General features: G+C 36.0%; 2 protein-coding genes and 1 non-coding gene across 3 annotated transcripts; 1 reads left to right on the forward strand and 2 right to left on the reverse strand.

Moving 5' to 3' along the window:
* Positions 1-10995: 10995 nt before the first annotated feature.
* Positions 10996-100405, forward strand: LOC140743106 (uncharacterized). Its single transcript, XM_073074166.1, has 9 exons — positions 10996-11073; positions 19375-19498; positions 27472-27557; positions 34002-34097; positions 49650-49712; positions 72403-72486; positions 76746-76890; positions 90684-90803; positions 99608-100405. The coding sequence occupies exons 1-9, from the start codon at positions 10999-11001 to the stop codon at positions 99679-99681; spliced, it is 867 nt and encodes a 288-aa protein (XP_072930267.1). The 5' UTR covers positions 10996-10998; the 3' UTR covers positions 99682-100405.
* TRNAI-GAU (transfer RNA isoleucine (anticodon GAU)) lies at positions 83585-83658 on the reverse strand. The gene has a single exon. It is a non-coding gene; the product is annotated as a tRNA-Ile (tRNA).
* A 14389-nt stretch (positions 100406-114794) lies between the features above and the next one.
* Positions 114795-117856, reverse strand: LOC140743374 (cytochrome P450 6B2-like). The gene is made up of 2 exons (XM_073074567.1): positions 116221-117856; positions 114795-115017 (listed from the first exon to the last, which is right to left on the reverse strand). Exons 1-2 carry the CDS (start codon positions 117575-117577, stop codon positions 114851-114853), a joined length of 1524 nt encoding a protein of 507 aa, XP_072930668.1. The 5' UTR covers positions 117578-117856; the 3' UTR covers positions 114795-114850.
* Positions 117857-123166: the final 5310 nt, after the last annotated feature.

Consider the following 123166-nt stretch of genomic DNA (forward strand, 5'->3'; position numbering starts at 1 on the left):
ATTACGTACGAGATACAAAGGCGTACTAGCAGTAAATATGACTTTATTGCCAATTCAGCGGCGGTGTGGCTCGGGACCGAATTTGAATTGCTATTCCGAGCGTCTTATTCGTTGCACCACATCTAATCTGATATCCAGCAAATCTGGCTCACGAACATGTAAATATTGCACTATGCTCTTTGCGAGTCCGGAGATATATCTGCGATAAATCCAGACCAAAGGAAAGCCTGATTAGCATTACCCCGTTGTAAAAGGGTTACAAAGTTTGTCCTAATATATTTTGTTTTTAGCAACATTTATTCGAATCTACTTTAGCAGGTTAAGGCATGGTAATGATGGAATAGCCTACTTCTTGAAACTCCATCTCGAACCAGGTTCAAGTCACGTGTACCTCTGATAGGAAACTTAGGCATATGTATTGCAAATTAATGATCAGTTTTTAGAACGGTAAAGATAATATCGTGAAAAGCCTACGCGTTTGAGAGTTCTTTAAAATGGGATCTCAAGGACGTGTAAAGGCTACCAATTTCCTAGAGCACTTGGCCATCGCGGTGGACTATGTCCTAGACTGCTCTCTCTCTAAGATGAGACCAGTGCCCAGCAGTTGGGTAAGGGATTAACAATCACGAAACTCACTTTAAGTAAATTACATCACATTTTATTGACATTAGATAATGTTTCCGAGATTTTTGAATCAAAGTTGTTTTCTGAATATAGACATATATACATGTTTGCACACATATAACAAATAATATTTACAATAACACGAGTCCGCATAGAAACATATTTACCACGTCATTGAAGTTTCAAACGTCCCGACGACGGCTTACAGATACATATTTCCAATTAAAATAAGCTGTGACAATAAAAATATATCAAGCATTGTAAATGTTTTATGGGAGTAATACGCATATTCAACGGTTTATTATCGGAACCTTTTAATTCCCGGCACGGCACCGAGTGAACAGAACAATAGTGATGAAATATGATGCTCTTTTATAAGAAAATACAAGTAAGAATACTTGTTATTTGGTTCTCGTAGCGCAGTTACCTGCCTGACTCGCAACAGGTTCCAGGTTCGTTTCCCAGCTTACAAAAAAAATAGCTTCTGGATCTGGGCGTTAGTCTATTATATTCTATACTTCTATCGTCTATTATATACTTAGCCAACAATTTTTTTTATTCAAAATAGGTTCTTTACAGAGCACTTTTTGAATGTCAATACAACTACCACCACTTCACAAGGTGTTTCGTTATGGAGAAGAAACGGCGAAAGAAACTCCATAACACACATCTTTTAAAAAAATGTTTTTACAATGTTAAACTTAACCTAATGGTACATGTGGAGCTGGAACTACTTCAGACCACACCGTTTTGTCAGTCAAATAATCACTCAGTTTATAGTACGCTTTAACGACGAGCATTCAGTCCACCTTATGGTAAATGGCCCCTACCGACTAGGGACAGGTATTTCTAATCTAGTTCGGATCCTACCTGAGGTCGACCGCAGATGCGTTGCAACCTCTGAGGACTATTTTGCAACGCCTCGGATAAATATATGTTATCTCCCTTTACTGCTGTTAGTCAGTAGAAATGGGTGTGGCCGTGGTGCCATCTTCAAGACGCTTCGAACATAGATGCTATTTAATATTATAAACCAACACTAATAGTAACTCTAATTAACATACAATATACAAAGATTATTAAATTCAGACACTTCACAAAATTAACAATCCTTAAATCAAAAAGTAGTATTTTAAATGAACGAAATATTACAAAAGCCAGCCCTGCTTATGATGAAGTGTTGCGTGGCGCTGAAGAACAAAAATGTATTATTGGATCTACAGCTGAGCTGCAAACATCGCGGATTATATACGTGGCTTAAAGCTGTCCGGAAGGCTATTTATGTGCCCGAAATAGCGCCGCGCCCATGTTTACACTTCACTTGTTACGTTTTTAGGGTTCCGCTTGATACGTAATCAGCCGGAAACCGTTTGTCAGTCCATCGCTTATACAATGTTGTGGGTAAGGCCGGTTCACATGTATCACTTCGACGTCACACCACAGCGACATGTGTAAGGTAAATGGGTATACCGATTAATATGGAGTGGGTCGCCATACCGCAGGTTTTTAGTGTGTTCTCTACACTTATCGCAATACATATATCGTGTATATGTATGTAATATTTGTATATTTTATGTTTCGTCGCGATGCCGGTAGTAGGAGGCAGATGAGTCTTTAGAGTGAGGTTATTTTAACGTATAAAATTTGAAATGGGTGTCAGAAAAGGTTTATTTTAACGCTCAAATGACGACCATCCGGACGAATAAAAATGCATATTTGCCATCACAATCAACAGTGTGGATTATAGTAACAACATTGCAACTATAACACAATAACTAGTTGTATCGTACATGTAAGTTTGGAAAATTTGTTTTAGGCTATGTTACACGTATTTTTAGTCGCCATAATGTCACCACTGTTGCCAACATATTATGGTTGCGTTGTAGTATGTGGTACGTGTGATTAGGCACTAAGATTAAACAGAGGGACGTCGAGCACTTGTGTATTTTCACAATGAAGACAGATTAGACGCTCCATTTTGTACGTAACCTAGTGCAAAGTATAAGAGTCGCGTCTGCTTGTAAATTTATTTTTATGGCCAAACGGATTATTTATAACACCTGTCTATTTTAACACCTGCCATAAATTTAAGTTATGTGCTTATAAGAATTAAGGTTTCTACACTCGCTATGATTCCCTGGGTCGTAGGTGTCGTGGTCACACATACACAAATTCCCAGATCCAGAAACAGTAATCTAAATTCATCGTTTAAATATCTGTCTAGCCGAGGATCGAACCCGGTGCCCTCAGCACAACACAGTAGTATGGTGGCCGTTCTGCCATGCGGGCCGTGATATGCTTTAACAGTGAATGAAGACATCGTGTGGAAACCTATGTACCTACATGGCATTCTTAAAAAAAAACAAAGTTTTTGAGATATTCCAATTCGCACTTGACCAGCGCGTTAGAGTATGGCCTGAACCTCTCACTCTGAGTGGAAACCCAGAGTGAGAGGCACCAATGACATATGATGATGAGGATAATGAGTTGAGAACGTAATTTCCTGCGCCCTTTCAGGGTTCACTGAAAGAGAATGCTATCAGGCATTAAGATTGCCCTTTTGTACTATATGCATTTGTTAAAGGTTATGCGATAAATAAAATTATATTGTAGAACTAGAGTTTTTACGTGTATGTTCTGGTTTGAAGCATGTTACAAGATGTATCTACTTACGTAAAGCGGCCGACTAAAGAGCGCTTAACTGTCGTACCCCGTAAAAAGTTCAAGATAAAAATTATGAAATTTTTACATAACGAAATGTCTCCATTTTGTGGTCAGTCCACATTGGTATCCGTAGCAGACTTTTTTATAATATGAGAGTAGACGACTATGCAGTCGACCAGATGGTAATTGGCTTCTGCCACCTATTGATATCTGAAATCATTTTATCTGAGGTCGGCGACATATCCACCGACACCCCTGAAGACTAAGCTGGAATGTCTCGTAAAAGTATGCCTCCTTTACCGCACTCTTCAAACTAGAACTCAGCAGCGCTTAATACTTCTGTCATTAGACAAAAATAGGTGTGCAACTTGTACCGCCGATGATGAACTATAGAGGGTTCTCCACCTTCTTCTATACCCTTATATCTTTGCAAGCAAATGATACACATCTGTCTGAACTTAACCCCTTGGGGGTTCATTTACATGCAAAGACAACGAGCTTGTCAAACACAAAAAGATTCTCTTTACTATTCAAATCAAATCTACCGTAACACAGTTGCTGAAACCATACCCTTCCAAATACTGTATGAATAAATATAAATGTCTGATGAACCGTGCCTGACACGTTCAATGCCTGTATATAAACGGAACCTACCTTCAATATCCAGAGGAGAAATTAAGATGGTAGTATTCTAGACACAATCAAAATTCCCAACGTACGTAACAAAAATACGAATACAATAATAAATCTGCGTATCTAAAATTTTTGTAATGAGTTCCGCCGACCTTGATTAATGTTAATTAGCCATTTTCAAAGTTCAATTACTTTGGGGTAAGCGAATAAGTGGAAACGGTAAGAAAATATTCTTGAAAATAAAATACTTAGCTTACGTTTTATCCGAGGTTTTGTAAGATTAATACCTGTTCATTTCTTATGCTTATATCCTTACTAAAGTGTGTTTGTTTCTCCCGCTCACACAACTGAAGTAATCAGCCCATCTTCATGAAAATGGGCAGATACGAGTCTGTTTTGCGATGAATATCTTTGATATTGGATTATTGTACCTACATATAATACATAATGTAATATTGGATTGTTGTCATATCTATTTAACGTTGGTTAAGTTTTTCTTATAATATAGGAGCCGACGGACAGACATGTACGAATGACGATAATAAAAATGATACTCCAAAACCATAGCTCTCAACTTTCAGAAGTTCGCAGGTTTACAGATTATTATCTGAAAACCAATTAGGGAAGCATGTCGCAGATATCATCGTGAATTTTATAACTTTCTATATATATATATATAATTCTGTAAAACGCTATTGTATTTTACGAACGAATATTTTTATTTACTTTCTAGTTTAGTCCTAAGCGACTCATTTATGGCCGACCGCAGGTAGGAATCTAAATTTATCTGGGGCTGATTACAGTGGTTATATGTCCATGAGCAACAGTAGCCATTTACCACGGTGGACTGCATGCTTATCTGTTACTCCTATCTTTTAAAAAATAAGTTGCAGCATAAAATACTACATAACATTATTATTCCATCCACACAAAGGCACTGTGTCATCGCTACCGATATTTGAAACATAAATTCACCTAGATACCTTCTTTCAAAGATCAATTTGCTTGGCTTTGTTGTAAGGGTAAAATTAAATTATAATAGAAGCCGTCTAAAGAAAGTTATGTCTTATTTATCATGCAATTAACATAATGTCTTTGGAGTAAAGTAACGGAATGTAATACGAATATGTCCTTAAGCTTAAAATATTGTTTACATCACGAAATAGGAATTATATTATCTTTTCAACCTCCGAAAAGGAAAAAGGGGAGTTTTATATGTTTGTGTGTGTATGTAAATGTATGTATCTGTTTTTTTAATAATATACGATTAGTAGACGAGCACGCAATCCACCTGAAGGTAAGTGGCTACTGCCGCCCATGGACATCTGTAATCAACCCCATATAGGATTAGTTATTCCTACCTGAAGACTAATCTGGAATGCTTCGGAAAAGCAGTTCTCATTTGCCACACCCTGAAAACCAGAACACAGCAGCGTTTAACAATGCTGTTATGACGCAGAAATAGCTGTGGCAGTGGTGCCGCCATAGTCGAACCACAAATGGGTTTTAGTACCTTCAAAGTTAGAGTTTAAGAATATTAAGTCTATGTTCTACTAACCTTCGCTTGTTTGTTTACCACCGTCGTGGGGGTGATTTTGGCATCGTACTCTAGTGGATACATATGGATGCGTTATTTTTATTTGAAAGCGTGTCTGTTCGTGAATGTTTCTACCTTTTTTTTGAAGAAATTTTGATAAGTCGCTTAATGATTTATTATCATCAACCCTTGGCACGGGTCTCCTATCAGAATGAAAAGGATTAGCCCATCGTCCACCGCGCTGGCCAAGTGCGAATTGGTAGACTTCACATGCCTTTGAAATCTTGCTTTATTTTTTTAGATTTCTAAGGTATGCAGGTTTCCTCATGATGTTTTCCGTTGCAGTTTTAAGCTAGTGATTGAATTTCTAATACGCACATAATTTTGATGAATCAGAGTTACGTGCCAGAGATTTAAATCTCGGACCTCTCGATCAAGAGGCCGAGTTTCTTAACCACAGGGCTATCGCTGCTTAGTCATTGATTGTCGATTGCTGGGTTGTCGCAAGTATATTAGCTTACTGGTAAGAGGCGGGAAATTATAGATGATGAATTCTGTCGTAGCAACGTCATGTTGCATGTTGTATGAGAGTAACTATGAATCATATAGGTCTTAATTTCCGCTACCACACGCTCGCAAGGCGATGCCGCGTTCTGCTCGCTTAATGTTAAGTTTTCTTTTAGGTTAGTCTAGCCGGGACTTTTTTTTTTTTTTATTTCTGACATTATAAAACCTGGTCCGACTAAATCAATTTTTCCGTTTCCTACTCCGTAACTGTTTTAAATATTTTTATATTCCCATGGACTATTAAAAAAAAAATATATGTAAGCGACATAGATTAGTGAAAGATACTTCGCCGCCTTTAAATTGAATGAAGCCACAAACGGCTTATTATAGTAAGTTCTTTTTTTGAATTCTTGACAAATAAAAACATTTTTAGACAAAATTTACGAATAAATAACTAATACTGCGTAATTTACATAATAAATAAATAATTTATAATAATAATTTCAAATATTTTAGGGACATTTTAGCATGGAGACGTGGCATAACTTTTTTACGCAACTATTTCAATTCTCAAAACTGGGTACATTTACTTGTTAGGAGTGAGTAATCTTTACTAATCTATGGTAAGCGTCATACATATCATCATATACATAATCGTATGGATTTATACCATAAAATTAGAATTTGATAAATATTAAACTAATTTAAATCATAAAATATGATGTACGAGTAGTTGTAATTTATTATAATAAATTTAATAGTCGTTTCAGGATAATGTCATTAAATGGATCAATAATTTATTGTATTTTTGTTAGTTATTAAAAAACTTGAGCATAAATAGCGAAAATGTTATTAATACATGGGACAAATATGATATTTAAATGATAATTCTTATATTTGTTTAATCTTTTCTCCGTCGATAAAAGTTAGTATAAATTATTAATACAACATTTTTATTTTACCTCTGAATTCACCTACAAAATCTTTACTACGAGTATATAAAACAATATATATATATATATATAAAACGTAAACTTTATAATAAGTATATATATATAAATACAACGCGATAACGCATTATAAAAAAAAACAAAAAGCAACGTCGGCTTCCTTTTAGTAACAACTACTATGACGTGCGCCACCGCAGTGGGATTCGAACCCACAATCTCCAGTACCAACAACTGGGCCTTTCCCATTAGGCTACGCGGCAATGTCTGTGAACGTTGAAATTCCGACGACATTCACAGTTTTCACAAGTACGCATGCGCCAAAAGCCGAATGATACGTAATTGCTTTCAAGAGTAACATTTTTTCATTAAATGAAACATTAGAGACATATTTAATGCGACTTGAATTCGTATAAAGATGTAATTCAACATTTTAATAATCTTAAATTGCAAAAAGTAATAAATGTGCGAATACTTTTATTTGAATGAATATTGTTATGAAAATGAGTGTTTCAAAATGTATCTAAGTAATATTTTTTGGAATTTTAGATTATATGAGAGGTTCTTTTAATTTGGAAATTATTTTTTATGATAAGGAATATTTGGATTTTTATTTAAATTGATACCAATATGTCTGGTCTTGAACAAATAAGGTTAAATTACCGTGTAGGTGTATTATCTTCCCAATTCTGAGTAAGGCGTCATACCCAGCAGTGGGACACAAAACAGGTTACAGACAACATCTGGCAATTCACGCTAAAATTATGGAATCAAAGACATTTAGCACACTAAAAGAGGAACTAAGCAACTATTTATTTGCATACAACGAAAGGGGAAACACTTGGTGGAAACATGTTAATTTATTTTCTAAGATCGAAAAATCGTGCGTAGCCAAGTCTATATGATAGCTAAAACTGAGACTATAACAGGGCTTACACTATTTTGATGCTAGTATGATGAAATGTCTTTCAAATCAAGGAACTGTTGAGTTTGAGTGGTCATTATGATGAAAGAACTACTTGATAATCATTAAGACCTACAGACTTACAGTTTAAATTATTATCGTCATCGTCAACCTATTACACGACTCAAAATATGGGTTGTTACATTTCACACACGCTTGAGAAGGTATCCTCACGATGTTTTACTTCAACGTATCTACTGCATCTGCAATTAATTTATTGCACATGATTCTTTTTTGTGCAATGCTGATTAATACCTCCCAGTTGCATGAAAATAAATCGGTATCTTATCTAAATATATATAACTCAAAAGTGACTGACATAGTGATCTATCAACGCACAGCCTAAAACGCTGGACGAATCGGGCTGAAATTTGGCATGCGAGTAGATGTTAAGACGTAGGCATCCGCTAAGTAGGATTTTGACCAATTCTAACCCCAAGGCGATAAAATAGGGGATGAAAGTTTGTATAAATCTTCTTAGTTAATAATATTACTTCGTAACGCGAGCGAAGCCGCGGGCGAAAGCTCGTTCGCTTATAAATTACGACGTAACCATGGACAAAAATCTACTCGCTTAATAAAAGAAACACCGTGTACAACATCACCGTGTTTCTTCAGTCAGGTCAGAAACATCAGTTATTTCTTCGCTTTGACCTACATTTAAATTTTGTTGAATTTGTATATTTGGACCAGTAATTGTAGCAATCGAAATTAAATATACAGCACCATCTGCTTAATTTGCATTTGAAATTCTGAATTATTTCACAGTGTTTTTGTGGAGCTTACAAATAAGGCTGTTTACTTTGAAATTAGCTTTAGAAGCTTAAAATTCAGAAGAAATGCTTCTAGTTAATAATAAAGTAGTGAAACAGTATATTATTTAAGATAAGATAGTTTTTTTTTAATATTACGCAGATTTTAAGTTACATGAACGTCATGAAAAATCCACTTATACGAGTATCTTAGATTTCGTTTTCTCCGAAAATGCCAACTAGAAACAATTATAATAATTATCTTCAATTATTCTTTCTATTATTATATAAAAATTGCTGACAAAATATGTAAATAATAAAAAAATATCCTTATTTATTTATTAAGTAATATGATGAGTATAGCTTCATACACCTATTTATGTTAGTTGCTTTTAACGGCACACCTTTATTATGTAGGCAGTTTTGGAGGAAAATCTCTAAAATAATTATAATTATGGAATACTTTCTTTCAGCGGCGTAGCGTAGATTACCGTAAAACTAAGGCAATGCTGTACTTATAATCAACAATCTAAGATTTAAAAACGATACTTATTTTTTATCTTCAAATATTATTTTAAAAATAATCCTAGAAATCCATACGTAGGCATCCCCACGAGCTAGTATACCCGCATATGATAATCAAGAACAGGATATATTCTATCCAATGAAGGAAGTGTCGTGTAGTGATGTATGTATATATCAGACCTAAGTGCGAATAGAATTTGAAAAACTACACTTTTTTCCCCTTAGAGATCCCGAAGTCATCCAAATAAAAAAAGGACCCGTTTATGTGGGATAAACGGGAATCGCGACCACGGCACCGGATATCTGTAGAAGGCGGGAGTTTGTTAGCTGTAAAAAAGCAGTGGAATATCCAGAGAATCATTATTTCATACAATTCACTTTTGTTATGATAATTCTTCAAACTAATTCTACCAATATTAGTGTTTTTCACATGTATGAAATTTAGTACTTTATAGCGCGCTAATCACAAGTCAAAAGTTTATATTTCTAACGACTATAGCTAAATTAGAACCACAGCTACTCATTTGTCAAACCGCACGAGTTGGCATATTTAGATATGCTCAAATCGTACATGTTAACAACATCAATCTTGTTACATACGTCAACGCTACCCGTATCCTGTTCAAAGGACCAGGATACAATCTCAGACACTTACTCAACCGAATGACAAGTAAGTAATAGCTACCAGTAAATCTTCTATGGACCATTTCTATATCAATATTCTGAATTCAGGATCAAGTTGAGTGTTAGCTGGTCTAGAACGATAATAAATTTGTTCTGGTTTTCGTACAAATCTTTTCGTATTTTTTTGTTTCTTACGAATTAATTATTTACTACTTTATTTTCGTTCCAAAATATGATTACAAATACATACAAATAAACATATTTTAATTGTGAAATAGTTCTTCATAAACGCGTTAGCGCTAAATAAGGGAAATTTTAGTATTAGGTGTAGGTAAAGGTAAATTATGATTATTTGTGATTCATTATAGCCTTTCGCAGCAATAATTTACCTTGGGAATATACATAATTACAAAAATGATTATGATTCATTATAATAGTAATATTATAATGAGAGGAAATTTATAAAATTTCACCTTGAGATATATTCGTTACTACCTACGAGTATTATAATATGCGATATTATAGTTAAAAATGTGCTGTTGAATAGTGCGTCGAAAATGTAATGTTTTAGGTTCAGCCTTGGCCGAGGTCGACGTGTAAAAAGATTATTAATTGTTTGTTTAGCTTTTACTCGGGGCCATTTATTGTTATGCCAACGTTTTTACGGTTCGGACCTAAGTCGACTTTTTAACTTTTCTCTTCAAGTGTCAGTATTACTCGTGAAGCTGTGTAACTATTTACTCTCTATTTTTTTATAATATAGGAATAGCAGACGAGCATGCATCTGTAATCAACCCCAGATAAGATTAGACATTCCTACCTGAGTTTGGCCACAGATGCGCCGCTACCCCTGAGGACTAAGCTGGAATGCCTCAGAAAAGTCTGTCTCTCTTACCACACCCTTCAAACCCGAACACAGCAGCGCCTAACACTGCTGTTATTAGGTACAAATAGGTGTGGCGGTGGTGCCGCCGGAGTTAAACCACAAAGGGTTTTACCACCTTCCCTTCCTTTATTTATATACGCTCTGGCTTTCGTGGGCTTTCTGGCGTATTTCACGCCGTTCTATAAAAAGCTTTCAAATAAGATCTGAGCTTTTAATACGTATAAATGCAAAAGGTTATAGATACATGTCTAAAACTACGAAGCTTTCGGCATTGGAATCGTGGTAAATTGATAATTAATTTTATTATTATTGGTCGTAGGTTACCTGTCACCAGGATGGCCCTCATCCAATCCTGTTGCTGTTGGCGCAGCCTCCGCCGGGGCTGCTATGCCGCTGCTATATATACTCTGGTAAGTAGAGTGCTTGCTTAATTACTTGCATTCATCATGAGTAAATTATCGTACAGAAACAATAAGTGATAGCGTAGTGGTTAAGAAACTCGGCCTCTTGATCGAGAGGTCCGAGGTTCAAATCCCAGACACGCCTATATACATATATCTTAATAGATATCTACATAGGAAATTACAGTATCTTGCAAAAATGCGAAATCGATTGTCGTTCTTATTGTACGTAATATTGTTATTTCAGCCATAAAAGTGACATAGTCAATTACACCAAATAGGGAAGTAGCGAATTTTCAGATGAATTTTAACATTTTTTGTTATTTTAACAATTGTACGCAAAGTAACAAATAGCAGTGTACAATACACATGTGTAGTGTACGTAAATTTCATTCCAACGGATAGAGCCTCGGTAGCTTAGAGGTAAAGCAACGGACACGCGTGTCCGGGGTCGCTGGTTCGAGCCCAGCCTGAGGCGTCCAATCGTAGCGTCGTACTTTTTTTTTCTTTTATTTTATGAGTTTTTTTAGTATAAAATTTTGTATCATAAATATGTAATATAACTCAAATTTTTAGGTCTTAATATTTTTTTTTATTTATTTGTGACTTGTATTTATTCAAACTTCTCTTCTTCATTTTTATTTTTTTTCGAAACGAGAATAACAAATTCTTTAATTTTTTTTTCTAGAAAAATAACATTTTATAAGAAAGCTTTATTTCCACCCCAAATTTTGAACCCAAGCTGTTTTGACCCCGCCTCCCTTTAACAGGGCTATAGCTACGCTCATTTGCTAATAGGTAATAATACGGTATATCATCATCATCATCATCATCATCATCGACCCATTACTGACCCACTGCTGGGCACCCGTCTCTTCTCAGAAGCTGGCCAAGTGCGAATTGTTAGACTTCACATACCTTTGAAAACATGTTTTTAAGATTTCTCAGGTATGCAGGTTTTCTCAGAATGTTTTCCTTCACCGTTAAAGCTTATAATTCAATTCAAATACGCACATAACCGAAAAAGCAGAGGTGCGTGGGATTTGAACCTCGGACCCCTCGATCAACACGGCGAGTTTCTTAACCACTAGGCTATCACTGCTTACGGTACATAACTATGGTTAAACCAGGGGAGACGCGTGTCATTTCACAATTAGTTGGCATTTAATAGCATCACCAGTACACGATTGACTGTTCAAACGTTCAATGAGATATTTCATCTCATTATGGTACTCACCGATGGTCCTCACGCCGCCAGTCTCCTATAGTGATGTACACCGACACTTGTATTAAGATTATTTTAACATCCACAGATATACCTAAAATATTAAATTTTACTATCAATATAAACACAAAAATATAAAGATATTTACAACAAATAAAATTAAAAGCTTTTTTAATTCTTGAATTAAAAATAGCTTGCAATTCTTTAATTCTAATTCTAATTTCATTATAATTCTAATAAGCCATTTTAATTAAATAATGAAATATTTGAAAATAGCTTTTAATTTTATTTGTTTATGTTATTTGTTTTATATGTGGTACACATAGATACATATTATTATAATACCGTGTATATACCGTGATACACGTAGAAAAAACAATTTTATCTTATACGCCATAGAGCCACAAAGCCTTTTAAATTTTCGAATGGTCGAAAATCGACCCTAATTCTAGGTTATACCTAATCTGTTAATTAATTAAGATCTGTTAATTTAATTAGGATTAGGTTATACCTAATCTGTTTCGTCAAGAAAAAAAAACAACGGGTTACGCTCTAGGAGTGAAAACTTGAATATTAATGTTGTGCATTTTTGATATTTTGGTATGATTAGGCAATAATTTTGTACGAATTACTGTAATCATCTTTATATATACATTTCTTATGTGCGTGTATATGTTACTGAACTCCTCCTAAACGACTGGACTGATTTTGATGAAATTTGTTGTGTATGTGTTCAAGGGGGCTTGAAAATGGGTTTAACTTACAATTAAGTCCGTGGGAAAAGGTTTATTTAATTAATTTTTAATTCGTAAGTAGTTATAGAATCCGAAACTATGCATTTGATCAAGTGATGATCTTTAGCAAAGTTGTTGTCCAAGAGCCCACGAGGGTTTGGGAGTTGGTAAGACCAATTTTCGACAGATGGCACCGCTGTCCTTCCAATGCAGGTACAAATTTTCCGTTTTATGTATGTCATGTTATTTCTTTAAAATGCGGGCGAAGCCGCGGGCACCACTAGTCTTATATATAAAATTTTCGTGTCACAATGTTAGTTACCGTACTCCTCCGAAACGGCTTTACCGATTTTCACTTAATTTTATATGCATATTCAGTAGGTCTGAGAATAGGCTATTATCTATTTTTCATACCCCTAAGTGATAAGGGTTGTTCACCCTTAACATTTTTTTATTTATATGGCAACACAACGTTTGCCGGGTCAGCTAGTTATCAGTATAAAAGTATACTTTAAATATTGACTCATTTATTGCGCTATCGTACACAAACATGACAGTCTTACGAATTTTTGATCAGGTTACGTGCCCTGACACGAGTTTAACATTTTTTACCTATCACAAAAGTGCTAAAGAGGTTTTCACTTCAAAAATATTTTAGCGTAACTAACCAAGGCTGAATTTCTTTCAACAAATAATACTACGAACTACGAAACAATACTTCTTGCTATTGTATGCCTCGTTATTCTGAAACTCAGCAATTCACTTGAACATTCATTACAATTTAGTTGAATTCACAAAAAGCGAGCCTCTCGGGCTAAACAGATTGCAGGAAGTTGTTACATAAAGAATCAGACGAGGAAAGAAAAATCTTGTTACATTGTGTTTTGTATGATTGTTGTGTCGTTCTATTAAACTTTCTCTTACAATAATTTATAAAATATAACTGGCTGTACAATTTGACGACCCGCGTGGCCGAGCCGTCATTATGGGTTGCAGGTTCGATTCGATTCCTGCCTATCTATCTAAATGATGAAAGTAAATTTCTATTCTAGGTGGGTGTTGTGTACGTATTCATGGCACCTGCGTCACTAAGAACCCTTGTGTGGGACTATGAATGTAAAAACCGTTTTTTAACCCGTGTTTAAAAATAGTATAATGGTAGAACCCTCTATGGTTCGACTCCGAGAAACATACTTTTCTGAGGTATTCCAGCTTAGTTCTCGGGGGTAGCGGCGCATTGATCGCCCACTTCAGGTAGGAATCTAATCTTATACGGGATTGATTACAGATCTCATATGATTAACTATATAATTGTATATCATTGTTATGTTCTGTTGAAGTGTACAATAAAGAATATCTATCTATCTATCCCCATAATCGGCAGTAGCCATTTGCCATCAGGTGGACTACATACTATCACTCTTATATCAAATGTATTATTAATAGTCTCTCCTAACATGACACACATATAACTCACAGCGTACATTAATTTCCGACCACCTTAATAGATCTACCGCATGCATGAAACTGAATCTCCGGTTTCAGATTGCCAATTTAAGCCTAAAACCTAAATAACAACAAATTCGGATTTGAATTCAAATTTTATACAAATTCAAATTCAAGCTACATTTACGAATTCAATTGATACTTTCAGACGCGCATTCAAATGGACAAACAATCAGTTTTATAATATTCATAAAGATGAATATGTATATTGTATATTAACATTTAAACTGAAATAGATTGGAGAATAACAATTCCTATGATGTATTTAACACACCACATTGTAAATAGACAGTAGCAAATGTGAATTGCAGCTGGCAGAGGGTAATAACATTTGTAAACAAATTGTTCGCTGACTCTCACGAAATATCAAATGTTACGTATTTTTTGGCAAGCTCCGATAGGTTCGTGGTATGAAATCCGGTATTTTGTTTCGGTAGAGATTGTCTAGAACTGCCGTGTGTATATTTATAAAATACATCTGTTGGTTGGATGGATTCGCTTAAATCCAAGCTTGTTGCAGCCACTTATTGAAGATTTTTATCATAAATCGCAAAAAATGTCTTGTATTCAAATAAAATTGAATCGTTTCATTTACATTTTCTAAGCTCCTATTAATATTTACATAGCACATGAAAATCCATTCTAAAAATGTCCTCTATTGGAATATTTTGTCTGCATGAGTTAATCTTGGAATGACTTCACGTGGAAACATAGACTTAACAAGCAACAACTGCATAAAAATACTTGGATCTCGTTTGTTACGTTGGAAACTAGCTAAATTAAACGGACTTGTTCATGAATGAAATCCTCAGTTCACTTCTCGGTACTACAATACAGCTGGAAAGTAACGTCGGCGACTTCATTACTTACTTTGAACTTTACAAAGCTCCTCGGAAATCTCAGGTCAATGGGTCCCGGAGTATATTTTAAAATGGAAGAAAGCAACAGAATATAGACGTTCTTGCCATGGTAGCGGACGAACAAATTTTAGCTTTGAAGATTTATAAGAGGTCTCATTCGAACGGAATATTCAAGAACCGTAAGTAGCTTTTCAGCTGAGATCTTTAATTAAGACTCGAGTAACTATCAAGAGACGTTGGGTCTTTGTTATACCTCAGAACTTTGATGCAGTTATGAAATTTTCCATTATGCATGTACGTACTCTGTAGACTAAATGACTGGGTTGGTTTTAAACTGTCATCATCATCACAAACCCATTTCTCTTCCGCTGCCGTGAACAAACCTTCTCTTAAAGAGAATGTCATAATTTACGAAGTTTGAAATGAATTATTATCTTTTTTATAAACTACTAGTACCCTTCCGGGGTTCGTGGGGTTAGAAGCCTATTCAACTCCGAAAGTACCACCGTCAGATCGATTTCTGACTAATAACAGCAATGTAAAGAGCTGATGTGTTCAGCTGTTGAAGGGAACATAGTAAGGGAGACATTCTTATTCAAGGCGTTTCAACTTAGTGGTACTCCTCAAGGGTAACGCAGCTGTGTCCGACCTTAGGTAAGACTCAACGGTTAATAATATAACGGTTAATTATGGATGCGGCACTAGTCACTCACCATCATGTGGACTGCACGCTCGGCTAAAATATGTTGCTAGTGGCCTGTTGCGAAGTAGTCTTTATTATGGATTTCCGCAAAGGTCGATTCATACTATTATTCACCCACAATAGTGCCAGTACACTAGTAACTGTTAATAGGCGTACGCACATCCAGATTACATCGGCCACATTATTACTTCCATCTCATGCTTTCATGACACTGTTAATTGGATCTCTTATAATTAAGCTTATCAATTAGCGTCAATGTGACACGCTCACAAATGTACTAAATTCAATTATTTTTTTAATTGACGTAATTCTTATCTTATACAGCATTATTCTTCTATTCGTCATTGTTATTATGTGTAATATTATAGATTGCGATATTTTAATTTCATATACGAAATCAAAAATTATTTGTGTTGTAGAAATATCTGTAACTATCTCGTCACCCTGATATTAAGTGTTCTTATACTTTTAGGGTTTCGTAAGTTAAGGGTAAAAACGAGACTCTATTAAGCGTCCAATATCAGTTCATCTGTCCGTCTATCGCTAAAGGCTCTAAAGGGATTTCCCACACAAGGGACTGGTATTTTTCAAAGTTTTGATAATAAATAATAAAAATATTATTTTCAATATAGTGGTGATAGGTAATCCCCGTGAGTTCGATTCGCACTTGTTCGATTATTTTATTCAGTGAAAAATAAAATAATCGAACTGATTCTATTATATGATGATAACTGACTGATGTTATAACGTCCACTTTTTATCATGTTGACGTTTCAAATGAATAATTCAGCTAACTCAGGGACATCTGTAATTAAACCCCGCTAAGACTAGATCCTATGTAAGGCATGGCGATGTAAGGCAACAGTAGCGTTGCTACCCTTGAGAACTAAATTTAAAATCACCTTACGACATATCAGAGTACATCAGCACTTAACACTGCTATTAGGTAAATAGGTGTGGCAGTGGTGCCGCCGGAGTCGAATCACAGATGATTCTATTTCTCATTACAATCATCTTATTAAATGTATTATAAGTCGCCCTCTGACAAAACCTCAAATAATTTTATTTATCCGGCGCGACGTCGTAAATGGAATTAGGATGCGACTCAATGGTCCACGATTTATGATAGAGTGGTTCTCTGGATTTATGGTTTCTCGCCAATAAATCAAGTAAAACGGAGCAGCGAGGGTAGTAGTTTTTTAACTGTTACGAAAACTTTAAAGTTTTACGGAGCCATCAACCGCGCGTATCGTACTGAAGTTTAAAAGTAAAATAGAATGTAGTTTTTAAGTAATTCAATTCTGTTCTGATCTGTCTGGCTGTGTGTATTTTATGTAGTTCAGGTATTATGTTCAGTCGAAACGAAGACATGTGTAAAGTGAGTTCATACAAAAATTTCTTAATTATGTTCCTATCGAGAATTCTAGCTTGACAATAAGTAGCCATTGTCACCCATGAAGACTGTTGGAATGCCTGACGTAACTCTATCTTATGATTATTAAATGCAGAAAACAAAAGCGCAAATTCTGCTATTACACACAGTGGCGTAGCTAGGTAACCAAGGGCCCTGGGGCAAATAAAAAAATGGGGCCCCACTGCTATGGAAACTGATTAGGTTTTATCAAACAAAAATATGAAATATACAAATACTTTATAAATGCTAAGCTATTTAAGCCCTTTTTTGTGCAGTGCAGGGCAGGTAATAAAAATATTAAACAGTAACAACATAAATTACAATTAATACTGGATGTAGGTTTGGCTAATAAAACGAAATAGGATCGTCAAGGATTTATCATATAAAGGGCGGGCCTAACTGACTAAATAACTATTTTATTTACAATTTTTCCTAGCTGTAGTTTCCGCAAAATTATAACATTTCCACATAAATCAAAAATGTTTCACTGTAGGGACATTTGTTCTTAAAATAGGCAGATCAAAGCGTCATAGGACCACGATTGGATACGATCCTATGACGCTAATGTGTCCGTTATATTTTCGCAAGTTACAAACATATATGTCATAACATCGAAGAATTAATTGATTAACCAACAAATTCTTCCATTATGACATATGTATTTATGTATAATCCTTAAGGATTAGTATGCAAATGTATGAAAAAATACGTATTTTCTTCAAAATTTTCCTTTTCCTTTAATTTGTCACATAACATTACTTACTTAAATAAATTAAGGGTCCATGTGTCGGCGCACCCCGATTTGATACGATTGCGCATTAACATGCCGATCAATACATTTATTGATTTATATATATACTCGTATATGTCTACCAAACCGCAAGATACTAACAAATAAACACAAAAAAACATATGTCTGCAAACTATTCACATTTGTGCATAGGTGGTCTGCACCGTATCCCTTAGCCGGTTCTTACGGCACCCACGGAAAGAGAGGGGGAGGCCCTATTTTACAACGCCGGGGCCCCACGGCGGAATACTTCCGTTAGGTCGCATTCTAGCACTCCATATTTGCTCATTATTTCCTTGCATGATTGGTGAACAGTCCATGCTTGAGTTAGTTGAGGTAAAACTAAGTACTAGTACAGAAAGAATTTAGGGGAATTCCCTAGGCATAACTTTTAAATTACTTTCAACTGAGTTGTCATGTTTAAAGTGGGGTTGCAACATTTCATATTTATTTTGAAAATGGGAGAAATTTCCAAAAGTTCCGTTCGATCGAGATTTCTGGTAAGGGTTCGAGGGCCCCCTGAGTTTGAGGGCCCCGGGGCACTGCCCCGCCTAGCCCCTAGGTAGCTACGCCACTGATTACACAGAAATAAATAGCATTTTTTGGGTCGTTGAACTCTATTTTTATATTTAAACCTAGCAAAAAGCATACAGGCTACTTGATGGAAATTAGTCACCATTGCTACACATTTCTAACACCAGAGCAGTTGCCTTATATCGCCAACTTTGAAAGATCTTTTTTTTGGAGTTCAATAGTAATAACATAGATAAGTAAAGATTACTAATCTCCTAACAAGAAAATGTACCCAGTTTTGAGAATTGAAATAGTTGCGTAAAAAAGTTTTGCCATGTCTCCGTGCTAAAATGTCCCTAAAATATTTGAAATAATTATTTATTTATTATGTAAATTACGCAGTATTAGTTATCTATTCGTAAATTTTCTCTAAAAATGTTTTTATTTGTCAAGAATTCAAAAAAAAGACTTACTAATAAGCTGTTTGTGGCTTTATTCAATTTCAAGGCGGCGAAGTATCTTTACTAATATATGAGTAATAATGAATTGTATCTGATTGTTACAGCTCTACTTCGCTGTGACAGTGGTGACGATGGGCCACTTCATAGACGTGGAGCAACGCTACCTGAATGGTGAGATGGAAGAACCAGAATCCGAGAGCTTCTTAGCACCCGAGAAGATAACTCCTGGTATGTATAATCTTTAGCTGTAAGTCATTTTATGTCTGAACTGCAGAGTGATGTGTTTGAAACCTCTTGGTTGAGGAGTCCGATTGAGTCTAGTGTATCAAGTCGCGACCCTACAACTGAAGTTAAATCTTTAAATTGAGAATTAATGCCTACGATAAAATCTGCCCAGCCGTTTGAGATGTAAGTACCAATGTGTGAAACATACACATATAAGCTCGAAAAACATTATCCCCGCAGTCGAATAAAAACAAAAAACAAATCTAATTTTCCGGTCTTTCTTCTTTCTTATCTTAAAACCATTTTTCAATTGTTTCGTCATACAAAAACAACACCAGAAACAAATTTGGCGGATAAAGTTTACGGTCGCTTTCAATACGAACTTTGTTCTGAACTCATGAAATTCGACTTCGATTCTCAGTTCCAGCTTTCTTCAAACCGACTTCACAATCTTGAGGTAGTAACTTAAATGTATTCTTTGAACCAATTTAAATTCCTAAATTATTCTGGCTAGCTTTCGATGTAAATTTGCGTAACTTCACAAATAGACCGCTAATTGGCTTTAAATTTAAATGGTACAGAACGAAAGGTTTTGTGGTTGGATTAGAAATGCGGAGTGTTTTATCGGCAAAATCTTACAAAGTTTATGGAAGTCTCATCAATTATCTTAGCGTGAAAGGTATCTTCTAATGGGAATTAACTAGATTGATATACATCTGGAGGCACGGCAGTGCCTCCGTCAAGTCGAGTACTTATTTTTCTGTGGCCATTAGGTGTCTATAATTATTTTATCTGTTAAAGTACAGGTTAGTTAGATTAAGTTTCATTTAAATATCCTACTAATATTATAAAGCCGAAAGTTTGTGAGGATGGATGGATGTTTGTGTGTTCTTGTAGCAAAAATGGCTAATCGGATTAGGATAAAAAAATCCAATTTATACATCAGAATAATATAATAACGAAAATTTATAAGGATATTGTTTGGTTTGGCTATAATATAACGCTAAGTATCAAGTGAGTCGTAAAAATTCTAGCCGTCTGTGAGCTGTCTTGGCATACGCTGCCCAAAACCGTTACAGTTACAGGAAAGTAACGTATGGTGGAATTTTTTGTCTCAGATAGTTCTAAATAAAAATCTGCGATAGCATACATCTATCTTTTATATGGTAGCCATTATAGTAAAAAATGTCAGCCATGAATTACTATTCTGTTTCACTATGCTTATTTTATGGTATTAAATTAACTCTTATTAAAATAAATACTTTTCTAATTTTTGAGAATTAAAGTAAATAAACGTTTTTTGTCTTTCACAAATAATTTGGACGGATAGTTTAAAAGTAATCACGGTAAGAGTGGCTTGACTGAGCGATATTTTAACACGTGAAAATAGGAACATGAAACTTGTGAACGTCAGTATTGCTAACAGATTTCACATTCATTTCACATTTCATATTACATGTTTATAATTGCTATTGCTATAAAAGTAATAGGAAACCAATTAAATTCCCTATTAATAATATACTTACTTTAATCGGTATTATCGGTATGAAAATAATTATGAAATTTCATAAAAATCTATGAATACACTATTATTTATCTTAGACACTAATAATTCTACACATATTTTAAGATCCAGACATATCTCCAAAATAAAGTGACGTAGTAATTGTGGCGCCATAATTTTATTATACGCCTATTACTTGGAAGATCATTTAAATTATTGATTTGCATAAGATGTCTTAAGGATCGTTACGCCTGGCCGAATATATTTAAATCAGGTGCCCTGTTGTTGAAGATTCGTGTCACTCCCCGTAACATTGAATATATTATAGGTAACTATTGTTACTTATTACGCACTTCCAAGATAGTCCTACTGAATTCGCGGAATTACGGAAGAACGTAAGACCTATTCTGCTAATGTATGCACTCGTAATTCACGAACGAATAGAAGGTGGTAGAACCTTTTGTAGTTCGATTCGGGCGGCACCACCGCCGCACTTATTTCTTCCTCATAACAGCAGTGTTAAACGCTGCTGTGTTCTGGTTTTTAATATTACTGTTAATATTACTTGAAGGGTATGGCAAGGGGGAGATACATTTCTGAGGCGTTACAGCTTAGTTCTCAGGGGTAGCGGCGCATCTGTGGCCGACCTCAGGTAGGAATATCTATCTATCTGGGGTTGATTACAAATGTCCATGGGTGGTAGTAGCCACTTACAATCAGGTGGACTGCATACTCGTCTGCTATTCCTATATTTTATATAAGAAAAAACAAATAAATGGAGCTTCTGAAACATTTACGTTTTATTAGAACAATATATTCTGCGCACTTTAAACACGTACCTTGTCTTACATCTTACACGTAACTCTTAATTACCAAGTTTTTAGTAGCACTAATTTAACTTAATTATGGCATAAATATTCGTTTTGTAAGCCTTAAACTCCGCTACCTCCATTATTTATTACGTAGTGACAAAGAAAATATCATAGTTATGAAACAGACTTTGACTATTTAAGTATTTAGAGAATAATTTGGAATATCGCGGCTTGTAAAGGTTGAAAAGCTTTGATTCATACGAAGTTAATAAAATATAATACACAGTATGATTATTTATTATGATTACGACGATTAAATGCAATAGATTGAATAATATAATAACACTAGCTGACCCGGCAAACGTTGTGTTGCCATATAAATAAAAAAATGCTAAGGCTGAACAACCCTTATCACTAAGGGGTATGAAAAATCAATAGTAGCTGATTCTCAGACTTAATGAATATGCGTATAAAATTTGGTGAAAATCTGTAAAGCCGTTTCGGAGGAGTACGGTAACTAACATTGTGACACGAAAATTTTATTATAATTACATTTTAAAATGAATATTATGCTTATTTGTATAATTTAGAAACAACACGTAAAAATATTTGTAAGGAACATTTTTGCTCAGTTTGTGCGTAGATTGCAAATAATAGCAATGGTATACTTTAAAGGGATGTTCCTAAACAAATTAAAACTTATTAAATGATACCTGCCCTTTGTTACACTGCTTAGCCCCGGCCTTCTCTGAAATTGAGAAGGATTAGGACCATAGTTGGTGATCTGCGACCTAATCCTGACGATAGCTGACTATTTCTTAAAGATCTCTTAGGTAACTATAAGTCTCCTAACGATGTTTGCCTTCACCATTAAAGCAAGTTATAATTCCATTATAATACACATTTTACGTATTGGAGGTGCGATTGAGACGCCGACGTACGTTTATAAATACTTAACTCCGAAAATATTAAACGTTCCTGCAAAAATCCAATACCGATACAGTATCGGCCATATTAAACGAGGCACTCGTATAATCACCGAAATTCCTTATAAACGTTCGAGCAAGATTGAGATGTAAACGAGCTAGTAAATATTAGGAATTCCGATCATTATCAGAAACGGAATGTACAAAGGCACCGTGTAACGATTTTCCTTCGCTCTTTGATCACCGGATATCAACATATTGAACAATTCTCACCTAGGCGCTTTATATTTCATATGAAGGAAAAGGTCAAGAAATGTACTAATGTACTTCGGTTTTTAGGTAATAAAAAATGTTACAGCGCAATTTTGGGCAATACAAAGTCAGAAGGTCAGATTTATTTTGTTTATTTCAGTCGGGACTCACCTTCACCTGCCTATTGCGACCGGGCTTTGCCCTGCTAAGGTTACGTATGTAGATAAATAACATACGTACAGATATACTTAATAAATATTTTTTTATTTTCCCACTGCTGGGTTTCCTTTCAAATAAGAAGGTCCGCCACGCTAGTCAACTGCGGATTGCTAAACTTTACACAACTTTGAGAACATTTCGAAAATGCTCCAACACGTTGCTTACTTCTTGTTTTCCATCATCCTTTATTTATTTGATCATTCGTTTATCATACTTACACAATTTAAAAAAACAGAGGTGCATAGGATAAACTCTCGACCGCAGCGTGTGATAAATTTCAAAGCATGTCTTACTATCTATATCTTATATCTTCGTTGAAAGATGTGTGCATCCTAGTAATCCGCGTGATAAATAACGGTACCCTTTTCCTCTATTTTGGGTTTGATGATGATAAACTGCTTCCATTTACCTCTTGCCAATTTACATACAAAATGTAAGTCGCAGAAGCGAAGGCATACGTACAATAGCTTCGTTAAGGTAATGTCTTTTATCTAGCGCTTTACAGAATCATCTGTAATGATACTATCACGTCGAGGTATTGTTATATGCAAATGTTTTATTTATATTTTCAAGCCATTCACAGTTATGCAATTACGATTAAAATGGTTATTGCTGATTTCATGACAGTAAGTGATCCCTTTTGAAATACGCATAGAAAGTGAGGGTTGTGGCGGCATCACTATTATGTGTACTTCAGGCTAATAGCGGTAATATTCCTACTAAAATTTGGTTGACTTTTAAATATAACTTATATTGGCTGCAACCGTTTTACATCTCAGCACTGTACATGAGTATTTCCTCAGTCCTGTAAATCCTGTAGGTCCACATTGCTCTAATGCGGATCTGTTTGAGTACTAAGTACTAAATAAGGTTCTAAGTTCAAGTAATTACTTAGAAAATATTTTCATATATATGAGCCACAATCTCAATAGTTTTATTGAAACTATATTATTTTACTACTACCTGAGTGACAAACCATGTGCAACCAACCCGATCCATATCTTCTCATTACTAGAACATGTAACACTTAATTAGGTATTCTTTATAACAACATGAAATCAAAGTCATCTTGAAGGTCTTGAAGTCATGTAATAATATAGTCACATAAACGGTACAGTGTAACGATATAACAATTATACGTAAGTAAGTTCACACTAGTTATTAGAAGTATTATAACTACACAAGTATCTCCGTTATTCGACTGCTCTTGCTGAAGTCTCCGACCAGAATGTCGCTCTCTGTTAATTCGAGCACCGCCAAGGTGTCGTTCCCACTTCACCTACCCGCATCTGTTTTCAAACTGTAGTATCAAATGAGTCACTTATTACTTTAATGTAACGTTATAAAAATGTGATATCGTTAATATCCAAGCTTCTTATTAACGACGATAACAAACATGTTACTATAGTCACAGGTAAGCATATCAAAATATTAATTTAGTTAACATAAGAAGGCTCACGGGCGTTGGGGTCGGAGCTCATCGGACGAAAGCAAACACAAGTGACCTGGAAAATGTCTCCCAAACGAGCAGTAACACAAAATACTGCAATAACGCTTAAAGGACCCGATATAAAGGGTCGGAATGGCCGCTTCGGTTATTAGACCACGCTTCGAATTGGACGCACCCATGTAATTATGTTTGTTCCAAACGTGGCCTTAGAAGATCAAGGTTCAAGTTTGTTACAAATTAAACGAGGCGTCCCCTTATTGCTCGGTTTCGCTGCTAACGATAAATGTTTTCTCTGAAATTATCTTTGAAAGTAAAACATTATTCGTTAGATATAACAGACCAGTGCAAGTTAGTATTTTAGGATATCACAAAATAGAACATATATGTATATAGGTAATACGGAGCCCTGAAACGAACTAAAAAGTCAATTGTTCAAAGTCTTATACATAGATTAGTAAAGATTACTCACGCCTAACAAGAAAATGAACCCAGTTTTGAGAATTGAAATAGTTGCGTCAAAAAGTTTTGCCACGTCTCCATGCTAAAATGTCCCTAAAATATTTGAAATAATTATTTAATTATTACGTAAATTACGTAATTATTACGTAAATTAGTTATTTATTCGTAAATTTTCTCTAAAAATGTTTTTATTTGTCAAGGATTCAAAAAAAGAACTTACTAAAATAAGCCATTTGTGGCTTCATTCAATTTCAAGGCGGCGAAGTATCTTTACTAATCTATGGTCTTATAAAGAAACGACAGCATTTTTGTATATCATAACATGGTTTCTAACAAAACGTTCCAAAATACTAAAAATGATAATAAGTATTCATTCTAAATGAATTAAATAAGTTTTTTATTTCTAAATATTATTTCGATGAAAACACATTATATGGTTTTATAAATTTAAGTAGGTATACTAAGGTCTATCATGTAAAAGTATTCAATAAAATCATTCGTAATACCATTGCTGTCTAGAATTCATTGAATCAGAAAAATATTACTTGTAAGTTTGTATTTGTAAATACATTTTTTTATTTAATGTAGGAGTAGCAGACGAGCATGCCTCCACCTAATGGTACGTGGCTACTGCCGCCCATGGACCTCTGTAATAAACCCCAGATAGGATTAGATATTCCTCTCTGAGGTCAAACGCGCCGCTACCCCTAACGATTAAGCTGGAACGCCTCGGAAAAGTATGTCTCCCTTACCACACCCTTCAAACCAGAATACGGCAGCGCTTACCGCTGCTGCTATGAGGCAGAAATAGGTGTGGCAGTGGTGCCGGAGTCGAACCACAAAAGATTTTACCACCTTCAGATATGTATAACGATATGTAATCAAATTGCTAAAACTAACTAAGCACTTAATAAGCAACGAAAATAGGCAATAGCATGTCCTGGCACTTTACACATCTATAGTATTCATCAAAATTAACAACAACGTGAGCAAACTAGGGAAGGCCTATATAGGCCTATAGAAGACAGCGGTCACCATACCGTTCTGACGCGCAGAAGGGTTCGATTACTGGCCAGACAGATTTCCAAACGGTGAATTTAGATTTCTGTTTCTGGGTCTGGCTGTTTGTGTATTTGTCTCTGTGTGTCCTTAGCACCCGCGTTTAAGTATCCCACAGTAGACTATTAGTGTTAATAGAAGTAGCAAGTTTATATAATCCACCTAAAGTTAAGAGGTCTATATTTGTTTTTGTTGACGAGGGTGAAACCTTCAAAAGGTACCCTATGCCGTGGGAGCGTCACGGAGTTAAGTGGGATTCTTACCGCAATAAAACCCCCTCGGTGGCCGTCCTCAGCGCTGCGTAGAGGACTCCGGGATCTCCAGAGGAACGCAACCGGAGTCCACTTAGGGCGTTGCCCCGTCGGGCTCCGCCCAGGTGAGCACGACGCTCGCCACACCGTCTGGTGTGCATGACGGTATGCGACCACACATACCGCCGTCCTTCCCGGGGTCGCTGTCCGGGCGGTTCGTGCTCCCACTTTTGCAACCCCAGAAGCCCCTTTTAGTCGCCTCTTACGTCAGTCAGGATATACCGTAGCCCTATCCTTATCCCGGAACTACAGGAACCTATATTTATAAAAATACTTTGTTATTCCTGAAAATTAACTTGCTCTATTTTATCGATCCTTATATCATTTATGCATTGTTAATATTTCGTCGTAAACCCGTTGCTGTCACACTTCTGGGCACGGGTCTCCTCTCAGAATGAGAAGGTATAAGTCACCGCGCTGGTCAAGTGCGTATTGGTATATACGCCCTTGAGAACTTTTTTAAACATCTCTGAGGTATGCATTTTTCAACATGATCTTATTCTTCGTTAAAGGAAGTGATTATTAATTTCTAATACGCACGTAACTTTTGAAAAATCGGAGGTCTGGGCCTCGAAACTTGGACCCCTTGATCGAGAGGTCTAGTTTCAACCACTATGTATCACTGCTTAGTCAAGATTAGTAATATTACGCTGGTTTTTTTTTATAATATAGGAGTAGCAGACGAGCATACAGTCCACCTGATGGTAAGTGGCTACTGCCGCCCATGCACATCTGTAATCAACCCCAGATAGGATTAGATATTCCTACCTGAGGTCGGCCACAGATGCGCTGCTACCCCTAAGGACTAAGCTGGAACGCCTCGGAAAAGTTTGTCTCTCTTACCACACCCTTCAAACCGGAACACAGCAGCGCCTAACACTGCTGTTATTAGGCAGAAATAGGTGTGGCGGTGGTGCCGCCGAAGTCGAACCACAAAGGGTTCTACCACCTTCAACCTGTTCTAACGATTGTGTTTTGTTACAGTGACGGTGACTCTGAACATCACGCTGCTAGCATGCAGCACTCTGGGCATGGTCTCCTGTCTCGTTATGATCTTGGGCGTCTACAAGGTACGTACAATATTCATATACCAGTGATACCTGTTCCTTCAGTAACTATCATCTATTTAGTACCCATTATCGTGAATTTCATATTTTTATTAGTAATACGAAGAAGTCAGTTTAGTTAGTGTTTACTTGCGTGTGACGCCATTACCGTCGGTAACCAATCACACAGCGTTCGTGTCGTACAGGAAAAACAAAAATGTATTGTATTTTTCTTGCTCTAATAAGCGATATTATGTATGTTTTAGTACAATTTAAATGTAACTACGTTTTGTTACGTTATTATCTAATAGGATGACCACAATACCATATTGTCCTACCTCTAGTGTCCGGAGTCATAATAGAAAGGAAGAAGAATTTGTGTCCTGTTCCACCACGCTAATCGAGTCCGGGTTCAAAGACAACTTTGAGAATTTTATAAGAGGACTTTCAGTCATGTAAATTTTTTTGAAGATGTTTTCTGGCGCTCTTAAAGTAAGTGATAATAATTTTGATACGCACATAACTTCCAAGAATTATAGCCGGCGTATAATCGCGCCGAAGATTCGTAAAATTTCAGTGTCTCAAAATTCATCGAAGATGAATGGACCATTCATCCATAGATGAATGGTTGCCAGTAACCATAATTGGGCATAAACAGGCATTATGCTTGCAATTTCATCATAAAAATGATCGTTCATTGGTCATTACCATAAATTAATATTAAATCGATTACCGAAGCTTATATCAGTTCCATTATTTGATAGCACGCAAATACTGGAAATTCCGCTGTGGATATCAGTAGCTCTCGTTTGCAAAAATGCAAGGAAATGTTCAAACTGCTACGGCTTAATCACCAGACCTGTACTTAGGATGAGTTTTTACAAAAATGACCGTTTTTGTATTTGTTTACGTTTTGGAAATATCCCATACATTTCCAATCAGCGCCCCTACCGGACTGTATCCGAATTGCGAGTCAGGAAGGTAGGAGAGACGGTCGCGGGTCCAGCAGGACAGCCGTTAGCAGGTGGCGTGCGCAAGACCGTCGCGGCGGAGACCAACATGGGCCGTCGATCTCTGCCACACATGAGGTCCCGGGATGGACGGCGAGCTTGCGGTCCGGCATGCCGACATCGGTGGCGGAGGAGAACATCATCCCCTTCTGAGGCCAGTTCGCCTACGACTCGGTCGGACAGCACTGGTGGAGTCCCCTGTAGTGATGCAGAGGGACACCGTCAAGTTTTTAGTCGGTTGGAGCCCGACATCAGCTTCCACCGGCCCCTACGGCGGAAGGCACTCGTGCCGAGTTTCCTGAGTTTTCCTGGTTCTTTTTTTACGTCGGTACTGAATTTTGCATACAGTAGTGATTTTGGTCTTAACATTTTCCGTAATACGGTTATTAATACGGACTTGCGGTTAAATATAATATCGGATTGAAAACACTCATGTAAAAACGAAGCAAACGGCCCCCTAAAGTATTAAAATATCTTAAAATGTATGAGCATTACAAGTTGTTTCAGAATTATTTTTAATGCTTGTGTACGAGTTATAATAGACGCCGGTAGACCACCAATAATGCCAGCAATAAATAACATTAATAACCGTACTTGACTGTATTTTGTGTGTATGAATTTATTCTTTATACCATTTTAGTATTTCCAGTCTGGAATACTGAACATACCCCTTATTCCAAGATATAATTACATTAATGTTTGAATTATTCCAAAACTTGAGACATTTTTCAAATTAATGACAAATCAACCAGTTATGCATACTTATCACAGGTGACTAAAATTGATTGGTGTTTTATAATGCAGAAGGGAAAATCATGGAAGATCGTAATTAGGTAGTGTTTATTTTGTCATTTTTTGTTTTCTAATTTTTTCGATACAAGCAAAGATTAAATCAACAAGATAATAATTACTAAAGAATCTTGTAATGATCAATATCATGTAATGATACGCTCAATTATAACGGCTTTAGTGATGACTGAATTGGAAAGCCTTCTCCGACACGAAAAGCTTTACCTAGTCTTTGTAAGCTCCAGCCTGAAATATCACGCTTGGGGTCGTCCTGTTAAAGGAAATTATAATGTCATGCCATACACGTGCAGGGTGTATTAAAGTGAAATGCATTGAGTCGAGAGGAGTTTACTCGCTTTGACATCGTTCTAAGCGTCAGCTACTATACACCTTTGTGTATAATAACACCATCTTGACGTGATCCTATTAAAGTTTCCCTTTGAGATGAAATGTACTTCGAAGTGAAGTTTGTTAAGTTAGGGCAAAACACCTTTTTTCTTTTTTTATAATATACGAGTAGCAGACGAGCGTGCAGTCCACATGGTAAGTGGCTATTGGACATCTGTAATCAACACCAAATTGAATTAAAAAATCCTACCTGAGGTCGGCCACTGATGCGCCGCCCCTGTCTCCCTTACACCCGTCAAACCAGAACACAGCGACGATTAACGCTGTAGTTATGAGGTAGAAATAAGTGTAGCGGTGGTGCCGTCGGAGTCGAATCGTGTTCTACCACCTTTCTCTGTCTCTGTAAATGCTAATCTGAGTTTGTTTGTTCGTTTGTTTGCCTTAACTACATAACCGATTGTTATGTCTTGGGCGAGAATACAAAATTTGTAGTAGCAAGTGTAGTGACGCTATTTAACACAGATTTCATAATTGGTTTAATTTGTTATTTGGGGATGGTCGAAGTTTCAGTTTACAGTTTGAAAGTAGTAGAAGCGTCTATGGTTCGAGTCCGGCGGCGACAAAACCACACCTATATCTGTTTAATAACAATATTAAGTGCTGTTTTATTCTAGTTTAAAGTTTGGTAAGAGAAACATTTACCTGAGTCTTTCAACTTAGTTCACGTAGTATCGAATCGGTAGTCAATCTCAGGAAGAAACTAATCTTATCAGGGGTTGATTATAGCTGTCCCTGGGCAGTAGTAGCCTCTTACCGTCAGATTACTACATGCTCGCATACTTAAATATTATTAAAAAAAAAACACCTGCAATATTGAATAGATTTTGTCTACGTGCATAATATATCTTAGACATCAATGCGCTACTCATCAAATATGTAGGATACATTAGGTTTCACCCTTTTTAACCGACTTCAAAAAGGAGGTGATTATCAATTCGGCCGGTATCTTTTTTTTATGTATGTACACGAATTAGTCCGCCGTTAGTGGACCGATTTTAATAATTCTTTTTTATTGTGTAGGGACGAGCTGGAAGTTGGTCCCATTTAAATATGGTTAGGATCCATAGATGGGTTCTGGAGAAAATGAGGGGAACTCCTCCACCCATGTAAATATAACAGCCATAACTTCGCCGTTTATGAACCTATTTTAATGCCTTTAATTTCGTGTGTGGACAATTGCTACAAGTTGGTCCCATTTAAATATGATGAGGATCAGAGCAGGTTCTGGAGACAAAATATGTAACTCCTCAACCGATGGGTATAATTGAGTTTTGTTTGACGATATTTGGTGTAGGTTCTAATGAAATTGCAAAGCCAGTTCATCATTGACTATTTAAGGGTCTGATAATGTGGCTTGGAGTCAAAATATGTAACTCCTCAACCGATAGGAATAATTGAGTTGTGTTTAAAGATATTTGGTGTAGGTTCTAATGAAATTGCAAAGCCAGTTCATCATTGACTATTTAGTTAGGTTAGGTTGGAACATATAAGATAATATAAAATGTAATCAATGTAAATTTAGACCTTACCTTCATTCATGATCACTTTTTTACAATTTTATATTGTATTAATATAAATGTTACTAAAAAGGGTGAAAAATTTTTTTAACAAAAAATACAACCGACTTCTATGTCACTACAAAGTAAAAAATAATTGAAATAAATGTTGGCTTAGTACATATTTCTGAAGTCGGCGCTCAATATATTTCGTTGGATAACGATGTAAACAGCGTGTCTAATATGAGCTCCGGTTGTATTTTTTGTTAAAAAAATTTTTATTTATTTTCTACCCGTGTGCTGAAAATTTTCCAGCTGAGTGCCTGTTACTATCGTGAAAATAACTGCATAGTTTTCATTAACCGGAATACACGTGATAGCTAAGTGTGGGGGAATTCAAGGGCCCTTCCGTCCCTCGAACCCGCATTATCACGTCACAACCTTGGCTCGTATTAATAGCCTGACGGCCTCTGCACCCTAGGATTGCCGTGTTATAACTTAAAATAGTATGTAATTAACATGGTTTATCGTATTATTATCTAATATAGTGTAGTGTATCCAAATGCGTATTGGTAGACTTCACATAATTTTGAGATTTTTTTAAGATCTCTAGGGCATGCAGGTCACCTCACAACGTTTTCTTTCAGCGTTAAAGCAAGTGAAATTTAATTTTTAATACGCACGTGAATTTGAAAAATCAGAAGTTCGTGTCTGGGATTCGAACCTCTGACCTGATCGAGAGGCCGATTTTAACCTCTAAACTATCATTGACAAAAGAAAACAGCAATATGAAAAAAATAAGTAAGCCACGATGACTAAACATTAACCTGGCCGTTTATTTATTAACTATGTATTTCTCGTAGTAGATGCTTGGATAATATCCTACTCTTAGTTCTGTGCCGCTGACAGCCTTTTCACGAAAGGGAGCTTAACTATAATTAAAATAAAATGACTACTGCTCTTATCTTTATTAATACAACAAAATAGACATAATCAGAGGAGAGAAAACGCAATTTAAGCCAACATCAGTCATCTGTCATGATTTATTCTATACTAGTTTTTACCCGCGGCTTCGTTCGCGACCAAAGATCCCTTAATCCCTCGGGATAGATACTTTTTTTGCAATAAAACGCATTCTATGTCCTTTTGAACCCCCTGGCAACGTGTGTACAACATTTTATGACTATCGGTAATGAAGTTAAGGCTTTCATACTGAGAGGAGACACGTGCCCAGCAGTGGGACAGTAATGGGTTGACGACGATGACCGGAATACTCGAGCATCCATTGGAGACAGAGTAGCGTGCCTTGGTGTTATAGACGGTTCAAGTATCGTTACGTTAGTCCTGCCGCTATCCATGATATCTGTAGCATTTTTCTGCAGTAACCTATGTATGAGGTTTACAAAAAGATACAAGTAGGCATACGTGCTACAGGTGAAAAAGATACATGTAGGCATACTCGTATGTGTATGCTACAGGTGATTTTTAATGCCCGCGTTCCCTTTGTGAATTCAGCAAACTGTGCAACGTATGGAATATTCAAATGAAAATATTACTCGTACCTACTCGTAAAATATTCTCTTTTCATTATAATATTTAACATAGGTAAGTAATGTTACTTCAAAGTGAATGTTCAAAAGAAAATCTGCGCTTAAATAAATCCCTTTGATTTTTAAGTATTGAATCGAAAAAGTTTTTAATAACGAAATTCTCGTATGAGTGAAATATTTGAACTGGAAGTCAAAGACGTGATATTTATTATTTTATATTTAGTCTCTTTGAGTGCTGTTACGAGTACCTATATCAAATGTATGGATTTCTCAAAGAAGATGTTTCAGAACCCTTATTTTGATTTATTTTTTATTTAGAATTACATATTAGCTTCAGCAGTTACTGTAATAAACCATATAAAACTTGACATTTACGAACCCAGCAGGAATGTTTCTTTATTCAGTACTAGAATTTTCAAACACGAAAATTGATGACATTGACAATTTCAATTGTCAATACTGGTTACATTTTCTTGTTAGAAGTGAGTAATCTTTACTAATCTATGCTAAAGTTGACATATAATTGGTCGTCATCAACCCATTATATACTTTCCCTCTGCTTGGCAAGGGTTTTCTCTTCAAACGAGAGGGGTTTAGTATACAGGGGGGCCTACCGCCCTGACCAAGTGCAAATTGGTTGATTTCACACACCTTTTAAAACTTTTTAACGTTTTTAGTCACCGTTATAGCATGTGATAATTAATTTCTAATACTCACATAACTTTTAAAAATAATGTTGAATATCCAATAATACAATTAGTCTATATACAGTGCTATAGGCCGCGCCAAACTGATAGTCCGCTCCGCTCTGAAGTTGTTGCCAGCAGGTGTAGTCATATAATTTCGCCGAGACGCGATTCATTTCTATATTCAGAGCGGACTAGCAGTTTTACGCGGACTATATCTGTGAGTGGATTTACAAGTATATGTTACAAATAGTAATCTATGAAACTTTTTCCGGTTTGAATAAGTGTTTTTCCCTAAAATTTGACTATCTGGGCTATAGATCTTCACTATTTATAACATACACTGTTGTCCTTTTTACCTTTCTTATGCGATACTTTAACACACTTTCATCGTATTATAGAAAAATTAATATCACTAACAGGCACAAATTCCTATAGTCCATCTGTAAGTCATTTTTTTCACGTACAGCGTATTTTTTATTACGGAATGGATTTTATCAGTTTGATAATTGAATATTCATTGTTCCAGGACCTCAAATTTCTGCTGATCCCGTGGATTGTCTCCATGGCTCTCGAGACGTGTGTCGAGGTCGTTAACCTCGTATACCTATTCTATCTGCAAACCGTGAGTATATTTTAAATTAAACTGTATTTTTGTAGCAGGTAAGCATGTGTGTTTTGTAGTGGTTTTATAACAGTGTCTTAAATTAAAAGGTATACTTATTTATTTTACGTCCGTTTTCTCTTACATTTATGAAGAGTGAACTTCTGTTTACTGTATAAATGAAGAATATTGGTTCTTAAAGCACATTGTATGTGCAGGTGCAATGGGAGAACCTGTCGAGAAGTCCTGTTATATTACCACCTAAGTTCAACTACAAAATATGTATAAATAGACGCTTTCTACACTCACAGCCCCATACTAGGATTCCCTGTGTCGTGGGTCACATGGACACACACATAGATAAATACACAAACACCCAGACCAAGAAACAGAAATCTAAATTCATCTTTTATCTGTCTGGCCGGGGATCGAACCCGGGACCCTTTGCACGTCAGACCGGTATGGTGATCGCTCCACCACGCGGGTCGTCATCATAATATTATCATTAAAATGTATGATGTATAATGTCATGAATAATATTATCAATCAGTAATTATTTCAATTCCGTTCCGATTATCATATTTGAACAATAATGGAATAACGGAAAAACATTCAACATCTTTATTTATTGTTAAAAAAAAATTGGAACAGCAAATAAAAGTTGTAAACAATAACAAAAAATGTGAGCCGTCACGGGACGCCTGGCAGATGTGAAACATCGACATTATTTTGTAAAAGTAATATGCAGAAAAGAACATATTGTGATAGGAACTAAATATGTCATAATGATAAAATAAAATATTACGATTCTTTCCAGATAACGATGACTATTTATTGAATAAACATTTATTTTCATGTGGGAGAAAATCGCACAGTTGATTGCGCATGGCGACGCGTCGCCACACCGTACACACTACTGCATATAGACTGTATATATATACCATCGTATAGCGTGGCAACGCGTCGCCACGGCATGCGTCGCCACGCCAGAAATCGGTTTTACGTGCGGCTATAGATGTTTCACATCAAAAGCTCATATTGCATTCTTCATTGCAAGCTTTCTATTTGAGCTTTAAATCTGTTCCACCTATATTTTTCTAATATAGGAGCAGCAGACGCGCATGCAGTCTACCTGAAGGTAAGTGGCTACTGCCACCCATGGATATCAATAATTAACCTCCCATATGATTAGGTACCTACCTGAGATCGACTACAAATGCGCAGATATGCTGAAAACTAAGCTGAATCAGCTTGCAAAAGTAAATCTCCCTGGCCACATCTGTTAAATCAGAACACAGCAGCGATTAACACTGCTGTTATTAGCAGAAATAGGTGTGGCGCGGTGCTGCCGGAGCCGAACCAGAGAAGGTTCCACTTTCGACTAAAATGTTCCAAACACAAACACCCAGTAATGTTTGGACAGCTGGGAAATTAACGTTAATTCCGTGACTGTACATTTTCACCCTCACTTCTTATGGAAATTTTAATAGGTATGTTAGGCGTATCATCAATCTTGTGAACCATTAGCGAGAGTAAATTATGTGCAACAAACGCTTGGATGGGTGTTTTTAAATCAAACAGGCTTTAACTCATGGTCCTGAGTATTTAATTTAGCAATTAAATCTATTCATTTTGCTATCAGTAACTGTTGCCTCTACAAAACCTAGATTAACAGTAGTATTAAGCGCTGTTGAGTTCTCGTTTGAAGGATGGGGTAAGGGAGACATACTTTTCCGAGGGTTTCCAGCTTAATATTCAGAAGTAGCGGCGCGTCTGTGCCTGTCTGTGATTCCTACCTGAGGTAGGCATCTGTGGCCTACCTCAGGTAGGAATATCTAGTACAATCTGGGGTTGATTACGAATATCCATAAGCGTCAGTAGCCATTTACCATAAAGTGGACTGCATGCCCGTCTGCTACTCCTATATTATACACGAGAAAGTCCTTTATAGAAACAAGTCAATAGTAACTTAAGTAAGCTTTGTAATTATTTTTACATTGCCAATACAAGATACAAACATCGTTTGGTATATCGTTTGTCATTCTATTTCCACAAATAAATCCAATCCATGATTGTGTCTCGTTGAGCGCGAACGACAGTGATATATGTACTCTCACGTCGTTTGAGTTCACGCGCATTTTCTATACACCTTAGATCTTATATGTGTTTAGAAAGGGCCTTCAAAAAATATTAATACCACCTTTTATCCATGGCTTTGATGGGTTCAGGTTTTTTATCCATCCCTTGGGAATGGTATTTTTTTTGGAATAAAATGTACCCTTTGTCCTTTTCCGAATCCCTGGCAATTTGTGTACAAGAAGTGAAAGTGTAACTCAAAAATAACGCGCAGCATAAGTCGTTGTATTTCGAGATTATAAGAAGCCTTAGAAAGAAAAGAAAAAGCCATTCATTTTCATTAAAATTTATCATCATATTTCTGAGCGGATTATGCAACTTTTGTTGTAACTTGCATCTTTTCTTTTTAACTTTTATTGAAATCAAATGTTAAGACCGAAACGGCATACTCAAATACACCACCTCGTTCATACGACATGTAAGCTTCTAAATATTCTTCGTTCTCACATGGGTGTCAGACTGACAAAGCATTATGAAGTGTACCTTTGCCTTGAAAATACGACGTCAACAGGAAATATCCTACAGAGGAAAATGCAAACGTTACAAATACGTAGTATTGTCTTGCAAATGCTCATGTATTTATATTCCTATTCGATATTTTGATACATGCTCTTCGAGCTCCTTATTTCTTATTTTTACACTTCCAGTTATGCTTTAGCGTACATAATAGTACTGCAATATCATCATCAACCCATTACTGTCCCATTGCTGGGCACGGGTCTCCTCTCTGAATAAGAAGAATTAGGCCATAGTCCACTGCGCTGGTCAAGTGCGAAATAGTAGACTTCACATACCTTTGAAAACTTTTTTTAAGATTCTCCGGTAGGTAGGTTCCCTCATGATTATTTCCTTCGCCGTTTAAGCAGGTGATATTATTTTTCTATACGCATATAATTCTGAAAACTCAGAGGTGCGTGCCTGGGATTTGACACTCAGACCCCTATACTATGGAAAATGTTGTTTCTATAAGCAGTGATAGCAAAGTGGTTAATTCGCGGTTTCTTCATCAAGGTGTCCGGGATTCGAATTCCAGACCTTATGTATATACCTTTAAAAAACAAACTTAAAAGTATGTGAAGTCCATCATTTCGCACTTGGCCAGCATAGTAGCCTAATCTTTTTGAGAAGAGTCTCGTGCCCAGGAGTGGGATTATCATGATTATGTTGTTCCTAAACTCCATGAAGCATAATAGTTATGTCAGAAATGAAACTCAATCTTCGCGAGAACGCAATTTAGTTTAACCTGAACTGAAATTACTTCTATGTTTTACGGACTAAATGTTGCCTTTGATCATATAACAAACTCGGTGGTTCTAGAGAATCGCAATTAATGTTCAGTTGCGATTTAGTTTGAGTGTACTTCAGTGTTAGGTAAAACGACTTTAAATACGACTGCTATTTGAGTTTATGTCAGTAGCGAAGTTTCAGAAATGTTTTTAAATGATTAGGGTTTTTTTTTAAATAATAAGATAGTTCCCATACCAATCTTATACACTTAATTATACTAATTGACACTATACACTGACTGAATGACGGACCTCATAATCGATACAACAGCTTTAAGTTCTTACCGCATAAACTTAAAACCGGACGAAGTCGCGCGAGAAAGCTAGTACTAGCGTGTAAACACACATATACCACGATATAGTTACATATTATAGTTTGTCCGCTGAAAGAATTCATTCCTGAAGTTTGTCAGAGAGTGTCAGTTGGAATGACTAGAGATGGGTAAAGTAAAATTTTCTCGTCACGATTCTAACTTCTGAATATTACTAGAACGGAAAGAAAATAAAAAGCGAGTTAATATTTTTCGAAATATTTAATATAAAATACATACAACAATAAAATAAAGAAATTTTCATAATATATCCAAAGTACGTCACTCCTAACTTGCATAGTTCAGGCGGATGGGACCTGTCAGGAATTCACGCTTTCAGCGGCCGTGCCATAGACCATAATGCATCTCAGAAGGGAAGCGTCATTTCCTGTCGCTGAGCGCCTCATATCGTGGCGGTATTATGTCTGTGAAAAGGCGAAGCAGTTATTGTATTCATTGAACGGACTTTGGCGAACAATAAAACTTTATTTAAACGGAATTGGCCGCAACGTTTCCTATTTTCTGTTTCAATAGCTCGCGAAGTTTGGTTATTGTTCACCGTTCCGTTTGTAATCCGTTCTTGTAAAAGTTCCGAAATGTCATGATAAAATATTGATTTATATTATTATGATTAAATATTGGTTGAACCAACTTTAACTTTTACAAAAGCTTAACCAGCCGTCGAATCTACGATTAAACAATTCATTAATTGCACCATTTTAGTAACAGTTAAATGGCGTCATAAGTTAACGTTAACCGATTGATTACGGTCGAATTAAGTTATTGTTTTTTTCAACGTACCTGTCAACGTAATGTGAAAATTATGGTGACAGGGACAATGACGTTAACAACAAATAACTTGGTGATGCACAGAATCGTTGCTACCCTTTGGGTTAGGATAGGAGCACAAAACTAATGTATTTCACCTTATCCTGCAATAAATAAATGAATTGAAAAATTGAATTGAATTATATTCCATCGCTATCGTCAACATTTTTGTTATAGTTAACTTTCGCGCTTGCTTGCCTTCGGTGCAACTCGCCCTAAATGTGGTCTTGTCCTAGTTTGTCAACAAACCTGTGCCCTTAGTGTGAGTTTTTCGTTTTTACAAAAATGACTGTTTTTTGAATTTGTTTACGTATTTCCCAAACATTTTCAACTAGTTCCGATACAGTCCGCTGGGGGCGCTGATTGGAAATGTATGGGGCAAATACGTAAACAAATACAAAAAACAGTCATTTTTTTAAAAACCGAACAACTCATACTAAGGGTACTGTTGATTGTTTAGGTTCTAATAATACAGCCAGTTATGGGAGCTGGGCGTCGAGGAAATAATTGCAGTCTATTTCACGAATGAATTAAATTTTTATTTAAATTTTAACACAACTTGTAACAATAAGGAATAAAAAAAAATTATATATGAGATAGGTAGAGTCACTTTCCGCGATGGAGGTGAACTGTTCCCATGGTGGACGGCCACCTGCACGTGGGACGCGCCTCGTCAGCGCGTTGACCGTTCCGCGAAGACACGATGCAGCGTGAGAACGGTAGGGCTGGCGCGATGCATCCTTAACGTGTAGGGCTGTCCCTTACACGTAACTAGCCCGACAATGTTTGTTTTGGGTACCTAAATATTTATCTGATTGTGTTTACATTTTTTTTCAGAACTAGGATAATTAATTAATAACCAGATATTTATAGTACAATATTTATGTACCTAGACATTTGTATCGTTTATATTTCATCAAGTGAATAGGCACCATAACTATCAGGAGTCAGGACATTTTCTATTTTCAAAAATATGAAAAGAAATATAATTTACTTAAATTTGTTCAAATATCTAACATAACGTTACTTATGTATATTACACCAAAACATGAAAATACTTTTTAACCGTCTTCACAAAACTTCTTTTATCCGTCTGCTACTCCTTTATTGTAAAAAAGAAGGTTTTTCTTTCGACCGCTACTTACTTATGTACTTATGTTACTTTGTATCTCCGCGATTTTCTCAAAAAGTACTGATACAATTTCGTCGGAGTTTTAGGAATATTTTTTTGTTATAACTAATATAGGTATAACGAGCATGCAGTACACCTTATGGTAAGTGGCTACTACCGCCCATGACATCTGTAATCAACCCCAGATACGATTAGATTTCTACCTGAGGTCGGCCACGGATGAGCCGATGAGGACTAAGCTGGAACGCCCCGGAAAAGCATGTCTATAATAAAATTGTAGGTATTTTCGATTTGTTGCACAGTCAATACTCATACCTAAATTACTGATCTAGTTCTAACTGGACTTTCGCGTAAGGTGACATTATTCTTCTTTGTACCGAATACCTAAGAATATTAGTTACGTAAAAATCGAAAACATAGGTCCGGCAATTCGTAACCTAATGATAAATCCTGACATTGATTTTTTTTGTGCAAACAGAGAAAATTATTGAGTACACTTATTGCGTTAAACTTTTGATTAAATTTATTTAAAGTCACTTCGTTAGGGATTCCATCATTTATTGCAAATACGTCCGTCCGTTGAATATTAAATGGGTTAGGCGCTGATGGAAAGTTTAGGTTGGATTAATGAATTGTGGCATTTAGCAGAAAGACGCTATGAAATATTGCATCGGTTACCTACCACACGAATTTATAAGTTTAACTTGGTTCCATAAGGATTGAAATCACAAATGCCGCCGTTACCTCTCGCTTTTCTATGAAGTGTAAATAAAAAACTAAAGACGATACATTAGGATGACTACTTAGGACAATGAAATCCAAATTCAAAATTACTCTAAATTGGAGTTCCTGTACCACACAGGTGTTATAGCACTGAAAATGAATCATAAAAATGTAAAAATTTACACGTTTGTACAGATCGTCACATGAAATCGACAGAATCAAATTTACAACAATAAACACCCAAAATTAATGTTTATTATTGCGCGTTAAAATATTCTTCTCTTTTCTTTTATCATATTAGTTAACATAAGTAACACTATTACAATCATACTAACAATATTATACAATCCATTTTAACATTCATTATTTATATACAATGGTAGGAGCCTTTTTCGAAACCAATAACAATTATATGAATATACACAATTATAATAGAGAATAATTTTATTATTCAAATGTGAGTGATCAAACATTAAGGCGGCATTATTCCCGTTCAAATTAATTTATGTTTATTGAATTTATATTAAAATCAGTTCACTACGTCTTCGGGTCGCTATCTGTTTGTTCAGGCCCAAATGCAAGAAGCTACGAGGGACGTCTGTCATAGAAATGATAGATTCAGAAAGGTCATTATTATAAGTCCTTTAAAAGAACTGACTTGTAAAAGAATTCAAAGAGCATGCAGTACCCAAAACAGACATTGGTAGCCAATTCTATAAAGAAAACCGGTTCTGCCTGAAGCCGATCAAAACTGCTTTGTGGCCTCATTTTGTAAGGCAGTAACGATTTTTTCTCAACGAAACAAAATCTGCTTCTTGCTAGAAATGTGTGGCGGTCCACCACCAACCCACCACACCAAGGTTCCAACCTTCCTGGACAGCCCATACTGGTCCCAACACCTTATCCATTAAAACACCCTAAATTAATCACTGATTTTGCCAGTTATTGTTATAGATTGCAGTGATAGCCTAGTGGTTAAGAAACGCGGCCTCTCGATCGAGGGGTCCGAGGTTCAAATCCCAGCACCTCTGATTTTTCAAAGTTATGTGCGTATTAGAAATTAATTATCACTTGCTTAAACGGTGAAGGAAAACATCGTGAGGAAACCTGCATACCTGAGAGATTTATATAAAAAAAAAAAATCTTAAAGGTATGTGAAGTCTACCAATACGCACTTGGCCAGCACGGTGGACTATGGCCTAATCCTTCTCATTCTGAGAGGAGACCCGCGTCCAGCAGTGGGACAGTAAGGGGTTGATGATGATGTTATAGTTTATTAGTTTCATGGGTAAATCACAGGTGAAAACAGTTATGCCAAAATTTGGCAACGCACTCCGTATAATGTATATGATATGATTGATTAGCATATACAAATATAGTGTGTTATATACATTAAGAATATGATAAAACAATATGCACGGCAATGATACGCGTACAATTAATTCTTAGACTTTGAGATAAATATTTCCAGTACCTACATTTATTGATGCACTAAAATTCAAATACATAAGTAATTAAAGTCGTTAACTCATTTTATTTTTAATTTCCTGTAACACACAGCATTAAAGTTATTTCAGTACTGTATTTGTTATTCTTACTATGTTGGTAAATGTGCTCAATATTCCGTAGAGGTAGGCGGTAAGACGACCCTTGGGGTTACAATTTGTATGTCTTGAGCTGACCGCAGAAGTGTTAGCCTGCGAAATTGTTTCCCCTCACCTTGCACCGAGCATTGTTTCCCTTGATTGCTCCATCAAAGCGGTTTGGCGTGAAATTAGTTAACCCTCATGTCATTGGAATGAAATTGGCATATTGTTTGGTATTGGCTCTATTTTGGTTTTAGCATCGCGTTTTTAGAAATTCAAATATATTTGTTACAATTTAAAAGCAGGTTTGTATGTATCTGGATAGGTAGGCTGGTAACAAGATTATAAACTCCATAATATTTGTCGTCCATTATTAACTTTGAGATACATTATTCTCATACATTTATTGATTCGTTCTCTGAAATACAAATAATTAACACATTTTATAAAAGATATTTGTAACAATTCAAAAGTTTTTTCGGGGGTTGCATCATGTAACTTTATCATTTACAAAAGCCTAACCAATTGACCGTTCGGTTTCGATCGGTTAAAGTTTTTGTATTTGTCAACTACTGTATCTGTCAACGGCGATACAAATGACATTAATGACAAATAAATTGGTGTAACACAGAATGGTTACGTGCATCACTACCATCAAGGTTATTGTTATACTAGCTGACCCGGCAAACGTTGTGTTGCCATATAAATAAAAAAATGTTAAGGGTGAACAACCCTTAACACTTAGGGGAAGAAAAATAGATAGTAGCCGATCAGACTTACTGAATATGCATATAAAATTTGTCGAAAATCGGTAAAGCCGTTTCGAAGGAGTACGGTAACTAACATTGTGACACGCGAATTTTATATATAAGATTTAACGTTAACGTAAACTTTAAACGGGCTTTCGATGTCATCATCATCATCATCAACCCATTACTGTCTCACTGCTGGGCACGGTTCTCCTCTCAGAGTGAAAAGGATCAGGCCATAGTTCACCGCGCTAGCCAAGTGCGTATTGGTAGACTTCACATACCTTCGAAATTTCTTTTTCTTATAAATCTCAGGTATACAGGTTTCCTCACGATGTTTTCCTTCACCGTTAAGCAAGTGATAATTAATTTCTAATACGCGCATAACTTTGAAAAATCAGAGGTGCGTGCCTGGGATTTGAACTTCGGACCCCTCGATCGAGAGGCCGAGTTTCTTAACCACTAGGCTATCACTGCCTTACGATGTAACCCAACCCTAATCAGTTTAAAGTTAAAGCAGTTAGGTTTGTGACAAACCTAAAAGTGATACTAGACTCGATACTAAACTAGATACTAAACTCACTCGACAATTAAACAAAACTCACTCGTCATTAATTGTAATCTTCAACTGAATCTGTTATGTGTTATATTGTATTATATAATATTGTACAGTAAATATCATTATAACAATATGTCGTGTGGCTTAGATTCATATTATATATTACAAAAGTATATACATAAGCCGTTGACAGAATATTGAGTCAAATATTGGATACACAAACATTTCGTTTATGTACATTTCGACCGAAAAAGGGCCTAAAGTGTTTGGCACGTAACTTGTCGGCATAATAGTAAACGCCGACAACCCGTACTCGATTTGAATCCCCTTTCATGTGCACACTGAGTGTATTCGCAAATATGTTTGTAGACACTTGAAAATTGTCTCATGTTTATATGTCCGAACGTTGTTTTGCTAACCGACACGATATCGGTGTCGCCATATCGATATACGATATTAGTCATAGATTAAACGACATACTATTCTATGAAGCTTTTATTTTTATCTATTTGAGATTTATATTAGTGGAAACAAAACGATTTTAATATTCGTTAATAACTTTTTCCTTTTTTAGTATAGGAGAAGCCGACGAGCATGCAGTCCACGTGATGGACAGTGACTACTGCCGCTCATGGAGATCTGTAACCAACCCCAGATAGGATAACATATTTCTAATTGAGGTCGGCCACAGATTCGCCGCTACCACTGTGGTCTAAGCTGGAACGCTTCGGAAAAGTATATATAGTTGTAAGGGAAGTATATCGAAATATATCGGAAAAGTATATATAGTTACAACCTTCAAAGCATCAGCAGAATGCAGCAGCACGTAACGCTGCTGTTATGAGGCAGAAATAAGCGTGGCGGTGGTGCCGCCGGAGTCGAACCACATAAGGTTTTACCACCTTCGAATTAATTGCCTGTTAACTGAAGTTACAGCAGTACAACCAGCAGGGTAGCTAACGTTTTTGCTAACTTGTACAAAAAAGATAAACCTATATGAAATTACAAAAAGTACGATCGTATCGATAACGTGTCGACGTCGTGTCGTCTCAGTAAAACCGCTCTCATACGTGTTTATTTTGTTAAACACACGTTTATTTCACTCGTAAGTTTCACAGCTTCGCGGTTATATACATCAAGGCCGAAGTTTTAAGCGCTTCGTCAGGCAGTTGGCTATTTGAAATTCTGTCAGCTAAGTCCTAAATTGCTTTTATAATATCAAAAAGAACTTGTCGAGAGTGGATTATAACGCCTATTACTACTTCTCTGAGTATTATAACGTTTTCATAACTGTTATTGTAGACCCTTTACTGAGTATTATTACCGGAATTTGTTTTCATATTATTTTCTGTTCCTAAAAGTTTGTATAGGTATTATATAATTTCTGGCACTGTTTCTAAATAAGATTTTTACACTAATAGTCTCACTCTATGATTGCCATGTCGTATAAAGATACACCTATTATAAAGATGAAGCATAAATAGAAATACTGATTAGTTGCCAATACTAATGGCATACAATTGGCAAAAACTTTCCAAAACGTTTAATTCATTGCAAAGTTGGTAAAACCCTCTGTGGTTCGCCTCCGACAGTACCACCACCACACCTATCTAATAATAGTAATGTTAAGCGCTGCTATGTTTTGGTTTGAAGGGTGTGGTATGCGAGATATACTTTTTCAAGGCATTCCAGCTTAGTCCTCAGGAGTAGCGGCGTATCGGCGGTATACCTAGGTAGGAATCTAATCTTATCTGGGGTTGATTACAGTTGTCCATGGACGGCTGTAGCCACTTACCATCACGTGGACTGCATGCTCGTTTGCTAATCTTATATTATAAAAATAACATATGATCACACAATTAACAGTTTGATATCGTTCAAATACGATAGAGATATAAAATAATAGGATAGTAGTAAATTGAAGGGTTCAGATTTCTAAACGTCTTTTTAGACGTGAACTTGGTAATCCGTATGAAGTAAGCTCGAGGGGAGCACGAGGTGAACGATAAAATGAGCAAGACGTTGGCGAAATTGGATTCGAAGGTAAGACGCAATGTGCTGTGAGGGGTATCCAATTTATTTCCTGTTGCCTCAATTTTTAAACGTATCTGGGAACGGGTAATATATTATTGATTCATTTTTATACTATAGGGGTAACATATAAACTAAAAGTCAGTGTAAGTTATGGTAAGTGGCGCCTGCCGCTCAATAACGTCTGTAATCTACTCCAGGGAACATTAAATTATTACCTGATTACCTGAGGTCGGTCACAGATGCGCCGCTTCCCCTGAGGTTTATTGAGAAATGTCTTGGAAAAGTATATCGTTTCAAACCAGAACACAGCAGCGCTTGATGCTGCTGTCATTAGACAGATCGGTATGGCACTAGTGCCGGGGTCAAACCACAGAAGGCCCTACCACCTTCCGTACGTAAAGGTACTTTACATTTGCTTTTAGTTATCAAACCTAAAGAAGAGATATTTAATAGCCGGTGCGGTTATGAGAGTAAAAATATATATATTTTTTAAAGTACGACTTCATCGGATTTTTTCGATTCCATCAATTTTTTTTTATAAAATTGAAGAAACGAGCTTGCAGACCAACTGACGGTAAGCGATCACAGTCGTCCGGGGATATGCATTATTGTAATGATTGTGCATTATATATTCCCCTTGATAACAATTGGCTAAAATTAACAATTCACTCGTGAGAAACACAGTAGCTCATTACTAATTTATTTGAATTATAATTCGACGTAGCTAAAATATCAAATAATATTTTGACGGGAAATACTACCTGAAATACCGGATTTTTTTAATAAATGTCCGTCGGCTAGTAACAAAGGTCTCGACGGCAATCTATTCTGGAGTTTCAATAACATAGCAAAATTATCAAATGTAGGTCAAGTGTATGAAGGGTTTCGGCTGATTACGCACGGAGCCCTCACGGAGACGGAATGGATTCACCGACAAAATGGCTGCCGTATTACAATATTCAGACATAAAATCTTCTTAAATTCTGTCGGTAAAAGAGGTCTTTTTATTTCTAATAAATTTGTTCAGGGTAATACAAAGGTGTAGTAAATAATAATAATAGTCTCACTCAATAAGTCCTCGCTGAGCGCTGTATGATCGTATATTTTCAGAGCGTAAAATTACCGCATAGGTAGGTACGTGTTGTTAAATATTCATACTTTTCACGTAATTAACTAAAAATTCGCGAATTTACTACGACCTCATTTTAATTTTATGAAACAACAAGTCATTTTAATTAATTGGTATGAAATTGTCGAGTGAGAACTCTTATTAACTGAAACATTATTGATGGAAAATGTTTAAAATTACCTGATTAATGCTAACTCGTACTTTTGTCAGTAGCAAGTTTATTAATCTATGGTATGTATATATTTTACTAGCACTGTGTTTACATTAGTGGATCAACAGAGGCGTTAGGCCGATGCCATCAAAAAGTTGCTTATGATAAGCAATAATGTAGGACTCCGAGAACTATTACTTTCATAAAACCTCTGAAAATATAAACAAAACTACAAATGTACCTACATTAAAAACTTTTTGATCAATAGCTATTTAAAGATTTTAAAGTGTAGTGTAGGACCCTTTTTGTTTCGACTCCGGATGCATCACCGCCACAGCCTTTTCTGCGTAATAACAAATGTTAAGCTGATGTGTTCTGGTTTAAAGGGAAACCTTATCCGAGGCTTTCCAACTTAATTTTAAGGGTTACGCACCTATTTACGACTCTACCTGTTACCTGGAGCTGATTACAGATCATAGGCGGCAGTAGCCACTGACCATCAGGTGGGCTACATACTCCCTACTGCTACTTAATATTGCATAGACAATATAACTACGGTCTTGAGAACAAGCAAATACGAGTCATTATCATCATCAACCCCTCACTGTCCCACTGCTGGGCACGGGTCTCCTCTCATAACAAGACGGATTAGGCCATAGTTCACCGCGCTGGCCAAGTGCGTATTGGTAGACTTCACATACCTTTAATTTTTTTTACAAATCTCTCAGGTATGCAGGTTTCCTCACGATGTTTTTCTTCGCCGTTTAGCAAGTGATAATTAATTTCTAATACGCACATACCTTTGAAAAATCAGAGGTGCTGGGAGTGCCCGGGAGTTGAACCTCGGAACCCTCGATCGAGAGGCCGAGTTTCTTAACCACTAGGCTATCACTGCCTGTGCAAATACGAGTATTTTTTAAATACTTATTCAAAACCACATCGAAAAACGTAATGTAAAATAACAATTCGATTTCAAAACAGAAAAGACAGGATGACCTCGTGTTTGAGTGAAATATGGCATCGTTTTGTTTTGAGTACAAAAGCTGGGTGTTAATTAAAGTGACGTCTTTTATGGGTAATTACGGGCGGAACAACCGTTCATTTTTTCGTACGGCAATTTTTTTACACTTTAATAAATAACCTTGTTTTATTAGAGCCGCCTGTAATGAAGTTAAACTTTCCTTTTGATTTTCTCGATATAATTTTATTTATTTTTTTACGGTTCCACGATTCCATAATATTAAAAGTATCTGTGTATGTAGAATAGGAAGGTACTCGAACTTTTATTGTCAAAGAGACGCAAATTACTTTTTTCTTTTCACTTTAAAGATCATTACTAATCTAATATTTTTATAGATTCCGTATTTTTTCTTAATTAGAAATAATATATATTATCAAATAGTACTCTTAGCTTTAATTCTAAATTTTAATCGATTCCTATTACTATAGTAAAACTAGATCTCCGAAAAAGGATCTCGTCATCTTCACACTTGTGATGACCGAAAGTGTACATAATACGTTGATCCATTTTCTCGTAAAGTTAATGGAGTGTCTTCCAAACTTCCTTCTCTATATCACGCGCTTAGAAAAGTGTTAAGTAGGAACATAGATTAGTAAAGATAACTCACTCCTAACAAGAAAATGTACCCAGTTTTGAGAATTGAAATAGTTGCGTAAAAAAGTTTTGCCACATCTCCGTGCTAAAATGTCCCTAAAATATTTGAAATAATTATTTATTTTTTACGTAAATTACGCAGTATTAGTATTTTATTCGTAAATTTTCTTTAAAAATGTTTTTATTTGTCAAGTTTTCAAAAAAAGAACGTACTAAAATAAGCCGTTTGTGGCTTCATTCAATTTCAAAGTTTCGGTTTCGGCACAGTTTCGGATAAATATCGGCCGAATATTTCAACAAACCGAAACATGCGTTTGTGTACTTTTGGGATGCGTTCAGCTGTTGTTTGACTAGCAGGCTTTCAATGTCAACTTGACCTTCAGTACACCGAATAGCCGCGTCTGACTAGTCAGATTTTTTAGGGTTCCGTACGCAAAGGGTGAAATCGGAACGCTATTACTTAGCCACCGCTGTCTTTCCATGTGTCTACCTGGCCGTCTGTCCGTCTGTCATAGGGCTCTATCTCCTGAACCGTCAAAGAACACATGAAGTATTTACAGAGTATGTATAAGAGTGGCCGCCATAAGAACAAATACTAAAAATGAAAATATCAAAATGTTGGTGGTACGTACGGAATCCTCCGTGTGCGAATTCCACTTTCACTTGGCCAATTGTTTTCTATGTTTTATGATTATGATTTAATCAAAAAACGTAAATTAATTGTGTTAACTTCTCTTAATGCTTTTAAGAGAGTGTAAGTCCCTTCACAGAATTGTGTAAATTCTAATTTGTTTCGGTTTTGGCCGAAGCTAGGACGGAAACCTGTGACTGAACTGAAGGTTCGTTTCCTGTTTCGACCGAAAAACCATTTTCGGTCGGCCACAAGTATTGATTAGTTCACGGCCACTCAAACCGTGTCTGTCTATTGATTTCTTTGTATATTTAATGCGACTATGTTTAGCGGCGCGTAATTGCTACTTCAATATTGTATCGACTACGGCGAAACTGAAAATTGATAAGTTGAGCTCAGAACATATGCATATAACCCTTCTTCATACTAATTAAATAATTTTTCGTAGGTACTACAACGAATGTACTTTTCAATCGTGTCTATTCACTGGTGTGTGATGTATTTACGAAAGTATGCACGCATTTATTCAATTTTAACGAAAAAATGAGACTACTTTTTGTAACGAATATATACAAGGTTTTAGGTAAATTCGTGTAATGCTTAGTAGTCGTTTTCTTAGTAATAATACTACAAATTATTTATTATTAGATATTTTTTTACATTATCTATAAATCAAACCACTAAAATAAAACATTTGTTACAGATGGAGTTCAATCCCATAACATCGTTCCTGTTCACGCTGGATTTTTTCATTATCGTCCTTAACGTAAGTATACTTACAAGTTATTTATCATATCCCACAAGAAATATCGAGCCTAGACCAAAAACAAACTGCAAGTAGAGATATGTTATAAAAACAAAAATCTAATTTCTTATACATGTAGCCTTTGACATGCCACAAATTAGACGAATCCAGCGACACGTCGTATGTTAATATCCATTAAGCCGTTTGGGCTGTAGGGCGCGTCAAAAATGACACATACGTTTGAAAAAGATTACCTACCATTCTTAGAAACTGGCAATGTCTACAAAAATCTTGGGCATTCTAGAAGTTTATAGTTTCTGGTTCAGTTGCTACAATTGTGTAGTAATGTGTAGTAAAACTGATGCTATACACACTACGGTGCACTGAAGAGGTGTACCCGTTCAGGTATGCCTGCGCAGGTACACCGGACTGCGTGTGGGAATAGACCTGTGCAATTTTCTTTCGTATGACACCGTATGACGCGTCATCGTCTTCAATCGATACCATCACTACAAAACTGGACACCGTACGGTACACCAGAACGACCCATACACGCTACCGACGTGCGGTTGACCAGTACCCTTACCAGGAGATTTTACGTTTTGACAAATATGTCTGTTTTGGTATTTGTTTACGTATTTGCCCATACAAATTCCAATCAGCGCCCCTAGTAGATTGTGTCAGAACTTGGAAATAGTATGGGTTAATACGTAAACAAATACCGAAACAGTCATATTTGTTAAAGCGTAAAAACTCCTGGTAAGGGTACTGTACAGGCAAATCTGCGCAGGTAAACTGCCCGGTAGACCGTAGCGGGTATGGCTTACATAAACGTACAATATAGGTCACTATACCCATGAACTTTCGTCACAGAGACATCGGATCATTAACTAGAAAGGTTTATGGAATTGTCAGTGTTCTTTTACGAACTAGGCTTTAAAATAGCATTCGTTTTTAGAGGGAATTTTCTTCGTAAAGTGTCATCATGCCTAATTAATTTACGCTCCATTTCTCGACGCCCGCCCGAACTCGTTGATGATAAAAAATGTAGGTTCCCAAATTATAGAGTCTATTGTGAAATGTTATCTTATTTCTTGGTTTTTTATATAGGTTGCTGCCGTCCATGTATATCTATGATCAAGGTAGATAAGATTAGATTCCTACCCGAGGTCGGCCATGTATGCACCGCTACCCTTGAGAACTAAGTTAGAATGCCTCGGAAAAGTATGTCTCTTTTACCAAACCAATACTCAGATGCGCTTAACACTGCCGTTATTACTCAAAAGTAGGTGTAGCGATCACGCCGCCGGAGTCAGCGATATGAGTGGAGTGCAACTGTAGCCTTTCATGCAAATACCGTTCATACAAGGAATCAATTTAGCACACAAATAATTTACGAACTGGAATAACATATAGGGTGCTCTTTAAAATAAGACACTTGTAAGTGGCGTTGTTAAATTCGTAGCTATCAAATTTGCGACTTTGATAAACCGTTTCCAGGTAGTATATCTGTCTCATGTTTATTTGGATATAGACGCCTTCGTCGGAGACACTTTCCGGTGAGACAAGAACCTTATTGACATTAGGTATGATTGTAAATTACATGAAAGTTCCCGAAATTGAATCTTAATCAAGATGTTTAACGAATAATAGGGTCGTATGTAGCATAATTAACTTATCAGAAAGCAAAGATAAAAGACGGTTCTATTGGTTAACTGACATTTACTATTTTGGAACATCTGATATAAATATACAAATTTTAGTATTATTATGCATTTTCCTCATAAATTAACACAATTAAATACTTTGAGACTTTTAAACCACTGAAGCTAATTGCTGATGATGTCGTAATGAAAGTACATAAAAAAGCATCATACCCTACAGCGAATTATAAACTACTAGCTGACCCGGCAAACGTTGTGTTGCCATATAAATAAAAAAATGGAAAGGGTGAATAACCCATACCACTAAGGGGTATGAAAAATAGATAGTAGCCGATTCTCAGGCCAACTGAATATGCATATACAGTTTGGTGAAAATCGGTAAAGCCGTTTCGGAGGAGTACGGTAATTAACATTGTGACACGAGAATTCTATATATAAGGTTTACATAAGGTATAAGGAAACGATTTATGATTCCAACAATAAAATGAGGCAAACAATCCAAAAGGGTTTACCGATTTGATGCCCATTGCAATTCTGCGGGCGACTTGACGAACATTCCATTCAAAAGAAGAATGTGACGGACTCGATATTGGCAAATATTTAGGCCTGTAATAAGTCCCAACGGCGTTACGGTAATGACACCTCTATCAAAATTCGAAATTTATCACCACATTAACCACAATAATACGAACTGCACAATGTGTTCGTGTTCAGTCGATATTATTAAAAAATATTATATTAGTCGATATTATTTAAAATATTGCGCAATATTGACCCTAAACAATGCAAGAAAAAATATGGTGCAATATAAATTAAACTGGCTCAAACTTTTGGTCAATCATTGCGCAATTTTTAATATTAGCCCTAAACTAAAGAATATTACACAATTCTTAATAATGCACAATATAATTGACCGTTTAGGCGGCCTATAACACTGTCACGACGATTTGATTGCTCACTAAGTCATCATCTACCCATCACTGTCTTACTGTTGAGTGTATTTCCAGAATAATAAGTATTATGCCATAGTCCACTGCTGCTAAAATCGAATTGGTTGACTTCACATATTTTCAAAAACTATATTTTAAACATTTTTCAAGTACGCACGTTTCCTCACGTTGTTTCCTTAACCGTTAAACAAGTGATAATTAATTTAATACGCACTTGCACGTTGCCCACTTAAGTGCTTGAGGCAAATGGAATAAGCACGTAATTATCGAAACTAATAATATAGTGAAGATCTAATGTGATGTCATATTTATCCATTAATTGTCGTCTAAAAGTAGCAAAGAATCTGTAACCGACATTGGGTAGAATACTAATCTTATCAGAGACTGATTACAGATGTCCATGAGCTGTAGTAACCTTTTGCTACTTCCGTATTATAAAAAAATTGCATTTTTCACCAGTAATATGCAGATATAATATTGAACGTATGTGACATACCTAAATGTGCCACTTGCTTCAATGTTGCTGGGTACTGGTTCACCATGTTGGGCACGTGTTCACCATGTTGTGCACTCATTCAGCATGTTGGGCACGTATTCACCATGCTGGGCACGTATTCAGCATGTTGTGCACGTATTCACCATGCTGTGCACGTATTCACCAGGCTGGGCACGTATTCACCATGCTGGGCACGTATGCTGTTCCACCACTCGTATGACGTTATTTAACATGCAAATAAAAATAGATAGATCAGACCCGGAAAATCGAATCCAGGACGTTTTCCAACACAAATCGGCAACGAAATTTCTATGCTGCGCGTATTGCCTTTGAAGACGATAATAATATTATGCTAATTCGGAGACAACTATTTGAAATTCAGGCAGACAACTAAATTTTGTTTATTTATCATAATAACGACATTTGCTTAACTCATAAATATTATGCGCGTACAAGCGGATTTATTAATATAAAATACAGACTTAGATAAAATCTTTTCGCTGGAATACGATAAAAAAAATTAAAAAATAGATGTTTTGCACGCTGAATCGTAATGAGACGATTTTTTAAAGTAAGTTTTTCTATAAATCTTAATTTTTCTCGATTACGAAGTTAGTTCTTAATATTTCTGATCTTTGAAGTGGTGAAAATATACCCATTTCTGTCCCACCGGCTCTGGATACCCATCTTGGTCATAGGTCCGGTTACCTGTTTAATTGCCAAAACTTAATCTCTCCAAATTTGCCTACCAAAGATCAATTTCTATTACACAGAAATTTATCATTTTTTATTTTGCGGAAATTGTCAAATGGCGATATTTGGTAGGTAAAACTTTGGAAAGATTGATTACTAATAATGGCCGTGAATGACATAGCATATGTATATTATATACTTAAAAATTATATGAAAGATTCTGAATTTTCTCCTACGGGCTGAAGCAATATTAGGTAACAACTATGAACATGACAGGACCTGGTCATTGCCGGAATTTAAAAGATTAACCATTTAAGCAAGTGATATCAAAATTCGGTAACATTTTAAGAATCTAACTCAAATCCATATCGTTATTAGTATTGGATCAAGTCAAAAAATCAAAAATCCCAGTTCTAAACAGTGTTGGGTATTACAATGTATGGTATCTCTCCTGGTAATATTAAGTACACTAGTAAGGTATTTTGAACGGGAAGGCTTATCTTCCGCCTGTCAGGGAAAATGGCACTTTCATATATCTTGCTGCCTTATTTAAATGCAACACAAAACGTATACCTGTTATTATTCGTAAGTTAAATTTAAAAAGAGTTTTCGTACAACTAAAACTGCACCTGCAATCGATCCGAGATAAGATTAAATTCCTACCTGAGGTTAGATAGGCGCGTCGCTACCCCTAAGAACTAAGTTGGAATGCCTTGGATTAGTAGATCCCTTACCACACCTTTCAAAGTGCTGCTGTGCTCTGTTTCAAGGGATTCAGATGCCAACCTAAGAACCTAAGCGCAGCGCAGTAGCAGACTCTACCTATTAAGCTCAAATAAATATGGCGGAGGTGCCAGAGTCGAACCACAAGTCCTACCTTCAATATCTTATTTAGCTTTTCTGCGTGTTCCAAGAGAACTTGTGACGTAATCCTAGTTGCAGGCCCTTCAGTATTGTAATTCGATCGTTTGTGGAGCGATGGTAAAATCTCGATGCTAATCTGAGCCTGTGGTGCTAATCTTTCTTCCTCTTATTTGTATCACGTAGCAATCATCGTTTGTTCTTGAGGCTAGTAAACAGACGCTTTCAATTATCCCTCTGACCTCGCAGAGCTTTATATAACGATTTGGGAATCAATAACTAAGGAAAATAGCCTAGGTGGATAATACCTATCAAATATCAGTTGACGTGTCCAAGGTTAGAATCCCACTAGAAGTTTTTAAAGTTATGTCCGTATTTAGGAATTATATCACTTGCTCTATGTGAAAGAAAGCTTTAAAATAAACTACACGCCCGAGATCTTAAAAAAAGGTTCTTAAAATGTGTGCCTACTAATTCGCATTGGTCAACGCGGTTGTATATTTTGAGAGCCCCGTGTCCAGCAGTGGGACAGTAATATGTTGTAGACGAACAATTGAAAATAAAGGTTGCTCTTATACAAATAATACAACAAATAACGTTCTCTTAAATTATCTTAGTTGCTTGCCTCCGGTTATAAATTAAAATTATTTTTTGCTTTATTTTGATCATAAATGTCATTGCGCTCTAGGGAGGAATATTCAGATGAAATACATGTACATTTGTGACTAATTTGTATGCACAAAATATAGCAATATTATTGATTTTGGGAATCATTTGTTTCAATCGTACGTACTTTTTTAATTTTGCCTATAAAGTCGAGTAGGTATATTTTTTGGGTAAAAATAACCGTATTTCTTATCTACGAAACTATTGAGACTAGAATTTTGAAAATAACAGAAAATAGTTATTTTCTTAAATATTACAGGAAAGCATGTAAGAAGTGTAAATAAGGTATAAAAACGGAGAGCCCTGCGTGAGTACACCCTTAACGTTGAACTTACATTATTACTGTATTTTCAGTTGATAATATTTTTAATTTGTATCAGATTTAGGTAAAACATGTTCAGGTCAGACATGTTATCATAATCACAGTAGTTCTATAACAGTCTTGTACAAGTACGGTCAACGGCAAATGTAGATGATCAAAATCGGACATTCAATACTAATGCCGCCACACTATATTGACGCAAATTACGATTAATTTGCGTCAATATAGAGTGGCGGTAAAGTGTTTCTAAAGCACGAGATTGTCAAGTGTACCAAATTAACTAATAGTACTGCCACCGAATATCGATGATCATTCAAATACCCAAAATCTCTAAACTCTAAACTTATTTAGTGTCAGAACTAAGAAATGAAAAATTGTTTCAAAACAAGGTGATTGTCAAATATACCAAAATTCGTGATAATACTGGTGCCAAAATTACGACAAAAAAGTAACGGATGTAAAACAAAATCATAATTCGAATCGTTTTCAATGAGTATTCATGCGTTTATTTCGGTTCTCTTTTCAAATGTATATAGAAACTCCTTCGTATATTTAAGAAGTATTAATATTTCATTATTATCTGTGACACACTAATTGAATAACTAATTGCGCATTAAATATTTAGTTTTTTAAGTGATTTGAGTGCGTGGGGATTTAAATAGCCATCATATACTATAAGCAAATTACATTTGACAATCTCGTACTTTAGAAACACTTCACCGCCACACTATTTTGACGCAAATTACGATCATTAGTATTGAATATCCGATTTTGATCATCTACTTTTGCCGTTGACTGTACAAGTAAGTGTGCAATACACATGAAGTTGATACACAGATTTCCTCCAACAGTAACCACTTACCATTAGGCGGATTGTATGCTCTGATTGTTTTCTACTCCAATTTATAAAAACCGCAATAACAAGCACTTCGCTTCTATTTATTCGTACAGACAACAAATATGTGAAGATAAAAGCATTTTAATTAAAACAAACGGTATTGGAGTTTCCAATACAGCGGATAACGATATATTTGTACTACGAGCTAAAACAAGACAGTTATGGATTAACTACAGGGAGATTTGCGAAACGGATTACCTCAGCATTAACTTTGAAATAGTGTTATGAAAATGTCACATTTTCTCTAATAAATTCAGTGTGAAAGGAAATTTAAGGCATTCTCTAATACATATGCAAATTAGTTTAGTTACTAAATGTCAGAGGTCAATAAATCTGGGCACTGTATGCAAAGGATCGGTTAATACCGGTCACAAAGTGTCTACGACAGGTTGTGATTACGACCAACATTGTACATACATATTGCATATTATAATTTTAGTTTTGATTTCATGTAGTCTTACAACAGTGTGTGTGAGGGGCAACAGAAGACATTTCAACCAAATATTGAAGGTTAACATCCATCTAAGAGACTTAAAAAATTGGTTTATGTGGCCACAGGGCGGACTATGGCCTAATTGTGAAAGGTGACAGTGCGCAGCAGTGGGACGGTAATGAGTTAATGATTATTCGAGGGTAGCAGCGCATCATTGGCCTTCCATGTGGGGCTTAAATTTTATTAAAGGTTAATTATGATTGCAAACTTATAATAAACTGGTCCATTTATGGACGCGCGTATATGCCAGCTGGCTAAAACGCATGCATGCTCCTGCGCCAAACATTGAGGATTATTTTACATAGTATTAAATTAAAACGCATTGTGTTAATTTTTATATTGTGTTCAAACGCCGACACATCAGCTCTACTTAGGTTTATAAGTACCTGCACTAAAACCCCCCCGGTGGCCGTCCTCGGCGCTGCGTAGAGGGAGGTTTATAAGTACCTACTTTAATATGTTAATAGTAAGTATATTGATTTTCATGATTAACTTCAAAAGAAAATAGTTTAGCGAGCGCTCACCCGAATTTCAGTTACGAAACTTTGAACAATCGATAAGAAAACCATTTGTATACAAAGCAAAATAGCGGGTCTATGTTAAAGGCCATTTACATACGATTTTCTGGTAAACAACCGAATAACTTCGCGAAGGAAACGCGAAAGTTTCTTTAAATTAATTACAGGCCACGGTTCATTTGTTGTGGGGAAGTTGCGGTTTACTGCTATTGAGAAATTATAGGTTTTGTGTCGAGTGTTTGAGCAATCACTTTCACCGTCTTTGTATTATTGTATGTATATGTAATTTTTTTTTCAGAATATAGGAGCAGGCGAGCATGCAGTCCTCCTGATGGTATGTGACTACGGCCGTCCATGGACAACTGTAATCAACCCCAGATGGGTTTAGATATTCCTTCTGAGGTCGACCACAGATGCTACCCCTGTGGACTATGTTAGAACGCCTAGGAAAGTATTAGTGATCGACCTCAGGAAGGTAACTAATCTTATCTGTGGTTGATTACATACGTCTATGGGCAGCAGTGACCACTTACCATCAGGTGAACTGCATGCTCGTCTTCTGCTCTTATATTACATATAAAAAAAACCTTCAAATATTACATTTTCATATTAGCCGTTTAATAGGGTACGTCATGTAAAGTGGCTACCCGGCAGATCGCTATTCCCGTGAATATGCAACAGGCAGATTAGCGTATCAAGTTCACAAGCAAGTCACGTTCACTTTCACTCCTTGATTATCCAACTTGAAACTATTGGATTATGTATGAAATTACATATTAGCATTTTAAGCGTATTAAGGTGATTATAGTACCGTATTCGGATTAGGGGTCCGTTTATTTTTAGTTCTTCTACAAAAATCTTGGAGTTTTCTTAATTTTGAGATTTATACAGCTATATTTAAATATATAGGGTTAACTATATAAAACTAGCTGACCCGGCAAACGTTGTGTTGCCATATACACAAAAAATGGTAAGGGTGAACAACCCTTATCACTTAGCGGTATGAAAAATAGATAGTAACCGATTCTCAAACCAGTAGGTTTGATATTGTATATTCAGTAGAATATGCATATAAAATTTGGTAAAAATCGGTAAAGCCGTTTCGGAGGAGTACGGTAACTAACATTGTGACTCGAGAATTTTATATATAAGATGTAGTTTGACGGGTTAGTAGTAAAATGGTAAACAAATACCAAAACAGTCATATTTGCCAAAACGTAAAACTCATGGTAAGGGTATCTACTGAATACATCATCGATCATGTAGTAAATAATTAGTCAGTAAGTAGCTTTTTGGAAATCCTGAGCACATATAAAAAGTAAGCAAGACAGAGATTAACCCTTTTTCTCATTTAATAGGATTTCGCCTCTAAACTCAACCTGGCAGATGAGTTTAGTAAACCTTCTGTTCAAACAGAAAAGTTAAATTGCTTTCTTTTAACACCTTCCCACTGCTTCATGAAATTTGTGAAGTTTAATTTTAACTTTATTAGTGTCATAATAATGTTATATATAAAATTCTCGTGTCATAATGTTGGTTACCGTACTCCTCCGAAACGACTTTACCGATTTTCACCAAATTTTATATGCAGTAGGTCTGAGAATCGGCTACTATCTACTCGTATTTTTCATACCCCTAAGTGATAAGGGTTGTTCACCCTTAACATTTTTTTATTTATATGGCAACACAACGTTTGCCGGGTCAGCTAGTAATTATATTCGAGTATGTAAGAATTAAATAAAATAAGATATCGCCATACACCCAAAGTCAAACAAAGTGTCCGTGTTTTTTTTATATAGTAAACTAGCAGACCCGGCAAACTTTGTACCGCCTCAAAATTTATTTATCAAATATATTTCATATAATATATAACCTATGTTACTCGTAGATAATGTAGCTTTCGAATGGTGAAAGAATTTTTAAAATCGGTCCAGTAGTTTTTGAGCCTATTCATTACAACCAAACAAACAAACAAAGTTTTCCTCTTACATTTCCAATCAGTTCTAATAAAATCCGCTAGGGGCGCTGATTGGAAATGTACGGGCAAATACGTAAAGAAATACCAAAACAATCATTTTTGTAAAAACGTGAAAACTCATACTAAGGGAACTGTACGCAAATTACGCTAGCATAGCCTACGCCTTCCCGTAGACGCTGGTTCGAGTCCAGCCAGAGGCGCATTATCTTTCAAATATTCTTTTTTTTATTAACTTTAACTTTTGGTTTGACTGCAACGTAACCTATATTTTTTTCTGTCCTATCTCTATACGTTTGTAATATTCTTTAAAATTATGAAACATTTTCTCCTTATCCACATCTAACAATGATAAGTCTGTAAAATAATATGACAATTTGGACGAAATTTTATAATTAGATGTTTTACTTGATAACTTTATAGAAAAAGGTGATAAAAATGGTGTTAATAAAATAATAAAATTTGTTTGGTACGACAACTAACGCCATCTCACGGAACATTACGATCACAGGAGCAAACCTGACGCCTCTGCTACTAACTGAAGTTACTGAATACGTATAACTCACGTTGGGATAATAGTCAACATTAAGTATAGTTTGCCTACCTAAGTTCTAAATTTACCCATTATTGTTTGAAAAAGTGGTCATATTTGGAAATTTTGTGACCGAAAATTGGTTAAGGAGGATTATTAGACACTGGGTGCACCTAAGTCTACGGTCCATCTTCGTGTGCACAATGTAGATGTAAAGGACATAAAACTGACCAAGTGCGAGTCGGCCTCGCACACGAAGGGCCCCAAAGACAAGCACAAGCAACATCCAGCAAAAGTATTATTTACATAATAGAGTTATAGAAATAACTACTTAGATTTTTAAATAGAGAAAACATTTTGAAACGTTATATTCAACTTGAAATTCCTTACATTATAACATTGTCTGTTATTATATTTTTATAACAGTGTTCAAAAATAAGTCAGTACAGTATTGGTACCCTTATTATGAGTTTTTACGTTTTTACAAAAATCACTGGTTTTGTATTTGTTTACGCATTTGCCCATACATTTTCAATCAGTGCCCGTAGCGGACTGTATTGGAACTGTCACGTTTAGGTATAAAATAATAAACCTCCTTCTATTAACTATTAAACGTAAATATAATGACGTAAACTGTACTGGCATGCCGCGATATCGACACCGTACAGCCGACCTTATTGTTTCGGGGGCCCATTGTACTTGCTTTCCATCAAGACAATATCCACTAAACATATAAATTTCTATATACAGCTTTGAGTTCGTAACCGGTCGATATCATCCTGTGTTATGGCTTTTTATTATAATATAGGAGTAGCAGACGAGCATGCACTCCACCGGTAAGTGGCTACTGCCGCTCATGGACATCAGTAATCAACCCCAGATAGGAATAGATATCCCTACCTAAGGTCAGCCACAGGTGCGCTGCTATTAAGAGTTATTCTTATACCCCTTATCTTTCACCGAAGCTCAAACGTCTGTAGGTATCGAGTTTTAACCATAAAGGCTTTCATAAACCTCTTTGAAGATGAAGCTTCAAACGATAACAAAAGCTTATACTACATCTAGAACACGATAGATACATTTACAATAGTGTACGCTCTACTATTCGCATGATATAAATATTAATAAACTCTTTATCCAAGAATATAAAGTTGACCACCCCATACTTCAAATTTCGCCTACACAACATATGTGCACTTTAAACAAAGTGCAATTTTGAAGATGGTAGAAGGGTCCTGGTTTGACTCCAGCGGCACCACCGCCTGACCTAAACGTTAAACGCTGCTGTGCACTGGTTTAAAGAGTGTAGTAAAGGAGAGATACTTATTCGAGGCGTTCCAACTTAGATCTCAGGGGCAGCGGCATATCTGTGACCGACCTAAAGTAGGAATATCTAATCCTATCTTCATGTCAGTGGGCGGCAGTAGCCTCTTACTAGGTGGACAGCATGCTCGTCTGCTACTCCTATATTATAGAAAAGTCACTAGTAATAAACACTGGTACAACCACGATATACAACTAGTATAATATGCGATAAAAACAATCTAATATACACTTATAAAATGTAAAAGCGACAATTTGGAACTTACTTCCATAATATTAAGCTACAACTTCATCGTAAATACGCATTTCACCTCATCTCTAAGAGATACATATCTCTGACATTTTCGTTTAAACTCCCTTGGGTAGTGTATATGGAATTAAATAACACCACAGTGTTATATTCCACTATCTCATCTAATGCTTCATAAAATTGTAAGGGAAGTGTGTTCGTACCTTGTAAATAGTTTTAAATAAATCCCCGGCCAGACAGGTATCTGTATGATGAATTTAGACATCTGTTCTGGGTCTAGTGCTTGTGCATTCGTCTTTGTGTGTGTCCGTGGCATCCACGATACAGGGAATCCTAGTGTGGGCTGTGAGTGTAGAAAGAGTTTATTAAGACGAATCGGCTCGGAAAACACCTATATTAGTTCTATCGACACCATCATAAATAAGATCTTTGTAGAATTATAAATCTACACTAATCAAAAAAATGTAAGTAAAAGTATTCTTTTTATCCCACGGAAAGTATGGCATTTATCCATCCACAAGCATTGAAACAAATGTGATTAATAATAATTTAAGGGGGAACATGTCCACGCAAGCCGACCGTCACTTAAGACACTACCACACGGCCCAATACGATAATAATGACATTTTGACAGCGCGCTGATATATTGCTCGAACGTGTCCTACGCTGGCGCCGAATCTAATCGCCAACAAACCAGATATCCAATAACTGGCCAAGTGTGAGTCGAGCCCGCGGATAGAGCACCGTACCATCAAATTTAAGTTTATTTTAGGGTTCCGTACCCTAAAAGTAAAAATGGAACTCTATTACTAAGCCTCCGGTGTAGGTCCGTCTGGCCGCCTGTCAAAAATAATAAAGTGTCTATCTATTACGGTTCAAGAGATATAGCCCTGTGACAGACGGACAGACAGGAGAGGTTTAGTGATGGAATCCGTTTTTACCCTTTGGGTACGGTATCCTAATTAAGTACTCGTATGTATCTGCCACAAACAGGTATACAATAGTAATATATCCGCTACCAAGCGACGAAAATGAAGGAATTCAAAATCCAAATATAATTGATGGAGAAATTGTAGCCAACCAGTATTTTTGAAAAGACCTATGTATGATTGATATGAAATACCTCGTCGTGGAATTTTTGAAACAGTTTCATCTAAATCTCATCACAACCCGTCAACCAGTATTTTTGAAGTGAAGACTTCTTGAACTTGAACGAATTGACAAACTAATTTGTTGGCCGAGGTGAGCTCCAGCTATTTTATTACCTATTTTTATTATGTGACATTGAAGTAGGAAACGAGTATATAGTCTGATGCAATGTGGTGGCCGTAATCTGTAAATATACGGAATCAACCCCAAATAAGATAAAAATCGTACCTGAGGTCGGCCATAGATGAGTTGCTACGGGCCATGCACGGTAGTCCGTGGTCCTAAATTGGAATAACTCGGTTGAACCTATTTACGTGTCTTTGCTTCTCTCTAAAATAGGAACACAACACTATTGCAATTATGTAGAAATAGGTGTGGCTGTGGTGCTCTGGAACCACAAAGGGTTCTCCTATCTACCTCAATCAGCCGAGAATGCCTCAGTCAGTACAAAAGAGACAAGTTTATTTCAACAAAAGTATTTGTTAGCAAATCCATCAAAATGCAGCCATATTCTGTTTACACCACTTCGAGTTTAGGCAATAGATTTCAACAACAATGATGAAATACAAACAGCACGCGAAAACCTGCGAGAGCCGGTGATTGCTTTTTTATGTAAATATAGAAGCCAAACCATTAAGAGAATTCAATTTATTAATTTCAGAAACATAATACCCGTCAGTGTACATTTCATATGTTAGGGTCGATCGCACTTTAAGTCAAGTAAGTTGCAGATAATAACAGTGTATTTTTGTATAAAATGTTTATTGCAAACTATTCTTTTACACAATCAATAATATTTATTCATCAGAACACTACGGGTGCGGTCCCATTGGTGAGCTATAAAGTGGTAGCTAGAAGATATTTTGTAGTTGAACACTACTTACCTGCTGCGATTGATTCTCCGCGATCTAATCTATATTGTTAAAGTGCTCAGAAGGGATTCCAAAAATACAATATATACATCCATAATTATCCACATTTACAATAATACATCTTTATCCATTAACTTATCACATTGTCGTTATATTACAAAATTCATTGCAAAATAGACACTGATTGACTACACGTGTAAGATTGTTAAAGTTTTGTGTTTACTTATTAAATTACTGGCTTTTAGTTTTCTAAATATTATTAACAAAATAATATAATATTTAACACTATAATTTTGTTTAAATACATTTTGTTCGGAAAGCAATCCACGAAATCTATCTGTTGGCGCATGCGTATTTGTGAAAACTATGAATGTCGTCAGAATTTCAACGTTAACAGACACCCGCCTCGTAGCCCAATGGGAACGGCCCGGTTGTTGGTACCGGAGATTGTGGGTTCGAATCCCACGGGCGGGAGTGGAAGTATAAACATGCCTAGATGCTTCGTGCATCTTTTTTGGGATTATTTATGATATTTTATTGTTTTTATTGATAAATAAGAAAAATACAAAGATTTTACTTTTTGTCACAAAATTATCTAATTCTTAAATAAGGTTACTTTTTTTTAATTTTTGACCAATTTATATATTTTATGTAAAATGTATGTACAATTTTAATGATTATTTAAGGGTCGGAAGTTTTTAATTCTGAATATAATTTCTATATTGTACGAAAGTAATTGAATGATTGCTACATATGAATTATATTGACTCTAGTTATTCATTTATATTACGCCACTAGGGACAATTTCATATGTTGCGTGTAAGACGGTGTCGTCTAAGTCAATTACAGGCGAACCGTTGATCTCTGGGGACTGTTTAGATAATAAGCTTCCGTAGAAAATTACACCTATATTAATTCTTCAGTTAAACAGACAGTTAAACATGATCGAGCGGAAACATTATAAACGTATTTAATGTTATGTTTTTGTTATATTTTAGGTATGTTTTTTTGTAACTGTACTACAATTAATTAGTGCATCCATTTAATAATATTTTATTAAAAAGTAACTTGACATTAAAAATAAATATAATACCAAAATATATTTAACATCAAGATATATTAAAAACTGTTATTTCCACACATGTCTGCAGTGAATGCCTTCTGTGCAAGTGCGAATGTATGATATATTTTATGTTCAAAACGAATTAAAGTTTATTTTTAGTGATCTAAACAATTTCAGATCATATTATATATGATGAAATCATTGCTAACCCTACAACGACTACTGGCCCCTACTAAAAGTTAGAACACCTGAGATAACTGCTATACTACGTCTCATGAGTTTGATTTAAACCCTACTTTTATAAAGGACTAGCTGTACCCTGAGGATTCACCCGCGTTAAAAAGAAATCTAACAATATCATAAACAAAATAAATCGTCAACATTAAATGGTCTTGGAAATGTGTCTCCCGGGGCCTTAATTTAATTTCAAGGTCTTCTTTTAGGATGTACACATAAAATAATACAAAAACGCTATTTTAGCCGGAGACCTGGATATATATTTTGGACAGTCTAAAAACAGACAGACAGGCAAATGCAAGTCCATCTCAACCACTGACATTTGCTTACAACTACAGAATTTGCCATTTTTCATATTCCCACGCGTAACAAATACACAACGAAACGAAAAATAAAAGGCCCTTATTATTATTATTTGTCATACCAGTCTACCAAATGGTAGCCATAACAGTTTAGTGCAGGGGTTTCCAATCTTTTGTAACCCGCGGCGCAGTTACATGTTTAATATTTTTTCACGGAGCCCTGTCCTAGCTAACGATTTGAAGAAATCAGTCGAAAGAAATAGGTACCTACAATAATAGTAGTTGTGTTAGGTTGATCGAAACGAAAATTATAACACCACATTATGAAATTGTACAAAATGTTATTATATAAGACTTTAAACGGAAAACAACAAGAAAGACTTGAAAAAAAACTAAAGTTAAATACGATATTTATTCAGTCAAATCAATGTGAAGGGTGAGCTTGGTGATCTCCGCGCAGTTTTTCAAAGCGGGGAATATGTCTTGACACTGCTACTCTAATTTCTTGCTCCACATTGATCCTTAGCGATATTTGTTCTTTATCACAGCTACAGCTGAAAACCCAGCTTCACATCGATATGATGTTGCAAGCGGAATGAAAATGTTTAATGTTTTGAATGTTAAATTTGGATATTCCTTTTGAATCAATAACCAAAACGCCAACATTTGTGGTGTCCAATAATTAGAGGATCGACTCACGGCGTCCTTCTTTACTTTCTGCGGCGCACCAGGGCGCCGCGGCGCACACTTTGTGAACCCCTAGTCTAGTGGTTGGAAACTCGGCCTTTCGCTTCTCGACCGCAGTTCAAATCAACACGCAACTTTCTTTCATCTATGTTGTGTACCCACATTAGAACTTAAACAAAAATTAACAAAGATATAAAACCGACTTCTATGTCACTACAAAGTAAAAAATAATTCAAATAAATGTTGGTTTAGTACACAGTTCTGAAGTTGGCGCTCAATATATTTCGTTGGATAACGGCGTAAACAACGTGTCCAATACGAGCGCCGAGGAATGCCTGGGATTTGAACCTCGGGTTCCTCGATCAAGATGCCGAGGTTCTTAACTACCAGGCTATCATTAGTTTTAATTTATATAAAATATAAATAAATTCATCATTCAACCCACTTATTTTCCCAAACTAAAGAAAGAGTCAAACTATGTGATACTTACAGCATGATATATGAAAACATCAATTCAGGTCGATTTATCGCAACGGACATAAATTATTATCTATCATACATAACGCCGATAGGGACCTTCAGTGAGGGCGGCCTACTGAAATACCAAAATAAAATTGCGCCGAATCTTAAAATATACTTTTTTAAACTCATAAAATAATTTATATTATATGTTGTTGTTAATAGTCGTCAAGCCATCACTCTGTTAGGCACGGGTCTCCTCTCAGAATATTGTAATGTACGTTATTACACGGTAATCGTGTCATAAATAGCAATGACGGCCTATTACGAGTATTTTGAAAGTCATTTTTAACACAGTTTTCGAAGTTGTATACATTATGCATATGAAGAATTTGTTATAAGTTACCGAGAAGCCTATATGGCTATGAATAACTAGAAGTGACATGATTGGCGTCGTAAACCATAGCTTTAGCCCCCAGCGCTCTGTTAATGGCAATGGATTGAGCTACACATATTTCTAAAAATGAATATTTGTCTGTATGTCCTTTACAGAGTCGTAAACTATGCATTTGATCATGTGATGATCTTTTGCAAAGTTGTTGTGCATGAGCCCAGGTAGGTTTCTGAGTTGGCACGACGAATTTTTGACAGATGACACCTCTATCATTCCAGTAAAGGTACATATTTCAGTTATTTCATGTTATTTAAAAAAAAACGCGGGCGAAGCCGCGCACACTACTAGTTATAAATAAAATACACTTTGAATATTTAAAACAGCTACACAGGTTTCACAATATTAACACAGCTTATAAAATATTACTAGATAATAGGAAAGTTGTTAGTACTTAGGACAAATAACCCTATAGTTAGCATTTGTAAATAAATTAAACCCGTGGACTAGAAACACGTGTACGGTTCCGCGAACTCATCGGCTAAAGTAGTAATTTATGTGTCACAAATATGTAGCACAAAGCGTCGTGGACGCCCTAATATAGAACTAGCTTCGCTTGTGACGCCGTCTGTATTTATGTTAATTACGTTTTGTAAAGCGACTTCAAAATTGATGTTCTGTATTCGACCGCTATATAAGTATGGATATATGTATATGCACCATTGTCTCAAAAACTACTCATCAAATTTCGATGGGGTTTTGGTTACTTAAAAGCTTATGTTGTCTGCATTAATGCCATCATTTTTTCAATTATTTCCTCTGATATTTCGTAATTTTCTGTCAAAAGAATCTATCTGTGCTTAAAACAACTTCTGGCTTACTTTGCATATTGTGATTAATATCGCCGAAAAGTTGAAAACTACTGCACATCTTTCGGGATTAAAAACTACTTGTGAGTCGTGATTCCAGTTATGTCCCTACGACTTCATACTCTCGATACTTCCACTAATAATAGTATCGATTTTAAAATTGTGCCCGATTTTAAATATACTTTTGCATTTTTTTTTGACACTGACTGAAAATATGTGAATTTTCCCGTCCTAAATTAAATGGAGCCTCATGAACGGAACAAACAAACCGACAAACTTTTATATTCATAATATAATTAGCATTTCTTCAGCATACAAAATGAGCCAACTAACAAAACGGGGGGGAATACAGCCTGTCAGTTGAATAACTTATTGTAAATTGATAGTACAAATGTGGACGGACAGGGGGCTCGTTACAGCCCATTAGGGAAAACAATGCATTCTACTTTGTTATAATGGCCCCCGATTGACGTAGCACTAGCTAAATTACTACCTCGTGAAGAAAGACTCGTCACTGCTAATACACGTCTGTGTAGACGGACAGTGCTACGTGCGTAGCGGGTCTACGAAATGTCTATCTATTTTCTTATTTCTTATTTGTATTGGATGGAGATTGTCGAAAAGATACGTTGACTAAAATATTAATTGTTTGCCACTTTTTAATTATTTCTTAGTGTCAAACCATGATAGTCCAACTGCTGGGCACAGGGTCTCCTCAGGTAGTGAAGTTCTCCTTAGGCCAAGTGAGAAGTCGTAGACTTCACACGACCTTGAGAACATGTTTTTAGAACTCTAATAGTTTAGGTTTCTTCGTCATGTTTTCCTTCGCCTTTTGATAATTCATTTCTAATTTGCACATAACTTTAAATGATCAAGTTCGAAAAAACAATGTTAAAATTTTTTGGACTTCCGATTAGAAGGCCGAATTTCTTAATACTAGGCAATCACTAACATATTAAAGCTAATTGATTTTATTAATACTCGTATTATATCAACTTTCTATTCAAGAAGTACGAATGCATTCTAGAATTTACAATATCCGACTATTAAAAACAATAATTATGTAAGTGTAAGAATTGTGAAGAAAACCGAGTTTTTTATACTTTTCAGCAGGTCACATAGTTCAAAACACTTACGCAAAGTAAATTCAAATTCTTAGTAACCAACGGTAATTATTTTTATTGAAAAGCAAAATTGTAATTACAGTTTTTGCAGCTTAATTATTTTTCGTCTGAAAAGGTTTCTTAATTGAATTTTAAAATTTAACTAAAATGATGTAACGATCTAAAATTGACACGTTACTTTCAGCTTACTGAACTATAACGACTAGTAAGGGTAAATAAAGCCCAAAAATAAATCTAATTAGGCAGTTAATACGAAGTTTATGTAATTATAATTAAACTACCTATTTACGCTGTTTACTACCGTAATTAGTTCAATAATTGTTTGTACTTTATCCGTTTGAATTGATAGTTCAAGTATAAGAGACGCGCAAAGGAAACGGGATTTTTGATTATTTTATTCATTCAAATTCCTTGAGTAACCCAAGTCATAAGATTTTTTGGCCCTTCAAAATCGAAAACGATAAAAATAAAATATTCTGCCGTCGTAAGAAGAGCATTGGTACCTCTATAGTTCAACTTATTTATGTACAACAATTAGTACAGGTTTCTTTTTTACAATATAGGAGTAGCAGACGAGCATGCAGTTCACCTGATGGTAAGTGGCCACTGCCGCCCATGGACATCTGTAATCAACCCCAGATAGAATTGGATATTCCCACCTGAGGTCGGCCACAGATGCGCCGGTACCCCAAAAGACTAAGCTGGAACGCCTCGGAAAAGTCTGTTTCCCTTACCACATCCTTCAAACGGAACCCAGCAGTCCCTAGTTAATAAAGACAAGTATCAACCTTATTACAAGTTGAGTACATAAACATACCTCAAAATTGGAACCGATTCGCAAATTAATTGGACGAAGGCGGAACGCATTATTATTCAAAGCCCCGATTTGCTATTACATTGTGTTACACGGAGCACTTGCTACCGACACAACTTGAATGATTAAGTCATACCCGCTACCCCTACTCGGCCCCCTCTCCCTACACGTGCAGCATTTAACAGAGTAATGTTAACAGGCTTATATTTTAACTCAATTATTTGAATTTCTTGCGTAATTGGTTAGGTACTGCGCAGGTCACAGGTAGACTATTTAAATCTATCCCTGAGCTCGTGAGGTGATACATAGACATTTATTAGGTTTCCGTACCCAGAGGGTAAAAACGGAACCCTATTACTAAGACTCCGCTGTCTGTCCGTCTGTCACAGGGCTATATCCTGTGAACCGTAAAAGATAGACACTTGATTTTTTTCATTCTTCTGAAGTTATTTTCAGTACGGATATTTTTATGAAAGTAATCTGCGTCTTCGCAGGAGACTCCGTGTAAAAATTCTAAAAAATCGGTTCATTATTTTTTTCGTGAAGGCGTACTACACAATGTGATTTTCAGGTTTATAATATTGACTTGGGTATTGCTATTATATTGAATATTATTAAAGTTTCGCACTGTAGGTGATTTTTTAATCAAGATTAAAGGCATCGTTGCAATCTTCGATAACAAATGGCCGCCGCGACTGAATGAGAAAAAGATTTATTTTGCCCATTTGTTTGTTCAATAGAAAAGTGTAATAGAATTTACCAAAAGTCCTTTTTTGTGCGTATCTTTTATTTGACGTACGGACAAATCGATTTTTCCAACCGTATTATAATTGTGTGTTTATGTAAAAAGCTCATAAGATTTTTTTACGTAAGAAGTGCAAGTAACAATGTGTGAATTCACTCGAAGTGAAAATACAAGAAAATAAACCAAAATTATTGGTACCCGACTACTCCTACCGTATATTTTACTTGTTGACCCGGCAATCGTTGTGTTGCCATATAAAAAAAATGTTAAGGGTGAACAACCCTTATCACTTAGGTATGAAAAATAGATAGTAGCCGATTCTGAGATGAATATGCATATAACATTTGGTGAAAATCGGTAAAGCCGTTTTGGAGGAGTGTGTAACTAACATTGTGACACGAGAATTTTATGTACAATCGTATATTTTATTAATCTATGTTTAGTAGTAAGTTATAGATTCTTCAAATACAATAAGAAGCACCATCATCATATGAAAAGTATGAGTTCTGCTTATATCGATTACAGATTCCCTTGTTTGCGTACCCTTTACTACACCTTTGTAACTGCACCTTTTGGACCAAAATATCAGGTCATAAAATATTTGGGATGCCGGCGAATGTCACGATTAACGCAAATTCGCATTAGACCCTTATCATCCTTGCGATTTTAGATCATTTATTTATTATTTTATTTAGGATTAACACACACTTCTACATGTCCACCTTATGGTTAGTATTGCCACCCATGAAAATCAGTATCAACCCCAGATAAGATTCTGGTCTGAGGTGGGCCACAGATCGCCGGTCGCCGCTGACTCTAAGGACTAAGTTAACACGCTTTGGAACAGTATCCTTCAAACCTTCGCTTACCATACCCTTATAAGCGCTGTATAATAAATATACAGCACTTTACATTATTGTTATTAGACAAAAATATTGTCGACGGCACCGCCGGTGTCTAACCACAAAAAGTTTTAGAATCCCGAGAGATCCTTAAAAGTGTTTACTTCAAATAGTCATGTTTACTTGAGCTAATCTCGTTTGCACAATACATTCGTTGCAATTATGTTACGTGGTCATTGCATTCACTTATTATACTCTAGAGGTTACTGTTCACCCCTCCTCTGTTGCCCGCTTCATTGCATGTTACGTTTATGTAGCGTGATCTCTACGACCTTTAAGATCACCCCTCAAATCGCGACCTGAAGACTCCTTGTAGATTTTACTTATATCGAAATTGTCAACGTAATGTATAACTGTCTATTCAGTTTTCGGGTATGACGTATGGATCTGGTATCTTTGCCAATACAGCTTCTCAAGTGAATTAACGCAGATTTTTAAAAATATTATGTTATTTAAAATATTATAGTATATGAAACAACTTGAAAAATTGACCATGCCATTGCGATGGGTGCAAGAGTCGGTTATGTTGCCGCACCTAACAGTCACCCTCTTCCTGATGTGGACGACCTCCTAACGCACGATCTCCTCGGGCTCCTTTCAGGTGCTGTATTATGTAGGGATGTGAACCCTTGGTGGTCGTGCCCTTAGCGTTTTATCGCTCATTACCATCCCTATCTGGGAGGTACTTCAGGAATCCAACAGTGCTGATAAATTCAAACAAAATCGGTGCCGTCTTAATGACAATTTTGGCAACTTTATTGCGTGGGATGCACGACTCGTAAAAGTTTTATTACGTGTAGTTAAATTTTTTACGACATCCGCGTAAAACTTTTAGACATATCGACAATGTCGAATAATTACGAAGGCGTCGCCTATTTATATTCAATGCCGAATTTAATTCCATTTTTATTGAGGCTTCTGTAATGGGCATATTAGGCTTTGTTTCAATCATGATTTGCATATTAACATATGTATTTTTAACACGCTTTTATTAGCTTGGGTTGTATGTATGTAACTATGTAGCGGAATCTTTGAACCCGATTTTTATCCACTTTAAACGTTCAGTTTAATTCAAAATTTTGAAGAATTATCAAAAACCGATGACAAATCACGATTTTAATAATTTTGTACCATTGTCCTTATCATCTATAGTCGACAGATGTACAGGATAGTTTTGCATAGTATTATAAGATAGACTATGTAAGAGACTCATATTCATCCGTCCGGTAATATCTATATTACAAGGCTCGATTTCTACTCAAAACTTTCAAGACATACCTGACAACACAACTAACTATTAAATATGAAACTAAAATGATTAGTAATGAAAGTTCTGACTTGAGACTGGCAAATAATTAATTTGCTGTGCTGACAAACTTGTATGAGTTTACCTATTCGCTAACAAATATTTTTGTGCATAGTAACAAATTTAACAAATAATTTTGTTTGTCCTCAGATCTACGCCATAGTGTGCGTCATCTCGCAGTTCCAGGAATACCTGGACGGACGTGGAACGGCTGCCTTTGATTACAACGATCGCGTGAGTACCTTTGTGAAGGCATGGCGTCAAGTAGCACATATTTTAGAGACGTGACACCACCGATTACACGAGGACGGAACTTCAGCCTATAATCACACGTTGTCAGCTTGGCACCCGCCAGTTTTTGGGTTTATTTAGCTTATGATGTACTAATAAATTAATGATATACCCATCCGCATTAGTTACAACTAATAACAATCGCTCGGTTTTGACTCGAAAAGTTATTTAACCAGATTGTCTATCGTGAAATATTAATATATTTCATCACTTTAGAAAACTAAATATTAACCTAAATTAAATCCAAGCCATAAAAACCCAGGAGGACAACACGTCTTCTTCCGGGTTATTTCAAACATTCAGCGACAACTAACAATTGATAACAGAATTGCGAAATGTTTAAATTAATAATTGGCCAAGAACGAACTGACACACGGAGGGTCCCGTCCCACCAAATTTTCATCTGCGGTCAGACGTACGGAAGAGGCGGAGGCTTATTAATAGAGTTCCATTCTTCCTCTTAAATACGAAACCCTTAGAATAGCGAGCTAACGCGGCTTTAATTATGATTCACAGAAGTGTGCGGTGATACCGCTGTCGTGCTTTGGATGTGAATCTAGATCTCTTAGGTTGAATGCATTCATGAGAACAAGCTACCACTACTTGGCAGCATATATTTTTATGCGCCTTTTCAATACCACTAAAAGAGGTCTACTCTAACTGCATTGGGTTAAATGATAGTTGAAGAAAGTTACGAACCCGAGTTGGTTGGTTTTACGCCACCTACTTTTTTCAAGACGATGTGCATGAAGAGATACGTTGTGCATGAGGTCACGAGTCTAAAGAAAGACCGCGCCCGACTTTGCCTGAAATTTTTGAGATGAGCTACGACCTACAATACACTTGGTCCCTACTTAGCTTGTTATTGTAAGTTATTTTGAATAAAAAGGAGTAAGCATTATGGATGGATGAATTGTACTTTAGTTGGTTGGAAAAAACTTGGCGGCCAGAGGCTCGCCATTACAAAAATGTCGCTGACCTAAGGAAGGGAATGACTTTGCTACAAGCTTTGACTAGTTCAATGGATTGAGTGACTCTACCTTTATCGTCGAACCTGTATCGCCGAACGATTGTTAGAAAGTAATTGTACTTCATTTATGAAGTAGGTATTTTTTAAAAGCAAATGTGGATTACACGTGGAATTTGTTATGTGGTATACGTGTATTATATTAAGAGGGATGATTAATGCCTTATAAAGCTGGCTGACGTTATTATACAAATTCTAAATTGTGTTATATTTTTCCTGTTAATTATATTTGGCCTTAAAACATTTTTCATCATTTATACTATAATGCCTAGTATCGTGTTCATTTTACAGAGATGTACGAGTTATGACGGAACTTTCACGGAACTGTTTGTTTGTATCGACTTTGTAACAATGATCCTTTTTCTTTGGCTCGTTCTGAGAGAACAAAAGAAGGTCACGTGCAACTCACCCGTTAAAAACAGAAGAATTGATTTCAGTCAGGACACTGAACACGCTAGCGTCGTATTACTTAAAGAAATATTGGCTCAAACAACACCGGGTCGTTTCATCACAGTTTACTTAGGGAATCTACAATTTAAAAAACCTTACTGAACAATCATGACAAATAGACTGGCGGGGGAAACTTACCCAAGACTCCGTCAAAGGAATTGCAGAAAGTTCATCGCAGTTTCGCCACAAGAAAAATCGAATTAAATAAAGTCAGTGATAGTTTTCTATACGGAAGCTGAGATTTATTTAACTTTTGAAGTCAAACTTCTTAGATGTTGAAGTCGCGTGGGAGAAAAACTTATGAATAGATTGAACTTTCAAGCTAGGAAACAGCTGTGACTGAGACTTTGAGTGACACTTCTGAAGCGGCCAGGATATTAAACTCAATAGCTGGATCATCTTACGTAAGGACTCGACGTAATTTACACTAAAGACTTATATTCTTTCATTTTTAGGGTTTCGTACCTAAAGGGTAAAAACAGAACTATATTACTAAGCCTCCGCTGTTTGTCCGTCTGTCACAGGGCTCTATCTCTTGAACCGTAAAAGATAGAAAATTGATATTTTATGAAGTTGCTTTTTATTTTATAGTGATACGTCCTTACAAAGAGAAAACATTTTAACCATTAATAAATTTGAAAGTTTCACATGGAATTATAGTTTAATATGTAATTTCATGTCAATCACATACAGCTGTGTAGATACGTATAGTATCTTCACCATTCCGAGAGCTTCTAATGTATTAATGGCTTCATCTAACTAATCTCTGTTAGGCCATAGTAATTAGACCTGGTGTTAGGCCAATCACTTAGCACATATTCACAATGACTCAAGTTAACCAATGGCTCGAAACTAGTAACAATGGATTGAATCTTGACCCGCTATTGGTCAATGTTGTCGACTGACGCGTTAATCAATCAAGCATGTATGTTGACAGTGTGGACTCTCGGGTTGAAACATGAATTGATGGCCAACCTAAAAATAATTGATTTGGTTTTGTTGTGTACTTTTCATGTGTGTGTATTTTTCATGAATTAGGAACAGACGAACATGCGGTCCTCCTGACATCTGTGGTCAACCCCACTTACCCTTTTCCCTCTGAGGATTTAGCTGGAATTCCTCTGAAAAGTGTGTCTCCTTATCACAACCTTCAAACCACAACAAGGCAGTGCTTATTACTACTGTTATAAGGCAGAAGAAGGCTTGGCAACGGTATGTCTATGGTGGAACAGTACAATTTCTTATCAGAGGTGTTGATGCTTAGTCCTCAGAGCGCTGTGTTCAATCTAATCTCATCTTGAAGGTGGTAGAACCCTTTGTGGTTCGACTCCGGCGGCACCACCGCCACACCTATTTCTACCTAATAACATCAGTGTTAGGCGCTGCTGTGTTCCGATTTAAAGGGTGTGGTAAGGGAGATAGACTTTTCCGAGGCGTTCCAGCCTATCTGTGGCCGACCTCAGGTAGGAATATCTAATCCTATCTGGGGTTGATAACAGGCAGAAGCCACTTACCATCAGGTGGACTGCATGATCGTCTGCTACTCTTATATTATAAAAAAAAGTCTGGAGTTGATTACAAATTTCCATCAATTGACTCGACCTGACCTCGACTTTCCCATTTTAAGAATATCATAGAAATTCTACATATTTTGCGATATAACTAAACATGGTTTTAGAACACTTTTCCTTGCAAATTACAGTAGAAAGTGAGGTAAAGTATCAGGCTGAGATACGACAAAACATCTTACCTTTCCATACTTCTTAGACTTATCAAGTATCAGTAGTTCTACTTAATGTTTCAAGTTTAATGATCTAGTTCCTGGCAAATTGTTCAAGTTACGAACTTCGGTAACTACGAGTTCTCTTTGTAAATAAATCACTTCTGCAGAGGTGTAATGTGTTTACTCAAGTTTCCCAATTCTTTCTGCAATTAATATTAATAGACGATTTGCTCTATATATTTAAAAATAATAACCTAACAGCTCGTCGATATAATTCAGAAGTGAGTTTTTAGTTCTATCGGCATACGCCACAGGCTGTCCGGTTTTTATTAACACGCTTTTATTAGCTTGGGTTGCATGTATGTATGTATGTCTGTATGTATATATGTATGTATGTATGTATGTATGTATGTAATGGAATCTTTGAGCTCAATTTTCATCCCGTTTCTAGAAGCTTGATAAATTTTAAACTTTGCACACGTGTCGACCGATGACAATGCAATAATTTGATAACAGTTTCCCATTATCCTTATATTTCCTATAGAAGTGGTGAACGAGCTCGTAGTCCACTTGATGGTTAAAGCTCACAGACCCATGTTAAAAAAAGCTCTACATATAATAAGTTCTACTTTTATCTGATCACAGATGCGTTGCCATTTTTAAGGATAAAGTTACTCACCTCTAATATCAATCGGCTTCAAATAAAAAACCTCGACAATAAATTATTTAAAAACCATTTTTTATAAATCGAGCACCTTGACTTTTCTTAACAAATGTACAAAATAAAAATTAAACACAAATAAGCAATTTTACAACAAAAGTGGCAGAGTTACGTACCCCATTTTTAACCGACTTCAAAAAAGGAGGAGGTCTCTCATTTCAACCGTATATAAGTTTTTTTAGTTAATACCCTGATTGGACAATTCTTTTTTTCATCTACCGTCGTTCCTAACATTAGATTCAAGTCTAGTGCCGGTCTCTCACTTTCAATTCTGTTACCAGTTGACCACCGTGCAGTACACGGCGACGGCTCAGCACACCACCACCACCAGCTCCGCGCCGAGCGGCCGCCGTCGCTCCGGAGGCAGACCCATGCCGAGCCGCTGCGACCCCGAGGACGTCTCCGAAGCACCCACTAAGATCATCAGTAAGTTTTTTTTATAATATAAGACTAGCAACTTAGTTATCAAGAAGAGTTTCAACTCAGTCCGTAAGACAATAACCTGAATGACAAATATGACGATAAAAAATAGCGGACATACAAGTTTACATACATATATAGAGTTCTTATACAGAATCTTCTTTTTGCAGCCGGTTAAAAATAGTTTATTAAATAGGAAAATTTCCATGACGAATAACCCACATAAAATATTCGGGTGCCGTTTTACTTCGCCAGAAAAATCTTCTCAGATTACGGCCCTACGTTAGGTGGGCACGTTTTCAGGGTACGCTTGTACATCCGGCACGTAGGATCATCGTAAAATTCATGACTCGCATTACGATTTTGTCTACTGGCCCTTAGCTTTGGTCGTATCATATCTTGGACTGACTGATGCCTTAGAATTCCGTAAGAGATTCCTGTATACATTATTATTTATCAAAAAATGTTGTTATCATACTACGGTTCTACATGAATTCTATATCTTCAGTATGAAGAGGTATTTCTAGACATACTGCAAAACGAGTGCGGTCGTCATGAAAATAATAATGTCACACATAAAATGTAAATCATCATCATGTAGTCACCAGGCCGTATTATTCCACATTCCCTTAATCTAAATAGATATCACAGCAGTACAGCAGTGATACAAGTAGCTAAGTAACTCTGTGTCTTGATCCGTAGTTTAAATCCCAGACACGCGCCTCTGATTTTTCAAAGTTATGTGCGTATTATGAAATAATTATCACTTACTTAAATGGCGAAGAAAAACATCTTGTGGAAACATGCATACCTGAGAAATCTTAAAAAAAGTTTTCAAAATTATGTGAAGTCTACCAATTCGCACTTGACTATGGCCTAATTCTTCTCAATCTGAGATGAGACCCGTGCCTAGCCGTGGGACAGCAATGGGTTAATGATGAAATAGATATCATACCAGTCGGCACTTATCTACATATCCTAACGTAAAGGCGTTCGACAAAGATAAAACAATGAGAACTCACATCTGTTTGGAACGTCATAGTTGACCGCCCATTAGCCACTATCGCCTGAGCAACTGGTAACTTTAGCTATTAAGTACTGGTTAACGCTGTCAAAACTAGCTCGGCTTTATTTAGTAGCATATTTATAAGATTCTATACAGATGCGTAGACAATCGACTATTAACAAATATAATGACACTAACTGTCGAAATTCATCCATCTAACAAACGTTAGATCCAAGGGTATAAAGAAAGACAAACATACAAGATACGCACGAAAAACATAACCCTTACTTTGCAGTCAGGTAAAAATAGAGTTTAATAAAAATTGTACTGCTCGTCCATCACCCACCCAGGTTTTCTAAATATATATAACTCAAAGGCGACTGACTGACATAGTGATGTATCAACACACAGCTCAAACCACTGGACTGATCGGGCTGTAATTTGGCATGCAGGTAGATGTTATGACGTAGGCATTGAAGGGGATGAAAATATTACTTCGTAACGCGAGAGAATCCGCGGGCAAAAGCTCGTATAATATAAGAGTAGCAGACGAGCATGCAGTCTACCTGATGGTAAGTGTCTACTTCCGCCCTTTGACATCTTTAATCAACGCCAGATAAGATTAGATTCCTACCTGAGATCACACACAAATGCGGCGCCTCCTCTGAGTACTAAGCTGGAATGCCTCTGATACGTGTATCCCTCTTACCACACCCTTCAAACCAGAACACACCAGCGTTTAACACTGTTGTTATTAGGTATAAGATGTAGTGATCTCTGGTGCTGCCAGAGTCGAAACACAGAGGGTTCAACAATTTTAAAATTAAGAAGCTTAAACGACAAGGTGGCTTACGCTAAGTGTGGCCAGCCTTTTTTTTTTTTTTTTTCTTAACGAGGGGGAAACCTTCAAAAGGTACCCGACGACGTGGGAGCGACGCCGGGTTATGTGGGATTCTAACCGCACTAAAACCCCCCTGGTGGCCGTCCTCAACGCTTGTTGGAGAACTCCGGGATCTCCGACGGAACGCAACCGGAGTCCTCCAAGCGCGATGCCCCGATCGGGCTCTGCCCTGGGGGAGCAGTTTTCGCTCCTCCCGCACCATTTGGTGTACACGACGCTATGCGACCACACATACCGCCGTCCTTCCCGGGATCGCTTACTGGACGGCTAGAGCTCCCACTCTTGCCGCCCGCAACCCCGAAAGCCCCCTTTTAGTCGCCTCTTACGACAGGCAGGAGTTACCGTAGTCCTATTCTAGTCCCGGAATTACAGGAACAGTGTGGCCAGCCTAGAAATTGGCATAATTCACTAGCCTGACCAAGTGCAGAAGTTTTGCTTAAGTACTTTTCGAAACTAATACTTTCTTCCAAATATGATAATTTCCTCCATCATTAAAATATTATAATAAATTGCTTCAACTATTTATAAACTTATAATAAACAGGATATTGAATATAGATTGAATGCTTCATTTTGATCTAGTAGACTAAGTTCTAATAACTAGGCAAAGACAAGTCGCACCACAGAGAAGTTTCGGTATCGGAGACGAAGACAACTATTTCACGCGAATGCAGAGTTATGATGCCGAAGTTCAAACAGCTGCCGTAATTGAATCAGGCAACTTGTATGCAGTTCATCTGACTAATTGGACTTAGCTCTAGTCGTATTGAAGTTACTAATATGCCTTAGATTGTTCAGTTGAAATTGATCTTAAATAGTTCCGTACTTACTAACGTTGAGAAGTTATTTGCTAGCTTTTACCTAAGGCTTTGCTAGCGGTCAGAAGTTTTAATATAGCCCTCGGGAACGGCTTTTTTTCGAGATAAAAGGATTTTTTTCTGAACCCGTGACAACGTGTGTAAAAATATCATGCTAGTGGTTATTTAGTTAATGCATAAAAGTGTAACATACAAAAGAAACCACATTCTTATTTTAATATTAGTTAAAATATCGAGAGTTTTAGTATGAAATCCAACTATCAAAAATGCCTGTCTTTTTACGTTTTTGGTCTATCCATCTTTTAGCTGGTAAAATTGAAAAATTCCAGGCAAATTTATCATCTTGATGAGGAGTACTTTCAATATACCAAAACAACAACAATTTATAAACTTCTACAGCTCTATCGTCGTGTCCATTTTTTATACAAAAAAGAAATGTTGGTACACTCTGAAGCATGGTACAATTACACTGGAGCCCAGGTTAATAAGACAAAACTTCTCGGAGGCAAAAACGCCATAAATCAATCCAACTCCGCCCAAGTGTTTTCATAAAATTAATACTTTCCAGGCTTCAAAATTGAGCCATGTTTCTTTTTATATACAACATAAGGCGGCCTAAATTAATTTTGCTAGTTCCTACAAATTTTCAATTTGCCTAAGACATATTGACCAAATAATAAATTAAAGAGGTTAAATATTACGAGTATTATACACTATACTATACACTACTATAGAGCGGATATTGTCATGATTTTCTTATTTAACTTTTCATGCCACTTTACTTTGGATTGACTTTTGACAACTTTTTAACTTATTACCCTATTTACGTTATTGGTGATAACTCGTGATGGATGATACTTGTCCTCCCCGTGTCCGGTGTAACACTAATGAAATTCAAATTAAAATCTCATTTATTCCAAATTACCTGTATAGTTGAATGTCTTTGCAATTAATCAATTTCGTAGCTACTCGTACTTGTTCGTGACTGTCAATATGAAGAACGTAATAAATAATTCTTTGATTACGGCTAGAACAAACACCTGGTCAGTTTACACGATTCGATTGCTTCTTCATGTTTTATGCACCATCCAGCCTTGAGTCATAATTATCCAACGTTCGGTATAAAATCAGTGCTATAGTCTTCTCGTGTGTTGTTCAAGTCATACCTTGGGTTGTGCTTGATGAGATTAAATTCAGCAAATTGACTACCACATCTCCATACAAAACTGTTTCCCTGGCTGATCTCTAAAATCCTGAATGATTATCACCCAACAAAATTTCTACCAAAGGAGCGAGAAGTGAATATATTTTTTTTCTAAGGTAAATTACCCTCATAATAATAAAAGCAACACATTATAAATGTGGTTAAACAAATTAAAGTATAAACCATGAAACACTAGCCCACTAATAATAATAATTGTTTCACTAATAGATTTTGCCCATAAATCAGACAATTAGTTATTGAAACTTATCCAGTATCTCAAACTTATTTCAGCAATATAAGTTACTGTTCCAATTACCGAAGCTAAAGACCTATTACAATGAAATACTAGACTTTTATTCCGTTTTCAGACTGCGGCATAGTTAATTGATTTCTCCAGCACTTAATTCTAATTTACCTATTTAAATACCCGAAGGTTACAACGGACGTGTTTTTATCAATGAAGCTTAGAACTTAGTGTGGTAAGGGAGACATACTTTTCCGAGGCGTTCCAGCTTAGTCCTCAAGGGTAGCGGCACGTCTGTGGGCGACCTCAGGTAGGAATATCTAATCCTATCTAGGGTTGATTACAAATGTCCATGAGCGACAGCAGTCACTTAAAAAAACTCATAGAACGTTTCGTTAGCTTATGCACAATCGAAAATCGGAATCGACGCACTAGTAGATATAATAATTGGATAAATGCGAGTCGAACTAGCACACTGACCATCCATCAAATTTTTATTTGATTTTTATTTGTTAGTGTGATTTATTCTAGCAGCATTAAAAGTAAATGCAATGTTAAAATTTGAACTGCCTTCCTAATACGCTTCAATATGAGCAGCTAAAGCGAAAAACACTGCAAACCAGGAATTTCTTGTATGGGGGCCTCTATTTATTTTCACCCTTCGCATTATGAGTTTTAAAAAACTGAATAATCAATTATAACGACTTTGAATTTTAAAAATAAAAGAATCAAAATCGGTTCATAAACGACGAAGTTATCCGCGAACAAACATAAAACAATATGTACGGTCGAATTAAGAAACCTCCTCCTTTTTTGAGGTCGCTAAATACATACTCGTAAATAGTACATTACGATACGAGGACGAAAAATTTTTTTCTGACAAGTGTGAGTTTGCAGGCCGAGCCGCAGGCGAGGACTGCAATCACACGAGTCAGAAAAACATTTTTCGTCCGCGTGTTGTATAAAATTTTATATTACGGGGTCGGAAATGGGGGTTTTGCGCACGCGAAGCGTGCGTAAAACGTCCATTTACGCACGCCGTGATATAAATGCATTTATTGTTACATGTTTAATTTAATTTTGTTAACGTTACTGTTTCGTTTTTGAAACTTATACTGTGGAATTTTAGTTCAGATACGGTCCACGGGGGCGCTGTGTGAGCAAAAAAATAAACGGTACACGTTTTCGAGCAAACGTAAACTCATACGTCTTAAGTTTGAAATCTATCTATTCAACGTCTACGGCGGAAGCGAAAAAAACGCTTTAGAAAAAAACGCGTGGGTCTCGCGCTAAAAAAATTATAAGCTTTGTGTTGTAGGAGAAACTTAAATTAACTGAATTCGGAGTTAGTATTACTTTTATTATTCAAAAGTTGTATTCCCTCATTTTTGGTTAAAAATGTACGGTGTTTGCTTTGCCGAGGGCTGATTGGCTGGAGACAGAAACGGCTTTTTGCCATTGTATTATCATGAAACATAAATATTTACTCATATATTATGTAGAGACGTTCTGCGGGAAACGAGTAGCCTGTTTAACCGAAGAATTAATGTACGAGTAATTTTCTACGGAAGCTTATTATCTAAACAGTCCTCAGAGATCAACGGTTCGCCTGTAATTGACTTATACGACACCGTCTTAGGCGCACTATATGTAATTGTTCCTAGTGGCGTAATATAAATGAATGCCTGAAATTAAATTCAAAATAATCTTCAATTTAGGAATCAATTAAGGAACAGTAAATAGTATAGATGTGGAAAAAGTGTGGGGTGCTCCATTTATCAGGTTCGAAAAGCGCCCCACACTTTTTCCACAATTATACTATTTACTGTTCCTTAATTGATTCCTAGATTGAATATTATTTTTTGCTTTTAGTCGATTTTAACATAAAAGCCTGTTTTTTAGTTTTTTAAACTATATTTTTTTTATTAATTTTTAGTATTTGTTGTTATAGCGACAACCATCATGCATCGTTTGTAAAAAAATCAAGTGTCTATCTATTACGGTTTAAGAGATAAAGCCCTGTGACTCACGAACAGACAGCGGAGGGTTTCGTTTTATCCTTTGAGTACGGAATCCTAAGAAACATTCTACAAGATGGCATTATAAATATGTTTGAGTACATTTGAGTTATAGGGAAATAACATAATTATTTTCCAAAGCTAAAAATCAATCTAGTAACTTTAACCTGTAAACCTGAACGCTCCATAAGGCGCTTTCTCTCGCCTCGAAAATCGTTAATCCTGAGGATATTGATAAGGACAATGGTACAACATTATTAAAATCGTGTATTGTCATCGGTTCTTGATAATTCTTCAAAATTTTGAATTAAACTAAACGTTCAAAGTGGATAGAAATCGGGCTGAAAGATTCCGTTACTGTTACGTACATACATAAATACAAACGTACAACCGAAGCTAATAAAAGCGTGATAATAAAAAAAAACAATTTGCATTGTTTTTTTACAAGAATATTCAAATAAAAATATACAAAAAAGAAGAAAAAAGCAAAACAATCAGACTGCAATTGTACGCTCTCGGGAGGGTTCGAACCTCCGACCTCTCAGCCTATCAGCCGAGCGCGCTATCCACTGCGCCACGAGAGCTATGTTATTGAGTGGCGAAAGTATCCTATAGATAATGCTGTTTTACTCGCTACGGAACGGACACAGTATATTTACTATGCGTTTGGATACGATTTTTATATGCGGTTTTCAGTGATGGGTTTTGATTTGATTGGTGCATGTTTTAGATAGGTGTTACGGACAACTCACCAAATGCGTTGCAGTAAACATTTTTTTTGCAAGCCAATGTTAGCATGTATCTCAAAAATTACTAGTCCAATTTTGATGCGATTTTCAGTTATACATTTTGATTAGATTGTATTTAATTTTATTGATTATGTAAATTGGTGAAAAAAATAATATTATATTAGATTGGTGCAAGGTCTTAGATAGGTGTCCTGAAAACAATTTACCAGGGGGGCGCTGCAGTAAACATTTCCTTGTGCAAAACCAAAGCTACTAGTACGATTTGGTTGCGGTTTTTTTCGATAATGGGCTTGTTATGGATTAGTGAGTATTCTTAAATACGGGTTACGGCGGCAAATCATTAGAATCACTACAGTCATATATTTCATTTTAGTTATTACATATTTTGGTATACTACTTACTTACCTATTTGGTTCTCGAAAATGTAGATGTGGCAACAATATAGGTATTCAACTTCTAATGAACATAATACAATAAATATAGTTAAAAAAAAAACTAAAAAAACACGCTTTTATGTTAAAATCAACTAAAAAGCAAAAAATAATCTTCAATCTAGGAATCAATTAAGGAACGATTATAGTATAATATAAAATAATCATTTAAAAAATAATAGATACGTTTCGACTTACTAACATTCACAATCTTGCTTTTCTCTTCTATGTTCACAACAATATTCATATTTGGCAACAATATACAAATGTCATATTTTGATCTAAGCGCCGTCGCTTCCAGGGACCGTAACTACAACTAGTATAGATACTAGTATACTAGGCCTTTATAGGTATTTATTTTTTTGTCCCTGTAGTTCCGGGATCAGAATAGGGCTACGGTATCCTCTGCCTGTCGTATGAGGCGACTAAAAGGGGGCTTTCGGGGTTGCGGACGGCAAGAGTGGGAGCTCTAACCGCCTGGCTAACGACCCCGGGAAGAACGATGGTATGTGTGACCTCATACCGTCGTACGCTCCACACGGAGTGGCTTCATAAGCTTCATAAGCATCTGGACGGAGCCAGACGGGGCCACGCGCCAAGAGGACTCCGGTTGCGTTCCTTTGGAGATCCCGGAGTCCTCTACGCAGCGCTGAGGATGGTCACCGGGGGGGTTTTAGTGCGGTAAAAGTCCCACATAACCCGTCGTTGCTCCCACGGCGTCGGGTACCTTTTGAAGGTTTCCCCCTCGTCAACAAAAAAAAAAAGGTCTTTATAGTTCGCGTTAAACTGCTCGTCCGCTCTGAATATAGAAATTATTCGCGTCGCCATTGCAAATTGTATTTCTACGCCTGCTCGTAATAATTTCACAGCGGACTACCAGTTCGGCGCGGACTATACTAATTAATTTACAACGCATTCTGTCGCGATAAGCCTATAATTACATTCTCTTTAGCTACTAGCAGTGATGGCCTAGTGGTTAAAAAACTTGACCTCTCCATCGAGGGGTCCGAGGTTCAAATCCCAGGCACGCACCAACGATCTTTCAAAGTTTTGTGCGTATTAGAAATTAATTATCTCTTGCTAAAAACTGTGAAGAAAAAGATCGTGAGGAAACCTGCATACCTGAGAGATCAAGAAAAAAAAAAGTGTGTGTGTGTGTCAGCTACGACGCACGATTGGAGTTTACTCCTTACGAACGATAATTATGATATATATCGAATAGAAAATAGTTAATGACGTTTTAATGTTTTATATATTGCTAATTATTTTTATTGTAATAATTACTTTCATATGGGATTTGAACTTACTGTATTTTAAATTAATAAAAGTACTCTTGATTCATATTTTGGTTAAAAACGCTACTTCCTTTTTGAGAGGATATGATGATTGTAATAAAAAGGAGGGATTATAAACGATCATTATTACGTTGCCGCCCAGCGACATGTATACATATCCGAAACGAAATGTACCGTAACCGTCCACGGACATGTATACATGTCCGAGTTTAGCACCTTCGTATTTGGCTTATTTTAAATTATCTATGTTTTATTTATGGCTAAAAATACTTTTAATATGTAGTCTGTGAACCTATTTTACCGATACAATGCATTCCTTCACGTCACTAGTACAAAAAAATAAAATTAAGACATTTCTATTCAGTGACTTCACTGGTGTTGCGCATAAAGTGTGGATATATATGTTTGTCTCTTTCTACGTAACGCCTCAACTTTTCGTGTTACACTTGATTTTACTCCTCATAAAATTTCCGTACCGGGCCTTATAACTCAAATCGTTTCTTAAGGAGTAAACTCCAAAAATCCAAAGGTATGTGAAGTCTGCCAAAAGGCACTTGGCTACCGCGGTGGACTATGGCCTAATCCTTCTTATTATGAGAGGAGGCCCGTCCCCAGCAGTGGGACAGTAAAGGGTTGATGACGACATTTTCTTTGATTGTTTAACAGATATTTTACAGATAGAATATACTGGACCAATTTATGCTATTCTCTGGCTGCTCGATTCAGGTAATTAAAGATTTCGGTTTCGTAAATATACGATATTGCATATAACATTTTCCACCCACTTAGTACAAATCATTCAATAAAAGTTCAGAGTACTCTCGTTATTCCAATTTTATGTTTCGCAGTCCCTCTCGCAAGTTGGTTGGTGTATTCCCGGCATTTTCCAGTTTTGAACAGCATGACTCTCGTATTTTTCTGATTAAAAACTTTCGCTCTGCCGACAAATCGCGGTGGAATTACATAGTGGGTCACGGGTAACGATCATACGTGTCGTTTTTTACAGGACCGTCTGGTTTTGATGTATAACATATTATACTAGTACTTTTTTAACGTGGGTAGCGCGGTCACAAATCCGCGTGGGTAAGTTCAACTGTGAGGTGCAGGAAACTCGATGGAACCAGTCGACTGAACTGCGCGAGGAAATCTTACGGAAACTTGTGGAAATTACGGAGTATCTTCTCATCCAAAATTCCGTTGTGCCTGAAGCCGAAACTATTCGAGCAATGGGTGTTGCCAGTGATAAACTATGGCGCCAAAACGTGGTTCTCTACTGAAGGCTTCGTTCGAAATCCAGCGTTGTCGCTCAGCGTGCTACAGAGAGCGCTATGCTCGATATTTCGCTACGGGACATGTGTCGCAACGATGATATCTATACACGAAACGCCTTGTACGGTTAACGTTCAAAGAGAAGATTGTAAATAATCTAGTTTGTAGAAAATATTAAATTTTACTACTGAGATATCTTTGAAACCACTTTGAACCAAGAATAAAGCTAAGTAATCTCTTACCTGTCGTAAAAGAAAACTAAAAGGCGACTTCTGATGTTTAGGAAAGTGTACGACATGTACACAGTAGGACTTAGAGGAGTCCGATTGGGTTCCAGTGATTGAGTCATCTACATAGCTGAGAACGGGCACCGAGAGGGTTGTAGTGTATGAAAATCCCACATAACCCGATGACGCTCCCATAACACAAGGTATTTTATGAAAACTTTCTCTGTCATTAAAAAGGGACGACTGGATCAAAGAAACAACTCCGGTTGTGTTCCATCGGAGATCCCGAAGTTCTCCGCCAAGCGCTGAGGACGGCCACCGGGGTCGATTTTAGTAAAACATCCCACATAACCCGGCGTCGCTCCCGAGTCGTCGGGTATCTTTTGAAGTTTTCCTTCTCGCAAACAAAAATAAAAAAAGATCATAGAAATTGAACTTATTACTGGACTACTTAGTTTCAAGTTACAAGACAAACCGGAACCTCGAAATGATAATACCATTTTCAGAAGATTAGGAAAAAGAAATGAAGTCAGCCCTGAGGACTATGTAGGCAACGCGTAATTGTTCATGTTACCCTAGAACTCGAATATAGCAGCATTTAACACAGCGCTTAACACTACTATTATTTGGCAGGAATAGACGTGGCGGTAATACCGCCGGAGTCGAACCATAGAGAATTCTATCACCTGTACTGGATTACGAAACATGTAAATAGGCAGAAATAAATGCTTATATAATTAAACAAAAATAATTGGGAACTACACAAAATTACAATTATAGCAGACTGAATGTCTTAGTGTTTTGCGAGGGAAAATGTATTTTTCTATGGTTAGTACTTTGGCCGAAACATGCTAGCAGATAATTAATTACGTCCCATTTCTATGTAGCTGCCGGCTGTATTAGCTTTTCCTTTAGAAATTCAATTAGCGATATGGTTTTGCAAGAAATGAATATTCATTTCATAATGATAGAAAATGAAACGAATACACAAACATCCAGACCAAGAATAGTTATCCAAATTCATCACTCAGATGTCAGTCTGACCGGAGATCGAACCCGGAACCGTTTGTTCCGTCACGCGGGTCGTCGCGTGAACAAATTATCTTATCGAGAGTTCAAAACAAAACCTTCAAAACTTCTGAAAGTTCTGAAAGGTGTGTGAAGTCTCTTAATGCATGCTTGACTAACCTCCGCACTAGCCAAGTATACATTGAGGAACTAGGATCTAAATCCTTGTCACGCGTGTTATGATCTGTGCCCAGCAGTAAGACAGAAATGAGTTGACGACACAGACCTGTATTTGTTTTTTTGGTGGTTGGCGACGAGACAATGAAATGAAAAACAATAACTTCGATCTCCAATCTATAAAAATACCTCTAAAATAGCTTTAGGTTGTTATACTTCGTACGTATAGCATTTGTAGTGCACTAATATGCGGTAAGTCCGATTTTTAATAACGCTTTTCATAAAATACTAACTAATATCTTATATATAAAATTCTCGTGTCACAATGTTAGTTACCGTACTTCTCCGAAACGGCTTTACCGATTTCCACCAAACGACCCGACGAACGTTATGTTGCCATATAAATAAAAATATGTTAAGGGTGAACAACCCTTATCACTTAGGGGTATGAAAATAGATAGTAGCCGATTCTCAGACAAATGAAAATCGGTAAAGCCGTTTCGGAGGAGTACGGTAACTAACATTGTAACACGAGAATTTTATATACAAGATTATTGTAGTTCTAAATTTTTTTCACGATTAGGATCAAAATTTGTAACATTTCTATGGACTACCTGTAAATAGGTAAACATTAAATTGGAATCAGCCATTTAATTTTCAACTAAGAACGCAGGGTATAGAATAAATACAGAGCAGTCTTAATACACTTTAAAGCTTCTTGTGACTTCTACAACTTCTTTGTACAGTTGTTGAGCATTTTATTACTTTTGCTATAAATATGAACGATTGATGTTAAGAAACTGCTTCTCGTAATGATAGCACTGTGTTTTATTACAACTGGCAGTAAGCCTTTTTATGTTCCAATGCGCTTATGCTCTTTTTAGCCCAGGACCAGTTCATGTTAATAATAAAACATATCAATTTTAAAGGCTTTCAACACTCACAACCCCACACTAGGATTCCCTGTGACGCGTGTGCGATGAACACACACAAACACGAAGACAAACACCCAGACCCAGAATCTAAATTCGCCTTGCAGATATCTGTCTGACCACGAATCGAACTCGTAACCCTCTGCACGCTGTTGGTGTCCGCACTGCCACGCGGGTCGTCATAACAATATTAGGGACATAATTTTTGTGGATCTTAGCGGGCTACTATATGTGCGATAGTTCATATCGTCATATCGTCAACTGTGGTCGCCTGTTGCGAGCGACTGTGGTCGGTCGTGACATCATCGACAGTCGTTACTTGAATTATCAAGACAAATCTAACAACACCTCAGTTATAGAAATCCGTTTAACGGCATTGATTGCCATTTGATCATTTCAACACACTTGATCTTGTCAACTTTAGATCTTTGGTAGGTAAAAAATAGATAGATTAAATATTAATAACGAGCGCTAGAAGATACTTTACAAACATAAAGATAGGCATAAAAATTTCTCCCCTACAGTCACGAATAAAAGTACCTGATTTTCTAGTATCTGTCTGCAACTTGTAAACAGCACGCTACTATACGATTTTTACTTTCCATAGACATTTCTTTTGTACTTTAAACGCCATAGCAAAGTAGTCTTAGTGAAGGCCCATAGTTCTGATGTAAGGTGGGGTAAAAGATTGTCAGGCACAATACTGACAATGACATGAATACAGCCTATGCTGATGGCCTAGGTTTTAAACTCAGGTATTTAACTCATTTTAATATTCACTGTTGTTTTATCCAGTTAAGAACGATATAAAAAAGTATACTATACCTACCCAACTCTAGTCAGTCTAACTGACACTAACTGACAGCCTTCAGGACTGCATTGTCTGAGCGGCCGAACTGAGTGCCGAATACACGCCTCAAATTGAAAGAACATAGATAGACACTACTGCATCGTAAATAATTATCATTAGTATTAGCTACCGTTATATTATGTATATTTTATAAAACATATTTTTTTAAAACAGGTAATTTCACTAAACAAACTATCTAAAAAAATAATAAGAATTAAATGTAATATTGTGTATACTTCTGTTGTACATTAAGGACCATTTTGTAATAAAGTAGCAGCAAAAGAGAATGAAATCCACCTGTAGGTAAGTGGCCTCTACGCCCATGGACATCTGTAATCAACCCCACATGGATTAGATATTCATACCCGAGGTCGGCCATAGATGTGCTGCTACTCCTGAGGACTAAGCTGAAACATCTCAGAAAAGTATATCTCCCTTACCACACTCTTCAAACAAGAACACAGCAGCGCCTAACACCGCTATTATTAGGCAGATATAAAACGCAACTACCAGTAAAAGTCATCTACTAGTAGTTTAATTGTCAATAAGTTTAGTAACAATTTACTTTAACTCAAGTTTATTTTCATTCGAAAATCCGTATGGCGATGCCGTCTTACTCGAAGCCCGAAATGCTCTATCACAACAATTAAGAGAGTAATGTTTTCCAACAGCGTCTGTCCTGTCGAAGTCTGGCCGCGGCGCCGTCAAGAAGCACGTGCAGTTCCCCGACGAGCAGAGCTGCATCGAAGAGGCTCATGAGGCACCCTCCGTCAGCACTGAGGCCAAGCCTGGTAAGAACAATAGACTTTATTACCACAACCTACCAATAACGAGCACGGAGTGCATTCTTAAATTTGACAACGCATAATAAAAACACTACAAATATTCCCTAAAGTTAATTCAAATTCAAATCTCATTCATTCAAAATAACCTACGTAACCTGATTGTGTTGTGATTTCGTTAATTCAAGGACAGTAGAGATAAGTGAACAAAATGTCGGCCTCTAAATCCAACAATATGTGTCGTACAATGTCCAATGTGCATAGGATACATTGATAACTGGATTCGACGGCTTAACGTGTTCAACGAATCATGCATATGCGCATCACATATAGCCACAAGCGGTCAATCATCCATCTCCCGCCTATGACGCCTATAACTTTGTCATGATCAGTGATCGGGGCGTTTGTCCACCGCCGCCGTCACCGGACCGTCACCGAGAACGAGATTATTTCGGGCCGACTTTAATATGACTAGACTGTGATTTTGTGTCCACCGCGACCGAAATCGCCGGTTTAGTTGGTTCCAGCTGTCACGCGTGTGACGGCAGTGTGTGTGTATCGAACGTGTTTTATATTGCCGGCACATCGGCTCGTCATAATGTCGGTTGCCGGTCTAGCGGTTATGCCGATGTACTCGAAATCTCGGCGGCCGGCATGACAGTGTTCGGATGACGGACGTGCGGTGGACACGCGGCTATAATGAATGTATGTACCGCTACTTCCGCGCCCTCATCTCGTTTTCGGTAACAACCCGATGACGGCGTGACGACAACCTCAACACGGCTCAGAAAGTAGCAACATAAGGTTCTTAAGTTCTCCCTGAAACTCTGACGGTAAAAATAAAGTTCACGAAGTAATCACACGATTAGTCGGAAATTTAATAGCGAAATGCAAATGGTCGTCAACAATATATTGTCACTAAGCAAAAAAAAAATATGGAACGCCAAAGATTAAGTCCGTTATTAGGTTCTTGGAACTCTTGGAAGGTCCGTGGGCCGCAAGGAGAGCGTCGCGGACCACATGCGATCCGAGCACCGGCTATCCAAACTAATTATCATAACAATTTAGCATCAATGAAGCATTTTTATCATTTCCAAAAATATATCTATATACTTTATATTTTGTTATTACATATAATATATAATTTATATAAACAACTAGCAGAACCCGCGGCTTCGCCCGCGTAAAAAAATTAGATATGACATACAAACAACTGTAATCGTAAACTTGTACCTTTAACAATTTTAACGAAAAAGTAGCATTAATATTTAATTAATAAAAGCTTTTTTTTGGTCAAGGTTTCTTTAGAAACATACACTAAAACTCTAATTAGTGGACTGTAATGAAACTTTATTTAAAATATAAGTTTCATGTAGGATACAATATTTATTATTTACACTATTCTATATATGGGGCCTTACATACAGTGGTTCTTTCCAGGATCTCTGACTGGGCGATTAGAGCTCTCATTCTTACCACCCGCAACTCCAGAAGTTCCCCTTTAGTCTTGTACGACAGGCAGGGGATACTGTAACCCTGTTCTAGCTCAAAATTTTTATCCAAGATCTATGTATCTATCACATCACCATCACTAATCCACGCATAACCACAACCATACCCCACGGCAGGACAAAATGTTGGCACATACGAGTAGTGTGTCCAAAGTAGTTGCGACGTATCTAATCAGTATACCAAAATGTAGGCCAATTTGAATAAACTTACGCATTATTATATATAAAATTTGCACCCGTCCACGTGGTCGTGCATTTGTATGAATAGACGTTATCTGAAATTTCACGTTTCTAAGTTCGAACCTAAAATATTCCCGTATACATACATTTAACACTTCCTTTACCTCCTTAGTAGAATTTCATAAACATCCTATGTACATATGCATCAATAAATACTTTATCAGCAAATTTCTGGAAGCTAATATTGAACACCACCGGTCGGCAACCCGACACCCACGGGTGGTGTGTGGCCCGCGACTTTCCCTTGTGGCCCGCGGGTCTGTGCGTTACTAATAATTGGCCAAGTGCAAGTCAAACCCGCACCTGGAGGGTTCAGTACAACCAAAATTTTCATTTTTTTAAATTTTTAGTATTTAATATTGCAGCAGCCATTAAAGTACACACATTGTGAAAATTTGAACTGTCTACCTCTAACGGTTCAAAAGTTAGTAGGAAAAATAACAAATAGCAGTTTGTTGTATGGGGTCCCCTTTTTGTTTTCAACTTTTTTTTTAGTATTTGTTGTTATAGCAGCCACCGTTATGCAACCTCTGTAAAAATTTCACATGTCTATCTATTACGGTTCCAGAGATAGAGCCCTGTAACACACGGACAGACAGCGAAGTCTTAGTAATAGGGTTCCGTTTTTATCCATTAGGTACGGAACCCTAAAAAACCGCTGTTCTGCACTTCAGCACGCGCAATACATTGCCATGTTAAAAATATATGTTACTACGGGCGGTGGAATTTCGCCCTACACTAAACTTCTCTGCACTCTGTTCTTTTTCCAGACAGCCAAAGGAAGTAACTTCAATAACGGTTTTTAAAGAAATTTTCTTTACTTATAGCACCCTAATGGGGTTGATTGTTGAGTGGCTAAAAATGCTGAAAAATAGTGATATATTATTTACAACCAGAAAGCAAAATACCAATTTTCATAGACTTTGCTTCAAAATCTGCGGACTTCTAAACGAAGTTTCTACCCCTATTATACCCTCATAAGGGTAGATTTGCCATAAATGGTGTTAAAAAAGTTCTATCATTCCCAACCAATTACCTACATTTTTTTACAGTCCTTGCTTCCAAATGAACGGTTTTTAAAATAAAATTCCATCCCCTATTAAATAACCTTAAGGGTTGATATTCCAAGAACTGTTTTATAGGTGTCCTATTATTTTCAATCAGAAAGCCAAATAACAATTTTCATAGACTTTGCTTAAAAAGCTGCGGACTTCTAAACGAAGTTTCCACCCCCATTTTTCCTTCTTAAGGGTAAATTTTCCATAAAGGGTGTTAAATAAGCTCTATTATTTCGAACCAGAACGCTAAATGCTGTTTTTACAATCCTTGTTTCCAAATGAACGGATTTTAAAATAAAGTTCTATTCCCGATTAATCGAACTTAAGGGTTGATTTTCCAAAAACGGTAAAATAGGTGTTCAATTATGTACAATCAGGAAGCTGAATACCAATTTTCATAGACTTTGTTTCAAAATCTGCGGACTTCCCAACAAACTTTCAAACCCTATTTTACCCTCTTAAGGGTAGATTTTCCATAAGTGGTGTTAAAAAGTTCTATTATTTCCAACAGGAAAGCCAAATTCAATTTTTTATAGACCTTGCTTCCGAATTAACGGAGTTTGAAATAAAATTCCAACCCCCATTTAACGACCTTAAGGGATGATTTTCCAAAACAATGAAATAGGTGATTAATTATTTTCTATCGAAAATAACAAATACCGATTTTTATACAGTTTACATCAAAACTGGGGGACTCTCATACAAACCTACAACCCGTATTTAATCCAAATAAGGGTTGATTTTCCAAAAACGATAGAATTAAAGTTCCACTATATCTTACCAGTGAGGCAATGGCTAACTTTCATAGTGCTGGCTTTCAAATCGGAAATTTTTAAAATAAGCTGTCAACCCTTATTTTACCAACTTAAGGGTTGATTTTCCAAAAATGGTGAAATAGGTGTTTAATTATTTTCTATCGAAAACCCAAATACCGATTTTCATGCAGATTACATCAAAACTGGGGGACTTTCATACAAACTAAAAACCCTTATTTAACCCATATAAGGGTTGATTATCCCAAAAACGCTAGAATTAAAGTTCCACTATATCTAATCAGTAAGGCAATGACTAACTTTCGTAGTGCTGGCTTTCAAATTGGCAAATTCTAAAATAAGCTGTCAACCCTTATTTTACCAACTTAAGAGTTGATTTTCCAAAAACGATGAAATAGGTGTTTAATTATTTTTAATCGAAACCCCAAATACCGATTTTCATAGAGTTTACATCAAAACTGGGGGAATTCCATACAAACTTACAACCCTTATTTAACCCACATAGGGGTTGATTTTCCAAAAACGGTAGAACTAAAGTTCTATTATATCTAACCAGTAAAGCAATGGCTAACTTTCATAGTGCTGGCTTTCAAAATGGCAAAATTTAAAATAAGCTGTCAACCCCTATTTAACCACCTTTAGGGTTGATTTTGAAAAAACCCTTAGATTAGATTTTTATTACTTTAAATCAGAAAGCTAAATACCAATTTTCATCCAGTTTGCTTTAAAACTGACGGACTTTCATATTAACTTTCAACCCCCATTTAACCCCCTTAATGGTGGAAAATCAAAAAATCCGTTCTTAGTGCGCATCTACATTATAAAATAAAGCTACATTCCAAATTTCATGATTGTAGCTTTAGTAGTTTTGGCAAAACCTTGATTAATACGTTTCGAACGTGAGTATCTTTTCGCTTTTATATATATAGATCAATATGTATAAAACAAATTAAGGTATATTTTATTCTTGGTATTTACTATTGTATTATGTGTTATTACTTATATTATTATGTTAAAAATAAAAATATGCACATTCACATACGCACATACACACGTACACACACACACACACGCACACACACACACACACAAACACACACACACACGCACATACACACGCATCCTTATAATATTACTTAGTGTTGCAGTGCAATTGAATGTTATAGTCGAAATACTAATACTAATAATAGTAAAACCTAGGTTAACACGCCTATTTTGAGAATCAAACCTAAAGTCTAAAGCTGTATGAAGTAAATATTTATTACAAAGCACATTACATCAAGTGTCTTTCAAACTAGAGACGTAGTTATAATACGCGCCAAACTTCTAGTCCGCTCTGAAGTTGTTGCGCGCAGGTTTAGTTAGCATATACTCCATAACCTAAGGGCACACTAATGCATATATGTACCCGTGGGCGAGAGCGGACACCAGTCGGGTGCTGGAGCGGTCCCGCGCTGTCTTCGTCCTGCTAGTATCTATAATTTTCTATCGGGACGAGACTCGTTACTATATTCGGAGCGGACTAGTAGATTGGCGCGGACTATATATACCATTTAATCAAGTAACAGTGAATAAGAGCAATGGATTACTGAATTATTGTGTTCTAGAAAGTTATATTTTTACATAAATTCTATCGATTGTGGATTATGGATTATAATATAAATCTATAATTATCAAACGTTAGTTACTGGGTACATAAAATGTTACTTCAATTATCTACTTAACTATGTAATAATTCAGAAACATATGCATGTATTCTGTACGAAAAGACACACAAGATTAAAACAAAAAGGGTTTTCCGTGTGTTTCTTTACGTACACGTTTGGAAATTTAAATCACAATATTCTGACGTCTCAAGTAAACAAATTTAACAAAATATCGCCTTAAAATAAGGAAATAATGCAACGCGCAAATAATTACCATATTTGTACGATGTGTAAAAATATTCATCAGATTTATAACCGCCCATATAAACAGCTTAGTGGCGTGAACGAATACATGTAGCTGAACATTTACATATGAAAATAGATAAAGGAGCCAAAATAACAAAATAATACAACTTGCCTCGCTATCTGTTCTATATCCTCAGCAGAGCCGGATTTGGGGGAGCACAGGCGGGCTACTGCCTAGGGGCTTTCACAAGAACAATAGGGAAATATCCAAAAAATTCACATTTTTTTCCAAGCATTAGTTTTCACACATTAACCGACAGTTACAGAAAGTTTAGAACTTAAGAAAGTTTGTTGAAATTAATTTATTTGTAAGCAGTAAATTTATGAAAGGTTTGATTGAAAAAACCCTTTATTTTATTGTGAAAATATTAAGGGGCCTCCGCTCCTTCGTTGCCGCAGGGCCTCGTTACCTTCGAATCCGGCCCTGATCCTCAGCCAGTGATACTTGCACGAATTGTGTTTTTGTTGTTGTCGTGATGCCTTTCGTGTTTATTGTTACCTCCCGGCATAAGTTTTTGTATCAAACAAAGGACATATTCGAGCGTAGATATCCGATAAAAGTCATATTTCAATCAACTCGCAAACATTTTGTCTGAGTCTCATCTGGCGAAACACTTTTGTTAGCCAATGAAGCGTCTCATACGACGGTTCGATGGGCGAACGATGTAGGTATTCCGAATAATATTGATATGTCACAGTATCTACAGAGTAATGAAGTTTTCGTCGAAAGTATTTTATAGATATTTCTTTGATACAAGTCAAAGAAAGGTCTATGATTCAGGGAATGATCATGATAAAAATAAATTTAATTTTTACAATACCTCGTGGGCTCAATTCCAAGTATTTTTAAAAGTGCTTAATTTAAGGGTATTTAATAGGCAGATTCTTCAACTACCTAAGGCAGATTCTTGTATTACCTTCATCTCATCTATTACGTTACAATATTCACATTGATTTATTCAAGTTTGGGCCGTGGATACATGGACCACTCCAAATTAATTCTCATGTTACATCATACCCTCTAACTATATTCAGATCTAACTTTTCCTACTTCGTGTGCTACTTCTAGAAGAAACTTGACAGCAGTCACAGGTTTATTTTAGGTGGAAAGCACTTACTACTAACTTATTTTACTACATAAAAATGTTGAACAAAGAGTGTCGTGGGAAACATAGAAATGAACTAATTCAATAATTCATTACTTATTAATTTACTCTTAAACTTAAATTAAAATAACAACTAATAGTAATTTAACAACGAACGCAATAAATAAATTTCAATTGGATCATTTTATTTTTCCGTAATATCAGCAAATTACTATTTTTCCGCTTCATTGCACGATGCATCCTACGAGATTAAATCAGCCCAGTGAGCGGGAAATAGCTAGTTTATCGAATCGAGAAGTAATCAATATAAGGAATGGAAGATTTCTGAATTGGGTGATTTTTTCGAAAATCTCGGCTCACCCCATGAATTTACGATTTTTTGACGAGGTAACTTTGCTCAGAAGTGAGGGTGAATGTGAGGGGTTTATTATAGGGTGTGTTCCCTCAATACAATCCCACAGAACAGGAAATGTAGAGTGAAGTGTAGTGATACTTCCGTCGTTAATAAGTGGGAAATGTACGTAATGCTATTGTTATCATGATTTGATTTGACGGGGAAATGGAAAATATTTTTCGAGGTGAACATTGTAAATAACAACTCGTATTGTATTATCTTATCGTAATCTACTTACAATGTATTAAGTTTAAAGAACAATTGACACAATGATGTCTCTCACACTTACACTTACAACGAACATCCTCGCCAATGAACACCTGTCACCAATAAAATTCATTCTATTTTTGATTATAAATGTAATGAATTTTATTTAAAGTCAATTTAATTGAAGGAATTATTTTGGGTGCCTTTATCATTATGTCTCATCGCATGATAGTATCAGTAGTTTGTGGTAAATAACAGAGTTATTTAGAGCAATTCTTCTGTCGCGCGTGTTTACGACTTCACGCATAGATATATTATCCTACTGACTTCACGTGTGCTCCGCCCGCAGGCGTTGTCCTTACATCCTATCATGTCATACGCATACTCATAGGTCAAGTCTTGAAGAGACTGCAGCAAAATCCGTTCATATGTGCGATTTGAACGTGCGTACGGGCATTGACACACACGATAGGAAATTATTAAACTAAGGTACCTAACTGGTCAAACCATAATCACAACCGTATTATACCTGTTATTAATTATATATACATATATGGCTTTGGTGGCCTCATCAGTATACAGCTCTATTATAAGTTAGAATTATATGCCAGTGCCAAGTTAAAAAATAACTGCGCTTAAAGCGAAAATCACATCAGTATACAACCCTGTTATAAGTTAGAAATATATGGCAGCGGTAGCTTCAAAGATAAAAGAAATAACTGGGCTTAACGCGAGCGTACTTTCTGAATTTTATTAATTTACTAAATTGATAAGTTTTCAGACATTAGTCCTTTGCCTTTGCCCTTGCACTTGACCTGTATTAGCATTAATCTAATCTTATCATTTAATATAATACATAATTTTGCAGCTATCTTATCTTTAAGGAGGTTAATAATAATCTTTAACATAATCTAAATTGTACATATTATAAATTTACGATGTTTATTGTAAAATTTTAATATGAACATACTTTATGACTTATGATTGAGGTGCACTTGTTTCGATTTAATGGTTAACTACTAATTTAAGCCACTTTTCAAAGAAAGAGAGAGAAATGATGTATTTTGGTTTGAAAGGTGTTGTGACGGCTTTCTTGTATCAAAATTACAACTTAAATAAATACTTAGCAAATAAGCATTAAGCAATAAGCATGGCCTAAGCAGTCTACTGATGGTAAGTATGCACTGCAATCCATGGACATCTGTGATCAACTCGTAACAAAAGATCGTCAGCATCAAACAATCTGTGAAATCTGTGAAAAATCCTCTTGAAATGTGTATAGGTATGTCTATGAAAAAAATGGCCAGTTGGTGCCAAACAATCACTAGAATACGTATCCATCAGCGAAAAAATGTCTATAGCGCACTTGAAAAAGTTTGTAAAATTCAATCAATTTTTTAGACTCGGGGCCTTATTCAACTGTCCGCCCCGGGATCTAGCCAACAATACCATTTTAAAGACCATTTCGATACTACGCTACGGCTCCAACGGATCTCCACAGAAAATAATCCTGGCGGCGACTAGGGCTTTGCTAGTGGTTTGAGCTCGAACTAATCCCTCATCACTTCGCAGAGGGCCGCATGCCGCACCAGATCAGCTCGTTGTGGATGGAGCTGGAGTCGGAGACGCACGTGCCGGAACGCTGACGGCGTCGCAGCGAGCAGTACTACCGGCCCGTCTCGCGCGCTCGCAACGAACGCCGCAAGATGTCCGCCGCCGGAGTACCGCCCGCTGCCCCCAACGTCAAGGACTCCTACTTGTAAGGAGACCTGGAGGATTTTACTGAACAGCTGTGGAAATACATTCGCTATACGTGTCCCTGGAATTAAAATAGGAGTATTGTGTTGAGGTGGGTTATAACTACAACACAACACGATCAATCGTATGCCTACACCTTAATCTGTTGCGTTGTGCTAAAATATGACTTGCAATGTTTAAAATAATATTGCTGTCATATTTTCTATAACACACCCTAACACGATATTGTTTTGCATTATTTATAAAACATGATACCTTAGATTTAATAATAACTGGTCTTCGTTGCGCGTGAAGGGCAATTATTATTCTGGATATTGATATTTTGTAAACTAATGCGCATAACGGGGGAACTCTTGCACACATGAATCTTGACATCGATACTACACATAGAAACGGTTTTGACGTGGGTGTGTATTTCGTGTATGCAAGCGTCCAACCCTAAAACGTCGTTAATTACATTGAGGGGCTCGTAATATCATTTAGCGAATGAATACGATAATCCCAATGCAAAAGGTATCAGTGTACTTAACTGTAATCTTCGTTTCGGCAGCCTAATTCAAAGTACCAAACACTTTTTTATTTACCTTATATATGAGACTATTATAAACAGTTTCTTTGTAAAGCATCATCGGAATTCTGTCTTCTCAAAGTATTTTATAATTTTATACTGTAAACATTATACTATCATAAGTGTGGTCGAATCTTTTGCATGTGGACTTATCAAAGAATTCGGGCAGTTCTCGTTTTTTTTAATAGTAGTTGGTGTCTATTCAAACGCACCACATCACATCATACGGCATCGACTAAATGTCGGAAAGCAGTCGTTAGCTTTGAAAGGCAACGTTGCAGTTTAGAACCTTTGAAGTTGGTAGAACCCTGCGTGGTTGAATTTCAATGGCATCAACGCCACACCTATTTCCGCGTAAAAACTGCAGTGTTAAGCGCTGCTGTGTTTGAAAGGTTTGGTAAGGGAGACATATTTTTCCAAGGCATTCCAGCTTAGTCCTCAGGAGTAACGGCACATCTGTGGCCGACCTCAGGTAAGAATCTAATCTTATCTAAGGTCGATTACAGGTGTCCATAGGCGGCAGTTGCCACTTACCGTTGCCACTTGGTGGACTGTAAGCTTGTCTACTACACCTATATTATTAAAAGAAACTACCTAAACGTGTTCTGCGTGGTGTCACTTGCAACTAAGATGACCTACATCTTTTAACACAACGCATTGGTGTCATTTGAATAGAACATGCATTCTCATACCACTTGCACCGTGGGCCACGCGGCTGTCGTTGTGGTGTGATTTGGATGTGTGAAGAATAACTTAGACGTATCTAAACCTAGGTTATCTAATCTAATATATTCTACGAAACTACTGTTTATTTTTAGGCTATATTTTTTCGTAGGTACTCTTCATAAAGTGAGAACTGCCGGCAGCTGTAATATTATACGACGATTTTCGCTCTCTGATAGAATATTTTCTAGAAAATCTAAGTGTGTATTGCAAATTTCTATTAACGATAACTTACGGATGTTTTATCTTCATTAATTTTTTTCGCATTCAATTTATATATATGCAATAACAATTTGTTAACTTTCGATTATTTTGTACGCTATCTGTCTATATCAATGTATTTAAGTTTATTATTTTTGATATTAACTAATATTTTGCCTTTCCCTCAGGGTACTTTTAGCTATATTGACGTACGAGCTTCTAGACATTCACAGGTGTATCTGCAGATTATGTCTTAATTAGTTGACGTATTAATTAGTAGGACTCACTAATTAGTATAGCTGATTGCTTGTATATGTTCACTCTGATTTTGGCGCACTAATCCCGTATTTAATAAACCATATTTAATGTGCGTTAATTATGAATATTATGAAGCTCATTAATTACGGATTATCTAATAGTATACTCGTATTTTCCAGAAAAATATCCTTAATATTTGTAATTGCAACAGAACTTTCTTATAATACAATACTGATTTTAACCTTCTAGAAAATTAATTTAATAGAAATAAGTTTTGTTTAACTTTATTAGTTACTAAGTGTATATTTTGTTTAACTGTTTGTTTAAGTGTAGTGTCTATACCTGTTATAATTAGATTAGATGATCACAAACTGTTATTTTTCGTTGACTTCACGTGCTTCAATATCGAGTATACCATTCTCTTCTAAAATTGATAATTACCTATCATAAGTATAGTCCTCGTAAAACTGCTAGTCCGCTCTGAATATAGAAATGAATCGTGTCAACATAGCAAATTGTATGACTACACCTGCTCGCAAGAACTTCAGAGCGGACTAGCAGTTTGGCGCGGACTATACTTAACTCGCTACTCCCATAGAACTAACGCGCAACACTTTACAACTTCCAGTTTTGCAAGTAATGGATACCCACGAAGTCACGATACATTAATGAGATATGAAAGTGGTGTGTTACCTACTATTAAACGCAATGAGCACCCATGTCTCGTTGGTCACAAATTACTTGCAATCATTTAACGCACCGGAATTACGGTGCACAAACGTTTTAATTTCCAAATCGGTCACGGTGTTTAGAAGCTATTGGTGTCTAATATAAAGTACTGTCTCGTAAGGTGTATAAGAAGGCAATATACCTTTTCAAGGTGAACCTTTATGGTTCGACCCCGGCGGCACTACTCCCACACCTATTTCTGCCTAAATAACAGCTAGCAGTTATGGTTTAAGGAACACTTTTCCACAGGGGAAGTGGCAAAACTTTGACCGATCTCAGGTAATCCTATCTAAGGTTGATTACAGATGTAATGGGCGGCAGTAGCCACTTACTATCAGATGGACTGCATGCTCGTAGTCGTGTGCTACTCCTTTATTGTACAAAAATCCTACATACGTGTATTATATAACGTCTTTGTATGCATTTTAAGGTACAGCAATCCGGTCCCAATATTTCTATTGAACAATTCCGTAATGTACTCCGAAAGATCTTTCTCCCAGTAGATCTTGGAACTGTCTCAGAAATCAAGTCATGTTTTATACGAGGTGTCGAAAAGAAAGTACAGATTCATGGGGGTTACAAATCTGACGTATGCTAAGGACATGTCACTCTCCTGCCTGATTTCTAGGAATTTAGTCAATGCAGGGCTTCTATTCCCGATCGAAATGCGCGTTGGTTGCAAGCTTTTCAAAAATTCAATCTAGCTGACTCGATTTCTAGATCTCTATTTGATTCAATAAGTGACTCTAGGTCGGAGAAAATATTGCAGTTAAAGTGGTTTCTATCAAGAGATCCTTAATATAGCTCTTATATATATTTTAAATTATCGACCTTTATTATCTCATAAAATTAATCTATTCAATTTATTGTGTACTTAATATGAAATTTGTCAATTTCCAGTAGGCAGAAATTGTCAAATTTCCATTTTTAGTAGAAATATTTGGATAGATTAATCATTAATCATTAATAACGTTTAAATAATTTTACTTATAATATCTTATATCTTGCTATTACGTATTATTAAATGTAGTACTTTTAACGTCTCGTACGGCACATTTAACACTCCACGTATTCCCCGAATGCCATATTGTGCTTACTGATGGAAAAAATAACTTTATCCAGAAAACTCTGGAAAGAAGCATGATCCTAATTACGAAACTTGGGTAGTTATCTTGTTGAAGGACGTCCCTAGTTCCCAGTCCTCCCAATCCAAATTACAACTTTGGACGTATGTCACTGTCTGGCACGCTAATTGGATGTTTTATTAACTGAATTATCCATTACATTAAAAAGTGTGTGTAGTACATATGCTTTGGTACGCACGTAAGGTATGTGTCTAAGAACTGCTTTGACGTATTTAATACAAGAGCGCATGTATTACCTAATATATTATATCTCGGAATTTAGGATAAACATGTACCTCATTCGTGACCAGGTGGACACGTTACACACCGCGTGTACCTTTCGCGTGTAAGCACTCGCTTCACACCGACATAGATAAAGCGAAAATTGTCGCAAAATAGCAGTTTCATGTTAGGCACTTTATTTTCAAGCCTATTTTATTTTTAGTATTTGTTGTTACATCGGCTATCGTTATACATACTCTGTAATAAATCCAAGTGTCTATTACGGTTCAAGGGATAGAGCCCTGACGAACAAAGGGACAGACAGTGAAGAGCTCTAAAAACATTAAACATAAGAATGGTAACGTGGCTTTCCATTAGATTGTTTGATCAGGAATATTATTTATTAACGTAATTACTCTGTTCCGTTCCATGCGTTGGCTTCATAAAACAACATTCGTATTGATTTAGACAAAGAAATGTTCACGGTTTGAACAGGCTTCGTCCTTGAATAACTTTTGTTTTATTAATGTTTTAGACCTATTTACGGTGCGGATTGATAGCTGGTAATTTAACCTGGAAGTAACGTAATAACTTTGACCCAATTTTCTTACTTGTTTTTACAACTCTCCTTAAAGCGAGAACAATGGGCAAACCGCTAAAATACGGTACATTTGGGGGAATATCATTTGTTTAACATACTTTTTTCATACTTAACATTGCTGATCAAAAATGGATATGTGAACACTATGAAAGGATTTTTTTATTAGTTATTCAGATTTTTTGCTTATTTTGTCTAATATTTGTTAAGAATATGGAATTGTAATGATGATGATTCGCCTAATGATTCGCCAAAGGCATTTTCATTCGTCCTAAGGTCACTGTCGTACGTAATTAGTACAGTGTAATATAATTATTACATTCTACAAATTTAGTATGCAAGTAATTACTTGCATACATGTTTAGGTGGTAAGGGAGACAGACTTTTCCGAAGCGTTCCAGCTTAGTCCTCAGGGGTAGCGGCGCATCTGTGGCCGACCTCAGGTAGGAATATCTAATCCTATCTGGGGTTGATTACAGATGTCCATGGGCGACAGTAGCCACTTACCATCAGGTGGACTGCATGCTCGTCTGCTACTCCTATATTATAAAAAACATCCTTTGCGGTTTAGGTACATATTATTGAGATGGTATACTCTTATTGATGACATTGATTAGACTTAGATTAGTTTTGTATATTAAATATAAGTATTATTCTATTCGATTTATAACTGATATCTTTTTAAGAAATAACCCATCTAGGTTTAACTTACTATTAATTGCAATGTGCATTGTACGCTAACATTTCCTATTGTCTATATATAGTATATTATGCTTATGTAATAGGCAAACTGCTTTTATTATTTTCGTTACATATCTTTATGATACTTAAATATGTATGTCATTATTGGGGCGAAATTGGTTTCAAGGGATGAAACTTTATTAGTCGGAAATGCTTTGTGTATGTATATATATTGGCCATAAGTACTGGCGATTGTATTATAATTGGCTTACGTATAAGGCGATTGATCTATTATCAAAGAACAGGGTAAAGGTACCACTTATAAGGATGTAACGGTAAATGTAGGGTGTGTTGGAAGATCTCTCTTAGGACAAAGTAATGGATCGGATCCGTAGAGTTAATTTTTTTAGCGAGGACGCTGAAAGGATTCTTATTTAAGGTTGCTTGGCGTCCTTTAGAGGCTTTTAGTTCGAGAGTACATCTTCTAAGAAAGGCAATATATAAAGGGCTCGTTCACTAGAGATAGAATATCGAATCGTGCCAACAATGTAACTTTAATGCCGCAATGTATTTTTTTCTTGCTAATACTTTTTGTTATTTTATGTTATATCATGAGCAAGCTATATTCGATGATTCGCTCGAATCTGGACCATGACGATCCCAACGACCACTTCGCACGTTAAAACGGACATGATACTCAATTTTAATCTCTGGATTTCATATAGGTGTTTCGTGAATATGATTATCTAAATGTGGTTAGTATTATTGGCTTATACGCCCATATTTTATAGAGTAAGTCATGATTAATTCAATGTATGAGAACATTTTCATCGTAAATGGTAATGGGACTCGTGAAGACGTAAAATATGTGGATGATAGATAAATAAGGTAGGCAACGTACATCATATCCTTATCATTGGTTAACATGACTCTCTCTATATCTATGTTATGAATTAATCAAGATATAGCTATCGATTATCGTAGTAGACATTAAACGTTTAACCAAAACATTGTATTTACTATGCTTATCAAATCGTACAATTACTCGTATATCACGTCAAATAAATTTTATAAAGATCTTCTCCGTTGTGCTATCTTTATATGTATGTCGTTTAGAATCAAATGTTTATGTTGTATAACTATTTACACACTATCAATTGTGTGTTGTTACCAAGTAATTATCGATTAAAGGTAGTAGACCTCACCGTTTCACTTCGACCACACCTACTTTTGCATTACGACAGCAGTTAATCAATGTTGTGTGTTAGTTTCAATTCAATAGTACATAAGTAAAACACTTACACTAAGCTTTCCAACTTAATTCCCGGATGTAGCAAACGCAACTATGACCATCCTCTACACACCTACCTACCTTTGTACTGGTTTAAAGGGTGTCAGAGAGACATACTGTTCCGAGGCGTTCCAGCTTAGTCCTCAAGGGTAGAGGCGCAGCTGTGGCCGACCTCAGATAGGAATCTAATCCTACCTGGACTGCATGCTCGTCTTCTACTCCAATATTATATAAAACGACGCGAGTAGGTCTCGAACCCTACTCGGCATTCATCACAAATGTTCAGAGATGTCAGCAACAATTTACCATCAGATTGATCACCTGTCTAGGTCCTCGTTTGCTTGTTCAATTTCTAAATAAAATAATATTTATTTTTCACTACATATTATCATACGTATATCCTGCATAGCAGATGTTATATCAACTGTAATGTATCCTTAATCGTAAGAATAACGTCGCATGTGAGTAGGGAATAAAGAAAAAGCAATCGTCTTACGTTATCAAAGGAGTATTCAAAGGCAAAAGATATATCGTTGTGGGGATTTATTTGCATCAAAGCTTACCTTCGGTTTCATCGAAGAACTCCAATAACGGAACTAGAATGCAAAATATAGTTTATCTATGAATCTCTTTCCTACCTCAAGCAGGGATAGCCTAGTGACTAAGAAATTCGGCCTCCTGATCGAAATATCCCAAGTTCAAATCCCAGGCACGTACCTCAGAGTTTCCAAAGTTATGTGCGTATTAGAAATTTATGATCGACTTAAACGATGAAAACAACATGACGAAACCTGCAAGGTGAACTATGGTCTAATCCTTATCATTCAGAGAGGAGACCCGTGCCCAGCAGTGGGACAGTAATGGGTTTGTGATGACCAATCTCTTTTGCATACTCCTTTGAAGATACTCGTAGAACTCCTTCTCATTTCCTTCTAATCATTTGAATCCAGCTGTTTTTCTTCTATTCTTGAAATCACCCGTCTTACTAATCGGAGGTCAATCTGTTCTTTTGGCAAAAATTAATTTCCTCTGTAGGATTTTGTGTACCAGCAAGTTGTCGGATCGACAATTGATTTAAACACTTACAACCTGAAACTCTAAGTTGTATTATGATTAAATTTGAAAAAAAAAAAATTCTAATCGTATTTCCAATACATAAAGTTGTTTTATATTACAACATGAATAAGAAAGTGTATAAGGTTTTAGTAAGTCGATATACTTTCGGTCTTTTCCTTTACGTTATTACATACGAGAATTTAACATTAATTCCGATCACATACTACGTTATTCCACTTTTCTATTTAATCAATTGTAGTACATTTAAAATAATTCACATTTATTCATTTATACTAATAACTATTTAAGTGATAAGGTTATTTAAAATTTTTGAATAATGTAGAATCAAACGAACTGAAAATTAAATATTTGGACCGCAAATTAATGTAGCTTTTAATCAAAATTATAAACTTTTAGGACTCTATCTATACTATTTATAGATGTTTACTTACAACTACCTATAATAAATATGGTTGGTGTAAAATGGTTTGTTTTTATTTCTACCTCCCCTAGATATAACACAAACTCTTTGAAAACTACTGCACCTTCTACCTACCTTCTATGTCTACTTTCATTATCCTAGACGTCCTACAGGCATATAGTAGGAAACCGAAAAGTAATCAAAATTATGTTTGATGACCAAATCAGTTATTTATTACAGAAATCTTTAAAGCGAATTGCTCCTCACTACCAACAGAACCCTTGGAGCACCGTGTTGCTTCGATGGGGATGGGTAGAGATTTTTTACTTGTTTTAGTTTTTTATTGTTTCTTTTTTATTAAAAACAAGGAAGAAGTATTCAAATAAGATAACACATTAAAAAAGTCAAAGGTATGTATATTGTACATATAACCAATACGCACTACTAGTGCGGTAAAATATAGCCTAGTTCATTCTGAGAGGCCGGTGAGACAATAGTAGGTCGATGATGATAACACATTTCATAGGTATTCTCATAATAATATAAAAATAATAAAACATAAAAAATAATGACGCTTTTAAACATTTAAAACTGTACTTTAAAACCCGATGAAGCTGTTAAATCGCACCTAAGCAGGTTTCGCAAGCTAAAAACCCCATCAAAATAGGTCGATCAATGACGGGGTGATAGAATGGAACCGTTAACAAAATTGCCTGTATTCCAACTCGTCTGTTTTAATGGGCTCTAAAATCTCTTTGCTTTTCACAATGCATACCAATGATTGTGATTTATATAGACAGTGCTTTAAGAATAATTTAGCCATGAATGGTTATAAATTAGGTTTTACAATGTTACTTCACAGTACAACCAGACTTCCACCTATCTTATAAGTAGGTAACCCATATCTATACCCCAGCCAAGAAGAAGGATGGAAGAAGAATGTTTACCAACAATAGTTGCTTAGCAACCGATAAGGGGCATATAACAAAAACCTTTTTTAGTCGGTGCAATTTATTTACAAATAATGTTATGAAATTTAAATTGTTTTTTTTTTTATCAATATGCTTGTTCTATTCGGCACATTATGTCTGATTTGAATTCAATATTGTGAATAAATATTGGACCTTGACTTTACTTTTACGTATATTTTATTAATTTGTAAGTCGTATTCAAATGTGTATTAAGTAAATTCATACTTCTTGTACTTATAATGAATTCTGAAATTCTATTTTGATGATATAAATGCATATCTCATATTACAACGAACTATGAATTGGTAAATCTCTGCTGCGTTGTGTATTGGTGAACAGTATAAAAAACTAATTTAAATTGTATTTAAAACACGAAATAAAAATGAGACCAGATGTTCTTGTAACCTGGCATTCCTATGACATGGCCTATTTTTAAGGTTATCACTAATTAACTTATATGGATATTTTATTTTTCTTTGTCTAAACGCAATAATATTAAAGTTGTGAAAGTGCATCGCATGTTACGAGATATAAAAATAATGGATATAATTTAATTGCCAGGTTATCTGTAGAATTAAACATGAAAACAAGGAAATTAGTAATTTTTACAGTGCCAGATTTCTGATGGCCCTAAAATCAGTTAGTTTACATGAATTCTCTTCGCATCGTGGCGGAGGTGTAGTTACAATGCTGCAATACCACACCCCAAGTTAACACATCACAGATTATTTCATAAGCAATTAAGTCACTAAACACAAAAAATAAAACATATATTGTTGACGCTGCTGTTTATGTGTACCATGGATATACTATCCTACTGACGTAGGGTATATTGGCAATGTCAATCATCAAGCGAGACTCAAAACTGATTATTTATGTATGTGTGAAATGCCAATATGTGCATTGGTAGGGTTATTGCTTACATTGTATCGATATAGATTAAATAAAGATATCAAAAACTTTGTTCATAAGTTTGTACACTCAGTGACTTTAAGATGATACAATCGCTAAAGATTAATTATACCTACTGATGAAGACCGGCAATAAATAAAATAAAGAGAAACATCAATACGCGCAGATACGTATGTATGAAACAAATTGTAGTAGTTACTTGCTTTAGTTACCTGTATAATAAATTGATGCAGTTTATGCAGTTTTCATATCTCTTGACAGGTGTAAGAGGGTTAAAAAAAATAAGAATAAGAAAATAATTAGATACTTTTGTGACAAAAAGTAAAGTCTTTGTATTTCAATAAAAAACAAAATGAAATATTATAAATAATCCCAAAAAAGATGCACGAAGCATCTAAGCAGCCGACATAGTTCCACCCCCCGCCACGGTGGGATTCGAACCCACAATCTCCGGTACCAACAACCGGGCCGTTCCCATTGGGCTACGAGGCGGGTGTCTGTTAACGTTGAAATTCTGACGACATTCATAGTTTTCACAAATACGCATGCGTCAACAGATAGATTTCGTAGACTGCTTTCCTAACAAAATGTATTTAAACAAAATTCTAGTGTTAAATATTATATCATTTTGTAAATAATAATATGTAGAAAAGTAAAAGCCAGTAATGTTATAACCAATAAATATGTATGATATAAATAAAATAAATCCTTCTCATTATGAGAGGAGACCCGTGCCCAACAGTGGGACAGTAATGGGTTCATGATGATGATGATGTATGATATAGATATAGGTATAAGTACACACAGAACTTTAAAAATCTTACACGTGTAGTCATTCTGTCATATTTTTTGCAATGAATATTGTAATACTCGTATAACGGAAGTGTCATAAATTAGTGGATAAAGATATATTATTGTAAATATTGATAATCCAGTAGGTACCTAAGTAGTGTTCAATATCTTCTAGCTACTACTTTATATCTCACCAATGGGACCGCACCCTTAGTGTTCCGATGAATAAGTATTATGTATATTGTAAAAATATAGTTTGCAATAATCATTTTATACAAAAATACACTGCGCTCACATCACATACATCTGCGCCTCACAATATTGACTTCAAATGCGATCGAGCCCAACATATGACATGTACACTGACGGGTATTATGTTTGCCTTCTATATTTGCATAAAAAAACAATCCCCGGCTCTCGCAGGTTTTCGCGTGCTGTTTGTATTTCATCATTGTTGTCAAAATCTATTGCCTAAACTCGAAGTGCTGTAAACAGAATATGGCTGCATTTTAATGGATTTGCTAACATACACTTTTGTAGAAATTAACTTGTCTCTTTTGTACTGACTGAGGCATTCTCGGCTATTTGAGGTAGATAGAAGAAGCCTTTGTGGTTCCAGAGTATCACAGCCACATCTGTGTCTGCCTAATTGCAGTAGTGTTGTGTTCCGATCTTAGGAAGAAGCAAAGACACATAAATATGTTCAACCGAATTATTCCAGCTTAGGCAATCCTCAGCAAGGTACAACGTAGCAACTCATCTATGGCCGACCTCCGGTACAATTTTTATCTTATTTGGGGTTGATTACGTTGGTTATGGTTCGATTTGTTCCATACAAATTAAAGATACAGACTAATATAATATAAATGTTGTTCATGCCTATAATTGGCACTCATACGAACCTTATATTATTAATACTACTATAGTGTACTTCTAAGTACTATATAATGTATTGTGTGTGTTGCTGTTGGCATGTAAATAAATAAATAAATAAATTACGTATATTCATAGATGGCGGTAAAAACAATTCCATCAGACTACATACTCGTTTCCTACTTCAATATTACATAATAAAATAGTTAATAACAAAGCTGGAGCTTACGTCGGCCAACAAATTAGTTTGTCAATTCAGCAAGGTAATGCTGGTAGTATCTTGGGTACACTTCCTCGGGGCAGCAATTTGGCTCATTTATTTTATTTATATTTTTAGTGTTAGAAGTATTAGTTTTATTTTAAATAGTGTTTAATTATTTTATATTTAATTTCTATTGTAATTCATAAGAATTAAATATAAATAAAAAAATGCCTTTAGAATTGCCAATCTACGTACGTCAGTATAATATATCTATGGTGTGTACCTAATAAGTACGTACCTAATTCTAGTAGTAGTAGTAGTAGTAGTAGTAGTAGTAGTAGAAGAGCACTTGATGCTTACCCGCGGACCTTCTACAGCGCGACAAACAAGAGAGTAGGTGTTGAAAGTAGTAGAACTCTCTGTGGTTCGACTCTGAAGGCAAAATCGTCACACCTATTTCTTTGTTATAACAGCACTATTAACCACTGTTGTATTCCGCTTTGTAGGATGTGGAGACATACTTACCCGAGGCATTCCAACTTAGACCTCAGAATAAGCATCTGTAGTCACCTCAAGTAGGCAGCCAATTTTATCAGGAATCCAATTTTGCCTACATACTCGTAGTAGGTCAAATGTCCATCCATCAGCGGCAATAGTCACTCACCACCAGGAGGACTACATGCCCGTTTGCTACTTCAATGTTATATAAAAAATACAGATATATATCAAACATTCAGAACGCAATTGAGAAAAAACAGACATCAAAATTCATGATTTACTTGGCCGCAGATTGAAACCTGGACCCTCTACACGTCAGAACGGTATACATACCACTGCACTACACGAATTCAGTGACATCTTTGTTGTATACGTTTAAGCTAATTTTATTTGGCACACAATAAAATCGTCAACAATTCTTATTTCTTGAAATGTTCAATCGCATTATGTTTTCAATGAGATCCAATAACTCACACAAAGCGATGGTAATTTATTCGAAATAAAAATCACTTTTACATTTATTTTCGCGTAATCGTGTATTCCATTACGGACTTATTTGGCTTACGAGGTATTTAAGTATTTTCAAGACAAATTAATTAATAACGTTGTTTGCGAAGCTTTGTGAACTTTGTAATTGCTTACAAAGGAAAACAATTCAGACAGATCGTTTGGTAGATTTTTATGAAGCTTTCTTTAGTGTACGAACAAAGCTAGAAGAGAACTTTAGACTTGCGAGTGCAACTAAATCTTTTTTAGGTAAAAACGGATTTCAGGATGTCGTCCACCATGCTGACCAAGTGCTGGTTACGTTCATCACGAGATTGAATAAAATGCAACTGTCAAGCATTTTTCACAAAGGGAAAACCATTATATATAATTGAGTTGCCTTAAAATCCATAAATACCCTACCACTTTCTGTAGTGTTGGCAATATCTACTACAATCTACATTAATTAAAGTAACGTAAGACTTGTCGAAATTCATATCACTGCCTGTCAAAATATTGTATAGATAAATATATTTTCTTTGAGACAATACATTCCATTTCTATACCTACATATAAATGGGATATATGTCGTAGTCCGTACCCTTAGTATGAGTATTGATACAGTCCGCTAAGGGCGCTGATTGAAATGTATGGGCACATACAAAAACAGTCATTTTTGTAAAAATGTAAAACCTCATACTAACGCATATATTTACACACGGGTATATTTGCTTATTCTACTAGCCAAGTAGAACATATTCCATCATAGTTTAAACTGCAAAGTGTATTGGCTACGTACGAGGTAGCGCGATACCAAAGTGTATTACGTGCACGCAGTACATGTAAACTTTTATATTAAAATCTGATAGGTATTCAAATATAGAAAACGAGCATTTAGTACATCTGATGTTAGAATGACTACTACATGAGCATATATTGCTGTCAAGTGATCAAGTGAAACGTGAATGCTACAATGCATTGATGACTTATATAATCTGCCTTACCAGTACCAAAAAACTTATTTGCGCTGTTAAAAGTCAAAAATATATGATGGTATCTTTCATCTACCATGCGAGCCTTACTTTAGGACTTCTATTGTGTCTCCGTCACTTGCGTGTAGTGGTTGGTAACTCCAGCACCCTAATACCAAGAAGATTAAGTATTACCTACACAAAATAGTTATTACCTAGGTATATTATGAGAGATAGTTATAATACACTAATACAATATACGAGTACAACTCGAAGATAACAATCAAAATAACTTCGTTCGGTTAACTTTTTTTTTAAATGTGTTACTACTTATTTCGCGCCAAAGATCCGCCATTTTGATTTTTTTTCTAACACACATAAGGACACTAGAATCATTGAGACGAATATAATGACACCTTAAGCGTCGCAATTCATCCAGCCGTTTGTTAGATCTGATCGAGTAAAGAAAGACAAACATACAAGATACGCGCGATAAAATATAACCCTTCCTTGGCAGTCGGGAGAAAAAAAGGTGTGGATTTCTTCACATAATTTTCGAAGAAGACAATAATGAAATTGGTTTGTTTGTAAGTTCATCTTCCATAAATGCAGAGGTCTAACAGAAATGTATTCGGTTCGCATCTAATTCTGCGGCTAATGTAGTACCCTAACTAATGTCACGGAAGTCCGGATAATACGGAAGCACCCATATTTAAGTATCTATAGTTACATAGTCATAGGCTTGCCCGCGTTATTAGTAAATAATAAGTTTTAACAAATTTTTGTATACTCACCACATTTTCAAATTAGAAGACTTAGATTTAGGTAATTGTAATTAATTTAATTAATTAATTAATTTTAAATTGGTAGGCAAAAAAATAATAACTAACGACGGTTAAATTTTTCAATGTTATCAAGATACCTATGAAAATTCAGTGCCAGTACTTCCTTTCAGCGATTTGACAACATCAAGTAAAAGTTTGCAGTTTCCAGTTTACAAATAAGAAATTCCATCACAAATTCTTCGCAATATATTGTTTCTACTAACAAAAGGCCAATATTTTTGCAATATTTCATTCCCTTATCTCGAACCGGTTGGTCGCCGATTAATGAAACAATCAATTACTTTTTCCTAGTCTTGTAAACATTTTTAAAATTAACGTTTCATGCGCAAAAGGAAATATATACCTCGTTTATGAATTGATTGTCATGATACAAGATGTACCTACTTTATTAAGTATAGTAATCTTATCTTATCAGTACTCGGTACATCACTCAATATTACATTTAAATGATAAGGTCATTATTAAGATTAGCAAAAATACACAGATAAATAGATAATAGTTCTATAACTGCTACGGCATGCTTAGTACGAGTAACATATGTAGCAGCGTAGTCTTAAATAAAGATAATAAAATGCAGACTTCATTTTATAATTATTTTATAATATATAAAAGATAAGTACATAAAATATTTTAGGTTATCTTTTACGGAAAAGTAAGGGTATCCCACCCTTAACACTCTGTATAACTTTCGCATGGGGGTCTAATTCCAAGTGTCGCTGAGTAGTGGGTGCCGGCTCTACAGAACACACTGACAACACCGCAGCTAGACCCGCTATGGACTGCATGCGGCCTAAACGCTCACCTGTAAAAAAACAAATACAATACACTAGTTTACGAAGCTCACCTATAAATAATTATATTTTAAAAACTAAAAAAACACGCTTAAATCGCTCAAGGAAAATCGTTAATCCTGATTCCTGACGATCCTAAGGAGGTAAATGGGATAAAAGTATTGCACGACTCATGATGCGAAGCATCAGAGAGTGCTTTACGATCGAAAAATTTTTAAACTTTAAATTATTCGGACCGTTCAATGTGGGTAAAAATCGAGTCCAAAGATTCCGTTACATACATAGATGAAGGTGGTAGAACCCTTTGTGGTTCGACTCCGGCGGCAGCACGCCACACCTATTTCTACCTAAAAACAGCAGTGTTAAGCGCTGCTGTGTTTCGGTTTGAAGGGTGTGGTAAGGGAGACTTTTCCGCGGCGTTCCAGCTTAGTCTTCAGGGGTAGCGGCTCATCTGTTGCCGACCTCAGATGTCCATGGGCGGCAGTAGCCACTTACCATCAGGTGGCCTGCATGCGCGTCTGCTACTCTTACAAATTACATTCTGTACAAATTATCTTTTCTGTCTCTATTTGTAGTAGGCAATAATAAAACCTACTAGTTATTATTAACGTAAGGATTATTTACTTTTTTATATTAAAGCCACCGCTAAAATTTATTTTATTATGAATATGGTATAAAGGATTTTATTCACTAAACCAAAAATATATTCCATTATTCAAAGTTTAACAAAAGATTACTTACAATAGGAAGTTTTTTATAAAGTACTTAGATTTGTTTAACATTTAAATATAACATATTCTATTTTTGTGAATAACAGACCAGTTTTTAGGTATGTTTGCGATAAAAACAATCTGCTTAAAATTCAATGACACTAGTTCTTGAACATCGAAAACCTGGCTAGATTATATTTAACGGCGCGTGAATCGCCAAGGTTGAATTCTAAGAAACATATTTTAAACGAACAATACAAAAAGGTTTCATAGTTTTGATCATATTTACCTATATGAATAAAGGAAAAGTTTACACAACTAAATAAATTAGAATCTACAAAGTAATAAATTATAATCAAACAAAATAACTCAAAAGATACTACAATAGGTTTGCTGCGGTAGGTATGCTCATATTTTACTATTTTTTTAATAGACGAAATTATTGTAATAAATATGTCACAGTACTTTTTGGCTCAAAATTTGTCAAAAACAACGATAACTTACCAACACATGCTCGAGGCCCAGCTCCAAACGGGAAATAAACAGTATTTTGGTGGAACATTTCGGGATTAAAACGTTCCGGTTGAAATTCGTCGGGATTTTCAAAATACTGTGGATCTTTGTGTAAGGCTTGTGTAGGGATCATAACTGCTACTCCTTTGTCGATAGAGAAATCTAAATCTTTAAAAGTGTATGGTCGTGTGCTCTCGCGGATTAAAAATCCCACAGAAGGGAATAATCGCATTCCTTCGTTAAAGGTCCAATGCAAGTAATTCATCTCTTTGATTGCCTCATAACTTAACTTATTATCACGTTTTGCAAGGACTCTGTCGATTTCTTCCTGAACTTTCCTTTGAACTTCTGGATTGTAGGCCAATTGGTGTAGGGTAAAACTAGTGGAAGATGACGATGTTTCGAACCCAGCAGCAAAGAATATAAATACCTGCGCAACTATTAAAATATCATCAAGCTCTAGTTCTACGATTTCTGGTGTACCATTAGCATTAATTTTCTCTAGGGACTCAACTATCATTTTCCCTTGCTTCCTACACTCTAACATCATGTCAATAAAATCGTTTCTTATAGAGGGTTCATAGTTTCTCTGTTGCATAATGCTAACGATAAGACTCAACATTTCCTTCTCTATTTCAGCAGTAAAACTGAAATGATTGAAAAATGGTGGAAATGCTTCTTTGAGAAGCATTTTAATATGTTTTATGAGACCTGTCTTGAAAATTTTAGAACCGAGTTTGCGGAATGCTGAATTTTCATCACTGAGCGAATCTGAATCCAGGCCGAATGCGCAAGCACCGATGAAATCCGTTGTATAGCACGCCATTAGATCGCGTGCGTCGAGGACGCTGCCAGCGTCGGCTTCCTTTAACACACGAGCTTGTAACTTCTCTGCTCGCTCTACAATGAGAGGAAACATAGCCCTCAGCTTGCCACTTGTAAATGCAGGAGTCAAGCGTTGTCTCAAAAGTCGCCAAACGTCACCGTCAGCAAAAAATATATTACGAAAAAGTGGTTCGATACCGGTACGCTCATGGGTAAGGCCACGGTTATAAAAATAATGAAAGTCTGTACTGAGGATCTGTTTCGCAATATCTGGGTCTCGGATCACTAGCTGCGGTTCAGTTCTCTTGAAAAAGCCAACAACTTTTTCTGTAGGATACTTATTATATATCTCCACTAAAAAACTAGTCACACTTATTTTAGAGAAAATTATTCTAGCAATGCTACCAAACACAGGTATAGGTTCTTCGTATTTTACACCTCTCTTTTTCCAATAATCGAAATTCTTGGTACCGTAGTAATATAGCACTCCGAGAGCGACTAATGCGATTGTTAGTGCGATCATGTCGAACACGCCACCACGGCCGCCGGCACACTGATTCTAGACTGAGAAAAAGGAAAATTGCACAAGGTACTAAACCTACTGTTGCTGATATGAATATGGCAGCACTGCTTTGATAACAATTTTAGTATACACCACATAATCTTTTTGCGCGCTATAAAAGATCGGTGTTTGATTACAATTTTTAAGTTCACTGCACTTTTAAACTTCAAAATATATAAATAGCTAAACTGATGCAATTTCCAGTTGGCAATAAAATAGAAATTATCTAAATATATTAAAAATATTAAACAATAGTAAAGTTTGCGGTGGCGAAATATTTCACATGTTTATCTGAACATCACATTAAAAAAAAAAACAGAAAGAAGCAAGATTCTGAACGAATCTCAAATACCTAATTAACAGAAAATATATTGGGATAAATTCACTCTCCTTACAGATCGTCTGTGCGAAAGTTAAAGTATCTCCGAATATACTGTAGGTTTAACGTAGGTATATGTCGGGTAACCTACTCTTTACTGGAGAGAGGTAAACTGCATTGTTCCTCATGGCCACCTCTGTGCAACTTGTTCTGTATTCAAATTAGTCTCGAGACTAGGTACACAATAGCCTATTACCTGACTGAGTCTGCCGCCTCATCATCAAACCCGAGATGGAAAATCGGCGGAAGCAAGGAAAAATATTTAATAGGCACAAAAGAAATTATTATCAAGGTTACTTATTAACATACTTATTAATATCCTGTAGGTACTCATGTCTTAAGTAGATAGTTCTCGTTAGAAGTCGGCGCTCTATATATTTCGTTGGATAACGATGTAAACAGCGTGTCTAATATGAGCGCCGACTTCAGAAATATGTACTAAACCAACGTTTATTTGAATTATTTTTTACTTTGTAGTGACATAGAAGTCGGTTGTATTTTTTGTTAAAAATTTTATTTCACCCTTTTTAGTGATGACATAATAAAATTTATATTAATACAATATAAAATTGTATAAACGTGATCATGAATTAAGGTAAGGTCTGAATTTACATTCATTGGATCCACTCGCTCGCAGGGCGCTACCACGCCCTGCTTGCTTAGTTTTATGTTGTCTTATATGTTCCAACCTAACCTAACTAAATAGTCAATGTTGAACTGGCTTTGCAATTTCATTAGAACCTACACCAAATATCTTCAAACACAACTCAATTATTCCCATTGGTTGAGGAGTTACATATTTTGTCTCCGAGCCACATTATCAGACCCTTAAATAGTCAATGGTGAACTGGCTTTGCAATTTCATTAGAACCTACACCAAATATCTTCAAACACAACTCAATTATTCCCATCGGCTGAGGAGTTACATATTTTGTCTCCGAGCCACATTATCAGACCCTTAAATGGTCAATGGTGAACTGGCTTTGCAATTTCATTAGAACCTACACCAAATATCTTCAAACAAAACTCAATTAAACCCATCGGTTGAGGAGTTAGATATTTTGTCTCCAGAACCCACTCTGATCCTCGTCATATTTAAATGGGACCAACTTGTAGCAATTGTCCACACACGAAATTAAAGGCATTAAAATAGGTTCATAAACGGCGAAGTTATGACTGTTATGTTTACATGGGTGGAGTAGTTCCTCTCATTTTCTCCAGAACCCATCGATGGATCCTAACCATATTTAAATGGGACCAACTTCCAGCTCGTCTCTACACAATAAAAAAATAATTATTAAAATCGGTTCACTAACGGCTAAAAAAATTAAAAAAAAGCAATACGTGATGGTCGTAGAGCTGTTAATATTTTGAATATTTATCGCATCAATTGGAAATGGTGAAACACCATTTTATATACCAACATGAAGATAAAATTTAATGCGATACGCATTGATTCCAGAGGATATCCAAGTTTCCGCGGCTTCTGTATTCCCGTTCTTGATTTCCAGGATAATGGAAGCTAAATCAGATATTTACTGTACCGCCGAAGCATTTGAGATTTTAACCTTGATCATGAATCATGGAAGATCAAAATTTGCCACAATCGTCAATCCACAATACTTATTTATAAACCTTTGTTGACACGCTTTACGCACCTGACACAAATTTCACGTACAATTTGCTCCGTAAACATTTTGCCAACATGTTGTCCGTAGGCTTAACTAACATTTAATTAAATTGATAGTTTCTGACTACACACAATTAGACATTACCTCCATGTTTTCGTGATATTATATCGTCTAAAGTAAATAATATGCAAATATTAGTAAATTACATAACACTGACATATAGCCAAGTGCAAGTAGAATTCATACACTGAGGGTTTCGTACCATTAAATTTTTCATACATTTTAATTATTTGCTATTATAGCAGCCATTGAAGTGCATTGTGAAAATTTAACTATCTGCCTAGTACGGTTCATTAGATAAAGCAAAAATACGTCGAAAAATAGCGGTTTCTTGTATATTCGGAGCCCCATTTATTTTCGACTTTTTATATTTCTTGTTATAGCGGCCACCGTCATACATAGGTACTATGTAAACATTTCAAGTGTCTATCTATTACGGTTCAGGAGATAGAGCTTTGTAAACAACGGACAGACAGCGGAGGCTTAGTACCAGGGTTAATTCTGGAGGATGTGTGACGACTCCGTTCAGTTGAAGAGTACGACGCCAATAGACCAGGAGTACTGATGGCACAAGTCCGCTCGATTAGATAAATTATATATAGATAATTGCACTCTGTTGCAATGTGTACAGGCTATGTACAGGCGCTGTTTTATTCTGTTATGAAAGAGTGTAATATCGCCCGTTATTATTAGGTACAATCAATCTATCCAATGTTTTTCCTACCAAAGATCGACAATTAACAATTTCTTCATACTAGACATAGTACCGGGTGTGAAAAAATTGTCATATGTCGATCTTTGGTAGAAAAATTGGCGGATTTATTATAAATGAATAACAGGTATTACCTACACGAGGCCTTCCTACTAGGTGTAAGAAATACACTTTATCCGACATTAGGTAGAACTAGTCTTATCTGAGGTCGATTACACTTGTCCATGGACAGTAGTGACCACTCAACATCAAGTGGACTGAATGATCGTTTGACGTTCTATATTATAAAGAAGAAAGTCTAGCTTAAAATATAATTAGAGTAAATAAATCGTTTTTTTTTTACTATTTGGTTTATAATTTTAACAAATAGGTACCTCGTACATAACATGACATGACGACTTAGATAGTACTATATTGTACTATATACATACAGTTGCATGTAGTAAAGTAAATGAAACTAGGCGAGCCATACTGCAGATAAATTATGAAGGTGTAGTCAGATTGCTCTTTTCATAATAAATTTGGACTTAGGTACTGTATCTTCTGATAATGATAATGATAATGTATCTTCCATATTACATCTCCTAAATCAAAACAAAATATACTGCTGCGAAACAGAAATAAATAGCAATGACGCCGCCAAAAACATAATATCTATAAAATGCGTGTTTAATATTGTAGAGGATTTAAGAGATAAAGAAAACAATTATTGTAAATAATATGATTATATTCTTAAATCATAATGGATACAATTGTTAACGAAATTCGGGTTTTAACAAAGATCATTCTGGTTACATTGACCTGAGGCTAAGTTAATTAATACAATAACCTTTTAAATAAAATATGGTTTCATTGGAGAAAACCATGCATAAAATATATTCATATATATTATATAATATTATTATAAATGGACTCATAATTATGGTGCGTAAGATTAGCTAAGCACAAAGATAATATATTTCGATAATTATTCCATGTTGAATACTGGTCAAACACTACTTAATGTAAGTATTTGCTAGACATTTATTCAATTTACAAAACATATGTATCTTCAGCGATAATATTAAATTTGTGCAAAGCCTTTCACAATTAGATTGCATTATTATGTAACTAGTGATACATTAAGTAACGTTATAAATATAATCTTAAAGATTATTATTCATATTACTATCATAAGTTAATTTATACCACTGGAGGCGTGATAATATAAAGCCGCTATTTTGGAGACAATATTCTTGGGAGTATTTAACAGTAATACGCATAATACATGTAGGTATGCTATATTTGGTTGTGACCTGAGTACGACGTACATACACCTACCATGAGCTCTTTTAAGTTTAAACCTGTTGCGGACTGAGGTCGCCGGAGACCGGGGCGAAAAATTGAATGGACAAATACGTATTTCAATGATTATTATTGCATTCTGGCCTTTTTTTATCGCTGACATATATACCCATTTCACCGATAGTTTAGTCCTGACAAGCTCTTTTTTTAGTTTATGACACATTACATACACAGAGATCGCATCTATATAAAGTCGCGAAGGATTAGCAACTGTGTTTGGCGGGCCATCGCATGCCCGGGGCGGACCACCCATTACTCCCCCCTTATTCCGCCAGAGCTTTAGACTCCTTTATACACGTCACGTTCATACACGTACCTACAACTTAAAAAAGCTGTCGACCAAAGAAGTATGTTATGTGCACATAGAAAACAGCTGACTGAGTTACAGACACTACTTCCATTTTTGTATTTTATTTGAATTTTCTCACTGAAAATGTAAATATGTATTTCCAAATTTTTCTCTGAGTCCCCGTGTAAGCCCTTTCAAAACTTACTCAGTCATTTCAAGATTCAGACAAGTTTAGGATATGACAGATACTTGTAAATTTACTCTAAGGGAGAGACTGATTGACTTATGAACCTGATTAATGAGTATTTTAATAGATTTTCAATTCATTTTCCTAGGTGATAAAAAAGGAGTGAAAGACGAAAATCTACTATCACAACTGCTTCGATTCGAATATTGGTTTCAGCATGTTCAACTGCACTACGGCCACATTTAAGAGTTCAATCGGAATAAGCCTATAACCTAGACTGGAACGACGTCAGAAACCAATTATAAGACCAAACACGAAACTCGTTTGGTACCAATGCCATGTGGAATTTTGGGTATTTTTTACAAATATACAAATTTCAATATCATTATCGCGATCTTAAAAGTTTTCAGCGACTATTTAGTAGCTCATGCATCTATTCAGATTCGTATAAACACAACAGTACCCTTACCAGGAGATTTTAAGTTTCGAGTAATATGACTGTTTTGGTATTTGTTTACGTATTGGCCCATACGATTTCCTAGTTCATACACAATCCGCTAGGGGCGCTGATTGGAATTTGTATGGGCAAATACGTAAACATACACCAAAACAGTCATATTTGTCGAACCGTAAAATCTCCTGGTAAGGGTACTGTTAACAGATTTAAATAATAATAATAATAGATGGTGGTAGTAAAACACGCTATTCGGTCGCTTAGTATCCTTAAAGATTTTATTATACAGGGTGAATTTTTCAAACAGGCCTTCAGGGCCAAATCCGAAACTATAAGGATAAGCGAAAAATGCTGAAAGGAGTTACGAGGCCGATTTTGATAAAAACTAAAACTGCATCATTACTTTTTTAAAATAACTTTTTTCCTAGCCGGGAATCAAACGAGTTCATTTTGAAAAAAAATACACCCTCTATATTATCCCACTATCTGATAGT

The sequence above is a fragment of the Epargyreus clarus genome, unplaced genomic scaffold (assembly GCF_041222505.1).
Source record: "Epargyreus clarus isolate Ecla_fem2 unplaced genomic scaffold, WU_Ecla_fem_2.2 ptg000007l, whole genome shotgun sequence".
Lineage (NCBI taxonomy): Eukaryota > Metazoa > Arthropoda > Insecta > Lepidoptera > Hesperiidae > Epargyreus > Epargyreus clarus.

Bases quoted from the DNA above. Each gene is read 5' to 3' on its own strand.
- LOC140743106 (XM_073074166.1), top strand. From the start codon at position 10,999: ATGGCCCTCATCCAATCCTGTTGCTGTTGGCGCAGCCTCCGCCGGGGC. The intron at 34,098-49,649 runs GTGAGTATATTT...CATTTGTTACAG, and splicing joins ACCTATTCTATCTGCAAACC to ATGGAGTTCAATCCCATAAC. The intron at 72,487-76,745 runs GTGAGTACCTTT...TTCTGTTACCAG, and splicing joins CCTTTGATTACAACGATCGC to TTGACCACCGTGCAGTACAC.
- LOC140743374 (XM_073074567.1), bottom strand. From the start codon at position 117,577: ATGATCGCACTAACAATCGCATTAGTCGCTCTCGGAGTGCTATATTAC. The intron at 115,018-116,220 runs GTAAGTTATCGT...GTTTTTTTACAG, and splicing joins TGGGCCTCGAGCATGTGTTG to GTGAGCGTTTAGGCCGCATG.